The sequence below is a fragment of the Bos mutus genome, chromosome 5, assembly GCF_027580195.1.
Source record: "Bos mutus isolate GX-2022 chromosome 5, NWIPB_WYAK_1.1, whole genome shotgun sequence".
Lineage (NCBI taxonomy): Eukaryota > Metazoa > Chordata > Mammalia > Artiodactyla > Bovidae > Bos > Bos mutus.
Genome location: NC_091621.1, coordinates 75,711,368 through 75,831,045, shown reverse-complemented (window position 1 = coordinate 75,831,045; position 119,678 = coordinate 75,711,368). Strand labels below are relative to the sequence as shown.

General features: G+C 38.3%; 3 protein-coding genes across 5 annotated transcripts; all 3 read left to right on the top strand.

The window, feature by feature from the left end:
• The first annotated feature begins 5,287 nt into the window (after window positions 1–5,287).
• Window positions 5,288–15,344, top strand: MAGOHB (mago homolog B, exon junction complex subunit). The gene is made up of 5 exons (XM_005910095.2): window positions 5,288–5,449; window positions 10,812–10,870; window positions 11,515–11,625; window positions 14,144–14,226; window positions 14,990–15,344. Exons 1-5 carry the CDS (start codon window positions 5,356–5,358, stop codon window positions 15,087–15,089), a joined length of 447 nt encoding a protein of 148 aa, XP_005910157.1. The 5' UTR covers window positions 5,288–5,355; the 3' UTR covers window positions 15,090–15,344.
• A 6,494-nt stretch (window positions 15,345–21,838) lies between these two features.
• Window positions 21,839–36,784, top strand: LOC102280936 (killer cell lectin-like receptor 2). 2 transcript variants are annotated; one of them, XM_005910094.2, is made up of 8 exons: window positions 21,840–22,028; window positions 23,463–23,579; window positions 25,766–25,855; window positions 27,285–27,524; window positions 30,248–30,390; window positions 32,592–32,698; window positions 36,032–36,179; window positions 36,265–36,784. In XM_005910094.2, exons 2-7 carry the CDS (start codon window positions 23,465–23,467, stop codon window positions 36,168–36,170), a joined length of 834 nt encoding a protein of 277 aa, XP_005910156.2. In that variant the 5' UTR covers window positions 21,840–22,028; window positions 23,463–23,464; the 3' UTR covers window positions 36,171–36,179; window positions 36,265–36,784. The 2 variants fall into 2 exon arrangements, with proteins under 2 accessions (XP_070226131.1, XP_005910156.2); XM_070370030.1 differs by lacking the exon at window positions 25,766–25,855 and having other exon boundaries at window positions 21,839–22,028.
• A 12,863-nt stretch (window positions 36,785–49,647) lies between these two features.
• Window positions 49,648–100,946, top strand: LOC138987844 (C-type lectin domain family 7 member A-like). Of its 2 annotated transcripts, none has more exons than XM_070370028.1 (8): window positions 49,648–49,741; window positions 78,336–78,428; window positions 83,344–83,457; window positions 90,660–90,755; window positions 92,420–92,569; window positions 94,222–94,361; window positions 95,215–95,321; window positions 100,263–100,946. In XM_070370028.1, exons 1-8 carry the CDS (start codon window positions 49,651–49,653, stop codon window positions 100,405–100,407), a joined length of 936 nt encoding a protein of 311 aa, XP_070226129.1. In that variant the 5' UTR covers window positions 49,648–49,650; the 3' UTR covers window positions 100,408–100,946. The 2 variants fall into 2 exon arrangements, with proteins under 2 accessions (XP_070226129.1, XP_070226130.1); XM_070370029.1 differs by lacking the exon at window positions 49,648–49,741 and adding an exon at window positions 76,989–77,108.
• The last annotated feature ends 18,732 nt before the right edge of the window (window positions 100,947–119,678 follow it).

Sequence of the window (119,678 nt, the reverse complement as noted above, 5' to 3'; positions counted from 1 at the left end):
GTGGTGCCGATGAAACGGAGCGGTGCTCTTTCACACTGTATTTTTTTTCCCCAAGGGAAATAATGAATTCGCCTTTAGCAACAATATTCAAAGTAGTACTTGATACTCATCCATCACGGGTAATTTAGAAATAACAAAAATCAACTCTATCAAAATTCTGGGAATAAGTTAGATGATCCAGGAGAGAATACTTCACAAAATACCCACCATGTACAAAAATAGACTCAATGGAAAAGTACAGTTTTAAAAATATGTAAGAGGAACAAAATATTAATTCTGCAAATAGTTGTTCATTTTATACCACATACAAAGCTCAAAGTTAGTCTCCCTGGAGAAAATAAAGACAAACCTGAATGACTCAAGTCCTCAAGTCACTTATTTAGTAGTAAACTGGTGCCTCCATTTTTTTTTATTACATATCTTTATTAGGAACAATATTTTGAACACTTGATCCCAATAAAAGTATAGTAATTTGTATAGAGATGTAAAATATACACAGTATAAAATAAATGCAATATAAATTTAAAGGGGTAAGATAAAGGTGAAATAAATTTATTTTTAAAATATTTTGCTAACTTATTTCACATTGTATGTTAATGTTTGTCTTGATAGAAGACAAAGAAACAGACGATTGCTATTTTCAACTTGATTTGTTTTTCTACATATAGATCTGGAAAACTGGATATAGTAATTGTTTATTCAAATAAAACTGGATTTTCCCCTCAATTGGCCAGGCTTTTTCCAAAAGGACAGTTATATTTCTGGCATATTTCACTTATCATTCAAATCAGGTATTTCCAAGGTAATGAATAGAAAAGAGAATTATAATGTCTACCATTTAATCAAGTTGAATCTGTGTTAGGATTTGTTTTATTGTTTTGATTTCCTCATCTTCCAGTCTTTCTTTTCCAATTTATCCTTTATGGTTAAAAAACAATTCTAACATAGCTAGGAACTGAGCGAATGCCGACCTGGAAATCATGTCCTATTGAAACTTGACAATGTAACTTAACTTAGAATAATCTGAACCAGAGTTCTCAAATCATGTTTGTGCACAACACTTTAGGTATTTTGTGCCTGAAGAATCCCATGGACAGAGGAGCCTGGAGTCCATGGAGGTCGCAAAGAGTTGGACATGACTGAGCACTTAGATTAAATTTGAATAATATTTTTCACCATTTTAAATAAAAAGTAAATCAGTTCAGTTCAGTTCAGTTCTGTTCAGTCGCTCAGTCGTGTCCTACTCTTTGCAACCCTATGGACTGCAGCACGCCAGGTCTCGCTGTCCATCACCAACTCCTGCAGTCTACTCAAACTCATGTCCACTGAGTCTGTGATGCCATCCAACCATCTCATCCTCTGTAGTCCCCTTCTCCTGCCTTCAATCTTTTCCAGCATCAGGGTGTTTTCAAATGAGTCAGTTCTTTGCATCAGGTAGCCAAAGTATTGGAGTTTCAGCTTCAACATCAGTCCTTCCAAATTATTCAGGACTGATTTCCTTTAGGATTGACTGCTCGGTAAATGGAAAAAGTAAATAGAATCTTCTAAATCTTAACCTTAACCAGCCAACTCATTGGAAAAGACCCTGATGCTGGGAAAGATTGAAGGCAGAAGGAGAAGAGGGCAACAGAAGATGAGATGGCTAAATGGCATCACCGATGCAATGGACATGAACTTGGCAAACTCCAGAAATGGTGAGGGACAGGGAAACCTGGCATGAGTCCATGGGGACTTAAAGAGTCAGACATGATGGGGCAACTGAACAACAGCTGTTACTAAATTTTTGCTCTACCATGACTCATAAAAAATAAATATGTGTTAAATACAACAGAAGACTGAGAAAATAAGCCATTATGCTTAATTTAGCAGACTGGCTTTACTTGTTTTGGATATAAGAGTCAGTGGTTATGCTATGTGTTAGAAGCATATAATACTGTCATATGCATGAAAAATCATTAGTTTGAATAATGGAATTGAGTATATCACCATGTCTTAATAATCAGCAATACCTTCAAGTGCTCACTATATATGAACATGTTTGAAAAACAATGGTGTGGAAGTTGTGGTGTTTCTGCACAATGATGGTTCTCTTATTTTAAAAAAGTAACACCACTGAGTGCTCTAAAAGACATACATGGTTGAAAGAGAGAAGTTACTTCAGGAGAGAAGAGAGAAAGGTGGTGGATGGAATAAAGACTGAAATATACTGTAGTCATTCTTACATTTAAAGACATTTCAATCACCTAAGAGTACTGTTTTAGACCATATAATATTCTGAATTTACTACTTTGATCCTTTTAATGGGATGAGTTAGCCTTAAAAGCTTTTTTTTTTTTTTTTTTATAAATACAAAACCAAAACTATTCAAAAGCTACTGATAAGGGAATAAGGACAAAAAACTACCCTTTCCAGTATTTATCACAGGAAAGTCAGAACATATTTCTGGAGATTGTAAGTAGGAATGATTTGATAATTTTAAATACTGGGGCAAAAGGCAAAAAAGGTATGAGGACAGAGAAGACCCAAGAGATCAAAGGAAGAGAGAATTTTAGACACTGGAAAAAGTGGAACATTTTAGAAGACTAAATTAACACTTATAAGAAATAATCATCTCTGACCATAGCCCTCTGACTTGTCACCATGAAGCTGAAAATAAAAAACTTAAAAACTCTAGTGGGAAATCATTATTTTATAAATGTATATTGTGTATTTGATTAAATCATTAAGCCTTAATTTCAGCTGGAGTTGGAAAATAAAATGTTTATTTCTTAATTACTTCACATAGGTTTTTGAAGCTGAGCCCAAACATTAATTTTCATAAACTAATACTAGTAAGTATGCTCTAGTTTGAAGCCTACAGCCACTGAAATTGAAATTTCTGTGTTCCAAAAATATTTTCACTATTTCCAGCCCATGCAGAAGCCTATGAACTGCCTCTTATTTATTGTCCCAGGTAGCCACTAGACATGTCTGGCTATTTAATATTAAGTTCACACAACTAAAATAAGATCTAAAAATAAAAAAAAATTCAGTTCCTCAGTCTCACTAGCCACATTTCAAGTGCTCAATAGACATTCAGAACATTTTTACTCTGAAGTATAACATCCAAGACCACAATACACAAATGCTTTATCACGTTCCAATTTTTATCATGATACAAGAGATAACACAATTCGACTTTTTTTGTGGTGGTTGTTGCAGCTAATTATAAGAAGGATTTAAGTATATTTTCACACTTCATCTTAATAACAGATAGAGTTAGGATTAGTCTTGAGCTCAGATTTCTGTTTAGGAGATAAAGTCAGTCAAGGGTTACAAATAAAAATCTTAACACCCTGCATTCCATAAGCTCTGTTTACACAGTCACAGATCTGGCGTCTGTAGCTGTCTCTAGGTAAGCATGAACTCTGGCACATGTGCCAACAACTGGAAGGAAAAGCATTAGGGAATCCAAAGATTGCACAAAAAACAGACCAAATGGATTACTGCCTATATTTCCAGAGATACTATAGAATATTGTGGTCAAGTTTCTGTAGATCATTTTTGTGATAAACACAGTGACTGACTCATCCCAGTTTGCCTGGGAAGTTCCAGGTTTTAAGACTGAAAGTCCCACATTCCAGGAAACGCCTTGGTCTGGACAAAACTGGAGAGGTCAGTCACCCAAGAGGTGAGGGATGGTGCTATGTTTCTTGTATATTTTCTATAATAGAAGCCTATATTGGAATCAAATAATTTTTCTATATTAACATTTATATAGTGGTTAATATGGGTTTCCATATTGACAGTTATACAATTGCTAATACTTCACAAAACCTGCTCAGTCTGTTTTTCTGGTTATTCCACTTCCATGAACTTTGTGTTCTAATGATACCGAATTTCTTGGCTTTCCAAAGTCATGCATTGTAACACTGCTGTGCCTTTGCTCAGGCTGTTTGCTTTTCCATCCCTCCAAACATATAATGAATTTATCCAACAAGGTCCAATTCAAATAGCATCTTGTCACAAATCTTCCCTGATGTTTCCCCTTTCTTCCACTTCCCCTCTTCCCCAATAAAGTGACTTGAGTCCTCTGCAATATTACCAGCATTAAACAAACAAAATTTTCTTATAGCATTTGCTTTCATGGACTAATATGTATCTACATGTTCATTTTCTAGACCACAAGCACAAAGGACTATTTTTATTACCAGTGCCCAACCATTTCTGGCACATAGGAAATGCCCATTGTAACTCATCATATGTTGTTTCATAAATTTTAAATCTTATTTCACATAATCTCATCTGGTCCTTTCAACAATTCTTTGAGCTTGACAAAGTTGATTGTAGTCTATTCATTTGGTTGACCAATAAAACGGCTTAAAGATAGGGTCTTAGACTAAGTTAGGTAGAGATAATTAATGGGCATAAATCCCAGTCTTCTGACTGCCACTCTCTTTATCAAGTCCCACTGAAGGTTAAAGGGTATCCAACAAGCAGGATTATTCTGTGTGTCGATAAAAGAAAGGTAATCAATATATCCGAAGAGAGGAAAAAAACAAAAAACAAAAAAAACCAGGCTTTGCGTAAAGCTCAGCTTGTCTTTCCCCATCCTTCAAAACCCACCCCAGATGAGCGCTATTTCCCCAGTATAACTCTATAGCATAAGAAATCTGGGCTAAACCACTTGATCTGTGATCAAATTGCCGAAACTCCAATAACCGAACAAGTTTTATTATTGATAAAAATTTTTTTCGTATCATGACTGTCAAGAGATTTTGCTTCAATGTACTCTTCAAATTTTCAGACCGCCTGTCTTGATGGATTCTTTCTACTTTGTCTCGTCTGGCTTCTAGATGCCAGAAAACGAGCCATCATTGAAAACGAGCCATCATTGTCCAAATGGGAGAGGTGTGTGTTAGAAGTCTAGCAAGAGAAATGGCTGTACTGCAGATCTGCATTCTAATTCTGGGCTTTTATCTTGACTCATCCCACTAACCTGGGGAATAAAGCCACACCCACCTCACGGGATGCCGTGAGACCGAAAAGTCAGAGCGACTTTTAATTTACAACTTAGAGCAACTCCGAACTTAGTTCGGAGGCCATGGCAAATGTTTTCATATTTTATCACTTGTGCTTTCCCAATATAATATGATCTAACTAATTTTGAAAATAATATGACCTTAGTAAAGCAAAGTTCAGGTCGGTGCAACGCTGCCCCACCGCACCCGTCTCCCACCCGCTTTTCTCTCGGGCCGAGGGAGGCTGAAGCGGCGCGCCTGCTGTGACGTGTACTCATTCTTGGGCGACTGACGTCACTACCAGGCGCCGGGAGTCACGTCGGCCGGTCCTTCGGCGGGCTTTTCGGGGACAAAGATGGCTATGGCCAGCGACTTCTACCTGCGCTACTACGTAGGGCATAAGGGCAAGTTTGGACACGAGTTTCTGGAGTTTGAGTTTCGGCCGGACGGTGAGTGGAGGAGCGGCGGCTGCCGCTACTGGGAGTGATGCTGAGCAGGGGAGAAGAGAGGCGGAGAGGCCGCGAAGGAGGCAGGGTGGGTGGGTGAGCTTGCTCAGGCTCGCGAGTGTACGGTTGGGTCCAGGAGCTTAAAAATGTAGGAAGCGTGGATTGGTTTAGGGGAATAAAAGAGAATCGGTGTCAATTATTTCAGAAAAGCCTATGCTGCCTTTGATCCTAAAGTTCAAACTATAGTAATCAGAATTCTAGAATCAGTTCACCGGAAGGGACCTTAAAGGCCTTCTAGTTAATCAACCTAATACTTGGACATTTTTTGAAAACATCCCCACCGCGCGGTGGACCCTTGGACGCTTAAAATCTTCCTGTAAATAGTAATTTTCAGACGGCCCATTCATCCTGAATGAATTTACTCATTCAGGCACTGTATGGAAGGCAACAAGTCGAGAAAAGCAAATGAGTCCTGCTCTGAAGGCGGGAAGGCCAACGTGTAGAAAAACGAGTGTAATGATGTCTTTCGGGTGCTTAAATACAGTTGTTCTCTATTGGATGCATTAAGACTATAAGAGGGGGCGTGGTTAGTTCTGCAAAAAAGAGTCGGAAATCTTTCGAGAAGGCGACAGCGACAGTTGAGATGAGTATTGGAATGAGAGGACATATTTTCTTGGTCTCAGGGAAAAAAGGAGTCAGACTCCTGAGCGCCCTATGAGCGGGGAAGGAGGGGGGAGGGGAGGTGAAACTGCCAGTTCCCCAAGAAGTATGCAGCAAATTCTACATTTTTAAAACTAATTCTCTTTAGATAGTTGTACTGTATATTGAACTGTTATTGTAACAACAGTAATCCAACTGCATAGACTGTGTTTTTGAATGCGTGTTATGTGCTGGGCAACACGTAAAAACAAAAATAGAGGGTACAGTAGTGCATAAGACGTTTTCATTCCCCTCAAGGAGTTATATCTTGGTGGATAACATAAACATAAAACTAAGTGTAAAGCTATATGCATATTAGGTGCTGTGTTCATGCTTTGGACAAAGTTCTGGGAGAGTATGCAAGAAAAATTAGGGGAGGATCACATACTAGGAAAAGGGAAGAATATCAGACATGTCAGGTAGAAGTCAGGGTAACTACATTCTGCAATTATTTGGGGACCTTAATCATCCCTAATCTTCCTGGTTCCCCTCAGGTAATTTCTAAATTTAGCTCAGGAGCCAAATTTACTTGAATTCTCTTTAACTTTTCTTTCTTCGGACTTCCTTGGTGGCTCAGATGGTAAAGCATCTGCCTACAATGTGGGAGGCCTGGGTTCAATCCCTGGGTTTATACTGTCTTCAGGGTCTTGGCTCGTGAACAGCTTTTAGCTGGTCCGTGTCAATTTTAGCCAGTCACATGGATTAAGCAGTCTTTTCTTAATCTTCAGTTCAGTTCAGTCTCTCCAACTCTTGGTGACCCCATGGACTGCAGCAGACCAGGCTTCCCTGTCCATCACCAACTCCTGGAAGCTAAGTTCAAAGTCATGTCCATTGAGACAGTGATGCCATCCAACCATCTCATCCTCTGTTGTCCCCTTCTCCTGCCTTCAGTCTGTCCCAGCATCAGGGTCTCTGCCAGTGAATATTCAGGACTGATTTCCTTTAGGATGGACTGGTTGGATCTCCTTGCAGTCCAAGGTACTCTCAAGAGTCTTCTCCCAACACCACAATTCAAAAGCATCAGTTCTTCCACACTCAACTTACTTTATAGTGCAACTCTCACATCCATACATGACTACTGGAAAAACCATAGCTTTGACTAGAGGAACCTTTGTCAGCAAAGTAATGTCTCTGGTTTTTAATGTCTCTGGTGCTGTCTAGGTTGGTCATGACTTTTCTTCCAAGGAGTAAGCATCTTTTAATTTTATGGCTGCAGTCACCATCTGCAGTGATTTTGGAGCCCAAGAAAATAAAGTCTTACACTGTTTCCCCATCTATTTTCCATGAAGTGGTGGGACCAGGTGCCATGATCTTAGTTTTTGAATGTTGAATTTTAAGCCAACTTTGTCACTCTCTTCTTACACTTTCATGAAAAGGCTCTTTAGTTCTTTGTTTTTCTGCCCTAAGGGTGGCATCGTCTGCATATCTAAGGTTATTGATATTTCTTTCGGCAACCTTGATTCCAGTTTGTGCTTTATCCAGCCTGGCATTTTGCATGATATACTCTACATAGAAGTTAAATAAGCAGGGTGACGATATACAGCTTTGATGTACTCCTTTCCCAATTTGGAACCAGTCTGTTGTTCCATGTCTGGTTCTAACTATTGCTTCTTGACCTGCATGTAGATTTCTCAGAAGGCAGGTAAGGTGGTCTGGTATCCCCATCTTTTGAGGAATTTTCCACAGTTTGTTGTGATCCACACCATCAAAGGCTTTGGCGTAGTCAATAAAGCAGAAGTAGATGTTCACGTACTGTTGAAGCCTAGCTTAGAGAATTTTGAGCATTACTTTGCTAGCGTGTGAGATGAGTGCAATTGTGCAGTAGTTTGAACATTCTTTGGCATTGCTTTTCTTCGGGATTGGAATGAAAGCTGACCTTTTCCAGTCCTGTGGCCACTGCTGAGTTTTCCAAATTTACTGGCATATTGAGTGCAGCACTTTCACAGCATCATCTTTTAGGATTTGAAGTAGCTCAGCTGGAATTCCATCACCTCCACTAGCTTTGTTCATAGTGATGCTTCCTAAGGCCCACTTGACTTTGCATTCCAGGATGTCTGGCTCTAGGTGAGTGATCACACCATTATGGTTATCTGGGTCATGAAGAACTTTTTTATATAGTTCTGTGTATTCTTGCCACCTCTTCTTAATATCTTCTGCTTCTGTTAGGTCCATACCATTTCTGTCCTCTATTGTGCCCATCTTTGCATGAAATGTTCCCTTAGTATCTCTAATTTTCTTGAAGAGATCTCTAGTGTTTCCCGTTCTATTATTTTCCTCTATTTCCTTGCATTGATCACTGAAGAAGGCTTTCTTGTCTCTTCTTGCTATGGAAGAAGTCGGCATTCAAATGGGTATATCTTTCCTTTTTTCCTCTGCCTTTAGCATCTCTTCTTTTCTCAGCTATTTGTAAGGCCTCCTCAGACAGTCATTTTGCCTTTTTGCATTTCTTTTTCTTGGGGATGATCTTGATCACTGCCTCCTGTGCACTGTCACAAACCTCTGTCCATAGTTCTTCAGGCACTCTGTCTATCAGATCTAATCCCTTGAATCTATTTCTTACTCTTACTGTATAATCGTGAGAGATTCGATTTAGGTCATACCTGAATGGTCTAGTAGTTTTCCCTACTTTCTTCAATTTAAGTCAGCTCCCAGTCTTGTTTTTGCTGACTGTATAGAGCTTCTCTTCTTTGACTGCAAAGAATATAATCAATCCAATTTCCGTGTTGACCATCTGATGATGTCCATGTATAGAGTCTTCTCTTGTGTTGTTGGAAGAGGGTGTTTGCCTCTTCCAGTGTGTTCTTTGGGCAGAACTCTGTTAGCCTTTGCCCTGCTTCGTTTTGTACTCCAAGGCCAAACTTGCCTGTTACTCCAAGTGTCTCTTGACTTCCTACTTTTGCATTCTAGTCCCTTATGATGAAAGGGACATCTTTTTTAGGTGTTAGTTCTAGTAGAAGGCCTTGTAGGTCTTCATAGAACCATTCAACTTCAAGTTCTTCAGTGTTAGTGGTTGGGGCATAGACTTGGATTGCTGTGATAATGAATGGTTTGCCTGGAAACAAACAAATCATTCTGTCATTTTTGAGATTGCACCCAAGTACTGCATTTTGGACTGTTTTGTTGACTATGAGGGCTACTCCATTTCTTCTGAGCGATTCTTGCCTCCAGTAGTACATACACTGGTCATCTGAGTTAAATTCACCCATTCCAGTCCATTTTAGTTCGCTGATTTCTAAAATGTCAATGTTCACTCTTGCCATCTCCTGTTTGACCACTTTGAATTTACTGTGATTCGTGGACCTAACATTCCAGGTTCCTATGCAGTGTTGTTCTTTACAGCATCGGACTTTACTTCCATCACCAGTCACATCTACAACTGGATGTTGTTTTCACTTTGGCTTCGTCTCTTCATTCTTTCTGGAGTTATTTCTCCACTCTTCTCCAGTAGCATATTGGGCACCTACCGACCTGGGGAGTTCATCTTTCGTGTGTCATATCTTTTTGCCTTTTCATACTGTTCATGGGGTACTCGAGACAAGCATACTGAAGTGGTTTGCCATTCCCTTCCCCAGTGGACCACGTTTTGTCAGAACTCTCCAGCATGACCTATCTGTCTTGGGTGGCCCTACAGGTCATGGTTCATAGTTTCATTGAGTTAGACAAGGCTGTGTTCCATGTGATCAGTTTGATTAGTTTTCTGTGATTATGGTTTTCATTCTATCTGCCCTCTGATGGATAAGGATAAGAGGCTTCTTAATCTTCGATTGAGTATTTTCAGGGAAGTTTCATTTCAGAACAGTAGTTCTCATCTGCCACCACTGTTTGACAACCTTTCTATCAGTAATAATGAGACCCAAAGACAGCAGTTCCTTAGAGATTCACCTTATTAAGATAACCTATCATTTTAGAGGATCTGGATCACGTAACAACTGTACCTAGGCAACTGAACAGCCATGAGGAGAAGCGTACATCAGGGAGTATATCAACATTCAATGTAAATCAGAAAACAAACTAGCCAGTCTTTATTTGGAAGCAGCATGTAGTTTGTATTGTTTTTTAATTACAGTTCTAAAATAGTAGCATTACCATAATACATTGAATTGAAGGAAAATAAATGAAAACATTTTGGAGTCGTGAGGAAGGCGTGTATATTGGTACAAAGTAGATTTAAGTCTGAATCTTGTGTGACTCTGAGCAAGTTACTTTCTGTTTTTCTTAACTGTGAATAGGTGAGAGAATGAAACCTACTTTTTAGGGTTGTTTTACAGATTAGATTAAGTGCTCTGGGTAACTCAGCACCAATAAGACATAAATAAGACAATCACACAATAAAGTAAGGTAAACTTTAAAAGAAACGTTAATTCTTTTTTCAGATTCCCTATTTAAATCATGATGTTGCTTAAGAAAATGGGTTTTGAAAATGACCCTCCTATTATATGAAATTGTATTGAAGGCATGGAGTATAAACAGTTGATTGGCTTCAACTTCAGCCAGCTTAACAGCAAATGCATATCCAACATTGATCTTATACCAGGAGGGAGGAAATATTAATAAAAGTAGTATAATATAGTTTTTACCTTCAAAATTGCTTATGATGTCCTTTCTTTATTATTTTTTTTAGCAGTTTTTGCTGTTAACAGATTGAATTTTTTTGTACTTCCTACAGGAAAACTTAGATATGCCAACAACAGCAATTATAAAAATGATGTCATGATCAGAAAGGAGGTACGTTCTTTTCAGATGTCTAATTTTTTTGCATTAAGCCTGTTTTCCTCATGTCTGTGTTTTTACTTACCTATTTAAAGTACAGGTAAGGCTATAGAGAAGAGGCTGATTTATAGATTGAAAAAGGATTCTTTGTAGCATCTATAACAGCAGAAGAATCAATCTGAATATATTAAGTTGTAGTCCCACATTTGAGCATATCAGTTAATTCATTTTATAATTAACTTGGTCTTTTTACTCTGCTCATTATTTAAAAATAATTGACAATCATGTTTTAAACACAGGATGCATTTTAGATGAAAGTCTCACAAGTTAGGTATAAGAAAGAGTTTACCGCACTCTGATGTGTATTTGCATTTGTCACTGTTCACCTCACAAATTTTGTCTTAACCACTCAGAGATATTTGATACAAGGTTTTAAGGAGGGGATAATGATACGAAGAGGGAAAAATGCGTTTTAAAGGAAAGGGCAAGAGAGTGAAGAAAAAGCAATAAGAAAGATGAATGATTCTCCCCTTTTAGAATCAGAATTAAATTTTTCTCTAATGTTCTATTTGAATACTTAGGCTTGGTAAGCACGTTTTATTATTTCTTTCTAAGTTGTGTCAAGACGTAGACCCTGACGTTTTATCCCTTGCTTTCAGGCTTATGTACACAAGAGTGTAATGGAAGAACTGAAGAGAATTATTGATGACAGTGAAATTACAAAAGAAGACGATGCTTTGTGGCCTCCCCCTGACAGGGTTGGCCGGCAGGTTTGTAGTTAATAATTCTTTAAACGCATAAATTGTAAACATTATTAATAGAATTGTTCTGTTTTTCCTTATTTGTCTAGAATAGATCCTCATTAAATCTTAGATTTTTTTCATCTAGTAGGCACCTGGTAAATGGTTTATAATTGGATTTCACTTTCCATCAATTTGTGAGCTACCTCCTAGTAATAAAGAAGTCAGTTTAGACATCTTTCTGAACAGTCTTCTCTGCAGCCACCGCAGCTAACCTTAGGATGTTTTCACAGTATTAGGATTAATTTCCATTATAGGTTAAGTACTTTTATTAGGACTAATGAGGTCTTGCCTGCATGTATGCTCAGCCTTGTCTGACTCTTTTTGATCCCATGAACTGTAATCCACCAGACTCCTCTGTCCGTGGGATTTTCCAGGCAAGAATACTGGAGTAGGTTGCCATTTCCTCTTCCAGGGAATCTTCCCGACCCAGGGATCAAAGCCAAAGCCGTGTCTCTTGCATCTCCTGCACTGGCAGGCAGATTCTTTACCACTGGCACCACCTGGGAAGCCCAGTGAGTTCTTAATAAATAATAAAAATATGTAGAAAAAAACACAAATGTTTGTTAAATTTGAGAATTAGGATTCTCACTATGAAAAATTCACTTTCTCTAGATATACAACTTTGAAAATTCTTATTTGCTTCTTTACACTCCAGAGAGAGATTTGATTGGTTTCTTTGTTCAAACTGACCATTGCCTTTGCCTGTCATATTCCCTTCAGAAAAATTGGTATTTCTCAAAGGGCTGCTGAAGAGCTCTGAAGGCCTGATTTCACTCTGTAGAAAGACAGTTTGATTTCTGAATTGGGTCTTTTCAACTGCTGGAAGAATGAGATATGACTGCAGGAGGAAGAAACACTTAATTTCGCTTTTGTGTGTTCCTGAGGATTATACTCTATAACAACTTCTTTGACTAGAAGAAAATGTGGAGAATAGATGCTGATGCTCTGTAGCAGTAACTTAACGCTTCTATTTAAAGAAACATTATTAGGAAAGCAAAGGTAATAGTTAACAGTATTTATTGTATTTACTGTGAACACTTTTAAGAAGTAAATTTAAATCCCCATTTGTTTTAGACATATATATATGTATATATATAGGCATTAAAAATCAGAAACAACAGCAGCAAACCTTTTATTATCTCTTAGACTCAAGGAGAGAGCAGTGTTTTCATCTACCCACTTGATCATGTGTTCATGTGTTTTGGATAATGGGGAGGATTACTTATGCTCTTGAAGTTGTCTGTTGGATTTTTAGGTAAAAGATTTTGATTGCTTGAGAGTTTTAGTTAATTATCCATTCTGTGTGTGTGCCATGCTGCTGCTGCTGCTAAGTCACTTCAGTTGTGTGCAGACTCTGTGCAACCCCATAGACAGCAGCCCACTAGGCTCCTCTGTCCCTGGGATTCTCCAGGCAAGAACACTGGAGTGGGTTGCCATTTCCTTCTCCAATGCATGAAGGTGAAAAGTGAAAGCAAAGTCGCTCAGTCGTGCCTGACTATTAGCGACCCCATGGACTGCAGCATACCAGGCTCCTCCGTCCATGGGATTTTCCAGGCAAGAGTACTGGAGTGGGGTGCCATTTCCTTCTCCCGTGTGTGTACCATAAAGGGGCATGATTATATCTATTCTGATCAAATACAGAACTGGGAGTGTCTTTAATGGCATCTGTTAATTTAAACTGAAAACTCAATACAGACATAGCCTCTTAATTTTTCATTTTAGATTTGCAGATAAAATATGGAGAAAAATTTATACTTAATTTTGTACACTGGAAGCATAAATCTGTTTTATGCTGTTTTGTTTTCCTAGTTCTTAATTGCAATTGTTTTGTGAAGTCAAAAGAATATGAATCTTTCAGTTTTACAATCCAAGAGTTAAATATTAGTACCATCACGTATTAGTGGTTGCAAATACAAACAGTTTTTTTTTTTTTCTGCTTTTGAGTCTTGGGCTTCACATGTGTAACATCAGTCAATAAAGCTGACCGGAGAAGACAGGCTTTATTAGCCCAGTTTTGGGGATTACAGAGAATATGTTTTTAAAGTCCCTATCAGCAGGCCTGATACACAGTAGGTGCTAAATAGTGCTATTATTAACATTATGCAGTTTATTTGTAGAGCCTGGTAGAAAGGATAAATGTATTTGTATTTATTATATTAAAAATAGGCTTAAACCCATATTATTAGTTTTTATTGACATCATAAGAAACATTTCTGTGTAACTCTGAAGTCTGTCATTCATTCGATAGCATCTTCTTTATGAGATCTCGGAAAGCATTTCTTGATTCATCCTAATACTGGGGAACTCTGAGGAGTTGATGAGATTTTTACTTTACAGACATAGTTTATAGTTAACAAATTGTTTCTTTTTTATTTTTACCCCCTCCTCTATTATGGCTAGAAAACTTGCAGCTAAAATCGGGACCTCTTGGTTGTAAGAGGTGAATTTTTACATTAACTACATTTCTCTGTTTTATTTTTTTCAGGAGCTTGAAATTGTAATTGGAGATGAACACATTTCTTTTACCACATCAAAAATAGGTTCTCTTATTGATGTCAATCAGTCAAAGTGAGTATTAAAAGCATTAATAAAAGTTAAAGCATTTTGACTAAATTGACATGATTTATTAGAGAGGCTCATTTTAGAACCATAGCCAGTTTGTTGAGATTACTGTAATTGTATCCTGTAGCAATTTATTATGTATGTGTAATCCTCATTTTTATATTAGTGAAGACTTGTTATCAAAGAAGTTAACAGTGTATTTTACTGATTGCCAAAAAATCTTTGTCTGGATGCAGCCCCACAGAATTTAAAAGAAATCCTTCTTGAATATCTCAGCCTTATTAGTTCCGTGTGACATCATTTGCCTCCTTGGGTTTAATACTTGAAAGAAATGGAGAAAACACAGATATAGCTTAAGTATGGCTGTAGCGATATGTGCCTTCCCAAGCTCTGTGTGTGACAGATACCTCTTACTATTATCTGAAAAATCTCTCTGCCTCCTACTACTTCTTTCCACTCTTTCCCCTCAAAATGTTCTTTTAGTGTTATTTTCAAGTTATCAGCATAACTTGTAATAACTTACTTGTTTGCTTAACTGGTTACAGTGTAAAAGAGAGATAGGACTTTCAGAGAAAAGTTCAGAGAAAAGATAAAGATAGAAATTGTCCAGTACATCAGTTATATTAATAGTTATCAGAAAATCCTTTCTCCTCAGTTCCTTTAATTGTTTTTGGTTTTTGGTCTCTGTTTTGTTTTAAGAATTAATTTATATTATTATGTTGTTTTCATCCTTGGAATAAAAAAGTAACTTTTATCTTTTAAATTTTAGGGATCCTGAAGGCCTTCGAGTATTTTACTATTTGGTACAGGACCTGAAGTGTTTAGTGTTTAGTCTTATTGGATTACATTTCAAGATTAAACCAATCTAAACTATATGTTTTTTGAAACTGGGTTTATATTTAATTAAGGGGTGGGTGAGGGAGGATTTGTTCATTTATAATATTGGGGGTTGTATGAATGTGAAGCAAACTTTTTTGTATGCAAATTGAAAATAAGACAATATCTAAGCAGGCTTAATTGTTATCTTCACCTAGTCCAAGTGGGTTGAGCAGTCACCACACATTAAACTGTAAATAAAAGCCACCTTTTGTTGAAATTTTGCTCCAATAAAACATCACAGCCTGGATGGAGAGTGCTTTTGGTTCTTCAGAAGGCCAGATCTCTGATTCATTTTAAAGATGAAAATTGTTCTAGAAGGTGTATCCTATGACAGAGGATCTTTTATGTAGAAGCATATAGCCAGATTCCCATCTGTTTAAAAGCAATTGTAGATCTCCCCTTGTTTCTGCCACACCTGACCAAATTTAATTTTTTGGTGCTCATAGAAGTTTATAGAAGCTTTTGGATTTTTTATGTTTGTCACAAACTCCTTAGGGGTTATTCACATTTAAATATTTTTGTATAAGCAGTGATTTCCTCAAGGTTACAAAGGTAAAGTCAGTATCCAAAGTTAGACACATCTTTAATTATGTGCCTATTCCCATATTTCACAATACACAGGTTTTGTATATCTGTGGGAAATAAATGAGTTCTCATTTCTACAAATTATTTAAAATTTGGACTTCCGTGTGTGTGCGTTTGTGTGTGTCTGTATTTACATCCTAACTCCTAATGAACACAAGTCCCAGTCATATTTCCCAGTTCCCTTCAACCTCTTTCTGATAGACTTGATTACTTTGCCTGTTAGTAACTCATACCCTGGTATTCTGTTACTTTTCCATCTGCACCTTCACTCTGAAAGTATGCAGTCCTGGCAGTCATCATCCACTTTGCCCAAAGATCAGTCAGGTCCCCTCTAGGGACCTTAGGGTGGAAGAACTGGGGTCTGACAGCTAGCCAGGGCTCTGGAGCAGCTAGACTAGAGCAACTCTGGTAAACTTCTGTGCAATAATAGAGATGCTGTCTGTATGAGCAGTCCAGTAGGGTAGCCACTGGATACTGCACGTGGCTACTGAGTAGTTGAGATGTGGCTAACGTAACTGAATTTAGAGTCATTTTAATTAAAAGTAATGTTTTCCAATGTTTTATTATGAAAAGTTTCAAACATAGAAAACTTAAAAGACCCATATATGTCAATTTAGATTCTATAACATTTTTCCTTTACTGTAAGAAGTCTAAGTCATGTCCTCTTGTTGGATTTTTCATTTACAGATGAAATAACAGGCATAATTGGTGCCAGTAGACTTTTTTTTAGTGCTATTTAATTTTTAATAGGTTGAGATAGCCAAATGAGGCTGGTGGCTACCCTTTGGATAGTGTAGCTCTGGAGCACGGCTTGGTCGCTTGTTTACTGTGGAGCGCCTTAAAATGCATATCCTCTTCTGGTTTGCCATGCAAAGTCACCTGGTCTCCAAACCACATCTGTGAAAGACTATGCTGTACTCCCCTTCAGGTTGCTTATATGAAAACAAGCATTTCTATTCAAGCTGTAGACCCTGATGAGTGTGCAGTATAAAACCATGTTACACTGGATGTCAGCTTCAAGGAGAAAAGGAGAAAACTCCTGTGGGCCCACAATTTTTCGTTGCTCCTCAAAATATTCATTCTGTGGGTCCTGTTGAATAAGGTAATCCACTCAGGACTGAGCAAGACTGCAGAGAATTAGTCCTTGGATGAGAAAGTCTTTAATGTGTTAACTCTGTCCTCATTCATAACTTCCCCCAGGCTTCCCTGGTTGCTTAGTGGTAAAGAATCCGCTTGTCAGTACAGGAGGTGTGGGTTTGACCCCTGGGTTGGGAAGATCCCCTGGAGAAAGAAATGGCAACCCACTCCAATATTCTTGCCTGGAAATTCCCATGGACAGAGAAGCCTGGTGGACTACTAGCCATAGGATCACAAAGAATCCGACACAACTGAGGCAACTTACCACACATGCAGCGTTATATGACAATGAGGTTAAAAATTTAAAAAAATTAATGAATGACTTGAGGGTGAGCCTATAGTCCAAACCGTGTCATAGAGTAGCAAGAACTCTGAAGAATTAAAGTTCTTTATTATGGCACTGCTTCATGGAATTATTTTCCCTTTCAACTTGTGAATAGACTTTATCTCTTAGTGGCAGAGAATTGAATAGTTATCCAAAATCCTTTTTTTTTTGGCCATGATTTTTTCATGCTTACTTAATTTCGTGAGGTGTTCCTCTCATTTTGTTAGCAGTTGGAGGAAGGAAAATTTCTGTTCAGTTCATGGCTGGAGCCTAGTTGGGACAATAGATTTTAACTCAGAATAGCTTTTACTGTAAAGATAAGAAGTACTAATAAAGTAGGTAGTTAGGGAAACAGGAAACTTCAAACAAGATGTTGTTTTGAGTTTTTACTGTAAGAGCCAGGAAATTTCATATGGCTCTGGCGTAAAGTTTAGTCATTAGGACAAATAACCATGGGAGGGGGAACATGGCCAGGTGAAGTTACTCCTCCCAACAGAGTGATGCAGAACATCTTTCCCTGGAAGCTGGTGGTTATTCCTGAAACCTTCACTTCAGGCTGGGACAGGAAGAACAGCCTGCTGCTGTGAAAAGATAAGCCATTGAGGTTTGAAGGTGTGACTAGCAGCTGTGTGCTAAGCCTCTAGCTGACGAAATTAATATGATCAGGAACGGATGGGTAAAATGTGTGGTTTCCTAAATAACACCTTTAAGCAGCCAGGAAGTAAATAAATAAACGCTTTATGTATTCATGCTGTGTATGTGTCATGTGTGTTTTGCACAAAAGTGAAATCAGAAGACAGTGTACAAGAACATTCAAAATTTTCTTTAATTTTTTTTTTTTAATCGTTCTGTTTTCTTAAGGAGTGGGCGTAATAAAGTTTAGTGCGTCCATCTTGGGCTTCTTTGATTGAAAGACAATGCTAGGAGTTTCAATGAGTCCCACCTGAAGTTACTGCTGTTATTTTGTGATGCTGGTTCTCTTCTTATTTAGGAAGAAATTTGCCTTTCTCAGAAATCAGAGCTTAGTAATAAAAATAAACTGGAGCTTAGAGGGAACAGCTACACAATTTGTCTTTCTAGTCATTAACCTCATTCTGTCTCTCTCTACAAAACTATGAAAAATCTAGGTTTTATAGTTAGTTCCTCTTTTCTTTAACCACCTTGTTCATCAATGGCACATGTAGGCGTCATATGTCTTCTGTGTGCTACAGTTACAGTAACAAATGGGACCAATGCGGTACTCAAGGTATGGAGTTCATATATATAGAGGAAATGTAAATATGGGTAGGTAAGTAAAAAAAATGTTCTACTCTCATCTAGTCTCCATGAGAGCTGTTCCCCCTCTTACCAGCTCTAAGCATATAAAACAAAAAAGCTCAACATCACCAATGTCTCCATGGGGTGGTAAGATATAAAATAACCAGATCTTAAGTCACAATGCTTTTTTTCTAGAGAGGCAGTGGAATGCTGCCATGTTTCCCAGCTCCTCCACTGTGTTAATATGTACTTGCCCGCCCCACATACTTTCTTCTAAGCATCTGCATTCCAAACTTGACATGTTGAGAAAGAGAACCTGGCTCACTGCGTCAGCATTTCTGGATTGCAGTCCTGGCTCTTTCACTATTTATAGACTCCTTGAACAGAGAGAAGAAAAAGAACATTCACTTATGTTTGAAACCTAAGAAATCCTACCTGTAGAGTTAACCTAACTGAATTTTTCCGGGTCTATGAAGTAAGTGACATTCATGTTGAACCTGTGAGGAAACAGGCTTGGAAGAGTCTCATGTTCAAATTTTTACAGCTAGAAAGAATTTGAATCTTGGACTTCAAATGATAACATTTAATGTTCATTAGCATTAGATCTGGTTAGCACTTTATATACCCTAAGTCTTGGGAGGCAAATATCACTACTTTACTTTTGGTGAGTCTGAGGTTTAAAGAAGTGAAGTGACTTGCCTCAAGTCACCCATGGAAGAGAGGGGCTGATATTTCAAGCCAGATCTACTCAATTCCAGTGGCAAGAGATTTGTTGAAAATCCAGGCCCTTCTGAATTCAAAGTCCATCTGTGCTCTATGTATTCAGTCAAGCCTGATTTTAAACATGGGTCAAGAATTAGCATGACAAATAGATGGGGAAACAATGGGAACAGTGACAGACTTTATTTTCTTGGGCTCCAAAATCACTGCAGATGGTGACTGCAGCCATGAAATTAAAAGATGCTTACTCCTTGGAAGAAAAATTATGACCAACCTAGGCAACATATTAAAAAGCAGACATTACTTTGCCAACAAAGGTCCATCTAGTCAAAGCTATGGTTTTTCCAGTGGTCATGTATGGATGTGAGAGTTGCACTATAAAGACAACTGAGCACCGAAGAATTGATGCTTTTGAACTGTGGTGTTGGAGAAGACTCTTGAGAGTCCCTTGGACTGCAAGGAGATCCAACCAATCCATCCTAAAGGAAATCAGTCCTGAATATTCATTGGAAGGACTGATGTTGAAGCTGAAACTCCAATACTTTGGCTACCTGATGCAAAGAACTGACTCATTTGAAAAGACCCTGATGCTGGGAAACATTGAAGGTGGGAGGAGAAGGGGATGACAGAGGATGAGATGGTTGGATGGCATCGCCAACTCAATGGACATGAGTTTGAGTAAACTCCAGGAGCTGGTGATGGACAGGGGGGTCTGACGTGCCAGAGTCCATGGGGTCACAAAGAGTCAGACACGACTGAGTGACTGAAGTGAACTAAACTGCCACATTTTGACAACATTACTATTTCGCCCAGCCTACTCCCTACGTTCTCTCATCAGACTTCATTCGTTTATTCATTTCTGGCATTGGGATCGAGGGCTCAGAATCTTTCTGTTTTGAGATCGACAAAGCCAATGCGGGGTGAGGGTAAAGAGAAGAAAATGCCTAGCAGTAAATATGCCTGAAGTGTCCAGACTCTACCCATGAAATTTTGCTTGTGTGATTGGATTAAATTAGGTTCTGGGAGGTAATTCTGTTGACCACTTGTCCACGATGATAAATGGCAGACTCAGTGGTGATTCCAAAATTAAGGGTTGCATTGGAGAACAGGAGAGAGCCAGCTGAGGACCAGACAACAGGCAGCATAACCTAGGGGGTGGTAGTGGTCAGAACATTCAGTTGACTGTTTATCAAGTAGTCTGGGGAAGACCTGGGAGGTAAAGAATGGGGATGCCTTCTAAAGAAAGGGTGATGGTTTGGTTGTGGCTGGAAGAGAAAGGTAAGCAAGGAATGTGGTTAGAGCCTGGTGAAGTAGGGCTGGGTTTCTCTGCATAATCAATTTCACCGTATGTTTTCCACATCACTTTCCCCACACTCCATATTCACCGTTATCACCTGATTTGGAGAGCAATGTAAATTGATTTCATAGAACTGTACACCTGAAGACTGACAGTATCTGCATCAATTGAAAGTGAATGTCACTGAGAGATTTGGGGGTATTCTGGGAAGATCTGACTCAGAGAAACAGACTTACAGAAACTGATTTCTTTTTGCTGAAACATCATGTCTTCATGAAGTAAGATTCATAGATGAAACTCAAATAGGAGAATAGTTTATCAGTATCTTTTAAGAATATCAAATGTTATCATTTTCATACAATTAGTATTGTGTAAACAGAAATAACTTTTCTGGGGGGCAATTGGTAATATGTATCAAAGCTCTTTAATTTACATACCCCTTGACCCCATATTTTGTTTAAAATGTTTTCCTAAGAAAATATTCAAAAGTACAGGCCGAACATTTTTTATATTCACAAAAAGTTGAAAACAACATAAATGTCCAGCAATACAGGATTTCCTGAATAAATTATGGTATAATCTATATGGATAATAACTATACAATTGTTTTTAAGATCACACTTTAGATGAATATTTTTAAATGAGGAAACAGTAGAAAACAAGAGATCAAAAGTACTGTGTGTGGAATGATACCAACTCTGATAGCAAACAAAACATACAGATAAAAAACTAGAAGCATATACACCAAAATTTTATAGTGGAATTATGTTTTAAAATACTTTCTAAAATACGTTTATCTGCAATAAACATAAATGGAAAAAGAAATCTTTTATTGTTTTTTAAAATAATTATTTATTCATTTTAATTGGAGGATAATTACTGTACAATATTGTGATGTATGGCCTCTGCCATACATCAACATGAATCGGACATAGGCCTACATGTGACAGCTCTCTCCTGAATCCCTCTCCCGAAACCCTCCCTAACCCATCCCCCCAGGTTGTCACAGAGCACCGGCTTTGGGTTCCCTGAGTTATACATCAAACTCCACTGGCTATCTACTTTACATGTAGTAGTGTATATGTTTCAATGCTGAAAACTTTTATTTTCAAATAGCAATCTGTAAGAGAAAGTTCCTAAGAGACAAGTTATTTATTTAGTCATAATATTTCTTGTGTACATGTATCTATATTTATGCACATACATTTTAATCAGTTGTTTTTGCTAGTAGTTTCTAAGGATGCAAGTTTTTGTTAAAAGATTTACTTTTTGTTTCCGCCAAAGCTATGTTTGTTTGTTTTTTCTGTCCTTCAATGTAGATTTTGAATGCACCTAACTGGTTGGTTAGTTGAAATGGAAGAAAATATATTCATGACCATTTTCCTTTCTCGTCAACATCAGCTTTTGTCATACAATTTCCTTTCATCACTTTGGTCAAGAGGAGGAGCAGAAAATTTTGAGTTACAGCATGATTCAAAGACAATTCATGTCCGCCTCCATTTTACAGCCTCTCATGCACCGGAGGAATCAGGGATTGTAAAGGCCAACCTCTCTCACCTTGTTCTGGTCTGTTTTTTCCATCTGCATCACCGAACGGCACAGACACAGGTAATGTTCACTTTTTATTGTCTCAGATCTTTGTAGCTGAGTATCTATTAGTCCTACTTACTTAAAAAAAAGATTCTAGAGAAAAAAGATTCTTGGAATATGATAGTTTATTATAAATGACTTGGCATGAATATAGGAGGGATAGGAAAGCATGTTTTAAAAAAATTGATTGGGTTAGAACTGCATTCACTCTATGGAGATGAAAAATGTAGTTCAGCATTTATGGAAAATTATTTTCTTTTTAAAAAATTGGTTATGATTTTTTGCTTTGTGTTATCAAAATAAAGAGGGATTGGGGGGTCAATAACTTTTTATTTAGGTCTAATGATTTACATATTGTCTTATCCATCTTGAAGTGTTCATGTGAGTAATCAAGTTTAGATACTAAAGAAAAGAATTAAAGAATATAGTTACATGTGCTATTTGTTTTCCATTTTTACTGTTTATTAGCATCTTTTCACACTGATTAATATAAAAACAAGGTACATCATAAATATCTACAGTTTAAAGTTTCTTTTTATATTGATATCAATTGATAGATAGAGTCCTTTATGGGTATTAACTAAAGACTGCCTGTTAACAAATTTTATTTTCATATAGGCTTCTCTTGCAGCTAGAAGATTATTTCTCTAAGTTTAATATGCACAGAATCATTTGGGATTAAAAATCCACGTGTCTGGGCTCTAATGTAAGAGATTTTTATTCGGCACATCTCCCACGAGGCACTGGAATCTGAAATGTTAACCAATGTGCAGTGTTAACCCTCAATAATTTTCTTTTGCAGATAGTATATGGGATATACTTTGGTAGAGTCATATTATAGTTGAAAAGAACAACACAGTATATTTATCTACTCAGGTCAAGAAATAATTATCACAAACTGATATTCCAATCCTTCTAAGAACATTTTACTATCAATAATGTAGATCTGAATACATAATATATATGTATATGTATATACATACACTTTTAAAGCCAAGATATTTATGTTTTTCAAAATCTCAAAAAAAACAATTTTTGTTTTTTGAATTAATAGTTTTAAAAGTATCTCAGTAATTTGTGATGGTATCACTTTGCCTAACACTTGTATATGTATGTTGAACATTTTGAGCTAAATGGAATAGGACCCAGCCTATTTAATCTATCAGTAAATTAAAAAAAAATTCTTCCCATATTTTCTAATAATATGGCTATAGTTACTAGGAGTATAAATGACTTTAGCAAAAATATTGAAAGTTTCTCATTTCTTATATAAATCAGGCTCAGTCTACGTACTTTAGGCCCTTGAAGGAATTACTGAGCATACATCCACATGCACACACGCATAATCTTCTTAATCCTAGTATATTTTACAAATGGACATTTTAATTTTTCTTTGGAATGAAATCATTCAGTTGAAAGTTTTAATGCAAAACATATATTTGTTTACTCTAGAGATGAGTGATCAAGAAGTGACTTATTCCACCCTGAGATTTCTTCAATCACCTTCAGAGTCACAAAACAGATTAAGACCTGATGGTACTCAAAGACCTGACAAGACTGAGGAAAAAGGTACACGTTTGAGACATCTAGATTCACCAGACTCTTGTGTGCTTGCTAAGTCACTTCAGTCGTGTCCAACTCTCTGTGACCCCATGGACTATAGCCCACCAGGCTCCTCTGTCCATGGTATTTCCCAGGAAAGAATACCAGAGTGAGTTGCCATTTTCTCCTCCAGGGGATCTTCCCGAACCAGGGATTGAGCCTGTATCTCCTGTGGCTCCTGCACTGCCGGTGGATTCTTTACCGCTGAGCCACCAGGGGAAGCCCTCTTACGGACTGTCAGACTTTTGACGTTAGAAATAAAAAGTTCTATCCATATTCTAGGTGTTTAGTTGATAATAAGAAACCATAATGGTCTTTAATGATCTTTTAAAAAAATTGTGCGAATGTAGAAATTAATGCATTCTTTTAAGCTTGAGAAGGTAATAGAGTGTTTTTATTCAAATTTGGTCAAGAGAAATTCACAAGGACTCTTTTTTAGTTCCCCAACTAATCGAATCTGCACCCTGTGCACTGGAAGTACGGAGTCCTAACCACTGGTTGGCCAGGGAAGTCCCTTGTGAGGGCTTCCAAAGTAAGAGACAGACTAGAGTCTCAAGAAAACATTGCAGTTCCTAGAGAAATGTCTTACAGAATGTGAAGACATGAGAAATACGTATTAGAAGCAGTGTTTTTATTCAGACAAAAGGTATTTTGGTGTCTTAAATATTTACCAAACCTTAATGGCAATGAAGAAACAAAAATGTTCAAATCAAAAGGGCATTCTAACTTTTCCATTCTCTCTCTGTACCTTCGAACAGTGTCACAAACTCTAAACTGAAAATGACTTTTACTGATTTAATGTAGTGTCCATCAGAGATACAAATTTTGGATATATATATATATATATATATATATATATATAGAGAGAGAGAGAGAGAGAGAGAGAGAGAGAAAGAGGATCTTGAAAGTAGGAGAATAAATAGAGCATTGCTAGAGAAAAAAATTTTGAAGATAAATGGAGAAAAATTGATTTCTAGGAAGTTCTTAAGCGATGGAGCCCAGTAACATTTGCAGCTTCAGAATACTCACTCTTGGCTACTAATTTCTCATGAATATTGCCTGCTTTTTCCTTCTTCTTCATGATTAGTTGTGATCACAGAAATATGCCTGTCATTGTGGATTCTCATAAGTGAGTATTGTGTTTATTGCCATCTGTGCTTTTGTGGACAGAGGAGCCTGGCAGGCTACAGTCCATAGGGTTGCAAAGAGTCATATATGATTGAACAGCCTCCCTGCAACCCCCGCCCCCGCCCCGACATACACACACCTGTCTGTGCTTTTCTAAGGGATGCACACACACACACACACTTTCTGTGCTTCTGTGCTTTTCTAACAGAAGCATTTTAAAAATCCTCCAATATTCTTTTTGTGGTGTAGAATTTCTGCAATGGGTGAATGTAAATAAAAAAAACCTGAGACTTTAAAACTATAATTACTAGATGGCAAATTAAAAACAGTGTGTATCATGGATTTCTGTAAAACATTTTTTAAAATTTTATGTATCTTATTTTTGCCTGTGCTGGTCTTGGGTTGCTGCTTTTGGACTTTCTCTAGTTGCAGTGAGCAGGGGCTACTCTCTGTTGCCGTGCACTGGCTTTTCATTGTGGAAGCTTCTTTTGCTGAAGAGCACAGGGGCTTACCAGGTGGCACAGTGGTAAAGAATTCTCCTACCAATGCGGTGTTTGACCCTTGAGTTGGGAAAATCCCCTGGACCAGGAAATGGCAACCCACTCCAGAACTCTTGCCTGAGAAATCCCATGGACAGAGGAGCCTGGTGGGCTACAGTCCATGGGGTCGCAAAGAGTCAGACTACTGACACGCACACACATGCACGTGTGTGCACGCACGCACACACACACACAGACATACACACAGAGATTCTAGGGCGCGAGGGCTTCAGTAGTTGTAGCACACAGGCTCCGTAGTTGTGGTGCATGGGCTTAGTTGCCCCACAGCATGTGGAATCTTCCTGGACCAGGGATTGAACTGGTATCCCCTGCATTGCAAGGCAGATTCTAAACCACTGGACCACCAGGGTAGTTCCTGAAAATTTTTAGAGAAGATTGTTTCTGTTTCAAATGGTGTCCAGGTTGAGATGAGTAGTGGGTCAGGCTCTGTCCTCAATGATCACTTTCTTCCTTCTTTATTTAAAGAGTCTTCAGTGCCCTGGCATGGCATTGCAGTGACTCTTGGGATCCTCTGTTTACTTCTCTTGATGACAATCACCGTGCTGGGTATAAAGAGTAAGTAACTGAAATACATCCAAGTCTGAGTACTAGAAATAACCACTCATTGTGTAGGTACCAACCACGCTCTATCAATTGTTCCATGGTATAATCAGAGAATGTTCCAGGGAGTTTTTTCTTAGTGATTTTTTCCCCAGATATAATCACAGTGTGATTTTCATTTTGTTTATCTATTCCTGTATCTCTGAAGCTGTAATGAGCTGTCTCGTTCTGTATAAGGCATGTTAACATTCTTTCTGATGTAGGACTTAGCACAGAAGACCCCCTTTTCCATGGGGGATACCATCTCAGACCCCCAGTGGTACCTGAAATCACAGATAGCACTGAACCCTGTACATACTATGGTTTTTTCCTATTCATACACACCTACGATAAAGTTTAATTTATAATTTAAGCACAGTAAGAGAATATCTGAATTGTGAGCATCACTACTCTTGTGATTTCAGACCATTATTAAGTGAAATAAGGGTTGAATACAAGCACTGCATACCCTGACAGCCATCTGATGAAGGCTACCAAGTGACTGATGAGAGTGGGATACGTTCAACAAAGGAATGATTCCCCCTCCTGGGGAACACGAGAGGGATGGCACGAGTTTCCATCACACTATGCGGAAATGCGTGCAATTTAAAACTTATGAATTACTTATTTATAGAATTTTCCGTTTAATATTTTCAGGTTGTGGTTGATGGGGTAACTCAAACTGCAGAAAGCAAAACCAAGGTTAAGGGGAAACTATTGTAATATTCCACCTTCTAAATTTACACCACTTTGAATCTCAGATACAAATTCTTTGAGAAACAACTGTTTGAAAGTGAATTATGACTTTCTCTTAATTTTTTAAAAATCTATAATAAGGACATGATTTAGTAAAATGAGTGAGTCTATGTATGGATGTTAGATGATGTTGAATGTGCCCTTTAGCTTTCATTTGAGTTCCTTGACATCTTTGGGGAAAAGTATGTTACACTCAGATAAAACTATGTATTTGGGTCTTCCTCTCTTTTTTCTTATGGATATTCTGTCTATTCCAATGATATTGGTGCAATTTCTTCATGCTGTTTAGTGTACATTTTCATACTCAGAAGATGTGTTGCTAAGTGTTGGTCAGTTTCTCCTTTGGTACCTATTTGTAGACGACACGCTAACTTACAAAGAAATTGAACTGAATGCTTAGATGGTACCATCATAATTTTATTTAGAAATCATGATTTATTTATTCTACACTTAGGTGGCCCATAATGAGAAATCTGGTGTTTCAGTTTATATGGTCATGTTGTAGAGGTGTTACTTTCTAAATGTAAAATTAATAATTAAAGGAATGAAATAGGTTGGTTGTCAAAGTGAGATTTTTTTCTCCTGTCCTAATTTCAATAGTGAAGCTTTATGAGTACTTTAAAAATTATATCTATGCTGTTAATTTTAGTTTCCCAGTATATTCAAGAAAAACATCAACAGGAGGAAGCTCTACGGAATCTCAGTCAGAAGTATGATGTTATGCAAAACGACAACTACTTAAAGAAGCAGCTTTTGACAAAGAAGACTTCAGAATGTGATAGACTAAATGAAACTCTTCAGCAAATAAAAGGATCGTCGGACTTAGTCTTTACAGAAAAGAAGGGGTGCTATCACAGAAAGAAGTCTTCAGAGTCTTTGCCAAATACAGGTATGGAGGAAATCTTGAATTGAAGATTGCACAATTTTCCATTACTTATTCCTCCTCCAAAAGTTTTGAGGCTTAATACAGGCTTATGTTGTGTGTTAGGGATCCAGGTCTGCTAGACAACTTTTAATTTGTGCCTCTTAGATGTAGCATGGTTATTTGAGTTTGCTTATCTCAAATACAGGATTGAGATGCCAGGAATCATGTTTGGATGAATAGTCTTATACTTCCCAAACTCAATTGCAGTTCTTGCCTTCTTATGCTCCCAGAAGGTAAAATAGTATTATATCAGGGCCCCTGAAAATTTGGATTGCTTTAGACCTGCAGGCAAAGTAAGACACTTCAACTTTGTTGCTGACATGAAATATTGAGACTATCAGTAAAAATACATTTAGGCTAAAATAAATGCAAGTCATTTTATTTGTATGCTGTTGTAAAGATAACTGTGTGATTGTGTTTCCATTCTGCACTGACTTCAGATATTTGATCTATTTTATGATCAATATGTACTCCCTCCAGGGGGCTTCCCTGGCAGCTCAGCGGTAAAGAACCTGCCTGCAATGCAGGTGACGCAGGAGACATGGGTTCAATCCCTGGGTAGGGAAGATTCCCTGGAGGAGGGCATGGCAACCCACTCCAGTATTCTTGCCCAGAGAATCCCATGGACTGAGGATCTTGGAAGGCTACAGTCCGTAGGATCGCAAAGTCAGACAAGACCGAAGTGACTGAGCACGCACACGCGTATTCCTTCTAATACATGTACAAGACTTGCCAGAGTGTTGATGTTTGTGTAACACTGTGTGATGATACTATTCAAAGAAATATATATCTAAATATATATATATATATCTAAGAAATAATATTAAATCTCATACAATAATAAACTCTGTTATGCATAATGATGGAATGAATTGGCCTGATTAATCAACTTCTAAATATTTTGTTTAGTGTTTATTATACAAAGAGATTTTGCATATTTGATATTATTTAGGTATGGTAGTTAGTAGAAATGTACTGTTTCCTATTATTGAAGAATTAATAATATTTTATTTTTTTGTTTCTTTTGTTTTATTTTTCTACTACCTATAAAAAATTTAGATTTCATGCTGTAGAAAGGTTCACGTCTTGTTTTTTTCCCCTTCTGTGGCCATTTTTCCGTAGCCTTTTTTTTTAATTGTTTACTTTTGGCTGTGTTGGGTTTTGTTGCTGCACGGGCTTTTCACTAGTTGTGACGAGTCGGGGTTTCTCTCTAGTTGCAGTATGTAGACTTCTCATTGAGGAGCCTTCTCTTGGTGTGGAGCATGTGCTCTAGGGCACACTGGCTTCAGTAGTCATGGCACAGGGGCTCAATAGTTGCGGCTCCCAGGCTCTGGAGCACAGGCTTGATGGTCATGGCACATAGGCTTAGTTGCTCCATGGAATGTGGGATCTTCCCAGATTAGGGCTTGAGCCTGGCTCTCCCGCATTGCCAGGCAAATTCTTTACCACTGAGCCACCAGGGAAGCCTCTTCCATAGTTTTAAATACTCCTCACAAACATGTTTTTTAATGTTATATATTATTGCATTGCATTTGTAACAATTTAAATGTTTTCTTTATTAGACTGTTAGACAGTTTTGTCTTCTATAAATAATCATAAATGTACTTTGAGGGATGAATAATATTTTGATTTGGTATATTTTAAGCAATGAGGACAAGAAAAATTTCCAAAGAATAATTTTAATTTTCTTTAGAAGGCATTTCAGAATCTCTAAACATGTATGAAGTTAATTTTATTATTATAAAAACAGCTTTTCTGAGGTATTATTAATATGCAAAAAGCTACATATAATTAATGTATGCAACTTGATGAGTTGGGACATATGTATATATGGGTAAAAACATCCACAATTAGGGTAATAGGCATATCTATCACCTTCAAAAGTTTTCTTATGTCCCTTTCTGCTCTGTGGTAAGAACACTTAGCATGAGGTCTGCCCTTTTAACAAGTTTTTAAGTGTTTGGTTCATTATTAGCTACAGGCACCCTGTTGTACAGCAGATCTCTAGAATTTGTTCACCTTGAGTAACTGAAACCGTGTACCCATGAAACAACAGCCCTCCCCCAGCTACCCCTTTTCTACTTTCTGTCTGACTACTTTTTACATCTCATACAAGTGGAATCATGCAATATTTGCCCTTTGTCATTGGCTTATTTCACTTAGCATAATTATCCTCGTTTCATCCATGCAGTTACTGATGGCAAGATTTCATTCTTAAGGCTGAGTAATATTCCCTTTATTTTTTATATGTGTGAACTCTATATTTAGTTTTGGCAATAGACAAAAAAGTAAACATGACATTGTTAATTGTTATGTTTCTTGATACAGGGCAATAAAAACAATGTTGATTCTGTAAAAGTAGTCACCTTTGGTTAATCAAGAATGTGCTTCTCAATTGTTCTCTGTCTCTGTTTTCATATCTCAGAAGCCCAGTGCTGGAAAATTAATATTCCCTTTAGACTAGATCACATTTTCTTCATCCATCAATGGACATTCCATTTCTAGACTATTGTGAATGGTGCTGCAGAGACTATGGGAATGCAGAGTTCTCTTGGCATTCCAGACTTCTGATGAAATTCACATTATCATTATTGATAGCTGTTAAGATTTTTCATAATAAGTATCTTCCCCTGCTTAACAAAATACCAGATGAAAAGACGTTTAATGCTTCACCTTATGCATTATAGGCGAACTCAAGGAAGTCTCCTGGTGGTGTTGGGGAGTAAACTGTTACTACTTTACTGATGAAACTAATAACTGGATGGGATGTAACCAGACTTGCCAAAGTCACGATTCATCTCTTTTGAAGATAGATGATACAAAAGAACTGGTATCATGGATTGTTATATGTACTTTTATCCTCTAGGCCTCTCTCTTTCACCTTTGGGCCCAAGATACTGAGAAAATGGGGGAGTTTAGAAAGAGGAACCTTCAGTTATTCCTTGGGTCATGACTGTCAAGTGAACAAAAACTGTATAGTTAAGAGTCACACACACACACACAAAATCAAACGAACAGATTTTCCTAGTGAAATATCTTTGGTCTTTCCTTCTGTTAAACTAATTACTTAAAAGTAAGAACCGAAGAACATGAAGACTGTATCACAGAGAACCTCCTTGAGGATAGGAGTGGCAGTTGCTTCTTGGAGATCAAAACTGATGAGCTAAGTGTGGCATTCATCACAATCCCTAGTAAATATTCCCCTCTTGGTGAATGCTATTCTCAAATACCTTCTTGTTTTCCATAAAAAAGATAAAAAATTAGTGAGCAGAAGAACTTGCCTACTAATAAGAGTATGATCTTGCTATTTTATAAGCATTCAATACATATTATCTATCAAGATGAGCACGATTATTTCCAAAATGGAAACCCCCTTTAAGATGCAATTTGGGTCTTTGCAATCATCTCCTTTACTTAGGACTGAAAAAAAAGCATGCCTTTCCTTTGATGAAGTACTTAGTGAAGTCTAGTTGCTCAGTCATGTCCGACTTTTTGCGACCCCACAGACTGTAGCCTACCAGGCTTCTCTGTCCATGGGATTTTCCACACAATAGTACTGGAGTGGATTGCCATTTCCTTCTCCAGGGGATCTTCCCAACCCAGGGCTTGAACCTGGGTCTCCCGCATTGTAGACAGACGCTTTACCATCTGAGCCACCAGGGAAGTCTTAACCCTTTGGTAAATGGCAGCCTGGAGCCAACAGTTATTTTTTTCCTATAAGGTGGAAACTGAAAACCCAAAGGCAGTATGGTTTAGTAGTTACCATTAGGAATCCAGGAGCCAGACTGCCTGGTACTGAATTCAGTTCTGCCGCTTAGTAGCCGGGTGACCCTAGGCAAATTACTTAACCGCTCTGGGCCTCAGTTTTCCCACCTGTAAAATGTAGATAATAATGAGAAACATAAAAGTGGTGGTAGTTTTACAAATTAGCTTTATGGTAATTTTCATTGCATCTGTAGGCAATGTTCTGGAGGAGGTAATGGCAACCCACTCCAGTATTTTTGCCAGGATAATCCCATGGACAGAGGAGTCTGGCAGGCTACAGTCTGGGGTCTCAAGAATCGGACACAACTGAGTAACTGAGCATGCACGCATGTAGGTAGCATTTACTTGATCAATATTTGTATATATTATATCAATATGTATATCTCTCAAAAAGAATTGTAAAAAGAAAATACAGTGCATTTATCTTTTAAATTTATTGCAAATAAAAACTATCCACACACACAAAATGTGTTTTTACAGAGAAACAGTTGCAACTATCAGTCTGAAATCTCTACTTATTATCTAGAAAAACAAAACAAAATGTCTATGCAAATCTAGCAGACATTTTAAATCATAACATGAAAGAATTATGATGTCAAGTCATAAAATAATTTTTTATGTTTGTTGCACTGAAATAATTAAAATTATATTTAGAAATATATTCAGTCATTTGACCAGACATTATGTACTATGTCTCTTTGATATATTACATTTGGGGTCATAGTAAACATTTCCAAATATGGCCCTGTTTCCCTCTACCCCTTCCAACTACTGAATTACAGCAAGTCTTTTTTTTTTTTTTTTATGAAGTTGAAGGCTCTAATGCCCACATCCCCACAAACATTTGTTATTTTAATAATTTGTTTAAAAGATTTCTTCTTTCACTTGGAATATGTAATGATTATTTTTCTTAACCCTTAAGTTTTCTCTGGAGCATGACTTTGAATGGTTTCATAAAATGTCATGTATTATTTAACAACTCTTCTATTGTTAGATATTTAGATTTAAACTTTTCCACATTTTAAATAACCTATTAGACTGGCAGCCATTTGTAAGAGAAATAAACTATTAGATGAAAATTAATTTGGAAAATGAAAATACAGGGGTTGAAGGAAGAGAGGGTCTTTTAGGAAGGAGGGATGAAGGATCATGTAGAAATTAGCAGACCACTGGTAGTAGAAACAGCTGGATCTTTTACCTGACTTTATTTTCATTCATTTAACAGATGGTAATGTAGTCCCATGATATGTTTTGTTTCCTTTATAGAAACTTCTTCAACCCCAGACTTGTCAAAATTCCTACTGGATTGGATTATCATTTAGCAAAATGGAAAATAGGTTGAAATGGATTGACAATGGCATACCGTCTAGACTGTAAGTTTCTGGGATGCATTCAAACTCTAATATTGGTGTTGGGTTGGAATAACTGTTTCTAAAAAGAATCTTCATGTAGCTCAACTCATTTTCAGGTAGAAGTCATTAGTAAGAAGAAGGAGAATGATTTAAAAAGTGTTTCAGGAAGTATAGTTAAAAAGGAAGAGAAGCATCATACAGAGTTATTAATATAAAATTATGATGCTAAACAGATGTTCAGAAGCATGTGTTATGAGGATCCCAGACTAAGACAGAATCATTAGGTAAGATGATTGAACCATTCTGAATTGGCCATAGTGATCCCTTCCACAACCACAAATAAGTATTTTGAGTATCCTCAAAATTCACTTGAAACTCCTTTGTATTAGTGGTGGTGGCAATGGTTTAGTCACTAAGTCCTGTCTGATTTTTGCTGCCCCATGGAGTGTAGCTTACCTAGGTCCTCTGTCCATGGGATTTCCCAAGCAAGAATACTGGAGTGGGTTGCCATTCCTTTCTCCAGGGGATCTTCCCAACCCAGGGATTGAATCCGTGTCTCTTGCATCTCCTGCTTTGCATGGAAATTCTTTACCATTGAGCCATCGGGAAGCCCTTGTATTAGTAGTTTATATTAATTATAAATAAACGTAAATGTGAATATAAACATACACACATGCATGCATACACACACACACACACCCACATCCTCTCTATGGTCCTTCTATTAGGTGCAGTACTTTGTGAACTCTTGTGTTTACATTTAGTTATAATCTATTCAATGATTTTTTTTTTTAAATCTGAACTGTTACATTTTTTATTTCTAAGAGTTCTATTATATCTTCAAATCTGCTTGCTAGTTACTCATGATTTCAAACTGTCTTGAATTTATTGATTTCTTGAAAGATATTTATCATCCTCAATTTATATTTGGTATCTGATCATTTTAATATTTGAAGTTTTGTGGGTCCAACCTATCACATCTTTTGTTCATGATATCATTTTCTTTGTAGTGGTTAGTGATTTTTTTTTTTTTTTTGAGCCTTTGGAAGTTATTTGAGGATTGAGATGAAGGTGGCTTCCTCAAGGAAAAAATTTGCCTTTGTTGGCTGTCTTGGGGCATTGTGAATCTGAGCAGTTTTTAATTCTAAATTTGGGCTCTGCAAGTAGTGTGATTCTGGGCTGCAAACCTACAAGAGATGTCATTCAGAAAACAACCTTAATGTAATCATAGTCTGTGAGTACAGTTTCAGGTGAACATTTTCAGGGCCAAAATAAGATGCTCACATTGCATAATTAATCAAATCCATGTTAAACACATAGCACTATGCAAGGGGAAAGAAATGGGATAGCCTATCACACTTGGATGGAATGGGATAGGTTGTCACAGTTAGGAGAAGGGGCAAGTGTGTGAAAAGATGGCCTGGATCCTAAGTTACACACTCGTCGTCTGACCTAGCTCTGTGGTATCACACTTCCCTGATAATGGTGGAAGGGGCAGACTTGAGATTTTGAGTAAGGGGGCCAACAGACAGAAGGTTCTTGTGGCCAGCACATACCTTTTTTCTACTGGGTGGATACAGGAGCAAGCATGCCTGGTAAGAGCTGCAGCTTTGCAGTTTACCTGAGGGGCAGCTATGGATTCTACTGGAGTTCCTCAGGCAGGCGGCCAGAATGAGTGTCACCCATGGGTGACAACCTTAAGACTGAATGTAGAGTGTCTATGTTCATCATGTATATCTTATGTATGATAGTTTATGTCTGCTTGATTCTTTCTTCCTTTCCTATGTTCAGCACACATAGGTTCTACTTACTCTTTGTCTTTGTGTTCAGTTGCTCAGTTGTGTCCAACCCTTGGACTGTAGCCCACCAGATTCCTCTGTCTATGTAAGTTTCCAGGTCAGAATACTGGAGTGGGTTGCCATTTCCTTCTCCGGGGGATCTTCCCAACCCAGTGATTTAACCTATGTCTCCATTGGCAGGTAGATTCTTTACTGCTAAGAGAAGCCCTCTGCTTACTATATCTAACAAATCGCATAGGTTACTAACTTACTTAACACATCTGGTACTTTCTGCTTGTGCTTCACAAGCTATTTAGTTTCATTTATCTTTCTTAGTTGTTTCTCTTTTTATCTATAGCATATTCAAGCATTCCTAGGTAATATAACAAATCCAAATTGCATGAGGTGTGGTTTGTGATTTTGGATTATTAGGTGGGATTATTCCTTTTCTCTTCTGCTTAAATTCAAGGTTCAAGACAGTCCTAAGGTAGTTTGTATTGGAAATATATCACTTTTGTCTCAACCCTTTTGGTAGCTTGTTTTCTATGCATTGAGTTGGCCACAAAGTTTGGGATATTCTGTAAGATGTTATGAACTTTTTTGACCAACCCAATAGAATTTTCATCTTGGGCAGAATTCATTCTTTAGTCTGCTACATCTAAGGGAAAGACTGGTTTCAGTGCTTCACTAACCCTTCTGGGTTTCCATCTTTGCTTAACCCTCATAGTCTGAGCATGAATCTGCCTATTGCCAGTCCATGAACTTACTCAAGAGGTTTAAAAATCTTTTTTCAGTATTTTAAACTATTTTCAACAGGAAGATAGTTCTCCCCTAATCTACCACTTTGCTGAAATACAGATCTTGTTTTAGATACTTTTTTCAGTGAAATTTTAATGTTTTAGTTAGTAACTATTAGCTCTGGGGGTAACAGAGAGAGGGAGAGAGGGAAAGAAAAGATATAAAACATCCATTCAACAACTTCATCTCTGCCTATATTCCGATTCTACTTTTTCTTCTTAAATTATATTCACATGCAACCTTGTTACCTGTATCATAGAAATTCAGTTCCTCTACTTTTAAATATCTCATTTTAATTGAAATAATTAACACAAGAAAGCAGGTTACTATGCCATGATCCCAACTAGCAATATTGCTCTCTGATAAAAAATTCCCAGTGTGAAACATGTGAGGTTATAGATGTGATCAAGAAGATGTTATTCTATTTAATGGGACAAGAGCAATAGAAAATCTTTTAGTTTATTTATTTATTTGGCTGAGCCGACGCTTAGTTTCAAATATACAGGATCTTTCACTGTTGCATGTAAACTCTTAGTTGTGGCTTGTTGGCATGTGGGATCTAGTTTCCTGACTAAGGATCAAACCCAGCCCCCTTGCATTGGGAGTATGGAGTCTTAGTCACTGGACCGTTATGGAAGTCCCAAAAATCTTTTAGTGATGAACTTATTATTAATATTTCCATAGGCCAGATATTTAGAAAATAGATTTAAAAATATGATTTATGTTGTTGTAAGCTGCAGAATTAAACAGTTGACCGTGTATGTTTTCTGTCCTACAGTAATTTGACAATAATGGATCATCGTTTTGGGAAAAATGAATGTGCATTTTTAACCTCAACAAGAATAGAAACTATTGACTGCTATAACACCTATAATTGTATCTGTGAGAAGAGAATTGATTGCTTCAATAAACACTAAGAAGAAAAGGTGAAATGGAATTTTGTAAATTTTTTTGTTGTTGGTTTTCTATAGTAATTTGTGGTTAACTATAAATTAATGTTTTTGACTGCAGGACTTAGTTCACTGTAGAAACAGAGATGAGATGGAAGAGGAAGAGAAAACGCTTTTGGACTGTGATCGAAGACATCAGATGCCATGTGTCTTTTTGGGGAAGAGAGAATCATTTTGTCCTTGGAGAGCAATTACCCCTTTCTTTGAATGGCCTTGAGGAATTGCTCTCTCTTTTCCTGAAACACCCCTAGAATCAATTAGACAACTTTGATAAATAGCTTGAGTTTTTTCCTTATTAATAGGATAAATCATTTCAATAGATTCTGGCTTTGAGAGATCATAATTAATAACTGAAAAGTACTTATCCTCCCTCCCACCCCATCTAGATACTTACCTCTCATTAAAAATAATTTTGCTGTAATTTCAAACTTACTGAATAGTTGAAACAGTAGTACAAGGAACTATCATGTAACCTTTACCCATGGTTACCATTTGTTTAAGTTTTACTGTATATGCATTTTTATAGTTTCTTCCTCTCTGTATCTTTCCTTGCTGATTCATTTGATAATAAATTTAGGATGTTATGCCCTTTTGTCTAAATTTTTCACAAGAACAAGGATTTTGTCCTCTATAACCATAGAACAATTGTCAAAATCAGGAAATTTAGCACTGCTACAGTACTATGAGGGAAGTCTGGTGTGCTGCAGTCCATGGGGTAGCAAAGAGTTGGACAGGACTGAGCCCTTGAACAACCAATAGCAGGCTTCCAGTTGATACACTGTCTTTTTCATCAGCTCTAGACGTGGCCCTTCATAATTCAAAACACAGTGTTACAATGTACACAGTGTTACATCACTTTTTATACAAAATGGTAGTGGAAAAGGAAGAAGAAAAAAGACATAATGTCTTATCGTATAACTATAAAAATATAGCTATAAAGAGAACTGTAAAAAGTAGCTACCAATATACTTGTCTCTGTAATAGGTTATGAAGCCATAGTTGAATTTATCACTTTCTATTCCTCCCACTCATTTTTCTCATGAAGCTAATGCCTCAACTAGTTGTGCAGCTGACTGGTGTCGTGATGGTGGCTAGAAGAGCTCTAGTACTGAAAGGTTGTTGCTGAACTACGAAAGACGCTGGGATTCTTGGCCTCTGGAGGAGAATTCAATCCAGGGCCAGAGACAAGGCTTGATCACTCAGAGCTTTTGTGTAATAAAGTTTTATTAAAGTATAAAAGACATAGAGAAAACTTCTGACATAGACATCAGAAGAGGGCAGAAAGAGTGCCTCCCTGCTAGTCTTTAGCTGGGTGTTATATGGCTACTGCTGCTGCTACTGCTGCTAAGTCGCTTCAGTCGTGTCGACTTTTCGACCCCATAGACGGCAGCCCACCAGGCTCCCCCGTCCCTGGGATTCTCCAGGCAAGAACACTGGAGTGGGTTGCCATTTCCTTCTCCAATGCATGAAAGTGAAAAGTGAAAGTGAAGTCGCTCAGTCGTGTCCGACTCTTAGCGACCCCATGGACTGCAGCCTACCAGGCTCCTCCATCCATGGGATTTTCCAGGCAAGAGTACTGGAGTGGGGTGCCATTGCCTTCTGCTAATTAAAGAAAGGAAATGTCTCAAAACTCAGAGAATGACACCAGGCCCCTCACCCACAGCATGCATTTTTGAGATAACATTGGCACCAGGATGAGTCATCCTGGACCATAAAACAATTGACATGAATCTTGAAGAAAGGCAGATTTCAATACAAATATATAGTTTCATTAACATAGATTAGGAGAACAATGTATTGAAGGAGGAAACAGAACAGGCTCTATTTTGAAACCAGGACTCCATCTTGGGTTGGACTGTGGACTTGGAGCTATATGCCCAGTATTTATGGAAACGATATACCAACAGGAAAACCAGGCCCCCGGAAGGAACAGCCCCAGCACTCTCAGTCGCCTGAAAGATACCCTAATTATCTGTGTAACCAAATAGAATCATACATTCTATTATGCTTATTGGGGTATGACCACAGGCCTATTGATAATTGTCCACTGTTAACTACCTAGGCTTAAGGCATATGAATCATGGATTAACTTTTACTGTATCTTTCTTTTGTTCAGACTAGTTTCAGCGAATTTGGGGAAGTGGGTTTGGGCATGTACACTTAGGGTATATAAGGTTTTCACAAAAACTGGTCGGGGTCCTTGGTTAAGAGGAGACTGCCTTGGGCCCACCCGTGTCATAAATTGCACTCCACTATCTGCATTGTCCTTCTGAGTTTGTTTCCCAGAACGCGTGGCTACAACAGTATAACATACTGGTTTGTCAAGTCTATTCTGAGGGTTCTGAGCCTTTAGGTGGAACTGACTTGAAGACAGAGTCTGGGGTAAATACATAGCACATTAATAGAGCTTAAGACAAACATTTCCGTAAGAAAAATGCATTGGTTAGCTCAAGGTTTAAGAAAAGTTAAGCTCAGGTGGAACCAGGTGTCATTATGGCAACACAGCATTTTAAAAGAAACTTCTTTTTAAATTTCTATAGAGAAGGGGAAGGAGAAGGCAATGGCAACCCACTCTAGTACTCTTGCCTGGAAAATCCCATGGACAGAGGAGCCTGGTAGGCTACAGTCCATGGGGTCGCGAAGAGTCAGACAGGACTGAGCAACTTCACTTTCACTTTTCGCTTTCGTGCATTGGAGAAGGAAATGGCAACCCACTCCAGTGTTCTTGCCTGGAGAATCCCAGGGACGGGGGAGCCTGGTAGGCTGCCGTCTATGGGATTGCACAGAGTCAGACACGATTGAAGCGACTAGCAGCGGCAGCAGCAGAGAAGGGGAAAAAAATGTAACACTAGTTTATTTCTTCCTGCCACTTACGGGAGAGATAAAAAAATGTCTGACACTTGCAGCCTATTTTCACCGTTTGGAGACCCCTGGCCTTCCCGCCTATTACCCTGTCAGTACCACAGTCCTTTATGTCTCAGCACAGAGAGGAATTCAGTGAGAGGAAAGTGGTAGATAAGAATTGATTTATTAGAATAGGACTCTTGTCAGGTTTATAAGTGGGTGGGTGAGAAATGCCATTCCTGGAGAACTTAGTGGGGTACGGTTTAATAATAAAAGGAAAAGTGGGCATGGGGAGAGGAACTTTCTTGTCTTTCTTGAGTAGTCCTTATGCTTCCATCATCAGCTCCTCCTCCACGTTGGGCAAGGGAGTTTTCTTGTCCCTACATGGTCAAGTTAGGTTCATAAATTATTGTTGTTCATGTGTACACAGAGCACGCCCTAGGGATCATTAACTTTCTGAGCTGGGCAGGATTTGGGTCTCATACCACCATTGTTTTATTGTTTGGGGGCATGTCTTGTGCTTTTGTTGCATGGCTTTGTTGCTAAATAAACTTGCTTGGTTTAGTGGTTAAGCAAACACGATTTTGCTTACAAAAAAGATCTTCACGATCCAGATAACCACGATGATGTGTTCACTCACCTACAGCCAGACTTCCTGGAATGTGAAGTCAAGTGGGCCTTAGGAAGCATCACTACAAACAAAGCTGGTGGAGGTGATAGAATTCCAGTTGAGCTATTTCAAATACTGAAAGATGATGCTGTGAAAGTGTTGCACTCAATATGCCAGCAAATCTGGAAAACTCAGCAGTGGCCATAGGACTGGAAAAGATCAGTTTTCATTCCAATCCCAGAGAAAGGCATGCCAAAGAATGCTCAAACTACCACACAATGGCACTAATCTCACTTGCTAGCAAAGTAATGCTCAAAATTCTCCAAGCCAGACTTCAACAGTATATGAACCATGAACTTGCAGATGTTAAGCTGGATTTAGAAAAGGCAGAGGAACCAGAGATCAAACTGCCAACATCCGTTGGATCATTGAAAAAGCAAGAGAGTTCTAGAAAAACATCTACTTCTGCTTTATTGACTATGCCAAAGCCTTTGACCATGTGGATCACAAGAAACTGTGGAAAATTCTTAAAGAGATGGGAATACCAGACCACCTGACCTTCCTCCTGAGCAATCTGTATGTAGGTCAAGAAGCAACAGTTGGAACTAGAGTTGGAACAACAGACTGGTTCCAAATCAGGAAAGGAGTAGATAAATGCTGTATATTAACTTAAATGCAGAGGACATCATGCTGGGAAAGATTGAAGGCTGGAGGAAAAGGGGACGACAGAGGATGAGATGGTTGGATGGCATCACCGACTCAATGGACATGAGTTTGAGTAAACTCCGGGAGTTGGTGATGGACAGGGAGGCCTGGTGTGCTGCAGTCCATGGCGTCACAAGGAGTCGGACATGACTGAGTGACTAAACTTAACTGAAATGAAACACAATTTGCCCAGTCTGGTGACTCAGCAGTAAAGAATTCACCTTCCAATGCAGGAGACAGAGTTCAGTCCCTGGGTCAGGAAGATGCCCTGGAAAAGAAAATGGCAACCCACTCCAGTATTACTGCCTTGGAAATCTCATGGACAGAGGAGCCTCAAGGGCTAACAGTTCATGGGGTTGCAAAAGAATTGGACACAACTTAGTGACTAAACAATAACAAAAACCTGCTTTCTTGAGTAATCATTAACTTACAGAGGTCTTACATATTTTTTCTACTTACAGTCCCCGAGTGGCATTAACGGCTTGATCACTTACTTTGTCGCTTTATTCTGTCCCTATCCGTTGGGATCCCTTATCTAGTGTAATGACCCCTCCCAACTGTTTCTGTCCTACTGTACAGCCAGGCTTTATTTAATTAGACTATCTTTGTTATGTCTTCCGTTACCTCAGGATCTCTGGGCTACTGTATTTATGTAACTATTCATGACTGCAAGAAGATCAAACAAGTCAATCTTAAAGGAGATCAACCCTGAATACTCACTGGAAGGACTGATGCTGAAGCTGAAGCGCCAGTGTTTTGGTCAACTGATGCGAAGAGCCAACTCATTTGAAAAGTCCCTGATGCTGGGAAAGATTGAGGGCAGAAGGAGAAGAGGGCATCAGAGGATTAGATGGCTGGACGGCATCACCAATGCAATGAACATGAACTTGGGCAAACTCCAGGAGATGGTGAGGGACTGGGAGGCCTGACGAGCTGCAGTCCACGTGGTCACAAAGAATTGGACATGACTGGGCGACTGAACAACAGCAGCAACTACCCATGAAGGAATCCTGCCAAACTAGGCATAGAAGGGAGCTAGGACTCGACTGCCCTGAAGGACATCCCCTTATTACAAGTGTTCAGGCTCGGCATAATTTCTCCATCTTGAGCTTCCTGACCTATTACAGAAATGAGGAACCTTTTATTAGATGGAAGCATGCCATTGTTACATAAAATTTAAATACTAATGTAAGGATGGCAATGAACAACAAGGTTAGAATACACACCTTTGGGCCTATTTGTGTTCAGGCCTATCCTTTGCTCTTCCCTCCTCAGCTTCTTATTGTGGGGAAATGAACACCTCCAAGCAGCACTTCCCAGTGTCTTTAACCAGACAAACCCCGAGACAAAACTTAAGTGCTATCAATGCTGATGCTGAAGGTCCAATACTTTGGCCACCTAATGCAAAGAGCTGACTCATTGGAAAAGATCCCCCAAAGCTGGGAAAGATGGAGCGCAGGAGGAGAAGGGAGTGATCAGATGGGATGGTTGGATGGCATCACTGACTCAATGGACATGAGTTTGAGCAAACTCTGGGAGATAGTGAAGGACAGGAAAGTCTGGTGTACTGTAGTCTATGGGGTCACAAAGAGTCTGACAGGAGTTAGCCACTGAAAAGCAACAACAGTCAATGCTGCTGTACGGCATAGGGCTCGGCTTGGTGCTCTGTGATGACCTAGATGGGTGGGGTGAGGTCATGGGAGGGAGGCTCAGGAGGGAGGGGACATATGTATACATATGGCTAATTCACTTTGTTGTACAGCAGAAACTAACACAACATTATAAAGCAAGTATATCCCCCACCCCACCCCCCAAAAAATGTTTTATAGGGCAATGAAACTGAGGGAAAGAGGAAGTGAGGTGAAGGAGGATGGGAAATAAATACAAAATGATACATAACTGAGCTGCCCACTGCTTCACAAATGAACAAAACAAGGTCGTGTGACCTTGGGGAACTCGGCTCTAAAGAAACACTGGAAGTGTAACCCTTGTTTAGGGGGGAGTAGAAGCTTCTGGATACGGCTAAACTCTGAGTGTCCTTATTGAGTTCTAAGTAGTTTCTTAGCATCTTTGTCACCTTCTTGATCAGTAAGTAAGTAAGTAAGTGAAAGTTGCTCAGTCGTGTCCGACTCTTTGCGATCCCATGGCCTATGGACTACACAGTCCATGGAATTCTCCAGGCCAGAATACTAGAGTGGGTAGACTTTCCCTCCTCCGGGGATCTTCCCAACCCAGTGATCGAGCCCAGGTCTCTCACATTGCAGGTGGATTCTTTACCAGCTGAGCTACAAGGGAAGCCCAGTACCTTGAATAAAATTTCCTCTGTTTTAAAACAGAGAGATTTGTTTTCCTTGCTGGGCTTTGATTGGTACAATGTATTTTCTTACTTTCTTATTATAACCATCCTGTGGGATAATAACAGCTTGGAGGTGTTGCAGGTTTGCTCCAACCACTATAATCAAGTCAGTATTGCAATAAAGTGAATGTTGCCATAAAGTAAGTCACACAGTTTTTGTTTGTTTCCCAGTGTATATAACAGTTGTATTTACATTATTCTGTAATCTATTAAGTGAGCAATAGTATTATGTCTTAAAAAAAACAAACACAATGTGCATACCAGAAAAAAATTAAAGTTAAAAACTAAAACCAATGTGCATATCTTATTTAGAAAATGCTTCATTGCTAAAATATGCTAGCCATCATATGAGCCTCCAATGAGCTGTATTCTTTTTGCTGTTGGAGGGTCTTGCCTTGATATTTGATTATGGCCTACTGACCAGGGTGGTGGTTGCTGAAGTTTGGGGGTGACTGTGACAATTTCTTAAACTAAGACCTGTGATACATATGTGTACTCAGTCATGTCCAACTCTTTGGGATGCCATGGACTGTAGCCAGCCAGGCTTCTCTGTCCATGGAATTTTCCAGGCAAGGATACTGGAGTGGGTTACCATTTCCTCCTCTAGGGGATCTTCTTAAATCAGGGATCAAATTTGCATCTCCTTCATGTCCTGCATTGCAGGCAGATGACCGCTGGGTCATCAGGGATGCAGAAGTGAAGTTTGCCACATCAATTGACTCTTCGTTTCAGGAACAATTTCTCTGTAGCATGCCATATTTTCAGAAAGCATTTTACCCACAGTAGAAATTTTTTTCAAAATTGGAGTCAATCCTCTCAAATACTGCTGCTGTTTTATCAACTACGTTTGTGTAATATTATAAATCCTCTATTGTCATTTCAATAATTTTCACTGAAACTTCACCAGGATTGGATTCCATTTCAGGAAACCACTTTCTTTGCTCATCTTAAAGAAGCAACTCCTCATCCTTTAAAGTTTTATCATGAGAGATTGCAACGATTCAACCATATTGTCAGGCTCCACTTCTCTTGCTATTTCCACCACATCTGCCATTACTTCCTCCACTAAAATCTTGAACCTCTCAAAGTCATCCATGAAGGCTGAGACCACTTCTTCCAAATACCCATTTATGTTGATACTTTGACCTCTTCTCGTGAATCATAGATATTCTTAATGGCATTTAGGATGGTGAAGATTTTCCCCTCTCTCCTTTCTTCTCTTCCTGCCTTCCTTTCATTATCTACTCATATATGGTATGATTTTCCCCCCTCCATTTTTCAATCAAAATTCTTTACTTCACAGGTACAATTTTTTGGCCTGCTTGCTCTAGGTGATGAGAGAGGCCAGTTCAGTTCAGCACAGTCACTCAGTCATGTCTAATTCTTTGTGAACCCATGGATTGGAGCACACCAGGCTTCCCTGTCCATCACCAACTCCCGGAGATTACTCAAAATCATGTCCATTGAGTCGGTGATGCCATCCAACCCATCCCATCCTCTGTCGTCCCCTTCTCCTCCCACATTCAATCTTTCCCAGCATCAGGGTCTTTTCCAATGAGTCCGTTCTTCACATCAGGTGGCCAAAGTATTGGAGCTTCAGCTTCAGCATCATTCCTTTCAATGAATATTCAGGATTGATCTCCTTTAGGATGGACTTCTTGGATCTCCTTGCAGTCCATGGGACTCTCAAGAGTCTTCTCCAACACCACAGTTCAAAAGCATCAATTCTTATGTGCTCAGCTTTCTTTATAGTCCAACTCTCACATCCATACATGACTACTGGCAAAACCATAGCTTTGACTAGATGGACCTTTGTTGGCAAAGTAGTGTTTCTGCTTTTTAATATGCTGTCTAGGTTAGTCATAGCTTTTCTTCCAAGGAACAAGTGTCTTTTAATTTCATGGCTGCTGTCACCATCTACAGTGATTTTGGAGCCCCACAAAATAAAGTCTCTTACTGTTTCCACTGTTTCCCCATCTATTTCCCATGAAGTGATGGGACCAGATGCCATGATCTTAGTTTTCTGAATGTTGAGTTTTAAGCCAACTTTTTCACTCTCCTCTTTCAATTTCATCAGGGGGCTCTTTAGTTCTTCTTTGCTTTCCGCCATGAGGGTGGTGTCATCTGCATATCTGAGGTTATTGATATTTCTCCCAGCAATCTTGATTCCAGCTTGTGCTTCATCCAGCCTGGCATTTCACATGATGTCCTCTGCATTTAAGTTAAATAACTAGGGTGATTATATACAGCCTTGACCTACTCCTTTCCTGATTTAGAACCAGTCTGTTGTTCCATGTCCAGTTCCAACTGTTGCTTCTTGACCTACATACAGATTGCTCATTAGGAAGGTCAGGTGGTCTGGTATTCCCATCTCTTCAGAATTTTCCACAGTTTATTGTGATCCACACAGTCAAAGGCTTTGGCATAGCCAATAAAGCAGAAGTAGATGTTTTTCTGGAACTCTTGCTTTTTCAATGATCCAGTGGATGTTGGCAATTTGATCTCTGGTTCCTCTGCCTTTTTTAAATCCAGCTTGAACACCTGCAAGTTCTTGGTTCACGTACTGTTGAAGCTTGGCTTTGAGAATTTTGAGCATTACTTTGCTAGCATGTGAGATTAGTGCCATTGTGCGGTAGTTTGAGCATTCTTTGGCATTGCCTTTCTCTGGGATTGGAATGAAAACTGACCTTTTCCAGTCCTATGGCCACTACTGAGTTTTCCAGATTTGCTGGCATATTGAGTGCAATACTTTCACAGCATCATCTTTCAGTATTTGAAATAGCTCAACTGGAATTCCATCACCTCCACTAGCTTTGTTCATAATGATGCTTCCTAAGGCCCACTTGACACATTCCAGGAATCTGGTTCTAGGTAAGTGATCACACCATGGAGAGGCAAGGGTACTTTAAATAATGTGGACATATGTAAGAGTTCTGACAAGAACAGAAACTTTCAGAATGTCTCAAATGTCAAGATTTCCTATTCTACTGCTGAGAATATTTTCAGTTGTTCTGGACATCAGATCTTTTCCTCCCATTCAGCCTTTAGAAGGGAAAGTGAACCCTCCCAACTCTATTTCTGAACAAACTGTGGAACTTACAGGTAAGATCAAAGCTACTGTGTGTCATCAGCTACTGATTCTGGAGAGATTTTTAACATCCTTAATCCTATCTGTTTGGGCTTGATATGTGAAAGTCTGAGATGGTAAAGAATCTGCCTGCAATGCAGGAGACATGTGTTGGATCCCTGGGTCCGGAAGATCTCCTGGAGAAGGGAATGGCTACCCACTCCAGTATTCTAGCCTGGAGAATTCCATAGACAGAGGAGCCTGGTGGGCTACACTCCATGGGGTTGCAGAGTTGAACACGACTCAGAGTAATGAGACTTTAGGAAAGGAGAGCGAACCCCCCTGAATTATAACATTTTCAAGTAGAACTATATTGAATCAAAAGGAGGTCATTGAATGAAGAATTTTTATTCTGGTAATGAAATAATGCTGAACCATCCAAATTTCCTTGTTAAGAAACTGAATAAAGTGAATTGTAAAGACTAAGAAAAGGCATAGAAAAGGTACGTTTACCTTTCATTTTTTTTAAGAATAATTTTTTTGTGAATGTTTTGTATCATCATTTTAGTTAGCTTTTACTCTTAGTTATAAACTATAATAATCTAGATAGGGAATATTTTGTTTTCTGCTGCTGCTTCTGCTGCTGCTCCTGCTGCTGCTAAGTCACTTCAGTCGTGTCCAACTCTGTGCGACCCCATAGAGGGCAGCCGACCAGGCTCCCCCCGTCCCTGGGATTCTCCAGGCAAGAACACTGGAGTGGGTTGCCATTTCCTTCTCCAATGCATGAAAGTGAAAAGTGAAAGTGAAGTCGCTCAGTCCTGTCCGACCTTTAGCATGGACTGCAGCCTACCAGGCTCCTCCGTCCATGGGATTTTCCAGGCGAGAGTACTAGAGTGGGGTGCCATTGCCTTCTCTGTTTGTTTCTAGTAGTATACAAATAAATGACTATGTGAAATCTTTTTTCCTTATAAGTTGAAAATTTTTTGAAGGTAAACACTTTGTATTTAAGTTTAGAAACAAAGTCATTTAAGGAGATCAAATTATTGTGTCATAAACACCTTTACAAATAATTAATTGCTCTTTCTTTTGGTTTTCCTAGTTTATAATTGCCTCCTGCCTTAGATTATTCATTTGTTCCTTTATCCCTCTGTTTACCGATGCTTACTTAACACTTACTGTGTGCAAGGCACACATTATACTTGGTGCTGAAAATTTAAAGGTAATTAAGTCACAGACCCTTTGCCTTGAAATTCAAATTTCAGGGGACAGAAATAGCTGTAAATAATTAAAGTGCAATGTGAAAACAGAAGTAATTGGATCATAATTAAGGATATCTGAGAACTCACAGGAAGGATGGAGTTAACTCTGCTCAGGCACAGGGAAGACTTTTCAAAGAAATGCATTCAGTCAAGTTTGAAGGAAGACTATGTATTTTGCCAGGTGGAGGAGAAGGAGCATGGCAATGCATTCAAAGTGATTATAGCCCGGATACATTATTTCCACAGACTCTTAGTGCTGCTGGAAGATAGGATGTTGGGCATTGATGGAGAAGCTGTGAATAGGGGCTATCAGCATCAGATTTAGCCAGAGTTGGCAAACAAAGAGCAGTCTGTTTTTTACTTTTTTACCTGTGCTGGGTCTTCAGTGCTGTCAGCGGGCTTTTCTCTAGTTGCCTTGCACAGGCTTCTCAGTGCCATGGCTTATCTTGTTGCAGAGCACAGGCTCTAGAGCACACAGGCTTCACAGCTAGGGCACAGGGCTTAGTTGTCCCGCAGCACATGTAATCTTTCCGGAACAGGGATTGAACCTGTGTCTCCTGCATTGGCAAGCAAATTTGTAACCACTAGACCACCAGGGAAGTCCCTAAGAGCAGTTTTTAAAGAATCAATGAGACTGAATATTATACAGAGATCGAAAAATACCCTAAGATTTCTGTTCAGTCCCAAACTGTTTTTCTCTTCTTTTTTTGATTACCAGTCCTTTCTGGGACTCACCCATCTTTTCTTTCCAATATAAAGTTGTTACAATCTATGGAATCCCTTAGTACATTAACCCAGACATATCCTTCAGGTGAAATCTTTCTAATTCAAACTTTTGTTTTTCCTAAAGGCAAAAATTATTCAGAGTTCTCTGCTTTTAAGTTTATATTTTAAAAAGGCTTTTATTGAATTTGTTATAATATTGTTTCTGTTTTTTTGTTTTGGTTTTTTGGCCAAAAGGCACATGGGATCTTAGATTCCTGACCAGGGGTCAAACTTGCGCCCTCTGCTTTGGAAGGTAAAGTCTTAACCACTGGATTTCCAGGGAAGTCCCTTAAGCTAATTTTTTATACTGATAATTGCAGTAGGTAAACTAGCAGAGACAAGAAATGTAGTAAAAGATCTTCTAAATTCATTCTATATTGTGATATGTATAGCTCTTAGCTCTTTTTCTGAAAATTAAAATGCCTTTTTGGAATCACTGTTGTTGTTGTGTAGTCACTAAGTCATGTTCGACTTTTTGCAACCCCATGGACTGTCACCCTCCAGGTTCCTCTGTCCATGGGATTTCCCAGGCGAGAACACTGGAGTGGTTTACCATTTCCTTCTCCAGGAATCTTCTTGACCCAGTGATCGAACTTGTGTCTCTTGCGTGCAGGTGGATTCCTTACCACTGAACCACCTGGACATTACCTTTACATTAATTTGAGGGTATAAATAGTTAGACTTCAAAAATGTGTTGATGTCCATTAAATCTTGTGTTAGCCCTAGCCTAGGGGGCCAAAGACTATTGACCAGTCCACGAGCTCTTCTGAATCACCTTTTCTCTTTTTCTTCACACAAGTTACTTTCCCAGCTCCCCTTGTAGCTAGAATGGCTATGTAGCCCACCTTTGGCTACTAAGACTTAAAACAAAGTTGTCTAGCTTTCTGGAATGGCTTTCATTCCCTCTACTCTTTTTTGTCTTGAATACTGAATAAGTTACCTGGAGCTGTGACAACTCTATTATAGCCATGAGGTTGTCAACACACTCAAGAGCAGCTTCAAAAGCTTTAGAGAGCCAGTGGCATTGATGATGTTGTTGACCTGTCTTGATCTCTGGATATTTTATCGTATTTGTCCAGATACATGTCTAAGAGCCACCTACTTGTGGTTGTTGTCAGTTTCAATGGGTTCCTCATTACACAGAAGAAGGAACTCATACTGAATTAAAAATATAAGCAGGATGTTTGACAAGTGAGGATGGACTTAGAAAAAACCAGATGGGGAAATCAGAATAGCTCTGGATTTATTATCACTATATCTATAAAATGTATTATTATAATCGAGCATTACAGTATACAGAGGATGTGCTGTGCTACAGAAAAAGATAGCTTAGAATGAAAACAAACCAAGACAAAACAAAACAGGAAACCCTTGTGATTTGTGGTTTAAAAATAAAAGGATCTCATGCAGCCAAAGCTGCAACTTCTCAGCCTTTCTTCTGGCAGCTCTGCTTTTATGTATTATGACCTATTGCTTTAATCTGTTTCTGAACACAGTAGGAAAGTCTCTTCAAAATGATGTATATGTATATTTTGGTCTGAACACCTTACACATTTGCCCCCCCCCACCCCAATTCTCCATTCATCATGGGCACAGCAGCCTCCCTCAAGCCTGCAAAAGACCACCAATGGTGTGAAATTCCAACACACACTTTACTTATTTTAGGCATTCAAAGGAATTCTCATAAAAGAGGAGGAAGATCCCCTCAAATATAATTTTTATAAAGAACAATTTCTCATATGTTGTATGAGAAGTGTGAATTGCAATAATTTTTTTCTTGAATGTATGAGAAAGTTCACTTTCAACCACATCTCATCTCCACGTTTCTCTACCTTTCAGACATGACAGAGAAGCATGTTTATACTGATGTGAAATCTCTTGGCAAAAGGAAGAAAATGCCGTCCAGAACTGCTGACAGGAAATATGAGGGTGGTAAGCATCTATATTTACAGAATCATACATCACAGGTTTGAACATGATCTTATATATTTAAAAATCCACTAAATTTGTAAATGTCTCCCTATAACTTACCCGTCAAGTGTTTAAACTGTGTTTGAACACCTGCTTGGAAATGAAACTCATTTTTTTCCCCAGGGTAGTAGTCAACCACAAATTGTAACTGCTCCTAGAATATTTTTGCTTTATTCTGAATCAGAATATTTCTTCTTGAATCTGGCATGCACAAACACTACTTAGAAGCCTTTCATGGAAAAGAAGTGATTATCATAAAAGCTCGATGACTTCTTATGCTGAGTCCAGGATTTCAGTGCAACAGGGTATTATTTCTTCCTGTGGGTCCATGAATCAATTACAGTGCAGAAAGCATGGCAGATCATCTTGTTTTATTAGTAATAGATGTAGAGTCAAGGTATATTTGCTGTTTAAGAGTTTTTTTGTTTTTAAAGATGATAAATGCTAATGCTAGGGAATTAGCAATGTGTGCCTGGAGAATCCCAGGGGCGGCAGAGCCTGGTGGGCTGCTGTCTATGGGGTCACACAGAGTTGGACGAGACTGAAGCGACTTAGCAGTAGCAACAGCATAGGCCTTATACTGTAATGATTGGGTCTTTATCACCATTTTAAATTTTATTTTTAAAAAATAACTAACTAATTTTTGGCTGCACTGGGTCTTTGTTGCTGCACAAAGCCTTTCTCTAGTTGCAGCAAGTGGAGGCTACTCGCTGGTTGCCTTGTGAGGACTTCTCATCATGGTGGTTTCTCTTGTTGCAGAGTGTGGCTCTAGGCTTGCAGGCTTCATTTGCTGCACACAGACTTCATTCAGCGGTTGTAGCTCTCCATGGGCTTAGTTGCCCCACGGCATGTGGGATCTTAGTTCCTGGACCAGGAATGTCCACTGCACTGGTAGGCAGATTCTGGACCACCAGGGAAGTCTCCTTATCATCACTTTTTAATGGTTCTCTTCTGACTGTCCTTCTCAATAATCCAAGTGACTACTCTGTGCTGGGCTGTTTTCCACAGGTGGCCAGACCAGTGGAAGGACTGAAAGAAAATATCTTGGTCCTTATGTCTTCAAATAGCTTCTTCAAACTCCTTATTTAAAAATCTGTAATTTTTTGCATACAGGGTTATCTTTACCATCTTTCTAAATTGCATATATATTCGTTAGTATACTGTATTGGCAGAAAAGGCAATGGCACCCCACTCCAGTACTCTTGCCTGGAGAATCCCATGGACGGAGGAGCCTGGTAGGCTGCAGTCCATGGGGTCGCTAAGAGTCGGACACGACTGAGCGACTTCACTTTCACTTTTCACTTTCATGCATTGGAGAAGGAAATGGCAACCCACTCCAGTGTTCTTGCCTGGAGAGTCCCAGGGATGGGGGAGCCTGATGGGCTGCCGTCTATGGGGTCACACAGAGTCAGACACGACTGAAGTGACTTAGCAGCAACAGCAGCAGCAGCAGCATACTGTATTGGTGTTTTTCTTTCTGGCTTACTTCACTCTGTATAATAGGCTCCAGTTTCATCCACCTCATTAGAACTGATTCAAATATATTCTTTTTAATGGCTGAGTAATACTCCATTGTGTATATGTACCACAGCTTTCTTATCCATTCATCTGCTGATGGACATCTAGGTTGCTTCCATGTCCTGGCTATTATAAACAGTGCTGCGATGAACACTGGGGTACAAGTGTCTTTTTCAATTCTGGTTTCCTCGGTGTGTATGTCCAGCATGGGATTGCTGGGTCATATGGCAGATGTATAGAATAGTCTTTTGGACTCTGTCGGTGGAGGGGTGGGGGGGCATGATTTGGGAGAATGGCATTGAAACGTGTAATACCATATAAGAAATGAATTGCCAGTCCAGGTTCAATGCAGGATGCAGGATGCTTGGGGCTGGTGCACTGGGATGACCCAGAGGGATGGTATGGGGAGGGAGAGGAGAGGGGGATTCAGGATTGGGAACACGTGTACACCCGTGGCAGGTTCATGTTGATGTATGGCAAAACCAATACAATATTGTAAAGTAAAAAAAAAAAAAATCTGTAATTTTAAATTATTTTGCTCTTGTAGTTATAGCAGTTGCAAAAATATAAAAAAAAAGAAATATCCTGTAATTTGTCATAACATTAGGAAAGGGGGCTTAGGACTTAGGACAAACGTGAATTCTATCATTCTACTGTAATGCTTTGTTAAATGTTAACTTTCTGCATTTTAGCCATTTATTCATAGATGTTGTAGGAAGTCATTATGGGTTGACATATATTTACGTATATAAGAATCAAGGGAGATTTCCCTGGCAGTCCAGTGGTTAAGACTGTGCACTGCCAATATACGGGACATAAGTTTGATCCCTGCTTGGGGAACTAAGATCCCACATGGCCAAAAAATTTTCTTTTGAAAAAGTGAAAAGACATCCTACAGAACGGGAGGAAATGTTTGTAAGTCATATATCTGAAGTGATGTGGATTCATAATAATGAACTCTTACACGTTAACAATAAAAAGATCAGTTACCCAATTAAAAAAAAAATTAAGGGCAGACATACCCATCAAGCAACTTGAGGCAGAGACAGAAGCACATGCCTGGTAGGCTTCCATGAAGGTTTTTTTCTTTTCCTTTTTTTAAGAATGGATATTTATTTATTTATTGGCAGCATTGCAGCCTGTGGAATCTTAGTTCCCCAAACAGGGACTGAACCTATGCCCCCTGTAGTGGAAGTCCAGAGTCCCACCACTGGACTGCCAGAATAGTTCCGTCCGGGAAGATTTTCTTAAACTTATCTTTTTTAAAATGTCTTTATCGGGCAGCATGCCCCATTGTGCTGCAGTTTTCTCCAATAATTTTATGCTTCTGTAATCTTGCTTTGACCTAGATATATAATATTAGTTTTGTTTGAACACTGTTGCAATAATACCTTTAACTTATACGTTGATTGCTTTCATCAGGTTTATTGTTCCAATCCCCTTACTTTCATTTAATCACAGCTGCTTACTGCAGCTTGGCCACATTCTGGGTGCTGTGCTGTGTGCCAGTGATACCAAGGAGATACTGTGTCTTTGTTGCTGTTTATCACAAAGCCTTCTCCCTCTAGACTAAAATACATCCTCAGGAATGGAAATTATGATCAAATACCTATTGCAGAGCATTTGAAACCTCAGAGGAGGTCAGTGTGGAAGGAGACTACAAGTAGTGGGGAAAATGACAGAAAATGAAAATGAGAAAGTGACCAAATAATGAGGTAAGCTTGAATGCTCATCCTAAGTTCAAAAGGAAGTATTAGAAACTTTTAATGGAGAAGAGAAAGAACCCGGGCTCTTTGGGATTTAGCTGATTTCATGGCTTGAAGAGGGAAAAATTAAGTTTGGAGAAGGGATATATCTAATTGTCATCTGTGAATAAGGAAGCATTTAAGACAAAGTTCATCAATATTCTGGAAAAGGCAAAAGTATGATGATGGTAAAAAGATCAGGGATGTGGAGTGGAGAGATGAACAGACAGAACACATAAGATTTTTAGGTCACTGAAAACACGCTTTATGATTTTATGATGGATATATGTTATTTTACATTTGTCCAAACCCATAGAATGTATTAATATAACACCAAAAGTGAACTCTTAGGTAAACTATGGACTGAGTCAAGGCAGGTTAATTGATTATAACAAGTGACAGCAAGTGTACCACTCTGGTAGGAGATGTTGATAATAGGGGAGGCTATCTATGCATGTGTCAGGATAGGGATTCCTTGAGAAATCTCTGTAACTTCCCCCTCAAGATTGCTGTGATGCACAGCCAGGCAACAAGAAGGTGGGATGAACTGAGAGAGGAGGACTGGCATATCTACACTATCATGTGTAAAACAGATGACTACTGGGAGCCTGCTGTATAACGCAGAGAGCTCAGCTTGGTGCTGTGATGACCTAGACGTGGGGGGAGCAGGAGGGAGGATTAAGAGGGAGGGCGTATATATATACTTATGGCTGATTCACCTTGTATAGCACAAAACAATACAACATTGAAAAGCAATTATCCTCCAATTAAAAATAAATTTTAAATTTTAAAAAAGTTTTAGCGTAAGAAGATTGTTGTGATCCAATCTTTTACTCTAAAAGAATAAAGTCTTAAAAAACTTCTTTTAAAGATAATATACATAGAGGTCAGTTTGAAGGAACTATTTGGGGGCAGTTTGTGACATTTTGAGCATTAATGTTAGTAATATTATAATAGACAAATATATAAATCAATAAAATTGTTTTACAAGGTCATGTGTTCATAATGATATAAAAGAAAAGCTTGTCAGCATAGATAGTTGTAATCTGAAATGAGAATGCTAACAGATTATATTTCAGAAATGTATTTCAAACTGCTGGGCATACACACTGAGGAAACCAGAAGGGAAAGAGACACGTGTACCCCAATGTTCATTGCAGCACTGTTTATAATAGCCAGGACATGGAAGCAACCTAGATGCCCATCAGCAGATGAATGGATAAGAAAGCTGTGGTACATATACACAATGGAGTATTACTCAGCCATTAAAAAGAATACATTTGAATCAGTTCTAATGAGATGGATGAAACTGGAACCTATTATACAGAGTGAAGTAAGCCAGAAAGAAAAACACCAATACAGTATACTAATGCATATATATGGAATTTAGAAAGATGGTAACAATAACCCTGTGTACGAGACTGCAAAAGAGACACCGATGTATAGATCAGTCTTATGGACTCTGTGGGAGAGGGAGAGGGTGGGGAGATTTGGGAGAATAGCATTGAAACATGTATAATATCATGTATGAAACGAGTCGCCAGTCCAGGTTCGATGCACGGTACTGGATGCTTGGGGCTGGTGCACTGGGACGACCCAGAGGGAGGGTAGGGGAGGGAGGAGGGAGGAGGGTTCAGGATGGGGAATGCGGGTATACCTGTGGTGGATTCATTTCGATATTTGGCAAAACTAATACAATATTGTAAAGTTTAAAAATAAAATAAAATTAAAAAAAATTAAAAAAAAGAAATTTGAACATAAAAAAGTTAATAATTTCATTAAATGTGTTAATATAGCTAAATGATTTTGTATAAGCTTATATTAATATATGTTTGTGAAGTATAGAGAGGTATTTGTTTTAACTGTGTAAGTAAAGATGGGAAAATATTGGAAATTATGTAAGCCCAGAAAAAGCAGAATCCAAAGGAGGATGATCATACACAATAAGAAAGCAGAAAGAGGAAAAGAGAGTTCAATTTCGTGCTTTAAAACGATGATTTAACCACACGTTTTAAAAAGGGACTAACTTCAAGAGTTTGATTCCTCTTTTCCTAGGCTTAGACTTTCCAAATGGCCCGAAAATTTAAATGGTACAAGAACGCATACACAATTTTTAATAGTGCTAACAGATAATAGCAATATATAAAAAGGATAGCATAATGCATAATTAAATGTTAGCTAAAATGAGACTTAAAACATGTATCATTTGTAATGGAGATTATTAGGCTAAGAAATACAAAATCTATATGAAAGGTGAGAATTCCAAATGTTCCATTTTTTGTAATAAATTAAGTTGAAAACAAGAGCCAACTTAATGGTCTGCAGCTTGAGTTCAGTCATGATGCAAAAGCAAACAATCTAAAAATCAGTTGTTTGACAAACTATTTCCTGAAGTATTTTGCTTTTTTGGTCCATAGAGATTACTGAAAACTAGAAAAGTATTCAAGGATCTAATAATGTAACAACTATTGGACAGTTTAAGTACGATTATAACCTTAGAGAAGTATAAAAATTATAGGAATAACACACGAAATGAAGTTTAAAAGCTACTGCTTTATTTTAAAATAGATTTAAGTACAAGAATAGCAATAGGTTTTGTAATAATTTTACTTGTATTTGCTTCTTGAGGTGTTTCAAAGAGTTAGATACTTTAACTGAAATTTAAAAATTTTACAGGACTTAATTTGAGTACTTAAGTAGAAATTAATGTTGAAATGTTTCAGTAGGTTTCAAATTATCTTTATTAGTGAACAGTGAGTCACAGATTAGCTGGGTGATTGACTCAGTTTCTTAGCAAGCTGCCTTCAAGGTGCGGGTCAGGGGTGGGGTCTCAGGTCAAGACTTGACTAGGGAGCTCCCACCTCCAAGCTCACTCACATGGGTGTTGGCTGGTCTCAGGTCATCATTGGCTACTGACTGGAGACCCAAATTCTTTGCCATGTCGGCCTTTTCATAGGGCTATTCACATCACAGGGGCTTCTCTCATAGCTCAGTTGGTAAAGAGTCTGCCTACAGTGCAGGAGACCCGGGTTTGATTCTTGGTTCGGAAAGATCCCTTGGAGAAGGAAATGGCAACCCACTCCATTCTTGCCTGGAGAATTCCATGGACAGAGGAGCCTGGCAGGCTACAGTCCACGAGATTGCAAGAGTAGGACACCACTGAGCGACTAAACCACCACCACCATTCACATCACAGCAGTTTGCTTCCTATGGGGGTGGGGGAGAGACTGGAGAAAGAAAGAGAGAGAGATGGAAATGCACTGGCTCTCTTGGGAAGAGGATTCCAAAATGGTATGGATACTAAGGGGTGGGGAATTGTAATTGGGGGCCACTATAGAGGTTGCCTGTACTATGAGATATGCATTTGTGCATTTTATAAAATAAGGATGATTCAAATCACAAATATTAGTAAATTTTATTTTTCATTTGCAAAAGCCTTTGGTCATGTTTGCAGTGATCAGTTTGCTTTTGTGTATCCCTGTTAAACTATGACCTTGAGCTCATGCTTTGTGACTCATATCTGTCTTCAGCAGACGATAGACTTGTCACCATGTGAAGTTCTCCAGAAATTCAGGTCGAACAAGATGCATTAATAAGTATCATTTGAAAGATTGTAAGCTTTATTTTATATGGTTGCTGAGGATAATTAGAAACCCAAATAGCAAGAGCACTTTCTGAAAACCTGTAAGACCGATAATAGTCACAATAATTTTGCCGTTTCCAAAGGGGCTCCTCCACTTCTGCTTTTGTAATTTTGTACTATGGCCAGCAGATGGCATCGTCGTACAAATCAAGTTCTGAAATTAAGCTCCTTCAATTTGAAAATGTCTTACTCATAAGAATAAAGAAATAAATACATTCTCATAAGCTGCTACTTGAAATGTTAGTAGGCTAGTATTGCAAATAGATTTGGCAAAATATATCTGTAGTATTAAAAATGCTATCACTTTTTGAACTAATGATTCCACTTTAGAGATCTGTCTTCAAAAAATAATACATATGAACAAGATACTACACAATTTGATTTTTTTATCTCAGTATTATTTGACTTGCCAAATACTAGGAAAATCTTATATCCAACAATAGGAGAAAGGTTAAATATATATGATATTACCCTACAATTGAAAAATACAAAAATTTAAAAATTATATTTATGAAGTATTCAAAATGTAAGAAATGCTCCTGATATAATGCTAGTTGAAAAATCATAAAATAATGTGTAGCTCCTGCTAGCACAAAATATACACAGAAAATATGGAAAGGAAACATATTTTATATGTTTATAGCATATAATTTTATAACGAGATTTTAAGGTATTTTTCTTCATATTTTCCTTGTTCCAATTTTCAGTAATGAGTAGCTGGAAATAGCATCGTATTTTTTAATAAGCAGAAATCAAGTGTGAGAACAAAGAAAAGGGAATAAAAAATTTGTGCTAATCATAATTAAAAATTCTGTCATCTGCTATGTTAAACAATAAAAATATTCATTTATCTAATGATTATCTAGTGTTTTTCACACTGGGTGATGGTTATACAAAAGAAAATAAGACACAGGTTTTGCCTTTACTGAACATATAGTCAACTTGGAGAGAGAGACATATAAACAGATACTATATAAAGTAATGTGACAGGTGCAATGAATAAGACTATTAATGGTCTGATACATTTTCTTTTTCTCATTCGTTAGTCTCAACTCTCCCAGGTTTTTTTTTCCACATTGCACGGGGCTTGTAGGATCCTAGTTCTCAGACCAGAGATGGATTGAACCCAGACCCTCTCAGTGAAAGTTGCAGAGGCCTAAACCCTGGACCAGGAAATTCCCTCAGTTCTCCATTTTGGTCTCCAATATTTGATTTGTGACTGTGATTTACTGAACTTTACACATATTTTTCATTAAGAATTTCCAAGAACAGCCATGACACACAAGTAAATAATATTTACATTATCTATCCAGTGGTTATGAGTACCATTCTGTTGGCAAAGATATTATCTACCTGTGAGAAATGGATTGTTGCTGCTGTGATTAAGGTGGAGGATGATATAAAACAACTGCTATGAAAAACTTACTCGTCTGAGGTTACCAGCATTTTGATTGTGAGGCTGAGATGAGTTTTAGTAACAGATTTTCAAAAGGTTTTCTCTCTTCTCTGGTTTAGCACAGCAGAGTGTATGTGTGAAGAAGGAAAACATGCGGGCAGCTCTTTTTGGAGAGGCATTGCCCTTTTAAAAAAAGCCCTGTATTTTGGGTTGCTTTTCTTCTCTCTAGAGGGATGTGACTGAATGAGTATGGACTAGAACTGGGGTGTGAAGTTCTGAGCCCCACAGGCCACTAAGGTATTTCTGGACTGTGGGCCTGAGGGTGTGTTAGGGAGATTGGAGTGGTGGGAGGGGGTGGGGGTGAGGGTGGGAGGTGGATCTTTCTCCCTAAGAATAACAGAAGGTCTGATCCATGGCCTTTCACTTGCTAAACATTTAAGATGCAGTACTGATGAGGGAGATATTAGACAATTGTTTTGAAGGCAGAATAGTGAATGGAAATGCTCTCAACAAAGCACAAATTTCCTTATGTCCAATGGAAAAAATGCACAACGTGAGTGTTGTGAGTTGAGTTTTATTTGGGCCAAATGAGCACTACAGCCCAGGAGACAGAATGTCAGATAGTTCTGAGAAACTGCTCCAAAGAAGTACGGAGTAAGATCAGTATATACATACATATATATATATATATATATATATATATATATACACACACACATATATATATATACATATTTATATATTAGTAAAGGGGGGTTTGTGTAGTTAAGCACACATTTTGGCAGAGGTTTGCTACTAGTCACAAGAAGGTTGCTGCTAGTCATGAGGAGCAATCTCTCTTTTAATAATTTTAGTGCTTCTCTAGATATCAGAAGATGCAAAAAACTGGGCTCATAAACTCTTCTCCTAAAAATATCTAACTATGTGAAGGCCTGTTCTGCCAGTTTTTCTCGGAGCACAGAGGGCTCATTCCTGATCTCCACCTTGGACTCCTTTCAGAGTCTGTTCAAGGTCAGGAGTGCAGGGGCCAGTGACTTCATCCTTGTCAGAACCAGATGGTGAACGACAGTTTTTAGCTGGCACTAATTTAGGCTTCAAACGGTTCTGGAGCTTGGTGGTTCTCTCCTCACCCCACATGGTTCTCAGAAACGTCCTGCCTGCCTACTTTTAGACCCCTGAACTAGCCACTTCCTCTCTTTACTCATTTCCTGATATTGTGAGCTCATACTGGTCATCTGGAGGCAAAAATCTAGTCTGCCCAGTTTGTTCCTGTCTCTCACAATTAAATTTTGTGCATGATAGCTCTTGAATGTAAAAAGCAAAATGATTCTGTGGAAAGTCCAATATTTTTGTTTTGGTTTTTGGAATTTCACTTAACAGAAAAGTGGGATGAGAATGTGTACATAATAATTCTCATTACGTTAATGTACACATTATTCTTTATCTGTAAAAGCAAAAGTGAAGTGAAAGTGTAGGTCACTTAGTCATGACTGACTCTTTGTGATCCCATGGACTGTAGCCCACCAGGCTCCTCTGTCCATGGGATTTCTCAGACAGGAATACTGAAGTGGTTTGCCATTTTCTTCTCTAGGGGATCTTCCCAACTCAGGGATGGAACCTGGGTCCTCTGCATTTCAGGCAGATTCTTTTACCATCTGAGCCACAAGGGAGCTCTTTAAAAGTAAATACAAATATTCTACATAAAGTCACATATATGGATTTGTGTGCCCTTTTGTGAGTCACTTAATGCTCCTACATCTGAGTGTCTTCATCAATAAAATGATGAAAACAATCTGTTATCAAGTTTGTTGAGGAACAGATGAAGTGGCTTAAGTGGAACAGCTACAATAACAAAAATACCCCCCAACTCCCCCAGACTATGCTTGACACATGAGTTTTCTAAATGCTACTTTGCTTCACTTAGTAAACAATAGACACTAGGTGACAGAAAAAAGAATTGGCTCACACTCATCTCTGAGCAAAGAAAGAAAACTACTCTAAAAGCACAACAGGGGCTTCCCAGGTGGCTTAGTGTTAAAGAATTCACCTGCCAATGCAGGAGACACAGTTTGGATCCCTGGGTTGGGAAGACCCCTGGAGAAGGAAATGGCTACCCACTGCAGTATTCTTTTTTTTTTAATTTTCTTTGTCTTTTATTTATTTTTTTTAAATTTTATTTTATTTTTAAACTTTACAATATTGTATTAGTTTTGCCAAATATCGAAATGAATCCGCCACAGGTATACCTGTGTTCCCCATCCTGAACCCTCCTCCCTCTTCCCTCCCCATACCCTCTCTCTGGGTCGTCCCAGTGCACCAGCCCCAAGGATCCAGTATCATGCATTGAACCTGGACTGGTGACTCGTTTCATACATGATATTATACATGTTGCAATGCCATTCTCCCAAATCTCCCCACCCTCTCCCTCTCCCACAGAGTCCATAAGACTGATCTATACATCAGTATTCTTGCCTGGAGAATTCCATGGAGAGAGAAGCCTAGTGGTCTACAGTCCATAGGGTCAAAAGGGTCGGACAGGACTGAGCACGTACACATAAAACAACAAACTTCTGGGATCAAACACTCCATTTGCAATCATCAGACGCTTTAATATAATATCAGATTCTCGTGTGTATGTTTCTTACTGTTACTATACTGGAATCCATTCTCAAGAGAGCAAATTTAAAGTGAGCCAGGGATTTAAAGGTAGATCTCAAATCAGTAATATTTAAGTTTTATCTTTTTTTCATTGTTTCTAGACCTTGCATGAAAGTAAGGAAAGAGAGGAAGTACTTGTCAGGGTCACCCTACCTTGCACAGTGAAATGTACATTACCCTGAGCCTTGCAGTACCGTGAGCTCCTTGAGTTTGAGACTTCCTGTGTGGTTTTAGCTCAGATAGTGAGGTACCTCCAGCTACTTTTCTTCCTCTGCTGAGCTAGATATGTTGACAACCTCTCAGGAAGTCTCGGTCTATTTTTATATTTCATTTTCGTAGAGCATTTTGCTATGTCTTTTAGAATGTACTTTTAATTGTCCTCATGATGGTGGAGGGTCAGATTGAGACAGACAAACAGCAGGTGATCTAAAACTCACTTCAGTTCAGTTCAGTTCAATCGCTCAGTCGTGTCTGACTCTTTGCGACCCCATGAATCGCAGCACGCCAGGCCTCCTTGTCCATCACCAACTCCCGGAGTTCACTCAGATTCACGTCCATCGAGTCAGTGATGCCATCCAGCCATCTCATCCTCTGTCATCCCCTTCTCCTCCTGCACCCAATCCCTCCCAGCATCAGAGACTTTTCCAATGAGTCAACTCTTCGCATGAGGTGGCCAAAGTACTGGAGTTTCAGCTTTAGCATCATTCCTTCCAAAGAAATCCCAGGGCTGATCTCCTTCAGAATGGACTGGTTGGATCTCCTTGCAGTCCAAGGGACTCTCAAGAGTCTTCTCCAACGCCACAGTTCAAAAGCATCAATTCTTTGACGCTCAGCTTTCTTCACAGTCCAGCTCTCACATCCATACATGACCACTGGAAAAACCATAGCTTTGACTAGATGGACCTTTGTTGGCAAAGTAATGACTCTGCTTTTCAATATGCTATCTAGGTTGGTCATAACTTGATGGGTGAATTTAACTCTGATGACCATTATATCTACTACTGTGGGCAGGAATCCCTTAGAAGAAATGGAGTAGCCATCATGACCAACAAAAGAGTCCGAAATGCAGTACTTGAATGCAATCTCAAAAACGACAGAATGATCTCTGTTCGTTTCCAAGGCAAACCATTCAGTATCACAGTAATCCAAGTCTATGCCCCAACCAGTAACACTGAAGAAGCTGAAGCTGAACAGTTCTATGAAGACCGACAAGACCTTTTAGAACTAACACCCCAAAAAGATGTCCTTTTCATCATAGGGGACTGGAATGCAAAAAAACAAAAACAAAAACAAAACCTCACTTATGTGTTATTTAATTATCATTTAAATATCATTATCATTTAATTATCATACCAATTTTACTATTGGTTCAAATACACTTTGATAAAGCAATGTCCAACGATGATATTCCCTGAGCTTTAACTAATTCATAACCAAAGAAAGTGGGCTAAGAAGGGTGAGGTGCTGGTAGGAAAGTAGGTGAGCATGGAAAATTGCAAATGTAAATTCACTAAGAGGAGAAGTCACTAGGATGTATCGCCTAACAGTGAGTTCAGGGCTTCATCTCTATTTAGGCTGAACTGAATCTCTCTAACATCATGCTTAATCTTGGTGTATTGCTATCAAGTGAGCAATAATGCTCTATTAGTCTGGACCTGGAATTTACCTTTTTCAAGTATCAAAACTTGAGATGAAGGCAAAAGCATAGAGTTGCAGTTCAGCCTGGTTGTTATTCTTTAAAAACATAATGGGAAGTGGCATAAATGATTCAACATATTCCCTCCCATTTTGTATCTAGGTTAAGAAAGACTTTTACCTTTAGGTACATCCTTACTTCTGAACTATGATTAACCTCTGGGTTATTCAACCTTTTGGTTTTTCTTTTTTCTTTTTCTCCTAAACATGAGCTTAAAGGGAGGGACTGTTAATAGCTGTGACTCATTTGCTTCCAATGTTAGTATCAGTGGATTTCAAACTTTAGCTTGCATCAGAATCATCTGGAGAATATGTGAAAATACAGAATGTTGAGCTCCATCTCAAGAGTTTCTGATTCAGTGATTCTGGGGTGTGGCTATGGAATTTGCATTTTTAACAGTTCTCAGGTGATACAATGCTTCTGGTCCCAGGGACCATGCTTAAGGACCTCTGCTCTTATTTATTTTTAATTATTTCACAGTGGAAGTATTAATTATGCTTTCATTGTTGCTTAGTTGCTAAGTCCTGTCCTACTCATTTGCAACCCATTAATTGTGTTAACCAATGCCCTCTGAGTGCATCAGTCTGAGAATTCCTTTCTTGGAATTGCATTCTTAGACAAGAGAAATTGCTGTATATTTCTTCAGACAAAGTTCCAACTAGCATTTCCATTTCAAAGCTATGTTTTCTGATTGTTATTTCCCTGATAGAGTCTGCTCTCAGAATGAAAGTTTCTATGTCTTTTCTCTTATTAAGGGTCATTCTTTTATTCTGTAGTAGAATTTTCCTTCTTCTCTTGTTCACATGGGAATTATTGTTAGAACTATTGTTAGTTGCTCAGTTGTGTCTGACTCTTTGCGACCCATGGACTGCAGCTGGCCAGGCTCCTTTGTCCATGGAATTCTCCAGACAAGAATATTGGAGTAAGTAGCCATTCTCTTCTCCAGGGGATCTTCCCAATCCAGGGATTGAACCCAGATTTTCTGCATTAGCAGGCAGATTCTTTACTGTCTGAGCCACCAGGAAACTTGTAAACAAGAAATTCAGTTCACTTCCATCTTGGTCAGGTGTCAGAATTATCCTTTTGTGATTCCAACCCCACACAAGGTATCCAAGTTTCCCACCTTCTCTTGAGGAGAGCTTAAAAGTGCTCAGAACTGTAAGTTGCCCAGAGAAATTAGATAGGTGGTAGGAAATGGATGATCTTGGACAATTGGGTCATTTCTTACTTTCTGTTCCATTATGTTGAAAGGGTCTCTTATTAGTTCCATTCCCATTTCATTTTGTGCTCTGCTTTCCTGCTTTTCCCTTCCACAGTACTTAGGGGAAAATACCAAGCTCAACAAGTACCTCCACTTCAGCCTCCTAGGGGACTTTGCAAAGTAGTGTCAGCTTTGTTCCAGGCTAGGCAAGAAAGAGTGCTTTTCAGGGTGAGTGAAAGGGAGGGAAAACTTGGAGGACTAGAAAACAACCCAAATAATAGTCCTATAACTCTGTTTCTATATTTATATGTTCCCTCATATATATATTAATTCATTCATATATTCTTTTTTTATGCAACAGACATTCATTGAGTTCTTAGTGCCTTTAATTAACACTGTTCACCAACATTTTAGAAATGGAGACCTGATTGAAATAAAAGAGGCATTTGTTTGGGGTTTGTTAGAACTGCAGTCTGGGAGACACAGATTCAAGAGGTACTTGAATCGTGTTCTGATGGACTACCAAATGCAGGAAGCCTATAAAAGCAAAACTCCAAGGCCACAGTTAGTTACATAAGCTGTTTGTCAAGAATTATAATTGGAGCTGGCAAGGAGTAAGGGTGCTTGCTAAGCAAGGAATGGTTGGGGCCTGAAATGGTGGCATAGTTACCAGGGGAACCTTGAGACTTTAATGCTGCAGCTGGTGGATGTGGCCTGAGAGTGGCCTTGGGCTTGATTCAGTTTGGAGAAAATACAAGTTCTCAGAAGTGCAGAGTCGTGTCTGAAACCACATCGTCAATGGCTGCTGAGTCTATTTTTTATGCCTGAACTGTGATTACTCCATTATAATTTCCATTTATCATCAGTACTAACCACCATTTTAAAAGAGATTAGTTCCCCTCTCTTGTACTATTTTCTATTTAAGTTAGAAAGGTGTGTATTTAACCATATATTAAATGTGTATATTGCAAATTAAATATTTAAATGTATACAATTTTAATATATGTGTCAAGTGTGTTTAACATATGCATGTTATGTTAATTTTAGTGGCTCAGTCATGTCCAACTCTTGTGACCCCATGAACTATAGCCCACCAGGCTTCTCTTTCCATGGAATTCTCCAGGCAAGAATACTGGAATGGCTTGCCAGTCCCTTCGCCAGAGCATCTTCCTCACCTGGGGATTGAACCCAGGTCTCCTGTATTGGAGGCAGATTCTTAACTGTCTGAGCCACCAGGGAAGCCCTATATATGTCATAGGTTTTTCTTTTACTCTATAATCAAAGATGATAGAGAATTGATGATTCATGGTACAAATGCAGTTTTATTTTGTAATCACTGAGAATTAAAATACATTTTTTTTGTTTTAGAATTCTACATTTTATTGAACATATTTCTGGAGTTTCTTAACAACATTCAGCAGTTATTTTATGTACTCTTTCAAGAGTCTACTTGATCACAAACATAACACTTGAATTTCTTAAAAAAGTTTGTTCAACATTCTTAAATGCATGACAGTATATAGTTAAAACATCTGGATTATAATTAAAATTATTAGAAATTAATACAGTGCATAAAATTACAAAGAAGAAAAAATTCACTATCCATAATCACCTAAGGATTATTTTAAACTCCCTTCTAGCTGTTATTTATTTTCCTGTTTAATTAAACTGACAATTTAAAAAAAACATAGATTCTTTATAAAAAACTTAACATTTCAGATAAATACAAAGAATAAAACTTTAAAAATACAAAATATTAGAAATAATCATTATGAATACACAACTATAAACATATGACTGTAGGTACATTCCACATGGCTGATTGTCAATAGATAAAGGAAATTAATATTGAGTTCCATAATCATAATTTCCAGATTTGTGTGGTATCCATTATTTATTTATGTCATTTTAAGATCACCATCAATTATTTCACATTAATATTCTATGCATGATTTCCTCAATTTGATTCAAATTTTTGTTAAGGGAGCCACAGTGACTCAGCAAAGTTGCCACTGAATTTTTTTATTGTTTTATAAATATCTCTATATAAAGGATATATGTACAGCCTACAATTCACTTACTAGAATGCCATCATTGACAAGCCATCCAAAAATGCAATTATTTTCACAAAGTGTTTTTTTATCTTAGCAGAGCAATCCAATAATGCTAATTCAGAAATACATTTTTAAAGATACTGAGCCAGTTGACTTAAAAAAATCATCTTACATACTCTTCTGCTTAGAACATAGAAGGCCACATCAAAAAGTCATTTCCTCTGACAAGGAAAATCTAGATCATTTACAAAATTTTAACTTTATTTGAGCGTGTCGGAGTGACAAAGTCACAAAGTAAACGGTGCCAAAGAGGGACAAGCTCCCCTTCACCCCACAACTCCACCCTGAGGAAAGATAGAACTCACAAAGAGCTTTATCTGAGGCAGGGGAGAAACAGTGGCTGCCATGAAAGTGGATAAGATAAAAGTAGCAGATATTTTAACAAACCCTTTTTTTTTTTTATTTGGCTGCACAGGGTCTTTGTTGTGGCATGCAAACTCTAGGTCAAGTCATGTGGGATCTAGTTCTCTGACCCAGGCTCCCTGAATAGAAAGCATGGAGTCTTAGCCTTTAACAAACTCTAGAAGGATGAGTGTGGGCTATCTTGACAGTTTAGAATCCCAAGAGCCCTAAACATAAAGGGAGTCCACTCTCTCTCACCAGGTCTTTTCAACAGACCTCCAGTGGGAGCTCATGAGACAGACTGGGGCAGAGTAGGAGACGCAGGCGAGCCCCTTAGTGATGGAGAGGCATGAAACATCATTTCCCAGATCTTTTTCTCACATGAAGCAAAAACTTTGAGACACTGAGGGAGGGCCAGGAAACTCTCCTACTCCCAGGAATGGCTATTGGGGAAAGAATAGAAGCAAAAAATTTCCTCCATTTTAGAAGAAGTAAGATAAGCCTCCCTGTTTCCCTCCTGGTCTCAGAAAATAAAGTGATGCTAGGAGATGGCTAAAAGCAAAGTCTCTTTGTAGCTGATCAAAGGAAAGCCTTTGACTGTGTGGATCACAATAAATTGTGGAAAATTCTTAAAGAGATAGGGATACCAGACCACCTGACCTGCTTCCTGAGAAATCTGTATGCAGGTCAGGAAGCAACAGTTAGAAATTGACTTGGAACAACAGACTGGTTCCAAATAGGAAAAGGAGTACATCAAGGCTGTATATTGTCACCCTATTTATTTAACTTCTATGCAGAGTACATCATGAGAAACGCTGGGCTGGAGGAAGCACAAACTGGAATCAAGATTGCCGGGAGAAATATCAATAACCTCAGATATGCAGATGACACCACCCTTATGGCAGAAAGTGAAGAAGAACTAAAGAGCCTCTTGATGAAAGTGAAAGAGAAGACTGAAAAAGTTGACTTAAAGCTCAACATTCAGAAAACGAAGATCATGGCATCTGGTCCCATCACTTCATGGCAAATAGATGGGGAAACAGTGGCTGACTTTATTTTTCTGGGCTCCAAAATCACTGCAGATGGTGACTGCAGCCATGAAATTAAAAGACACTTACTCCTTGGAAAGAAAGTTATGACCAACCTAGACAGCATATTAAAAAGCAGACATTACTTTGCCAACAAAGGTCCGTTTAGTCAAGGCTATGTTTTTTCCAGTGGTCATGTATGGCTGTGAAAGTTGGACTATAAAGAAAGCTGAGCACCGAAGAATTGATGCTTTTGAACTGTGATGTTGGAGAAGACTCTTGAGAGTCCCTTGGACTGCGAGGAGATCCAACCAGTCCATCCTAAAGGAGATCAGTCCTGGGTGTTCATTGGAAGGACTGATGTTGAAGCTGAAACTCCAATACTTTGGCCACCTGATGCAAAGAGCTGACTCATTGGAAAAGACCCTGATGCTGGGAAAGATTGAGGGCAGGAGGAGAAGGGGAGGACAGAGGATGAGATGGTTGGATGGCGTCATCGACTCAATGGACATGGGTTTGGGTGGTCTCCAGTAGTTGGTGATGGACAGGAGGCCTGGCGTGCTGTGGTTCATGGGGTCGCAAAGAGTCGGACACAACTGAGTGACTGAACTGAACTGAACTGAAAAGAAAGGAAACCACAATTGCTCCCACCACAAGCCTTGCACCGTCACAAACAGCAGATTCTACTGCTCAAGGTGGAGCAGGCAACTCTTTCATCACTGGTCCTAGACAAAAAGGTGATACTGCCAAGGAAAGACTAGAATAAAATTATCTTTAATCCTGAGATAAAAGCAAGGAACTCTCTGGGGCCAAGAGAGGGAAATTCTTTCCTGACTAAGACCCCGACACATACAAGAAAGAGCTTGGCTACTGAGGAGGAGAGGCAGGAATGCTGAGAAAGCCACACTCCTAAGGCTAAGGCAGACAGTATCTGTCTGAGACTGAGATTAGATCAAGAGAACTTCGAATTTCTACTGTCTCCCACACTGTCATACTTGATGTTACAAGCTATAGAAGCTTACCACTGAGGGAGGGCAAGAGTTTGGAAAGAGACTCCCTTCAGATCTGCTGAAATTGTAGACTTGAATCAAAAACAGTCAGAACACATGTACACTTATGGCTGATTCATGTCAGTGTATGGCAAAACCCACTACAATATTGTAATTAGCCTCCAATTAAAATAAATAAATTAAAAAAAAAACTAAAAAAAAAAAACACTCAGAAAAAACCTTCAGTTACCAAGACGGCACAGTAAGCATTAGGTTGCAGCACCATATTGCTGAAAATTTGAAGTCTGTATGTAACAAAGACAACCTCAGAAACAATGAACTATAAACCAGCCCAAGGTCCCACACTATTAGTCTTACAGAAGAAGAGGTAACTTTTTTCTAGCCAAACATACAATGTTTGCCATTCAGTAAAAATTATTTGACACACATGTGCAAAAAAGGGAGACAATGACCCATTGCCAAAAGTTAAAATGGTGTGCTGGTGGTTTAGTTGGGAAGTCATGTCTGACTCTTGTGACACCGTGTAGTCTGCCAGGCTCCTCTGTCCATGGGATTTTCCAGGCAAGAATACTGGAGTGGGTTGCCATTTCTTCTCCAGGGGATCTTCCCAATCCAGGAATCGATCTCTGTTCTCCTACACTGCAGGCAGGTTCTTTACTGACTGAGCTGCAAGGGAAGCACACAGCTGAAATAAACTCAGGTATGTTCAAGACGTTGGAATTAGCATCATAAAACTTTTTGAGAATAACTTTTAACTTGTCAAAATACTAGTGGAAACTTAGGAAAACATACATGAGAATATGGGGAAATTTTATCTGAGAGATTAAGATTATATAAGAAAAGAGTCAAATGGAAATATCAGATAGGAAAAAAAAAAAAAAGAAATAAATCATTCCTTCCGTGGGCTTGTCAGAAAACTGGACACATTAGAGAGAGAGGAAAAAGATCCTAGTAAAACTGAAGATAGATCAACAGAAATATCCCAAGTGAGTCACAAAGAATAAAAAAAGAGTGAAATTTGACAGATCATCCAAGAGCTTTGAGACGGTAAGAATCATAGATTTCCCATCTGAAAGTATGCAGACTGGAAGGTGATAAAGTGACATTCTTTGTAGCACTGAAAGAAAATTTCATAAAGACACATATCACATAATGTTGAAGGAATCAGCATAATAAGATGCCTAAAAATTCAAAGTGCATATATACCCAATAAAAGAATTTGAAAATACATAAAATAAAAACTGATATAATTGAAAGGGGAAATAGACAAATCCTCGATTTCATTTGGACATTTTGACATACTGCTATCAGCAATTATTCAGGATATTTAGGCAAAAAAAAAAAAACAAAAACGCAGTAAGGATTTAGAAAATCTGAAAGAGCACTTTGCAACCAAACTGCATATCAGATGTATATAGAGCCCTCTACTCAACAATAGAAAAAGCATATTTTTTTAATGTGCACATGGAGCATGGAACATTCACCAGCATTCACCACAAAAAAAAAAATTTAAGAAAAAAAGTTATAGACCCATATCTTTCCTGGATAGATCAAAATTTCTTAACAAAATATTAGCACATCCAATTCAGCAATATAAAAATTACTAACACATCATGACCTAGTGGGATTTGTCCCAGGAATTCAATTTTGTTTCAACATTTGAAAACCAATTAATGTAATTCTCTATTTCAACACAGTATAAAAGAATAACCATGTTGCTGTTATTTAGTTGCTAAGCTGTGTCCAACTCTTTTGGATCCCATGGACTGTAGCATACCAGGCTCCATGGGCTTCTCCAGGTAAGAATACAGGAGTGGGTTGCCATTTCCTTCTCAGGGTATCTTCCCAACCCGGGGCTCAAACCCTTTACTTCTGCATTGCAGGTGGATTCTTTATTGCTGAGCCACCAGGGAAGCCCATACACAGAAAAATACACGAGAAAATCCAACTTTTATTCTTGATAAAAGGTCTTAGAAAGTTGTGAACAAAAGATAGCCTGCTAGCAAGCACACCTAAAGAAAAAAAAACAAAAACAAAACAAAACTGCATCTCACATCATAATTGAAGGTGAAAGACTGAATGCTTTACTCCTAAGATTGAAAACAAAGCCAGGATATACACTCTCCATACCTTTTTTAAATGTTGTATTGACTCCAGACCATGTAGTTGATCAAGAATAAGAAATACAATGCATAGACTAGAAAAAATGAAAGACAAATTTATTCGCCGAGGTTCTAATTGTACATAGTTTACTCAAAGAATCTACAAAAGAGATATGACAACTAATCAGTAATTGTATGAAATTTACAGGATATATAGTCCATGTATAATTGCATTTCTATATGAGCGTGGTAGGCAGCCTCTAAAGTGGCCTTTCGTGATTCCTGTCTTCTATTTTTGCCCTTCTGTAACTACACAGGTGTTGATTTGTGGTTCTCTTCTAAGTCTGCTGTTGCTGCTGCTGTTTCCTACATTGGTAGGCAGATTCTTTAGCATTGAGCCACCTGGGACTCAGACAGAGATTCACTCAGTCATGTCCGACTTTTTCTGACCCCATAGACTGTAGCCTACTAGGCTCCTCTGTCCATGGGATTCTCCAGGAAAGAATACTGGAGTGGGTTGCCATGCCCTTCTTCAAGGGATCTTCCCAATCCAGGGATCAAACCCGGGTCTCCCATGCAGATTCTTTACAGTCTGAGCCACCAGGGAAGCCTCACCTAGGAAACATGGTAAAAATAACAATATATCACTTCTTTGGTTAGACTTCCATATATTTTTAAATATGTGTCCATTTCTCTTTAGAGAAATTTATTTTTTCCTTTTAAGGAGAGAAGAACATGTATGCCTGCTGCTTAGGTGAAGCACCAGTCTCCATATCTCAGGCTAGCAGTTTGATCACAGAGTTCAGACATCTCCAGCCACATGATATGGTAAATACATGCTGGTGGGATCCTGAAGAACAAAGCTTGAATGGTAAAAGTCAGCTAGTTCATCTTCAGTTAAACAATTTAGCCTGTTTTCTATTCTGCTTGCTCAGCTAAGAAGTGTTTGCTTCTTTTTTAATTGGAGTATAGCTGCTTTACACTTCTGTGTCAATTTTTTTCTGTACAGCAAAATGAGTCATCCATATGTGTACATATCCTCTCTATTTTTTGGGTTTCATTTACAATCACCACAGTGCACTGAGTAGAGTTTTCTGTGCTAAACATTAGATTCTCATTAGTTTTCTATTTTGTACATAATATCAATAGTGTATATATGTCAATCCCAATCTCCCAATTCATTCTCCCTCCCCCTTTCTCTGCCTCAGTATCCATACGTTTGTTCTCTTCTTCTGTGTCTCTATTTCTGCTTTACAAATAAATTTATCAGTACCATTTTCGAGATTCCACATATATGCCTTAGTAGATGGTATTTGTTTTTCTCTTTCTGACTTACTGCACTCTGTGTGATAGTCTCTAGGTCCATTCAGATAAGATCAGTCGCTCAGTCGTGTCCAACTCTTTGCAACCCCATGAATCGTAGAACGCCAGGCCTCCCTGTCCATCACCAACTCCTGGAGTTCACTGAGACTCACGTCCATCGAGTCAGTGATGCCATCCAGCCATCTCATCCTCTGTCATCCCCTTCTCCTCCTGCACCCAATCCCTCCCAGCATCAGAGTCTTTTCCAATGAGTCAACTCTTCGCATGAGGTGGCCAAAGTACTGGAGTTTCAGCTTTAGCATCATTCCTTCCAAAGAAATCCCAGGGCTGATCTCCTTCAGAATGGACTGGTTGGATCTCCTTGCAGTCCAAGGGACTCTCAAGAGTCTTCTCCAACACCACAGTTCAAAAGCATCAATTCTTCGGCACTCAGCCTTCTTCACAGTCCAACTCTCACATCCATACATGACCACAGGAAAAACCATAGCCTTGACTAGACGGACCTTTGTTGGCAAAGTTATGTCTCTGCTTTTGAATATGCTATCTAGGTTGGTCATAACTTTCCTTCCAAGGAGTAAGCGTCTTTTAATTTCATGGCTGTAGTCACCATCTGTAGTGATTTTGGAGCCCAGAAAAATAAAGTCTGACACTGTTTCCACTGTTTCCCCATCTATTTCCCATGAAGTAGTGGGACCGGATGCCATGATCTTCATTTTCTGAATGTTGAGCTTTAAGCCAACTTTTTCACTCTCCACTTTCACTTTCATCAAAAGGCTTTTGAGTTCCTCTTCACTTTCTGCCATAAGGGTGGTGTCATCTGCATATCTGAGGTTATTGATATTTCTCCCAGCAATCTTGATTCCAGCTTGTGTTTCTTCCAGTCCAGCGTTTCTCATGATGTACTCTGCGTATAAGTTAAATAAACAGGGTGACAATATACATGTCATTCCTTTCTATGGCTGAGTAATATTCCATTATATATATACGTACACCATGTCCTCTGCATCCATTCCTCTGTTGATGGACATTTAGTTTTTTTTTTCCTATGTCCTGGCTATTGAAAGTAGTGCTGCAATAGGCTTCCATCTTGGGTGCTCTCTCTCTCACTCACTCACTTTGAGTTGTGAGCTGCCCAGTGGAGAGGCTCATCTGACAAGCAACTGATGGTATGTTTATATGAATCTCAATTAACAATGGTTAAGTGATTTGAATAGATACTTCACCAAAGAAGATATACAGATGACAAAAAGATGGTTAAAAAAATGATTGATTGTTAGTAAATGCAAATTAAAGCCACAACAAGGTACATGCACCTATCATAATGGCTAAAATTTACAATATGAACAATGCCAAGTGCTGGTGAAGGTGTGAGATATCTGAAAATCCTTATACAGATGTGAAATGGTACAGCCACTTTAGAAAACAATTAGGAATTTCTAATGAAGCTAAATATACACTTACCATATGACCCAGAAATGAATACCTAGGTATTCACACTAGGGGCTTCCCAGGTGGCTCAGTGGTAAAGAATCTACCTGCCTATGCAGGAGATGTGGGTTTGATCCCCTGGTTGGGAAGATGCCCTGGAGAAGGAAATGGCAACCTCCTCCAGTATTCTTGCCTGGGAAATCCCATGGACAGAGGAGCCTGGTGGGTCAGACACAACTGAGTGACTAAACAACAACAAATTCACACTGGAGAAATGAAAACAGACATCCACACAAAGCCCTATAACATTAATGTTATGACTTTATCATTATCACCAGAAACAGCCCATATGTTCCCCACCTTGTGAAGAAATGACAATAGAAAAACTGTTGAATGAATAACAGTTTATACAATGGAATACTCTCAGCCATAAGAAGGAATGAAATACTGATGTATACAACAATATTCATAAATCTCAATAGCACTTTGAAAAGAGAAAGAAGTCATAATAAAAAACCTAAACATCATTATGAATTCACTCATATTGCAGAATCAGATTAGTAGTTGTCAGGGACAAGGCTGATGTGAGGGGATTGTTTACAAAGGGGCATGAGGCAACTTTTTGGGAGATAGAAATGTTCTCTATCTCTGTTATGCATGTGGGTACAAGCTACATATGTGTTAAAACTCATCAAATTATACTCTTGAAAGGATTACAATTACTGCATGTAAATTTTAAATGAATATGATATTTTATTTAGGGAGATGCTTGAAACTTTATATTAAAACCTTTATGAAATTCCTAGGTTTAACTTTGATCTCAAATAAATAAAAATCTAAGTTGATAAGAGACCCTATTTTGGTAGAAAGAGTCCAAGATTATTTGTCTATTAGATAATGCCACACACATGTATTCAGTGTTTATAATGTGCATTATCCTTTGAATTGCAAGAATATATTAATGAGAAAGTCAGGTAAGACTCACACCTCTTTGGTGATATAATCTAATGAGACTATTTAGCAAGAACTCTAATGCATACTTTTAAAAAATATTTTTAGCCACAGTGTGCAGTATATGGGATCTTAGTTCCCCAACCAAGCACTGAACTCACACACCCTGAACTGCAAGTGTGAGGTCTTAACCACTGGACTACCAAGGAAGTCCCCTGTATTCTATTTTTATTATGGGAAATATTTGGAGGAATGGGAAAATGTAAAAAGATTATAACCTAGCTTTGTTGTTGTTCAGTTGCTCAGTCGTGTCTGATTCTTTGCAACCCTGTGAACTGTAGCCCGTCGGGCCTCCCCGTCCATCTCCATCTCCTGGAGCTTGCTCAAGCTCATGTCCATTGCGTTGGTGATGCCATCCAACCATCTCATCCTCTGTCACTCTGTTCTCCTTTTGCCCTCAGTCTTTCCCAGCATCAGGATCTTTTCAAATGAGTTGGCTCTTCCCATCAGGTGGCCAAAGTATCAGAGCTTCCGCTTCAGCATCAGTCCTTTCAATGAATATTCAGGGTTGATTTCCTTTAGGACTGACTGGTTTGATCTCCTTGCAGTCCAAGGAACTCTCAAGAATCTTCTCCAACATCACAGTTCAAAAGCATCAATTCTTCAGTGCTCAGACTTCTTTATGGTCCAGCTGTTACATCCATACATGACTACTGTATGGATGTAAAACCATAGCTTTGACTAGATGGACTTTGTCAGCAAAGTAATGTCTCTGCTTTTTAATATGCTATCTAGGTTGGTCATAGCTTTTCTTTCAAGGAGCAAACATCTTAATTTCATGGCTGCACTCACCACCTACAGTGATTTTGGAGCCCAAGAAGATAGTCTGTCACTATTTCCATTGTTTCCCCATCTATTTGCCATGATGTGATGGGACCAGATGCCATGATCTTAGTTTTTTAAATGTTGAGTTTTAAAGCCAACTTTTTCACTCTCCTCTTTCACCTTCATTAAGAGGTTCTTTAGTTCCTCTTTTCTTCCTGCCATAAGGGTGGTGTCATCTGCATGTCTGAGGTTATTGATATTTTTCCCAGCAGTCTTAATTCCAGCTTGTGTTTCATCCAGCCCAACATTTTGCAGGATGTTCTCTAATACAAGTTAAATAAACAGGGTGACAATATACAGCCTTGATGTACTCCTCTCTCAATTTGGAACCAGTCTTTTGTTCCATATCTTGTTCTAACTGTTGCTTCTTGACCTGCATATAGGTTTTTCAAGAAGCAGGTGAGGTGGTCTGACACTCCCATCTCTAAGAATTTTCCAGTTTGTTGTGATCCACACAGTCAAAAGCTTTAGCATAGTCAATAAAGCAAGTAGATGTTTTCCTGGAATTCTCTTGCTCTTTCTCTGATTCAGCAGATGTCAGCAATTTGATCTCTAGTTTCTCTGACTTTTCTAAATCCAGCTTGAACATCTGGAAATTCTCTGTTCACATACTGTTGAAGCCTAGGTTGGAGAATTTTGAGCATTACTTTGCTTATATGTGAAATGAATGCAATTGTGCGGTAATTTGAACATTCTTCAGCATTGCCATTCTTTGGGATTGGAATGAAAACTGACTTTTCCAATTTGATGATATATTGAGTTTAGCACTTTACAGCAGCGTCTTTTAGGAATCAACAAAAGCTTTCTTAAGTAAGCCATTTAATTTTTTCATCTGAAACGTGACAGATACATAACATTTAGCCCACTATAATTTGGAAAGACAGAAGGTGAGAGTGATAGAACTGGGCACACAGGACAAGGGATTGGCTTAAGTCAAATGGTGGCTTCAGTCAAGTGAATTCATTAGAGTATAAAATTAGAGAATAAAAGGAGAGGATAGCTACAGTTGTAGGAAGGTGCCTAAAAAATAACTTAAGAAATAAGTTATTTCTTAACTCACATATTTGAAATGCCTTAAACTATTCATATGTATTTTTAGCTCTTTCTCCATAATTTTGATTTATCTCTTTGTTGTTCAGTCGCTAAGTACTCTCTGACTCCTTTGAGACTCCATGGACTGTAGCCTGCCAGGCTCCTCTGTCCATGGGATTTCCCAGGAAAGAATACTGGGGTGGGTTGCTATTTCCTTCTCCAGGGGGATCTTCCCAACCGAAGTGTCGGACTCGTGTCTCCTGCCTTGGCAGGTGGGTTCTTAACCCCTGACCCATCAGGGAAGCCCAATTCATATATATTTTATCTCTTTTCCATAGTTTATCATTTGTTTATGAATATCAAATAATTTCATTAACAAAATGGTAAGCACACAGAAGTTTCTCTAAATGTATTTATTCAATTGTTGATATTGTGAATAATAAGACATGCTTTCTATTCTCATGGAGTTAACAACCTATTATATATTTAGACTCATGATCTCCCGTAGTATCTTTTAGAACTTTATTGAAGTGTTTCCTTCTCAAGTGAGGTCTTCCATTATTATCCCCAAACTATCACCTCTTTTCCAATATGTTTTTCTTAGTTTTTAAAAATCACAATTTAGTATAGTATGCACTTGACTTACTGGTTTACTGTCCTCCACCTCACTATATTATAAACCCCATGAGCCAAGAGGTAGTTTACTTGCTATATTTGTTGACTGCTCTATCTTCAGCATTTAGAACATAGCCTGGCATAAAATTACGTGATCAGTAAAATGCACATAAAATGAGTTAACTAATGAATGTGCTGCTTTCGTGGAAAAACAAATAATTTTAAGATCTTCTGTACAAATTATACCTTTTAAGTTAGAGATCCCTTAAACGATGCATCCAAACCTTAAAATAAAATTGGCCAGAATTCTGGAAAAAAAAAAAGTCAAATTTTCTACCTTCTGATGTATCTATTATCATAGCTCAGCAATAGTCGGTCTCAGATGCAAATGTGCTAGTTGAACACAGGACCTTATTATCTGATGTTGAGCAGACTTTAAATATCCTCATCCTTTAACTCTTGTGTGAAGGAAGAAGCATGAATGTGACTCTAAGGGGAGGCTTCCTGTGTGGGACGCATCACAGAGCAGTTAGACTCTTCTTACTCTGCTCATATTGTCACTTTGCTAACTTTTTGGTTCATGAGACAGACTCCTTGCCAGAACTTGGAATACCAAACCATGAGGCATAAACCACACAGAGGTGAGATGATCTCAGGATAACTGGCCATAAGTACAATTTAATAATTTAGCCTATGCTCTTGGGAATTAAGCTTCATTGCATGTTTTGTAGTAGATATAGTTTTCTGTAAAGTATACATCTTGAACAATACATTGATGATAATGGGAGGATATTTGAGTTTTCTTTTTCTTTTGTCGTTTAATGAAATTTGGTCTACGAGGTACACAGATACATATACAAACACAAGCAAGAGACAAATGGTGCCTAGGAAACTTTTGGAATAAGTCTGCATATTCTTATCATTAAATTTTCTACCAGAAACATATTATTACAGTCATGTATAACTATAACTTGTGCACTTAAAATTATTACTTGAATTTTTTTTCCATATGTGTATGTAAAGCTTGTTAGATTTTTCTGTGCCTCTGTTTACACATCTATAATATGGGGATGTATAACTTTGCGGTTTCCATTATACAGAATTGTTGTGAGGATTGAATAAATGAATGCATATAAATACCTGAAATAGTACCTGGGACATAGTGAGTTGTTTGTTATTATTGTTATTATTATTACATTAACCTAAAAATTACAGTCATTGACTATGCCTAAAAATGACATAGTCAATTCCCAGAAATTTAATGAAATGGATGATGCAAAGACTAGAACACATTCGGAGAGCTGGATATCAGATTTCCATACGGAGAATGTTTTAATAATTATTTTTTGAGAAATTCTTTTTCATTGTTATTATTGTTTAGCTCTAAATATATACAGATCAACATGTTTTGGACAGGACATTTGACTTGATTTATAAAAATGTCAGTTCAATGTGATCAACTTTTTGGTTATAAACAATGATAATAAACAGTATAGATGCCTAGATTTAACTTAAAATATGACAACTCAGAAGATACTATTATTGCCTTAATTTCTTAGCAATATGCCCAGCTTTCTTTTTTCAACACCTTTATTTAATTGGTAAATTGAAGTTGCAGAATGTTACATTTATAAAGAAACATTAAAAATGTTTATTTTTAGTACACATATAGCAGTAAGTACTTAGTAAATTCTTGTCCATAAAGCATGACATTATATGGTTATTAATTGTTATAGTCTTTAATTAAGATATCATTTTAGAATTATTGATACCTTTAAAAATAGTTATTAACCTTCATTTCAGTTATAATACAAACTGTTATTTTATCCAATTATTATGATGAGAATGGATTTTGTTCCACTTCCCAGAAAACAATGGCGAGAAGATTGACTATACGACGCTCCCACTTGTTGCTCCTGATCGGCGGACAGGTGAGAGACCTGAAATATCTCAAAAAGAAGGTAAATATTTACATATATACTTAGACTTCATAAGATCTTTACTTTGGAGTTTCTGTTTACAGAAACTGTCAGGTGTGTGTGTGTGTGTATGTGTATTCTTATTATTTAAATGGAAAAGTCTTATTATCCTCCAAAATTTAATTCTGGAGGATATGAAGAGAGGAAAGTTAAGTGTGAAATTGATAGTGTTAGAATTAATCAACAGAGAAGGCAATGGCACGCCACTCCAGTACTCTTGCTTGGAAAATCCCATGGACAGAGGAGCCTGGTGGGCTGCAGTCCATGAGGTTGCTAGGAGTCGGACACGACTGAGCAACTTCACTTTCACTTTTCACTTTCATGCATTGGAGAAGGAAATGGCAACCCACTCCAGTATTCTTGCCTGGAGAATCCCAGGGACAGAGGAGCCTAGTGGGCTGCTGTCTATGGGGTCTCACAGAGTCGGACACGACTGAAGCGACTTAGGGGCAGCAGCAGCAGCAGAATTAATCAATATCTATTTTGAAGCCTGTCTTCCTCAGACTCATTTTTATTTGATTCATATTTTAATTAATCACATGCCCATTTCAAAAAAAGACTCCACAAGACCAGTTTTACTAATATATCATCAATACTTGGAATAGGGTCTGGTATATAATATATGCTCAACAAATATTTTTCAAATGAATTTTCATTCATTAATATAATCATTAATTTCTTCATTCAATGAATTTTTTTTGCATGGAATCATGTGTTAAGCATTATGATAGGTATTCATGCTGCATAGATGAAAGAGAGAAATTATGCCTTCAAGGATCTTACTTTGCAGCAAGAGAAATGGCAACTATACAGTTTTGAACAAATGCTATATAAGAATATAAATGAGATGATGAGAGATCAAAGAAGGATACCATTTTGAGTTGGGTTAAGAATAAAAGTGGATTAAATAGAAAAGACTCCTTGATTGGGGTAAGTCTGATGGAGAAGGAAGTGGAGGAACGTTCCAGGTGAAGATAAGGCATAGACATGTGTGGGGTGATGGAACAGTAACCAGCAGGATTTAGATGGACTGAGGAGACTGAAGGCAGGTAGGCCAACCTCTTGCAAGGGATCTGGGAAAGAAATCAGTGTTCAGAATACAGCTGTGGCACTAGGGATGGGAATGGAAGAACTTAGCAGAGAGACTTAAGGAGGTAGAATCATCAGGTTTCTTAAATTGTAGGATGAAGGGAGTAAAAAGACACAGAAATCAAGATGATTTCTAGGCTTTTGACATGGGATACTTGGTCAATTATGGTGCCATTCAACAGGATATGAAAGGCAGCTGGAGGGGCCCCAAGGTGAGGAGGATAGCTTTGGACAAAATGTTTTCAATACTTGTGAAGAATGGGTGAGCCTGCAGATTAGAAAACTGATAGTATTTGAGTATATAAATTTAGAAGTCATGAAAGAGTCTGACACGACTGAGTCACACACACACACACACACATTTGATGTAAGATTTCCTCTTCTTGGGCTCTAAAATCACTACAGATGGTGACTGCAGCCATGAAATTAGAAAATGATTGCTTCTTGGCAGGAAATCTATGACAAGCCTAGACAGTGTATTAAAAAGTAAAGACATTGCTGACAAAGGTTCATACAGTGAAGGCTATAGACTTTCCAATAGTCATGTATGGATGTGAGAATTGGACCATAAAGAAGGTTGAGTGCCAAAGAACTGATTGTTTCAAACTGTGGTGTTTGAAGAAGACTCTTGAGAATCCTTTGGACAGCAAGGAGATCAAACCAGTCAATCCTTAAAGAAATCAGTCCTGAATATTCTTTGGAAGGACTGATGCCAAAGCTGAAACTCCAATACTCTGGCCACCTAATGTGAAGAATTGACTCATTGGAAAAGACCCTGATGCTGGGAAAGATTGAAGGCAAAATGAGAAGAGGGCAACAGAGGATGAGATGGTTGGATGGCATCACTGATTTGATTGATGTGAACTTGAGCAAACTCCGGGAGATGGTGAGGGACAGGGAACTTAGTGTGCTGCAGTCCGTGGGGTTGTGAAGAGCTAGACATGACTTGACAACTAAACAACAAAAGGGATGTAAGTGACAGATGAAACCATGACAGCAGATGACATCATTCATCAGCATAGTGCAGGGAACACTGCTCAATATTCTATAATAACCTAAATGGGGAAAGAATTTGAGAAAGGATAGATACATGTATATGCATAGCTGAATCACTTCGCTGTACATTTGAAACTAACACAATTTTATTAATCAACTACATTCCAATATAAAATAAAAATTAAAAAAGATTATGCAGATGAAAAGAAGGGGCCAAGGACAGATACTAAATACAAATAATTTGAAGATTGCACACACAGGGCTTCCCTGATGGCTCAGCATTGAAGAATCTGCCTTCCAATGGAGGAGACACAGTTTCGATCCTTGATGTGGAAGATTCCACATAGCAATTAAGCCTGTGCATCACAACTACTGAGCCTGTGCTCTCAAGCCCACGAGCCACAACTACTGAAGCCCGTGTACCTAGAGCCCCTGCTCCACGAGAGAAGCCACTGCAACGACAACCCTGTGCATTGCAACTAGAGAATCCTGTTCACCCCTGCTCACTGCAACTAGAGAAAAACCCATGCAGCAATGAAGACCAAACACTGCCAAAAAAAAAAAAAAAAATTAAAGAAAAAAAAGATTGCACACACAAACACAAAAATAACTAGGAAGTGACATCAAGAAAACTATGAGTGTTAACGGGAAAGGAAAGGGGGGATATCCTTTTTTCTCTTATCTCAGATGTAGGATTTTCTAGCTTCACAAAATAAATGGTGGATTGTGTTTCACTCTGACTCCATGCTACTTTTGTGTTTTTATTGTTTATAAGAGTTTATGTAATATTAGGATAATCTGTTCTTCTAACTTTTAGGACTTGCTTTTAAAATAGTATGAAGCTATTGCTTTCTTTGTGAGAATATTTTAGACTCATTTTCATTAATGGTTATGGACAGGTATGAGATTCAAAATATTCACAACTAGCATGGCACAAGCTCAACCAACCTGAAGATACAGCAGTCTGTAAACATCTGTTGTATCCTAGTATCTGTTAAACACAAAGAATTTTTCTTCAGGAATAAGTTTTGGTAAATTAAATATTTCATTGAATTTGCTCATTTCATCTAAATTTTCAAATAAATTGTAATGCTTCAGCACTCTGTATCCTTCTTTCCTGAATTATTTCTTACCATTTTCTACCAAATTATAATTTTAAAGAACATTTAATTATTACCCACCTTTCCGTCACACTGCCCCTCCCCCCACGTTGGTAATATTAGTTCCATAAGAATAGGGATTTTTGTCTTTTTTTTTTTACCTGCTTTATTCCTGATGCTTGGAATAGTAGCTGGGCCACATTGTGTGCTCATAAATATTTGCTTAAATGAATAAGGTTTTTATTATCTTTGAATTCTCTTCTATTTTTGGTCTTTTTTCCTTCCATTCATTATATGATTAATTTCTACCTTCTTTCTTTTTATCCATATAGTCAGGAATTTCATTAATCTTTTAAAAGAACCAGTTTTGAATGTGTAGATCCTGTTTTAAACTTTCTATTTAATGAATTTTGCTTATCATTTATTTTCTTTTTTTCTCCTAGTTTCTTAAATTGAACTCATTTACATATACCCTTTATTAACATATACCCTTTATTTTTAAATGCAAATATTTTAATCTTAATTTACCATGTATTTTTCCACTTGGAAACAGATATACGCCCATTTTAGAAAAAACTTACTCTTAATTCCAATATCTGAGGTAAATAACCTTTGTTACTTTGGCATATTTTTCTTTTGCACATTTTTTCCCTTTGCTTGATTAAAAATAGTTCTGTATACAATCTAGAGGGTGGATTTTTTTTTTTTTTTTACTTAAAATGTGATCTCAATACAAATTTCTGCAGTATTAACTTTGGACTAGTGTAGAGCTTCTACACTGTATGTATAGTGATATTGTGACTAGAGATCTATACACATAATATAGTCATTTAAAAGTGTCCTTCAATGATGTAACTAAATACATAAATATTTTAAGTTATTTTTAAACGAATGTCATGGTTTCGGGGTCCTTTTACACTTAAAAATTTCAAAGAACTTAACTAAGTACACATTACAACGCTAGAATATTTCCTTTCTGGATGTGGTCAATTGGAGAAATGCCCTGGACTTTGGAGAATGAAACAAGAGGACAGTAAAAAATTAAAAGCAAAACAAAAACAATTAGTTGTGTTTTATTTAAAAGTAAAGGTTAAGTGCTTACTGAGATGTGGAACTGCTGATTATATATTTTTGGAGCAGTACAGTGATATCCCTCTTGACTAGGTCTCAGATATTTTCTGGGCAAAACATAGTTACAGTCATCTTGGAATTCTCATTATAGCTCTTTATTCCTCCTCTATTTAATAGAAACTTACTACAGGCAAGATCCTCAGCACATTATACATATTAACCCATTAAGTTCTCATAGCTAATCAATGAATTAGAGCCTGTCATTATCTTCATTTAAAAAAAAAAAAAGAAGACAGAAAGAATTTAAATAACTTGCCTAACCTAAGTCACATAAATAAGTGATAGAACCAGGGTTAAACCTGGAAATCTTGGTTTTGGAACTTATGCTCTAAAATGCATGCTGAGTCTCTTTGTATCTTGACCAGAGATGTTGCCAGATTCTAAAATCTGGGTAAGCAAACCTGAGAGTGGGTGGGGCTGTGGGGGTCAATCTGTGCTCCTGATGGTCTGGGGAACAATGTGTCTTCCTTATACCAACACATCTCACCCTGGTCTCTGTATTTTTTCCTCTGGGATAATGATTATTCCTGCAATTGTCTCAATATGCTAATTAATGCTGAGGACATTTTTATTCTATGAAGCAACACAGAATAACAGGTTAAAAAGGTCTCACAGGAATGCAGAATTTCATTCTCAGCCTGAGATCCAAACAACTCAACAAATACAAAGAATTCCTGAACATGACAGAAAGAAAGGTATGTGCAAGATTTTAAATTTCCATCATGCTCTGAATGTTAGACCATTGAGAATTTTTAATGATCTTTTAGGAAACCATAGAGAACACCAGAATTATTATTGCAGCTAAATTTTAATGTGTCTTCTACTAGAGAAAAATGCTCTTTAATCCTATTTATTCAAACTACGCAGTGTAGAAGTAATTATCTGGATCACCTCATTGGAGATTTTGAGGGCACTGTGGAAGAGAGAATGGCTTATTTCTTGCAGAAAGCTCAGGGTTTTTCTGACTTCCAGGAATCCAACAGATAAGTATTCTAGACTAAACTTGAGAATATTTCTCTTAGAAAAATACCTATTTTCCTTTAAAATAGTACCTCACTTCAAGTTATCATCATAAGAAGTCGGGGGCAAAGCTCAATGCATTTTGTAGTCAGAACTGGGTTTTAACATATTCCATCAATAATTAACAATGTAACTGTCAACTTAAAAAATGCACAATATGAGAGTTTCAAGTTAAGTTTTATTTGAGGCAAATGAGGACAGTAGCCGAGGAGAGAGCACCTCAGATAACTCTGAGAAATTTCTCCAAAGAGACAGGAGGAAGGTCAGTATATATATGATTTTTGTGAAGGGAGAGTATGTGCAATCAGGCACATATTTTCCCAGAAGGTTTCTGCTAATCTTATAAAGATTTTGCTGGTCATGAGGAACAGTCATCACTATGAAGGATTTTAGTGCTTTTCTAGATAGGAGGAGACAGAAGAATTGGGCTTATAAAATCAGCTTCTAAAAATATCTGACTATCTGAAGACCTGTTTTGCCAGATCTCCCTCCCCACCCCCAGCCACCCCAGAGCACAGAGTGCCTCATTTCTGCTCTCCACCCTGAACTCCTTTCAGGGAGTGTTGGAAGTCAGCAGCTGCAGCTGTACCAAATTTAATCCTTATAGAGGTAGATGCCAACAAGTGCCAATTTGTAGCTGATCTAACAGTAGGCCAGTTACCTAATTACCAGTATCTACACCTCGGTTTCCTCATCTGTAAAGTAAGAATGGTAACAGTCTTAGAGTGATTGTTGGGACTAAATGAGATTATAAAAACCATTCAGTTCAGTTCAGTTCAGTCGCTCAGTTGTGTCCGACTCTTTGCAACCCCATGAATCGCAGCACACCAGGCCTCCCTGTCCATCATCAACTACCGGAGTTTACTCAAACTCACGTCCATCGAGTCAGTGATGCCATCCAACCATCTCATCCTCTGTCCTCCCCTTCTCCTCCTGCCCCCAATCCCTCCCAACATCAGAGTCTTTTCCAATGAGTCAACTCTTCGCATGAGGTGGCCAAAGTACTGGAGTTTCAGCTTTAGCATCAGTCCTTCCAATGAACACCCAGGACTGATCTCCTTTAGAATGGACTGGTTGGATCTCCTTGCAGTCCAAGGGACTCTCAAGAGTCTTCTCCAACACCACAATTCAAAAGCATCAATTCTTTGGCATTCAGCTTTCTTCACAGTCCAACTCTCATATCCATACATGACCACTGGAAAAACCATAGCCTTGACTAGACGGATCTTTGTTGGCAAAGTAATGTCTCTGCTTTTTAATATGCTATCTAGGTTACCACATGATAACCTTTCAATTTTTGAGAGTTACTATTAATTAAATATGCAATTATATGTAAAGAATACTCCAAATAATACTTTCTTCCCCAAACTACACATTTTTCTTGAGGTATGGAAAAGAATAAATTTCTACCAGGACAATTTCCACACAGTCAATTTCTCAATTTGTCCCTGAGTGATTCACTCAACTAATTAAAAATATTTTTCAGTAGTATGTGTCTACTTTGAGTTACTGTGCTAAAGGGAGACCAGTCAGAGGACTTCTGTGATAGTTCAGACTGGATGTGACTGTGACTTGCCTGAGCAAAATGAAAGCAGGACATAAGATCAGGGTGCCTTCAACTTCCTACCTGCTTCTTTCTTCAGAGGGCTTTCTAGGACCTAGAGTGTGCTTTCCATTTCTTTCCTTCTCCATTGCCATAGTCTGGAATTTCTCCTTTAGCCTGTTTTTCTTAAGACTTTTTTTTTTAAGTGTACCATTTTTAAAAAGTCTTTTGTTGAATTTGTTACAATATTTCTTCTGTTTTATGTTTTGTTTTTTTGGCTGTGAAGCATGTGGGATCTTAGTTCACTGACTAGGAATCAAACCTGCAGCTCCTGCATTGGAAGGCAAAGTCTTAAACACTGGACCACCAGGGAGTCCTTCCCTTAGCCTCTTTTTTTTAAAATTAATTTATTTTTTATTGCAGGATAATTGCTTTACAGAATTTTGTTGTTTTCTGTCAAACCTCAACATGAATCAGCCATAGGTATACATATATTCCCTCCCTTTTGAACCTCCCTCCCATTTCCCTCCCCATCCCACCCCTCTAGGTTGATACAGAGCACCTGTTTGAGTTTCCTGAGCCATACAGCAAATTCCCATTGGCTATCTATTTTACATATGGTAGTGTAAGTTTCCATGTTATTCTTTCCATACATCTCACCTTCTCCTCCCCTCTCTCCCCCTCTCCCCGTGTGCATAAGTCTATTCTCTATGTCTGTATCTCCACTGTTGCCCTTTAAATAAATTCTTCAGTACCATTTTTCTAGATTCCATATATATGTGTTAGAATATGGTATTTTTCTTTCTCTTTCTGACTCACTTCAGTATGTATAATAGGTTCTAGGCCCATCCACCTCCTTAGAACTGTCTCAAATGCATTCCTTTTTATGGCTGAGTAATATTCCATTGCTATGACCAGTGTATTCTCTTCACAGAACTCTATTAGCCTTTGCCCTGCTTTATTCTGTATTCCAAGGCCAAATTTGCCTGTTACTCCCGGTGTTTCTTGACTTCCTACTTTTGCATTCCAGTCCCCTATAATTAAAAGGACACTTTTTTTGGGGGGGAGTGTTAGTTCTAGAAGGTCTTATAGGTCTTCATAGAACTGTTCAACTTCAGCTTCTTCAGAGTCCCTGGTCGAGGCATAGACTTGGATTACCGTGACATTGAATGGTTTGCCTTGGAAACAAACAGAGATCATTCTGTCGTTTTGGAGATTGCATACAAGTACAGCGTTTCGGACTCTTTCGTTGACTCTGATGGCTACTCCATTTCTTCTGAGGGATTTCTGCATGCAGTAGGAATATATATGGTCATAGGAAGATATAATGGTCATCTGAGTTAAATTCACCCATTCCCGTCCATCTTAGTTCACTGATTCCTAGAATGTCGATGTTCACTCTTGTCATCTCCTGTTTGACCACTTTCAATTTGCCTTGATTCATGGAGCTAACATTCCAGGTTCCTATGCAATATTGCTCTTTACAGCATCGAACCTTGCTTCTATCACCAGTCACATCCACAACTGGGGGTTGTTTTGCTTCAGTTCCATCCCTTCATTCTTTCTGGAGTTATTTCTCTGCTGATCTCCAACAGCATATTAGGCAACTACAAACCTGGGGAGTTCATCTTTCAGTGCCCTATCTTTTTTGCCTTTTCCTACTGTTCATGGGGTTCTCAAGGCAAGAACACTGAAGTGGTTTGCCATTCCCTTCTCCAGTGGACCACAACTGTCAGACCTCTCCACCATGACCTGTCCATCTTGGGTGGCCCCACATGGCATGGCTTATTTTCATTGAGTTAGACAGGGCTGTGGTCCATGTGATCATATTGGCCTGTTGTCTGTGATTGTGGTTTCAGTCTGTCTGCCCTCTGATGCCCTATCTCAGTGCCTGCCATCTTACTTGGGTTTCTCTTACCTTGGACGTGGGGTCTCTCTTCATGGCTGCTCCAGCAAAGCACAGCCACTGCTCCTTTCCTCCGGTGTGGGGTAGCTCCTCTTGGCCACCACCCCTGGCCTTGGGCCTGGGGTAACCCATCATTGCCAACATCCATTGGATCATTGAAAAAGCAAGAGAGTTCCAGAAAAATATCTATTTCTGCTTTATTGACTATGCCAAAGCTTTTGACTGTGTGGATCACAATAAACTGTGGAAAATTCTGAAAGAGATGGGAATACCAGACCACCTGATCTGCCTCTTGAGAAACCTATATGCAGGTCAGGAAGCAACAGTTAGAACTGGACATGGAACAACAGACTAGTTCCAAATAGGAAAAGGAGTACGTCAAGGCTGTATATCGTCACTCTGCTTATTTAACTTATATGCAGAGTATATCATGAGAAACGCTGAGCTGGAGGAAGCACAAGCTGGAAACAAGATTGCCGAGAGAAATATCAATAACCTCAGATATTCAGGTGACGCTACAGAGGAGAGTGAAAAAGTTGGCTTAAAGTTCAACATTCAGAAAACTCAGATCATGGCCTCTGGTCCTATCACTTCATGGCAAATAGATGGGGAAGCAGTGGAAACAGTGGCTGATTTTATTTTTCTGGGCTCCAAAATCACTGCAGATGGTGATTGCAGCCATAAAATTAAAAGACGCTTACTCCATGGAAGGAAAGTTATGACCAAACTAGACAACATTTAAAAAGCAGAGACATTACTTTGTCAACAAAGGTCCATCTAGTCAAGGCTATGGTTTTTCCAGTGGTCATGTATGGATGTGAGAGTTGGACTCTAAAGAAAGCTGAGTGCAGAAGAATTGATGTTTTTGAACTGTGGTGTTGGAGAAGACTCTTGAGAGGCCCTTGGACTGTAAGGAGATCCAACCAGTTCATCTTAAAGGAGGTCTGTCCTGGGTATTCATTGGAAGGACTGATGTTGAAGCTGAAACTCCAATACTTTGGCCACCTGATGCGAAGAGCTAACTCATTGGAAAAGACCCTGATGCTGGAAAAGATTGAGGGCATGAGGAGAAGAGGACGACAGAGGATGAGATGGTTGGATGGAATCACCAACTCAATGGACATAGGTTTAGGTGGACTCTGGGAGTTGGTGATGGACAGGAGGCTTGGCGTGCTGTGGCTCATCGGGTCGCAGAGAGTTGGACGTGACTGAGTGACTGAACTGAGTTGAACTGAATATTCCATTGTGTATATTTACCACAACTTCTTTGTCCATTCATCTGTCCATGGTCATCTAGGGAGCTTCCTTGTCCTAACTACTGTAAATAGTGCTGCAATGAACATGTGTCTCTTTTAATTTTGGTTTCCTCAGGGTGTATGCCTAGGAGTGGGATTGCTGGGTCTTATGGTGGTTTCATTCCTAGTTTATTAATGAATTTCCATACAGTCTTCCATAGTGGCTTTATCAATTTACATTCCCATCAACAGCGCAAGAGTGTTCCCTTTTCTCCACACCCTCTTCAGCACTTACTGTTTGTAGACTTTTGGATGAGGGCCATTCTGACCGGTGTGAGGTGATATCTCATTGTAGTTTTGATTTGCATTTCTCTAATAATGAGCAATGTTGAGCATCTTTTCATGTGTTTGTTAGCCATCTGTATGTCTTCTTTGGAGAAATGTCTGTTTAGGTGTTTTTTTCCCACTTTTTGATTGGGTTGTTTGTTATTCTGGTATTGAGTTGTATGAGCTAATTGTATATTTTGGAAATTAATCCTTTGTCAGTTATTTCATTTTCTATTATTTTCTCCCATTCTGAGGGTTTTCTTTTCACCTTGCTTATAGTTTCCTTTGCTGTGTAAAAGCTTTTACGTTTAATCAGATCCCTCTTGTTTCCTTTTGTTTTTATTTTTGTTACTCTAGGAGGTGGATCATAGAGGATCTTGCTTTGATTTATGTCATCAAGTGTTCTGCTTATGTTTTCCTCTAAGAGTTTTATAGTTTCTGGTCTTACATTTAGGTCTTTAATCCATTTTGAGTTTATCTTTGTGTAGGGTATTAGGAAGTGTTCTAATTTCATTCTTTTGCTTGTAGCTGTCCAGTTTTCCCAGCACCATTTACTGAAAAGGCTGTCTTTGCCCCATTGCATATTCTTTCCTCCTTTGTCAAAAATAAAGGTACCCATAGGTGCATGGGTTTATTTCTGAGTTTTCCGTCTTGTTCCATTGGTTTATATTTCTGTGTTTGTGCCATTATCATACTGTCTTGATGACTGTAGCTTTGTAGTATAACCTGAAGTCAGGAAGCTTGATTCCTCCAGCTCCATTCTTCTTTCTCAAGACTGCTTTGGCTATTTGGGGTCTTTTGTGTTTCCATATGAACTGTGAAATTTTTTGTTTTAGTTCTGTGAAAAGTGCCATTGGTAATTTGATAGGGATTGCATTGAATCTGTAGATTGCATTTGGTAGCATGGTAATTTTCACAATATTGATTCTTCCTACCCAGAAATATGGAATATCTCTCCATGTATTTATGTCATCTTTGATTTCTTTCATCAGTGCCTTATAATTTTCTGTGTACAGTTCTTTCATCTCCTTAGGTAAGTTTATTCCTAGATATTTAATTCTTTTTGTTGAAATGGTGAATGAGATTGACTCTTTAACTGCTCTTTCTGATTTTTCATTGTTAGTATATAGAAATGCAAGTGATTTCTTCCCTTAGTCTTTCAGTTGAATCTTAACTAGGTCTTAATTGACTATAGTAATTAGTATTTCTTAGCTCTATGTTTATTTACTCAGAGACACTCTCTTACTATATCCCTCCTCTGAATATCAACTAGGAAGGGTTCCAGTAGTCATCTAAATTTTAAAAACAATATTTTTGTTATTGGTGTTTTTCTTTTCTATCTTAGAAGTAATAAGATTTACAAGGAAATAGGAAGTGGCAAACTACTCCAGTATTCTTGTCTGGAATATCCCATGGACAGAGGAGCTTGGAGGACTACAGTTCATGGGGTTACAAAGACATGACTGAATGCACATGCACAGCTCCAAATAAGGGAAATACCATGCATATTGTAAGCAAGATAAGAAATAACAGATTGGTGATTTTAAAAAAGTAAATGTTACTTGGAAAGAAAAGAAAAAATTACATCCCTTCCCCTCATTTCCTTTGCATCACCAAATAATGTTTAAATTGGGAGCACTAATGATTTAAAAACAGAGGCAAATACTTCTAATAGATGGTAAGTTTTTTTTTTTTCCTTAATAAGTGAAATGATACTCCTGTGAACTGAATGGGTTACAATAGCTACTTCGTGACAGTGCTAATTCATTCTTAACCTGTATGCTTTTGTGAGACAAAAGCTCAGAGAATATTACCTTGATTGTAGCCTTGTGGCACTTTATCTTCAGTTTCACATTCTTTTGACAGTGTTCCAAGCAGCATCTTCTGGACGTATTATAGCAGTAATACTAGGAATTATATGTGTCATCCTTTTGGGAATATCAGCATTTTTTGCTACTAAGTGTAAGTATTCTACAGAAACTTCATTCTTTTTTTTTTATTTATGTTTTTATTGGAGGATAATTGCTTTACAGAATTTTGTTGTTTTCTGTCAAACCTCAACATGAATCAGCCATAGGTATAATACATATATCTCCTCCCTTTTGAACCTCCCTCCTGTCTCCCTCTCCAATACAGCAAATTCCCATTGGCTATCTATTTTACATATGGTAATGTAAGTTTCCATGTTACTCTTTCCACACATCTCACCCCCCACTCCCCTCTCCCCATGTCCACAAGTCTATTCTCTATGTCTGTTTCTCCATTGCTGTTCTGTAAGTAAATTCTTCAGTACCATTTTTCTAGATTCTGTATAGGTGTGTTACAATATGTTAATATGATATTTATCTCTCTCTTTCTGACTTACTTCACTCTGTGTAATAAGTTCTAGGTTCGGCCACCTCAGGACTGACTCAACTCCATTCCTTTTTATGGCTGAGTAATATTCCATTGTGTATATGTACCATAACTCCTTTATCCATTCATCTATCAATGGACATCTAGTTTTCTTCCATGTTCTAGCTATTGTAAACAGTGCTGCAATGAACAATGGGATACATGTGCGTTTTTCAATTTTGGTTTCCTCAGCGTATATGCTTAGAAGTGGGATTGCTGGGTCATATGGTGGTTTTATTCCTTTTTTTTTTTTTTAAAGGAATCTCCATACCATCTTCCATAGTGTTTGTATCAATTTACATTCCCACCAACAATGCAAGAGGGTTCCCTTTCCTCCACATCTTCTCTAGCATTTATTGTTCATAAACGTTTTGATGGCAGCCATTCTGACCAGTGTGAGGTGATATTCCATTGTGGGTTTGGTTTGCATTTCTCTAATAATGAGTGATGTTGAACATCTTTTCATGTGTTTGTTAGCCATCTGTATGTCTTCTTTGGAGAAATGTCTGTTCAGGTTTTTTTTTTCCACTTTTTTATTGGGTTGAGAAACTTCATTCTTTATGTTAAATTTTATCTAAACATTTTGTCTTTTCCTAAAAGGAGAGTTAAGGGGGGGATGATTTGGGAAAATGGCATTGAAACATGTATAATATCATATAAGAAATGAATTGCCAGTCCAGGTTCGATGCAGGATACAGGAAGCTTGGGGCTGGTGCAGTGGGATGACCCAGAGTGATGGTATGGGGAGGGAGGTGGGAGGCGGGTTCAGGATTGGGAACACGTGTACACCCGTGGTGGATTCATGTTGATGTATGGCAAAACCAAAACAATATTTTAAAGTAATTAGCCTCTAATTAAAATGAATAAATTTAAATTAAAAATAAAAGGAAAATAGAGAGATTTGAAGCCAGAAAGCCTGGGTTCTAACTTTTCAACAAACTAATTGTATGTCTGTTCTTTATTAAATAAGAATAATAAAAGAGAAATACAAAAAAAAAAAAAAAAAGAATGAACTATGTTGACATTTGAAGATTTCACTCTCTCATACAGTTTCTAGAATGTGAGAAACAAAATTGAAATTATGGGAGAAGATTTAAATTTTTTTCTGATTTATAATATTATATATATATTTTCTTCATTTTGCAAATGAAAAGTTTAGTGTAAAAAGTTTATATTTTACCTGTTAAACTAACTGTCTAACTAACTAACTGTCTTCTGCTGATGATTTTCAGATTTTCAAAATTCTTTTAATTATCAGAACATGTTGGATAGTGACCCGCAGGAATATGATCAGAACATGTTGGATAATGACACGCAGGAATATGAGAAAGCCAGGACTCCTATGAAAAATAAATGCTTTTCAAAGGATTGGTTAAACTCAGGTATGTAGTAACATACAAGCACTCATAATTAAAAATTGGTATAATGACTTATTGCCAGGCAATCTCCATTTTATTATTAAACTCATGATCTACAAAAGTGAAGTATGGTAGAGATATTTTTTATTCAAGAAGATACAATTTCTTGCCACATGGTTTGCCTGCATCTTTGAACTGTAGATAATCAAAATTTAGTAGTTTCTGTTTATTGGTCTGTCAGTTAACTGACTTTGCAAATAAGAAATGAAATAACTTTTGAGTTTCTTTAAGAGTCATATCAATCAGCAAAGGAAATCTTTCAGTGCATTCAATTTAGTATGGATAAGATATAGTATAATTGCTTAGTAGTTTCCTACTTCTTTATAAGACAATATTTTCCACTGATCCCTTGTGAAATGGTACTGTCTTATGTCACTTCCCAGGTGGCTCAGTAGTGAAGAATCCACCTGCGAATGCAGGAGATGTGGGTTCGATTGTTGGGTTGGAAAGATCTGGAGAAGGAAATGGTCACCCATTCCAGTATTCTTGCCTGGGAAATCCCATGGACAGAGGAGCCTGGCAGGCTCCTTGGGGTTGCATGGGGTTGCAAAAACAGTCGGGTAAGGCTTAAGGGACCAAATAGCAACAACTGTCCTGTGTATCACTTTGCTAACTCAAGTCCCTTGAAACATATCCCAACTCCTGACTTGGTCATATGGGTAAAATTTACCTTGCAAGCAATCCCATCCTATCTCTCAAAGTCATGGATAACCTGAAAATTCAGAGAGCTTCCCTGAAGTTTCTCCAGGTCAACAGTCAATTCAATAAGACTCTTATCTATATCCATCTACTAGTTTTGATTAGCACTCTGGTGGGACTTTAACTCTCTGTGTGTTTTGCTTACCACTAGCAACTAGTTGCTTAAAATATTCTTGCTAGAATATAATTTAGTTACTTTGGTTTTGTCTTCTATGAAAATACTTTAAAGATGCTTTTTTAGTAACTTTATTTTTTGTTCTTACATTTTTCAGATGGTAAAATTTGATGGGTAGGAGAAAGGAGAAATGGATTATTTTCTTTCTTTAAACTAATAATTGCTGTTGTTGTGGTTTAGTTGCTAACTTGTGTCCAACTGTTTGTAACCTCATGGAGTGTAGCCCACTAGGTTCCTCTGTCCATGGGATTTCCCAGGCAAGAATACTGGAGTGGGTTGCCATTTCCTCATCCAGGGGAATCTTCTTGACCCAGGGATCGAACCCATGTCTCTTTTGTCTCCGCATTGGCATGCTAATTCTTTACCATCGACCCACCAAGGAAACCCAAACTAATAGTCACCATACTTTGATGAAGCTAGAGAGTTCCTGGAGGAAAGCATTGTTAGTATTGATACAAAAATTAAATATCAAAAGCAATACAGTTTTTGTGCTCTTAAATATTTCCTACTCTTACATTCATGTCCTGGTGCCCATGGCATCTTGGAGAAAACTTTGCAGAAAAAGAAAAGTACCCTTTCCCTCTGAACGACAGATACGTTATTTTGCATTTTGAGTTAGCAGTGATGTCCTCAGAGCTCATGGAAAGTAGTAAGTCCTGTAGAGCTGGGAAGGATGTCTGGAGCAAAACTTTCCAGGAAGAGAATTAGACTAACTTAAAAACTTTTTTTTTTTTTTTTTAAGAAAAGTACAGGAACAAATGGTCTTGCTGTGAAGAGAAATGCTACTATTTTTCTGACATAGATAAAACCTTCGAAGAGAGTCGGAAATTCTGCACCAACCAGGGCTCTCATCTGCTGAAGATAGAAGATGAAGATGAACAGGTAATGAGTTCTGAAGTTGTAAATTTTTCCCATTTTTTATATGCAAGGAGAAAATTGCTAAAAATTTTTAAAGAACATCTGAAACTCATGTGTTTGTTAAATGACAATAACTTGTCTTTTCAAGTCAAATAGAAAACTTCGTAGTGAATAAAAAGAATCCCTTGTTGGTGGGAATTACAGTGTCTCAATTTTAGTTTTGTCTCAGAAAAACATTAAGCTCTGGTAATGATGCTCTACATCTGCTCTAGGAAGGAAACTGAGGTTTCTGAACAAAAAGGCATCTCTCATGAAACCATTATGGGAGTTGCCCTTTTTTCATGTTTCTCTGTTTTGAAGTCCTTTAATAATAATGGATCTTTTAATATGTTGATACTTTTGGCACATATTGGAGTGGGTAGCCCTTCCCTTCTCCAGGGGATCTTCCCAACCCAGGGATCAAACCCGTGTCTCTTGTGTTTCCTTCCACCAGGGAAGCAGAAGGAATGATTAGACAGTAATAAATAGTCCTAATTGAAAATGTAAAAAAAAGATTTTGGTAAAAATCATAATTGTTTGTCTTCACATTATTTTCTTTTTATTTTGTATGGGGGTATATAGCCAATTAACACACAATGTTGTGGCAGTTTCAGGTGAACAGCAAAGGGACTCAGCCATATATATACATGTATCCACTCTCCCCCAAACTTCTCTCTCATTCAGGCTGCCACATAACATTGAGCGGAGTTCCATGCTCTAGGTCCTTCTTGGTTATCCATTTTAAATATGGCAGTGTGCGTTCACATTATTTTCATTTTTTATTGTTAAAAAAAAAAAGACTAGGGATTAAATTACACATAGGGTTCTTCCTTCACAGAACTTTGTTCAGTCTTTGGTGTCTTATTTTTATTGGATTGGATTATCTCGAAAAGGAAGTGTCAGCCCCTGGATGTGGGAAGATGGTTCTTTGATACAATATAAACTGTAAGTATCCAAAACACTTGAAAGCTTCAGTTTACTTGTTAACTATGGAAATGAATTGCACAGATAAGTTTCATTAAGCAAGATTTTCTGACCTCAAGAGCAATTCTAATTTTAATTTTGTAAAATATCCTTGGCATTACAAAAAACACTGCTGACTTCCATGTTTCTATACTTGTATTCATGCAGTTTCCTCAACCAGTAATACTTTCAGTTAAAATTTGTTTTCTCTTTGAAGTCATTCTTGGTCTCCTGCTTTGAAATTCATTCCCCTTTTATGCTCCTAATTAGCATTTCCTTTTCTTTACCATCTCACATCCAATCTAAAATATTCTGTCTCTGACCTTTTGTTAATCCACAGCACACAACACATAATACTCGATGGTTGCTTCAGTTCAGTTCAGTTACTCAGTCCTGTCCGACTCTTTGTGACCCCATGAATCGCAGCACGCCAGGCCTCCCTGTCCATCACCAACTCCTGGAGTTCACTCAGACTCATGTCCATCGAGTCAGTGATGCCATCCAGCCATCTCATCCTCTGTTGTCCCCTTTTTCTCGTGCCCCCAATCCCTCCCAGCATCAGAGTCTTTTCCAATGAGTCAATTCTTCACATGAGGTGACCAAAGTACTGGAGTTTCAGCTTTAGCATCATTCCTTCCAAAGAACACCCAGGACTGATCTCCTTTAGAATGGACTGGTTAGATCTCCTTGCAGACCAAGGGACTCTTAAGAGTCTTCTCCAACACCACAGTTCAAAAGCATCAATTCTTCGGCACTCAGCCTTCTTCACAGTCCAACTCTCACATCCATACATGACCATTGGAAAAACCATAGCCTTGACTAGACGGACCTTTGTTGGCAAAGTAATGTCTCTGCTTTTCAATATGCTATCTAGGTTAGTCATAACTTTTCTTCCAAGGAGTAAGCATCTTTGAATTTCATGGCTGCAGTCACCATCTGCAGTGATTTTGGAACCTCAAAAAATAAAGTCTGACACTGTTTCCCCATCTATTTCCCATGAAGTGATGGGACCAGATGCCATGATCTTTGTTTTCTGAATGTTGAGCTTTAAGCCAACTTTTTCACTCTCCTCTTTCACCTTCATCAAGAGGCTTTCTAGTTCCCCTTGACTTTCTGGCATAAGGGTGGTGTCATCTGCATATCTGCTGCTACTGCTGCTAAGTTGCTTCAGTCGTGTCTGACTCTGTGCGACCCCATAGACGGTAACCCACCCATCCCTGGGATTCTCCAGGCAAGAACACTGGAGTGGGTTGCCATTTCCTTCTCCAATGCATGAAAGTGAAAAGTGAAAGTGAAGTCGCTCAGTCATGTCCGACTCTTTGCGACCCCATGGACTGCAGCCTACCAGGCTCCTCCGTCCATGGGATTTTCTAGGCAAGAGTACTGGAGTGGGGTGCTGTCGCCTTCTCCCTGCATATCTGAGGTTATTGATATTTCTCCCAGCAATCTTGATTCCAGCTTGTGCTTCTTCCAGCCCAGCGTTTCTCATGATGTACTCTGCATAGAAGTTAAATAAACAGGGTGACAATATACAGCCTTGATGTACTCCTTTTCCTATTTGGAACCAGTCTGTTGTTCCATGTCCAGTTCTAACTGTTGCTTCCTGACCTGCATACAGATTTCTCAAGAGGCAGGTCAGGTGGTCTGGTATTCCCATCTCTTGAAGAATTTTCCACAGTTTATTGTGATCCACACAGTCAAAGGCTTTGGCATAGTCAATAAAGCAGAAATAGATGTTTTTCTGGAACTCTCTTGCTTTTTTGATGATCCAGTGGATGTTGGCAATTTGATCTCTGGTTCCTCTGCCTTTTCTAAAACCAGCTTGGCCATCTGGAAGTTCATGGTTCACATATTGCTGAAGCCTGGCTTGGAGAATTTTGAGCATTACTTTACTAGCATGTGAGATGAGTGCAATTGTGCGGTAGTTTGAGCATTTTTTGGCATTACCTTTCTTTGGGATTGGAATGGAAACTGACCTTTTCCAGTCTTGTGGCCACTGCTGAGTTGTCTAAATTTGCTGGCGTATTGAGTGCAGCACTTTCACAGCATCATCTTTTAGGATTTGAAATAGCTCAACTGGAATTCCATCACCTCCACTAGCCATCCAAGATGGGCAGGTTATGGTGGATGGTTGCTTAACAACTTAAAAATTATCAATATGGATATTAATGAATTTTATAGACATAAATAGAGGGTAGCTGGAAATGTAGGGTTTCAGTGACTAGTTGCTGTTGTTGTTGTTTTAGTAGCTAGGTTGTTGTGACTCTGAGATCCTATAGCTGACACTGTAGCCCTCCAGGCTCCTCTGTCTGTGGGATTTCCCAGGCAAGAATACTGGAGTGACTTGCCATTTCCCCCTCCAAGGGATCTACCCAATCCACATATCAAACCAGTGTCTCCTGCATTGGCAGGCAGATTGTTTATTGCTTAACCACCAGGGAAGCCCTCAATGACTAGTTCCATGGTCTAAATCAAATATCTTCACTGTTTATCTAGATTTCGTCACTGTCTAGCAAAGCCCATTTCATATTACAAATAATACACCATTAAGAAACAATCTGAAAATGAATTGGGTTGGACTCAGTGTGCTATGTTTTTCCCCATTTTTCATGATGTAATTTTCTATGATAATTTTTAAGATTATATACATGCCGCCCCGACAGATACTATTAATAAATAAACTAAAAAAGTCTTAACAACTACAAGTGGCAGAGATGGGCTGAGAACTAGGTCACCTACTTCTGAATTTGGTCCTTTTTACACTACACTAGTATTTAGAGTGCCTTTTATTTGCTGTAATAAAGATTTGTTCCAAATTTGCAGTTAATCACATGAGATGCACTCTTTTATATTTCTGCACATTTGCACATACTATATCCTTTATCTGGATTATCTGTAGTTCCACTCTTCATCTGGTTAAATCCTAATCATTAATTTATTTTATTTTTAGTTGCTTGGTAGCTCAGTCAGTAAGGAATCTGCCTGCAATGCAGGAGACCAGGGTTTGATCCCCAGGTCAGGAAGATGCCCTGGAGAAGGAAATAGCAACCCACTCCAGTATTCTTGCCTGGAAAATCCTATGGACACAGGAGCCTGGTGGGCTACAGTTCATGGGGTCGGAAGAGTTGGACATGACTTATCGACTAAACCACCACCACCATAGTTGCTTTACGATGTGCTGTTAGTTTCTAATGTACAAAGAAGTCAATCAGCAACATATATACATAAATCTCACATAAACACAAATTCTCTCCTTTTTGGATTTCTTTTCCATTTAGGTCACCATAGAGCATTGAGTAGGGTTCCCTGTGCTATACAAAAGGTTCTTATTAGTTACATATTTTATACATAGTAGGAATAGTGTATGTCAGTCCCAACCTCCCCATTCATCCCACCCAGCCCCCTTTCCCCTTTGGTGTCCATATGTTCGTTCTCTACGTCTGTGTCTCTATTTCTACTTTGTAAATAAGATCATCTTTACCAATTTTTCAGATTCCATATATGTGTGTTCAGTTCAGTTCAGTTCAGTCGCTCAGTTGTGTCCGACTCTTTGTGACCCCATAAATCACAGCACGCCAGGCCTCTCTGTCCATCACCAATTCCCGGAGTTCACTCAAACTCACGTCCATCCAGTCAGTGATGCCATCCAGCCATCTCACCCTCTGTTATCCCCTTCTCCTCCTGCACCCAATCCCTTTCAGCATCAGAGTCTTTTCCAATGAGTCAACTCTTCACATGAGGTGGCCAAAGTACTGGAGTTTCAGCTTTAGCATCATTCCCTCCAAAGAAATCTCAGGGCTGATCTCCTTCAGAATGGACTGGTTGGATCTCCTTGCAGTCCAAGGGACTCTCAAGAGTCTTCTCCAACACCACAGTTCAAAAGCATCAATTCTTCAGTGCTTAGCTTTCTTCACAGTCCAACTCTCACATCCATGCATGACCACAGGAAAAACCATAGCCTTGACTAGATGAACCTTTGTTGGCAAAGTAATGTCTCTGCTTTTCAATATGCTATCTAGGTTGGTCATAACTTTTCTTCCAAGGAGTAAGCATCTTTGAATTTCATGGCTGCAGTCATCATCTGTAGTGATTTTGGAGCCCCCCAAAATAAAGTCTGACACGGTTTCCACTGTTTCCCCATCTATTTCCCATGAAGTGATGGGACCAGATGCCATGATCTTCATTTTCTGAATGTTGAGTTTTAAGCCAACTTTTTCACTCTCCTCTTTCACCTTCATGTACAATATATATACGTGTTGTTTTTCTTTCTGACTTTCTTCATTCTGTATGACAGTCTCTAGGTCTATTCATGTCTCTGCAAATGACCTGATTTCATTCTTTTTTATAGCTGAGTAATATTCTATGGAATATATGTACTGTATCTTGTTTATACATTTCTCTGTTGATGGACATTTAGGTTATTTCCACATCCTGCCTACTGTAAATAATGCTGCAATGAACATTGGGTGCATGCATCTTTTTGAATTATGTTTTTTTTGGGGTCACTAATTTATGAGATAAGTATATCAGTTATTTATTTGTGCGTGCATTGATTTAATCATTCATAAAGTATGCATCACATTCTATGCAGGGATTCAGTCAGCTAAAATCTTCCCACATCAAAACTGTGTTTCTTGGCAAACTCTTTCCCCCTTGTCTGAGTTAGAAGCCACTCTTCTGTGCCAAATAAATGCATCTTTCCCTCTCTTTGTGTAAACTCCTTGAGGACAGAAATAGATTTACTCTGTATCTACATTCCAGAATCTTGGTAATATGATAATATTTTAGAAATGTTTGTTAAGTGAATAAATAGAGAGATAACTAAACATATAACTCCCTTCTTGTCTATAGTAGTATATCTACTGGAAATATGATTTATGTCTGAATATTAGACTCAATTTTTATTTTTCCCCTCTTTAACAGAAATCTGTTGAATTCAAAAATAAACAACAACTGTGCATATGTCACAGCAACCAAAGTAGCTGCCACAGTGTGCACCAGGCAGTTTTTCTTTATTTGTGAGAAGAATTATGCTAGTGTTGATCTCAAACTATCAGAAGATAAATGAAGTAGTCGACATTCTGGTGCATCCGTCTGTTACCTGCAAGATGCAAGTAAATGTTGTGTTCCTGACACTGGCTGTTTGTTAATTGCATATGTAAGATAACTTGTAAATTTGATATAGATGCTTTAAATGTTGGAGATTCATTTGCATGGGGAGGGGGGTTGACAAGCACCTTCTTTGACTTGATTTCAAGTGGAATTAATTTTGATGGAAAGATGAAGATTTAACTCAGAAACTATTAGTAATATTCTTTTCCCCTCTATTTTGGCTGAATTTTCCTGCAACATATGGTATCCCTCATATATATTGTGAAGAAATAGGCCATACACTGAGCTATTTTTTAACTGATGTTCAGGAAATCAAGATGAAACATGATATGACTATGTACATCCATTTTTATTTTTCTGAGAAGTATATTTGTACTTTCAGAGAGGATGAGTTATTTCTGCACTTCCACTTTATCACTTTTAAAATTGAAGATTTTTACAATTAATGTAAGAATTCATAGTTGAAAAATAAAAAATATATATATAAAAAAATAGAAGCACATTGAATAAAAACTGATTCCATAATCCTTTCTCCTGATTTTTTGCCTTTCCAGTTACACTGTTAACATTTGGATTCTATCTTTCCAGACAGTTTGGCTAACGTTTTGCTGTAGATACTGTTGCATGAAACTTTATTACATATACATCTCCGTGAATGTATTTGAATATTCTATAAAGTAGAAATAGAGAAGAAAAACTTCCATGTCAAATAGTATGCATCTTATAAATCCTTAAGTATAGATACTTTCTGCAAAAGCTTTTAATTAGTAGCCACATATACAATACATGTATACATTTCTTCAAACCCTTACTAATATATTACATTATCAATTTTTAATAGGCACAAATGTTCTTTTATTGTTTTAACTAATACTTCCACATTATCTGTGAGACAGAGCACCTGTTCTGTTACTTATTTGTCAATTATTCCATGCGTGGCTATTTTATTTTCTTTATTCATTGATTTTCTATTTGTTTGTCTTCCTCCTTTTCTTTACTGATTATAGAAAGTAATTATAGATTACTGATTATAGAAAGTACTGATTATGTCTTTTTGTATTTTCACTTGGTATATTTTCATTACCTTTCAACTTAGTTTTTCATGATTTTTATCTTATGTATAATATATAAGACAATATTTTTCTTTTTATTATTTTATTTTCTTTTTCTTTTTTTATTAATTTAGTTAATTAATTTATTTTACTTTACAATATTGTATTGGTTCTGCCATACATTCACTTGAATCTGCCATGAATGTACATGTGTTCCCCATCCTGAACCCCCTCCCACCTCCCTCCCCATCCCATCCCTCTGGGTCATCCCAGTGCACCAGCCCTGAGCACCCTGTATCATGCATCAAACCTGGACTGGTGATTTGTTTCACATATGATATTTTACATGTTTCAATGCCATTCTCCCATATCATCCTGCCCTCACCCTCTCCCAGAGTCCAAAAGACTGTTCAGTACATCTGTGTCTCTTTTGCTGTCTCACATACAGTGTTATCATTACCTTCTTTCTAAATTCCATATATACACATTGGTATACTGTATTGGTGCTTTTTTTTCTGGCTTACTTCACTCTGTATAATAGGCTGTAGTTTCATCCACTTCATTAGAACTGATTCAAATGTATTCTTTTTAACGGCTGAGTAATATTCCATTGTGTATATGTACCACAGCTTTCTTATCCATTCATCTGCTGATGGACATCTAGAACACTTTCTAACACCATACACAAAAATAAACTCAAAATGGATTAAAGATCTAAACGTAAGACCAGAAACTATTAAACTCCTAGAGGAAAACATAAGCAAAACACTCTGACATAAACCACAGCAGGATCCTCTATGGCCCACCTCCCAGAATATTGGAAATAAAAGCAAAAATAAACAAATGGGACCTAATTAACCTTAAAAGCTTCTGCACAACAAAGGAAACTATAAGCAAGGTGGAAAGACAGCCTTCAGAATGGGAGAAAATAATAGCAAATGAAGCAAAGGACAGAGAATTTATCTCAGAAATAGTGGGCCAAAGAACTAAACAGACATCCCTCCAAAGAAGACACATAGAAGGCTAACAAACACATGAAAGATGCTCAACATCACTCATTATCAGAGAAATGCAAATCAAAACCACAATGAGGTACCGTTTCACGCCAGTCAGAATGGCTGCTATCCAAAAGTCTACAGGCAATAAATGCTGGAGAGGGTGTGGAGAAAAGGGAACCCTCTTACACCGTTGGTGGGAATGTAAACTAGTACAGCCACTATGGAGAACAGTGTGGAGATTCCTTAAAAAGCTGAAAACAGATCTTCCATATGACCCAGCAATCCCACTGCTGGGCATACACATTGAGGAAACCAGAATCGAAAGAGACATGTGTACCCCAATGTTCATCGCAGCACTGTTTATAATAGCCAGGACATGGAAGCAACCTAGATGTCCATCAGCAGATGAATGGATAAGAAAGCTGTGATACATATACACAATGAAATATTTTTCTTTATCACACTTAGGAGTCACGCTTCACTTAAGGAGGCCTTTTCTCTCTAAAATTTAAAATAATGTTTATCTTTATATTATTTTAGGGAACTTTTAATTTCTGGAATAGGTGAAGGTTTCTATGAACTGAAGTAAACAGTTACTTGAATTTTAATGAACATTAAATTTATTGAAGCACTTGTCTCTGGGAAAACTAGTATATCAAACTGAAAATTTAGTGTATAGAACTCAAACATTTTTTCTTTATTTTTGAACTTTTTATTTTATAGTGAAGTGTAGCCAATTAACAATGTGACAATTTCAGGTGGACAGCAAAGGGACTCAGCCACACATATAAGTGTATCCAGTTCAGTTCAATTCAGTCACTCAGTCATGTCCGACTCTTTGCGATCCCATGGACTGCAGCACATCAGGCCTCCCTGTCAATCACCAATGCCTGGAGTTTACTCAAACTCATCTCTATTGAGTCGGTGATGCCATCTAGCCATCTCATCCTCTGTCATCCCCTTCTCCTCCTGCCCTCAATCTTTCCCAGCATCAGGGTCTTTTCCAATGAGTCAGCTCTTCCCATCAGGTGGCCAAAGTATTGGAGCTCCAGCTTTAACATCATTCCTTCCAATGAACGCCCAGGACTGATCTCCTTTAGAATGGACTGGTTGGATCTCCTTGCAGTCCAAGGGACTCTAAAGAGCCTTCTCCAACACTACAGTTCAAAAGCATCAATTCTTTGGTGCTCAGCTTTCTTTACAGTCTAACTCTCACATCCATACATGACCACAGGAAAAACCATAGCCTTGACTGGACGGACCTTTGTTGGTAAAGTAATGTCTCTGCTTTTCAATATGCTATCTAGATTGGTCATAACTTTCCTTCCAAGGAGTAAGCGTCTTTTAATTTCATGGCTGCAGTTACCATCTGTACTGATTTTGGAGCCACCCCACCCCCTCCCCCCCCCCAAAAAAAATAAAGTCTGACACTGTTTCCACTGTTTCCCCATCTATTTCCCACGAAGTGATGGGACCAGATGCCACGATCTTCATTTTCTGAATGTTGAGCTTTAAGCCAACTTTTTCACTCTCCACTCTCACTTTCATCAAGAGGCTTTCTAGTTCCTCTTCTCTTTCTGCCATAAGGGTGGTGTCATCTGCATATCTGAGGTTATTGATATTTCTCCCGGCAATCTTGATTTCAGCTTGTGTTTCTTCCAGCCCAGCGTTTCTCATGATGTACTCTGCATATAAGTTAAATAAGCAGGGTGATAATATACAGCCTTGACGAACTCCTTTTCCTATTTGGAACCAGTCTGTTGTTCCATGTCCAGTTCTAACTGTTGCTTCCTGACCTGCATACAGATTTCTCAAGAGGCAGATCAGGTGGTCTGGTATTCCCATCTCTTTCAGAATTTTTCACAGTTTATTGTGATCCACACAGTCAAAGGCTTTGGCATAGTCAATAAAGCAGAAATAGATGTTTTTCTGGAACTCTCTTGCTTTTTTGATGATCCAGTGGATGTTGGCAATTTGATCTCTGGTTCCTCTGCCTTTTCTAAAACCAGCTTGAACATCAGGAAGTTCACGGTTCACGTATTGCTAAAGTCTGGCTTGAAGAATTTTGAGTATTACTTTACTAGCATGTGAGATGAGTGCAATTGTGCAGTAGTTTGAGCATTCTTTGGCATTGCCTTTCTTTGGGATTGGAATGAACACTGACCTTTTACAGTCCTGTAGCCACTGCTGAGTTTTCCCAATTTGCTGGCATATTGAATGCAGCACTTTCACAGCATCATCTTTCAGGATTTGAAATAGCTCAACTGGAATTCCATCACCTCCACTAGCTTTGTTTGTAGTGATGCTTTCTAAAGCCCACTTGACTTCACATTCCAGGATGTCTGGCTCTAGGTCAGTGATCACACCATCGTGATTATCTGGGTTGTGAAGATCTTTTTTGTACAGTTCTTCTGTGTATTCTTGCCACCTCTTCTTAATATCTTCTGCTTCTGTTAGGTCCATACCATTTCTGTCCTTTATCGAGCCCATCTTTGCATGAAATGTTCCCTTGGTATCTCTGATTTTCTTGAAGAGATCTCTAGTCTTTCCCATTCTGTTGTTTTCCCCTATTTCTTTGCATTGATCACTGAGGAAGGCTTTCTTATCAACTCCTGTTTAGTTCTGCCTAATTTGGGCGTCTAAACAACAAAAATATCGGAAGGACTGATGCTGAAGCTGAATGTCCAATACTTTGGCCACCTGTGCAAAGAGCTGACTCATTGGAAAAGACCCTGATGCTGGGAAAGTTGAGGGCAGGAGGAGAAGGGGATGACAGAGGATGAGATGGTTGGATATGAGTTTGAGTGAACTCCAGGAGTTGGTGTTGGACAAGGAAGCCTGGCGTGCTGCAGTCCATGGGATTGCAAAGAATCGGACATGACTCAGTGAGTGAACAACAACAAACAAGATGTGCAGGCCTAATCTGCTGTCTCTCTCAGATTGCATAGTCCCCCTACTGTTGAATACAGTCCCCAGGCCCACCCAACCAGTAAATGTAACCATAGCATCTGGGAAGTTGTGTAGTTCAAGCGCTAGTCTGCCTACAGTGGGGATTGAGGAACCAATCCAGCCAGTAGAGCTGAGCTAATGGCCCTGTCTGACCAGAATGATTAGTGCAAAATTCCGCCTTGTTTGTTTGGGTCTCCAGCTGACCAGCTGACCCTTTCATTGAGCCTGATTTGTCACCCTGCTTGAACAGGAAAGTGGGTTTGTGGCTGCACGTATTTCAAAGAGTAGCTTTGAGTCCCACTCAACAATGCCTGACCAAAGCATCCAGGAGTCCGCATAACCCACCCTACAGCCTGGTTTGAAGTAAATGCCCGAGCATAGAGCACAGCCCATCTGAGCTGAGCAGCTCTGCCCATTTGCTTCATCTGTCAGGGGAGCCCAGTCAACAGTCCTTCCCAATTTGGGTCCCCAGCCAAGAAGCTGTACCAGCATAGAAACTGTTTTTCTGTGCCTCTGACTGGATTGGAAACAGATTCAAAGATGGTCTATGGCTGAAGATAGCCTCTAGCTCCATCCAACCCAGAAGCCTAATCAGAACATCTGGCAACCAGTATAGCTTATCTCATAGCCCATCTTATGATAACACTTAAGCAGAAAGCCTAGGCAGTGCTTCTGCCCACATGCAAAGCTGAGTCAGTGACCCCATCTGGCTAAGGAGTTTGGTGGGCAGCTCTACCAGATGTAGGTACCCAGTTATTGAGGTGCAATGCTATGGTCTTCAATTCAGGCCCTGCCCAGGGAGGCAAGCAAGTTTACAGACCTGCCCAGCAGCTGAGTAGAACACATAATCCCACTCAACTAGGAAGTCTGAACAGAGTGTCTGAGCATTCACAGAGCCCATCTTACAATTGCCCGGCCAAAAAATTAAGGTAGTAGTCCTATTCAACTGCTCTCAGCCACTGGAATCATGCAACCTCAGAGCTCAGGGAATGCCCTTGCCCAAATAGAAACCCCAGTGGCAAGCCTTGCCTGACTAAGAATGCTCTCAGCTGACCCATCCAGAACCCCAAGCTGAGCTGACTGATGTAGGATGATCTCTTCCAAATGAAACATATAAAGTCTGGATGAGAAGATGGCTTACTCAAGTGTGCAGATACCAAGGATAATGGATGATAAAGAATCAGGTAAACAGGACATCAATAAGGGAAACTAGTATAGCTCCAATAACTGACCCCAAAGAAATTAAGATCTATGAACCATCTAACAAAGAATTAAAAAATAATCCACTTGAAGAAATTTTGTGGCCTATAATACATGGATGGACAACTGGCAAAATTAGGAAAATTGCATTAAAAAAACAAAAACAAAAACAAGAACTTCAAAAGATAAATTGAACTCATTAAAAAGAAGAATTTAATAATACAATGACTAATCTGAAGAAATCAATAAAGAACTTCAACTTCACTTGAAAAAACAACCAATAGAAAATAATCAGTAAACTGAAAGATAGGTCATTTGAAATTATCCAGTCAGAGAAGCAAAAATAAAGTATAAGGAGTAAAGAAAGCCTATGGGGCTTTTGATTCCTAGATGGCTCAGTGGTAAAGAATTGCTTGCAATGCAGGAGACACAAGTTTGACCCCAGGGTCAGGAAGATCCCCTGGAGAAGGAAATGGCAACCCACTCCAATATTCTTGCCTGGGAAATCCCATGGACAGAGAAGCTTGGCAGCCTACAGTCCGTGGAATCTCAAAAGAGTCAGAGAGTACTTAGCAACTGAATAACAACAACAAAAACAAGAAGACACATTATAAATAAATTGCCAAAAGTTGAAGATGAAGAAAGAATTTTGAAGGAAATCAAAAGAAAAGCAACTCATCACGTGAAGGAAAACTCCCACAAGACAACAGGTGGATTTCTCAAAAGAAATTTTACATAACATGAGAGACTGGGATGACATTCAAACTGTTGAAATAAAAACTGTCAAGGATACTGTACCTGGCAAAGCTGTCCTCCAGAAATGAGGGAGAGATAAAGACTTTCCTGAACAAAGAAAATCTGAAGGAATTCTTCATTTCTTTTTTTTTTTTAATATACTGACATGCCTTGTGTTTATCTTTTTTTTAAATTTTATTTTATTTTTAAACTTTACATAATTGTATTAGTTTTGCCAAATATCAAAATGAATCTGCCACAGGTTATACATGTGTTCCCCATCCTGAACCCTCCTCCCTCCTCCCTCCCCATACCATCCCTCTGGGTCATCCCAGTGCACTAGCCCCAAGCATCCAGTATCATGCATCGAACCTGGACTGGCAACTCGTTTCCTACATGATATTATACATGTTTCAATGCCCTTCTTCCAAATCTTCCCACCCTTTCCCTCTCCAACAGAGTCCATAAGACTGTTCTATACATCAGTGTCTCTTTTGCTGTCTTGTACACAGGGTTATTGTTACCATCTTTCTAAATTCCATATATATGCATTAGTATACTGTATTAAGGAATTCTTCATTTCTTGACTTGCATTAAGAGAAATCCTAAAGGAGGTTCTTCAAAAAAAAAAAAAAAAAAAAAAAAGGAGGTTCTTCAAGAAGAAACAAAAGGTGTCTCCAGCTTCACCAGGGTCTTCCTAATGCCTCTGTTCCAACTTAGAAAATTTCATTCTTGCCCTGTTCATGCCCTCATTTTAAAGGTAGGCACCCTTTGAGGTTGACAATTCAATTTGTATTGCAATTCAGCTAGAAGCAGGTTGAAATTCTAAATTTAGTTTTTAGTGATTTCAGCTCTACAGGAGATATGGGTCTCCTTCAGGGCTCACATAGAGGCGTTCACGTTATTGATGTGATGCTTAAGTGACAGCACTGTTTTATATTCCCTCCAACAGTGCACAAGGATTCCAATTTTTCCACATCCTTGTCAATGTTTACTATTAATATTTTATTTTTTTTTTAATAGATAAAGCAGAAAAATTGCCAGCAGAAGCATTAACTGGAGAAGGCAAATAAAGACCTCAATCTTTTGTTATTAAAGACAAAACTGTAAGCAGAAATGCTCCCAAATAATTTAAATTTTGGTGTATCAATATATTAGTTATCTCTTTGCCCTTTCATACTGTTCATGGGGGTGCCTTTGGCCACCTGATGCAAAGAGCCGGCTGACTGGGAAAGACCCTGATGCTGGGAAAGGTTGAGGGCAAGAGGGGAAGGGGGCGACAAAGGATGAGATGGTTGGATGACATCACCAACTCAATGGACATGAGTTTGAGTAAACTTTAGGAGATGGTGAAGGACGGAGAAGTCTGGCCTGTTACAGTTCATGGGATTGCAAAAAGCTGGACATGACCGAACAATAACGACCAACAACACGTTATTAAACAAAAATGACATATGTAGACATTTTAAAGGTCTGAAATAAAGCAAATTATCTCCCTTCATCTCTTTTATTTTTTGTCACATACATTCCTGTTTATTTGCTAGTTAACTCATTTTTCTCTTTTCCTTACATTCTAATATAACCAATAATTTTGGACTCAATTTCTTTATACTCACCTAATTTTTACCAGCTTTAAAATGAAAAAAAAAAAAAAAACCAAATAGATGGAAACTGCTTATTAGAAACACATAATACAAAAATAAAAATTACAAACTTATTTTGGAAATTTATTTCAAAATTGTATGTACTCTGCCTGTTTCCTCCCTTATCAGGAATATTTCTCTCTTTATGTCTCATATTGTTTACTTATTAATTTGTTTCATCTTGAGGTTGCACCTTGGTTTCTATGAATTTATTGTCCTTTCAATCAAGGACAATAGTTTATCCTTTTTCTTTGATACTGGTTAGACTTGGTGGATGTAAAAACAGTGAAACACGATTTATAGTTTAGTGGGACAAGAAAGGCTAAATAAAACTGGACGAAAAAAGGAAGTACAGAAAACATTATAAAAAACACTAAAAATACACTGATATTTTGGGTGTGAAGGTATGTGATTGTTTTAGGGACAGGAAAGTGGGGGAAAATGTGTTTATAATCAAACAACTAATAAGGGCCCTATTCTTTACTCAAAATAGTTGAAAAGATAGCAAAAAATCCTCAAAGATGTGATATACTCATAGTCTGATAATATTTTATATTTTTACTTGCTGTAGATACTGTTGAAAAATATTCAAGTCTATACAGTTAGAAAGATTTTCTAAAACCTATCATATATGTTTTAATTGCCATAAACCCAGAACCTGATTTTAAAAGGCTCAGGATTGAATACTGCTAATAATGGCTTTTCCTTGGTTGTTGTTCAGTCACTAGGTCATGTCTGACTCTCTGTGACCCCATGGGCTGCAGTATGCCAGGCTTTGCTATTCTTTATTATCTCCTGGATTTTGCTTGAACTCATGTCCATTGAGTCAGGGATGCCATCCATCCGTCTCATCCTTTGTCACCCCCTTCTCCTCCTGCCCTTAATCTTTTCCATCATCAGGATCTTTTCTAATGAGTTGGCTTTTCGCATCAGGTGACCAAAGTATTGGTGCTTCAGCTTCAGCATTAGTCTTCCAATGAATATTCAGGGTTGATTTCCTTTAGGATTGACTGGTTTGACCTCCTTGTCATTGATGACTTACCCCAATTTTTTAGAAACACAAATGTACTGGTTGAGGCTTCCCTTGTGGCTCAGATGATAAAGAATCCACCTGTGCCGGGAGCCAGCTTAAAAACCATATTTCAGGTGTCTGGAACAGCTCCAACATTGGTTTAGATTTAGGGAGAATTCATAATCAAATAACGACCATGGAACATTCCCGATTAGATTTTACTGCTGCGAGAGTAGCAGATGACTTCTTCCATATATTCTCTAACTTTATTTCAGGAAAGAACATGCTTTGTACTATTTTTAGCTATGCTGCTGTAGCTGCTCTCATTCTGCTTTTCATAATTATTTTTCTTTGTATTGTCAGAATTCTTTGACAGAGCACTCAGAAGCTCGCGACTGAATTGCATCTGGCTGTCTTTTTTTTTTTTTTTTTTTTAAATTTTACATAATTGTATTAGTTTTGCCAAATATCAAAATGAATCCGCCACAGGTTTACATGTGTTCCTGTCTTAAGAAATAAAAAAGGGGGAGATGCTGGGAGCCAGCATGGGAGTTCCCACCCATGACAAGGTCATGCGGGAGAGCCCTGATGGGCAAGGCGAGTCAGGGCTCAAGGGCGCCCCCCGGATCTGCCTGAGCGTCTACCCCCAAACCAGAATCTGTCTGTTTTACTATTTTATGACTTTTACCAACTCCCCTGACATTAACGGGGGCTATCCCCGATCACCTTTCTCTGAAGAAAATTAACTTAGAGCTCTAGTTAATAATTCTCCTGGGCATAATAGGAGTGTTTCAGTTCAAACCACTCTGATGACTTTCTAGCTTGCCTGACAGGTTTGTTTAGATTCACAGCCTCCCAACCATGAGAGGCATGGGAAGCTTTATATATTCTAACAGTGCAGAGCTTCTCACAGAGTTAAAATTGTTATAATAGAACTAGAAGAGGATTTCTTTGTTGAGCTAATGCTTGCTGCCAAGTTTCCATATCCCTTACCTACTGTGTCCCTGGGAGTGTATTGATTAATATAGTTGGTGTATAGAAATGTAAGTAGTAGCTTTAATGCTTGTAACCTTGGACCCTTGAGTTAATTCTTTTCTTGTTATAGCCCACCACACTTTTGCCCTATAGGGATGCAACTTTATCTAATGCTTTTGGAGGGTAGCGCCTGGCTTTAGAATAATCACCTTTAGAGAAAAATAAGTTTTCTGAAGAAAAGGGTCATAAAATGTTAACAGGCCTCCTGGCCAGAAGATGATGTAAATCACCTAAAGCTTTTGCATATGATAAGTTTGCAGAAAGAAAGCCTGGCTTCAATAAGGATCAAGGACTGCTGACCTTGCATGACTCTACCCACCCCCCACCCCAAAAACTACTTTGGAAAATAAAGTGTGGGCCTTTCTCATCAGGCTTGGTATCCCAGTGTCATTCTTTCTCTTTCCTTTTCCTTATCAGGCTGATCCCCTGGAGCGCGGGGGCCCTCTGTGTTCACTTTCCTGCCTGGGCTTCTAAGACCCACTCGAGAAGGTGCCTAAGGTGGGGCACCTTCCGCGATTCGAGAGGGTGCCTGCGGTCTACGTGAACAGAGCAAGTCCTGTGCTGCGGCTTTATTGGCTTTCTGTGTAAATGAAGGAATATCAGCCTCTTTTCTCTCTTCTATTTTCTTAACTGCAAAATTCTTTCCCTGTCTCTTTCTCCTTTTATCTATTATTTATCTTTTAATCGCCAACACCATCCTCCCAAGAGAATCCCTGGACCCAACCGGGGCTGTACCCCGCACACCTGCAATGTGGGAGACCTGGATTTGATCCCTGGGTTGGGCAGATCCCCTGGAGAAGGAAATGGCAACCCACTCCAGTATTCTTGCTTGGTAAATTCCATGGACAGAGGAATCTGGTGGGCTACAGTCCATGGGGCTTAGTATTAGACAATAATAACCATAAAGTCTGTACAACTTTTAAAATCAGTGGAGACAACACATTACTGTAAATATATGCTAATTTTTTTCATCAATTTTCCAACTGGTTGCTTTTTAAAAAAATTATTTTTTATTGGAGTACAGTTGATTTACAATGTTGTGTTTCAGGTGTGCAGTCAAATGATTCAGCTATACACACACATATATCTATTCTCTTACAAATTCATTTCCCATTTATGTTTCTACAGACTATTGAGCAGTGTGAAAGTGAAAGAGGAGAGAGAAAAAGTTGGCTTAAAGTTCAACACTCAGAAAACTAAGATCATGGCATCCGGTCCCATCACTTCATGGCAAATAGATGGGGAAACAGTGGAATGGCTAACTTTATTTATTTATTTATTTGGCTCCAAAATCACTGCAGATGGTGATTGCAGACATGAAACTAAAAGATGCTTACTCCTTGGAAGCAAAGTTATGACCAACCTAGATAGCATATTAAAAAGCATTTAATATGCTTTTTTACCATTACTTTGCCAACGAGGGTCTGTCTAGTCAAGGCTATAGTTTTTCCAGTAGTCATGTATGGATGTGGGAGTTGGACTATAAAGAAAGCTGAGCGCAGAAGAAGTGATACTTTTGAACTGTGGTGTTGGAGAAGACTCTTGAGAGTCCCTTGGACTGCAAAGAGATCCAACCAGTTCATCCTAAAGGAGATCAGTCCTGGGTGTTCATTGGAAGGACTGATGTTTGAAGCTCAAACTTCAATACTTTGGCCACCTGATGCGAAGAGCTGACTCATTGGAAAAGACCCTGATGCTGGGAAAGATTGAAGGCGGGAGGAGAAGAGGATGACAGAGGATGAGATGGTTGGAGCACTGACTCAATGGACATAAGTTTGGATAAACTCCTGGAGTTGGTGATGGACAGAGAGGCCTGGCATGCTGCACTTCATGGGGTTGCAAAGAGTTGGACTTGACTGAGTGACTGAACTTAACTGAAATGAAGTTATGTTATACAGTTGGTCCTTTATATATTTGAAATATACATATTTCAAATGAGCAGTGTGCTCATTACATTTTTTTTCTTATTGTGATTGAAGTCAGATACTGTAAAACATACTATTTTAACCATATTTAAGTGTACAGTTCAGTGGCACTAAGTATATTTACATTGTCATGCAACTCTCCATCATTCATCTCCCAGATTTTCACCTTCCTAAAGTGAAACTGTCCCCATTAAATACTAACTTTCCATTCCCCCTCCCCAACCCTTATCCTCCAGCCGTGGCATCTACTAGTGTATCAGCACTTTCTGACTGTATGAATTTGTCTATTCTAGATACCTTGTGTAAGTGGAATCAAACAATATTTGTCTGTACCTAATGTAAATTCTCCAAGCCAGGCTTCAGCAATACGTGAACTGTGAACTTCCAGATGTTCAAGCTGGTTTTCGAAAAGGCAGAGGAACCAGAGATCAAATTGCCAACATCTGCTGTATCATTGAAAAAGGAAGAGAGTTCCAGAAAAACATCTATTTCTGCTTTATTGACTATGCCAAAGCCTTTGACTGTGTGGATCACAATAAACTGTGGAAAATTCTTCAAGAGATGGGACTACCAGAGCACCTGACCTGCCTCTTGAGAAACCTATATGCAGGTCAGGAAGCAATAGTTAGAACTGGACATGAAACAGCAGACTGGTTCCAAATAGGAAAAGGAGTATGTCAAGGTTATATATATTGTCACCCTGCTACTTTAACTTCTATGCAGAATACATCATGAAAAAGGCTGGGCTGGAAGAAGCACAAGCTGGAATCAAGATTGCCAGGAGAAATATCAATAACCTCAGATACGCAGATGATACCACCATTATGGCAGAAAGTGAAGAGGAACTAGAAAGCCTCTTGATGAAAGTGAAAGTGGAGAGTGAAAAAGTTGGCTTAAAGTTCAACATTCAGAAAATGAAGATCATGGCATCTGGTCCCATCACTTCATAGGAAATAGATGGAGAAACAGTGGAAACAGTGTCAGACTTTATTTTTTTGGGCTCCAAAATCACTGCAGATGGTGACTGCAGCCATGAAATTAAAAGATGCTTACTCCTCAGAAGAAAAGTTACGACCAACCTACATAGCATATTCAAAAGCAGAGACATTACTTTGCCAACAAAGGTCCGTCTAGTCAAGGCTATGGTTTTTCCTGTGGTCATGTATGGATGTGAGAGTTGGACTGTGAAGAAAGCTGAGTGCCGAAGAATTGATACTTTTGAACTGTGGTGTTGGAGAAGACTCTTGAGAGTCCCTTGGACTGCAAGGAGATACACCCAGTCCATTCTGAAGGAGATCAGCCCTGGGATTTCTTTGGAGGGAATGATGCTGTAGCTAAAACTCCAGTACTTTGGCCACCTCATGCGAAGAATTGCCTCATTGGAAAAGACTCTGATGCTGGGAGAGATTGGGGGCAGTAGGAGAAGGGGACAACAGAGGATGAGATGGCTGGATGGCATCACTGACTCGATGGACGTGAGTCTGAGTGAACTCTGGGAGTTGGTGATGGACTGGGAGGCCTGGTGTGCTGTGATTCATGGGGTCACAAGGAGTCGGACACAACTGAGTGACTGAACTTAGAACTTAGAACTAATGTGAAGTGGCTTCCCTGGTGGCTCAGTCATTAAAGCATCTGCCTGCAATGCAGGAGACCTGGGTTCAATCCCCGGGTTGGGAAGATCCCCTGTAGGAGGGAATGGCAGCACATTTCCTGGCCTGGAAAGTTCCATGGATAGAGGACTCCGGCAGGTTACAGTCCATGGTGTTGCAAAGAGTCAGACATGACTGAGTGATTTTCACTTTCATTTTCATAGTATATTGGAATGTATTTTTAAGGCTAACTGAATATTTGTCCTACAAGCAGATTGTACCTTTTAATTTACCCCTTTATGCTATACACAATACAGTGAGTACATGTTAATCTTAAACTCCCACTCTATCACCTTCTTTTTTTCTCCCTCAGGTGACCATAAATTCTTTCTCTAAGTCTGTGAGTCTGTTTCTGCTTTGTAAGTAAGTTCATTTGTACCATTTTTTTTTTTTTTAAGATTTCACATATAAGTGTACAGATGAACCTATTTCCAGGGCAGGAATAGAGACACAGACAAAGAGAATGGGCGTGTTGACACAGTGGGAGAAAGAGAGGGTGAGGAGAATTGGTAGATCAGAATCAACATATATACACTATTATATCAGACAGCTAGTGGGAACCTGCTATAAAGCACAGGTTGCTCAGCTCGGTGCTCTGTGATAATCAAGATTGGGTGGGGGTGGGGTGGGGTGGGAGGAAGGCCCAGGAAGGAGGCAACATATGTATACATATAGCTGATTTGATTCATTGTACAGAAGAAACTAACACAATATTGTAAAGAATTATATTGCAATAAAAATGTTATTAAATATCACCTAGTAGATTCCTTAAACCTCCCAACAGACTACACTTGTGTGGAAGGTATTCCCGATGCTGCTGAAGAGGATGAGGCTTCCAAAGTTAGCTGCCTCACTCACTGTTGCTACAGAGAAAGTCATAAGTATGAACTGCAGTCAGCTCTTACCACCCACACCACTGGATGATATCACTACACTGAGAGCATAGAAATCATATGTATTCACCCCTAGAATACATGTTCAAAGCCAGTTTTCTGTCTTAATTATACTTTACCAATAAGAATGCTGTTTAGTCGCAAAACAAATAGTTATCAAATGCATTTCTGTTCAATGACACATTTTAGGATTGGAGAATTTGACATAGAAGGTACAAATTGAGATGTACTGCAGCCAAGTAGAGTAATTACATCCATGAGCCTCGAAGTTCATGGCACACAAATATGCCTAAAAACTAAGCTTTGCCCTTATGAGAAAGTCCACATGCATGGAGAATTTCTAGAACACTTTCCTTGTTGTCTTTATTTATGTCAGAAACCTCCTCCCAGAAAGCAACCCATTAGATCCTAGCAAAGAAAAATAAGTCAAAGACAAACCTACAAGGACAAAAGGTAGAAATTTTCAAATGTGCTACCATTATTTAAAGGAGATAAGACAGTTTTGCTTTGGAGGCAATGGGGGAAGGAAACATAAACCATGGAAAAGTGCTTTTGAAAAGACTTCAAACCATATAGCTGACATAGAAGTGGGTTTTGGTTATTACTATACATTTCTAAGAAGAATTTTAAAGCATCGGACATACGGGTCCTTTGATGCACAGATCAATGTGGTTGATAAAAAAAACAAAACAAAACTTTTGTTCCTGTCTAACACACACTTTTAGGGTTAAATGGGGCATTGAACTATTCACTGAATTAAACAAATCATAATTTATAAATACATGCTCTGACAATTTTGGCTATAACTAGAACAGATGATTTTTTACTTTGATGCCTTAAAAGGACTACATTCAACCCCACTCAACATTTTGAGCCTGTTGCTTTGTTTCTTTCTTGATTTCTATTTATTATTTAAACAGAAAATCTGCTCCTTTAGATAATTTAAAGAGAAGACAAGAAATAACTAGAAATCTATTATTATTCAAATTAGCCAGCCCAGTTATGTATGTATTTTTATTACTGCAGTCTGTCAAGCAATGTGGTTATCAAAATGTTTGTTAAAGATATAAGTTGCTTATGCACATTTTGACATAAACATTTTGTGACATAAAATAAGCAAAATGTGACATAAGTACATTTTGACAAAAATTTTACTTATTTTTACAGTTTTTATCTCATATATATATATATATATTAGGGATTTACCTTCATTCTTTAAAAGGAAAAATGTATGAATCATGTCAGGTAGAACATGGATATTATTTCCTTTTTGTTTTTATTAATATAACCTTTTATTTTGTTGTTAACCATTTTCTAATCTCATGAGATCCTGAGATGACCATTTTAATTCAGATTTATGGTAACTGCTAAAGTTCAGATTTGAACTGATCTACAGATGTCCTCACAATTTGGGGCTTTAGTTCTTTGTGACTCTTGTCTGACAGAGTGTGGAGTAAATGAGATACTGACACCAGTGGAAACTTTCTGTGTGGGAATATTGAAGGCCGTTTGATCATTGGCTATCTTTTTCTCTGACATTGTCTCTCTAAGGCCAGTCATACATTTCAACAAGGACCTCCTAGTCTCAAAGCAGAAGTGAAAGGCCAGCAGAGTGAGCTCATCCTAGCTGTGTTCCTGACCAAGCTTTTCCTCCTGTTGGTGAAATCTCAAGGCATAAACACAGGTACCATCAGGCACTGTGGGTCACGCTGTTGAACAAAGAAGGATAAAGCAGGTAAAGGAGAATTTGCTAGTGGGAGACCATGTAGAAAGTTACAAGGATTTTGTATCATTGCAAGAAAGAATTCACTTTGGGGTCCGTGTTAATTAATATCTAATGTTAACCCTGTTTGACCCTATGGGTCAAAATATTTAATATGCCGAATATGAGTTTTAAATATACTCAAATGTTTTGGGAAATATTTAACTCTTTTTAAGGTAATATACATTTATGGGTTTTTTTTTTTTCCTCTCACCTCTAGGGGTGGCAGCCAACTGGTTAGCAACTAATTATGCAAAGCTTGAACTCCCTTGTCTTAAAGTTAAATGTAATGGAAAAAGTTCAAGTGTTTGGATAATATGATTATTTTTCCATTAAAATATACCCAGGTTTATATAACAAATGTATTTTCTTGTTATTTGGGTAGACAGTTATTGAATTATAAAGTAACTAAATAAAAATCAGTGAGCTAGGAAAATATGTCCTTGAAAAAGTATTTACTTTGTAATTTGTCACTGTGGTAGAAAGAATATTTATTGCAAAATGGTTGGTAGTATATTCATACATCTTATTATCATTTGATGATTGTTCAAATCAAGTTTCCTCAAATTATAAAGAAATTAAAAGGTGAAATACTATGATATTAATATTTTAAGAAACAAGAATAAAATCTATTTAGGAAGACCAGTTATCTGGTTCTTTCTATCGAGTTACCAAAAACATTATTTTTTGAAAAATTATTTTCAAAATTTATTTTGAAAATTTTTTTGAAGATTATTATTTTTTGAAAATGTTTTTCTCTTAAATAAATAGTCATTATTTATTTATATTTCTAGGAAGAGACATCATTATGTATTTTTTGTGGAAGTGTTTATATAAACTAATTATAGGCAAAGGATCATATTTTTGTAATTTTAGAAGCCATTGATATAACACACATATTTGAACTAAATATATATTACATATAAAATATATACTTTAATTTGTACTTATATATATTTATTCATTTGAACTAAATACTTTTGTTTACAACAAACTGTGGAAGAATATTAAAGAGATGGGAATACCAGATCACCTTACCTGCCTCCTGAGAAACCTGTACACAGGTCAAGAAGCAACAGTTAGAACCGGATATGGAACAATCGACTGATTCCAAATTGGGAAAGGAGTAGGTCAAGGCTGTATATTGTTACCCTACTTATTTAACTTCTATGCAGAATACACCATGCGAAATGCCGGGCTGGGTGAAGCACAAGTGGAATCAAGACTTTGGGGAGAAATCTCAGTCACCTCAGATATGCAGATGACAGCATCCTTATGGCCGAAAGAAAAGAGGAACTAAAGAGCCTCTTGATGAAGGTGAAAAAGGAGAGTGAAAAAGCTGGTTTAAAACTCAATATTCAAAAAATGAAGGTCATGGCCTCTGGTCCCATCACTTCATGGCAAGTAGATGGGGAAACAATGGAAATAGTGACAGACTTTCTTTTCCAAAATCACTGCAGCCCTGAAATTAAAAGATGCTTGCTCCTAGACAGCATATTAAAAAGCAGAGACATTGCTGAAAAAGGTCCTTCTAGTCAAAGCTACAGTTTTTCCAATAGTCGTGTATGGATGTGAGAGTTGGACCATAAAGAAAGCTGAGTGCTGAAGAATTGATGCTTTTGAACTGTGGTGTCAGAATTACAAATTATGCCTCAGTTATTTGATGTTACTTCCTAAAATGCCTTTTCTTGAATCCCACAATTTCTGCCTTTTTCTCAAACTGAGAAGATTGTCAAATTTGAGTGTGTGTGTCTGTCCTAAAGAGGGATTACTTTATTCAGTTTCAGACTATGGTTGCCATTTGGGCATGATACAGGCACTAAGTGACCAAATACAAATTTGCAAGAGAAGCTCTAATTCTAGATATTTATGTGAGAATGAAATATACCATTTCCCAAATTGTTGCAATGAATTCGTTTATTTTAAAAACAGTAAAAGCTTAACATAACATACCCATGAACTGTAATGGCTTGTTAATGAATCATGTAGAGACTGTTGTAAGTAATCACAAAGAGAAATTTTAAAAGTATTTTTTTTTCTGATATTTTGAGATCAATAGTTATTTGGCATCACTTATTTCAGATTAGCATGCTGATCATTCATTTAGCTCTTTCTATTATTTCATGATAAATGTTGCTATTTTTCAATGCTATTAAAATGCCTTATTCAATGCTGCAAAGGATTCTTGCTGTGTTCTTTGCCTTCAGACCTCAGAAATGAGCCAGGAGAAAGTGATATACATGGAGCCAAAAATCCTGTATTCAAAGAAAAAGAAGGACAAAAGATTTCAGAGTCATAAAAGGAAAGGTAAAGTTTCTTTTTCATTTGTTTTCTTGTTTTCTGAAAATATTATGATGTTAAGTAAGAAAAAAAG

Excerpts from the sequence above, each read along its gene's own strand:
- MAGOHB (XM_005910095.2), top strand. The coding sequence starts at position 5,356 with ATGGCTATGGCCAGCGACTTCTACCTGCGCTACTACGTAGGGCATAAG. Across the intron at positions 10,871-11,514 it reads ATGTCATGATCAGAAAGGAG|GCTTATGTACACAAGAGTGT; the intron begins GTACGTTCTTTT and ends CCTTGCTTTCAG. Across the intron at positions 11,626-14,143 it reads CTGACAGGGTTGGCCGGCAG|GAGCTTGAAATTGTAATTGG; the intron begins GTTTGTAGTTAA and ends TATTTTTTTCAG.
- LOC102280936 (XM_005910094.2), top strand. The coding sequence starts at position 23,465 with ATGAGTGATCAAGAAGTGACTTATTCCACCCTGAGATTTCTTCAATCA. Across the intron at positions 25,856-27,284 it reads CACCGTGCTGGGTATAAAGA|TTTCCCAGTATATTCAAGAA; the intron begins GTAAGTAACTGA and ends TGTTAATTTTAG. Across the intron at positions 27,525-30,247 it reads AGAGTCTTTGCCAAATACAG|GCGAACTCAAGGAAGTCTCC; the intron begins GTATGGAGGAAA and ends TATGCATTATAG.
- LOC138987844 (XM_070370028.1), top strand. The coding sequence starts at position 49,651 with ATGACAGAGAAGCATGTTTATACTGATGTGAAATCTCTTGGCAAAAGG. Across the intron at positions 83,458-90,659 it reads TGAACATGACAGAAAGAAAG|TGTTCCAAGCAGCATCTTCT; the intron begins GTATGTGCAAGA and ends TTCTTTTGACAG. Across the intron at positions 95,322-100,262 it reads TCTTTGATACAATATAAACT|AAATCTGTTGAATTCAAAAA; the intron begins GTAAGTATCCAA and ends CCTCTTTAACAG.